The sequence below is a fragment of the Salvelinus fontinalis genome, chromosome 1 (assembly GCF_029448725.1).
Source record: "Salvelinus fontinalis isolate EN_2023a chromosome 1, ASM2944872v1, whole genome shotgun sequence".
Classification (NCBI taxonomy): domain Eukaryota; kingdom Metazoa; phylum Chordata; class Actinopteri; order Salmoniformes; family Salmonidae; genus Salvelinus; species Salvelinus fontinalis.
Window position 1 is genome coordinate 88,736,259 of NC_074665.1, and position 144,179 is coordinate 88,880,437.

General features: G+C 41.4%; 2 protein-coding genes across 3 annotated transcripts; one reads left to right on the top strand and one right to left on the bottom strand.

Moving 5' to 3' along the window:
- Nucleotides 1-1,660: 1,660 nt before the first annotated feature.
- Nucleotides 1,661-49,035, top strand: LOC129861110 (pecanex-like protein 2). Its single transcript, XM_055932286.1, is given in 35 exon segments — nt 1,661-1,702; nt 5,503-5,705; nt 5,855-5,972; nt 6,927-6,963; nt 7,342-8,481; nt 10,044-10,173; nt 10,288-10,448; nt 10,632-10,710; nt 10,834-10,969; nt 11,843-11,985; nt 12,082-12,235; nt 13,013-13,045; nt 13,175-13,346; nt 13,478-13,588; nt 13,708-13,799; nt 14,252-14,361; nt 14,459-14,567; nt 14,707-14,802; nt 15,186-15,336; nt 15,736-15,877; nt 33,155-33,332; nt 33,629-33,737; nt 33,912-34,041; nt 34,624-34,682; nt 34,857-34,938; nt 34,940-35,064; nt 36,637-36,890; nt 37,149-37,382; nt 37,693-37,796; nt 45,361-45,505; nt 46,133-46,363; nt 46,979-47,253; nt 47,669-47,844; nt 48,076-48,524; nt 48,761-49,035. Coding segments are annotated over 35 exon segments (6,081 nt in total). The 3' UTR covers nt 48,932-49,035.
- A 16,430-nt stretch (nt 49,036-65,465) lies between these two features.
- Nucleotides 65,466-102,203, bottom strand: LOC129863375 (regulator of G-protein signaling 17-like). 2 transcript variants are annotated; one of them, XM_055935322.1, is made up of 6 exons: nt 102,032-102,203; nt 94,965-95,100; nt 90,620-90,750; nt 80,691-80,762; nt 77,926-78,157; nt 65,466-77,590 (listed from the first exon to the last, which is right to left on the bottom strand). In XM_055935322.1, the coding sequence occupies exons 2-6, from the start codon at nt 94,965-94,967 to the stop codon at nt 77,402-77,404; spliced, it is 627 nt and encodes a 208-aa protein (XP_055791297.1). In that variant the 5' UTR covers nt 94,968-95,100; nt 102,032-102,203; the 3' UTR covers nt 65,466-77,401. The 2 variants fall into 2 exon arrangements, with proteins under 2 accessions (XP_055791297.1, XP_055791305.1); XM_055935330.1 differs by lacking the exons at nt 94,965-95,100; nt 102,032-102,203 and adding an exon at nt 94,827-94,958.
- Between the last annotated feature and the right edge of the window lie 41,976 nt (nt 102,204-144,179).

Consider the following 144,179-nt stretch of genomic DNA (forward strand, 5'->3'; position numbering starts at 1 on the left):
AGACCATATTTTTCAACAATTGCATGTACTTTTTAGGCCTGGTAAGAAGTTTCTTTTCGTGGGTTTTGAAGAATATGGCTAAGACCTGAAATAGCTTAGTTGGTTCTAATAGCCTTATAAAAAAAAATCTATTGAATGTCAATTAGTTATATATTAGTGTTTTATAACCACCAAAAAATTACCAGTTATAAATAGGGCCAAGAGCTAGGCTTTAGCTCAGCAAGCTAACACAGGCCTGTGGCACACATTTGCTGACAACACGGCGGTGGTAGAACTGATCACCGACGGCGATGAGGCATTGTGGTGCTAGGACAACAACCTCTCCCTCAACATCAGCAAAACAAAGGACCTGATCGTGGACAACAGGAAACGGAGGGGAGAGCACGTCCCCATCCACATTGATGGGGCTGTAGTGGAGCGGGTTGAGAGCTTCAAGTTCCTAGGTATCAACATCACTAAGGAATTAACATGGTCCGCATACACTGTACACCCACACAGTTGTGAACAGTGCACGTCAGTTCCTTTTTCCCCTCAAGAGGCTGAAAAGATTTGGCATGGGCCCTCAGATATTCTATAAGTTCTACAGCTGCACCATTGAGAGCATCTTGACTGGCTGCATCACCGCTTGGTAATGCAACTGCAAGGCACCCATCCACAAGGCGCCACAGAGGGTGGTGAGTACGGCCCAGTACATCACTGGAGCCAAGCTCCCTGCCATCCAAGACCTCTACACCAGGCAATGTCAGAGGAAGGAACAAAAACTTGTCAAAGACTCCAGCCACCCTAGCCATAGACTGTTCTGTCTATTACTGCACAGCAAGCATTACCAGTGCATCAAGTCTGGAACAAACTGGACCCTGAACAGCTTCTACCTCCAAGCCATAAGACTACTAAACAAGACTGCTAAATTGCTAATCAAATAGCTACCCGGACTACATGCATTGACCTTTTTTTGCACTAACTCTCTTGTACTGACTCTATTAACACACACTGGACTCTACCCACACACTCACACATAGTTACACTGACACCACAACATACACATACACATACACACACACTACATATGCCCACACGTGCATAGCACGTGCAGACACGCATACGGACGCCATACTCACGCACACACTCACAGACACATTCCCACTCATCACATATGCTGCTGCTACTCTCTATTATCTATCCTGTTTCCTAGTCACTTTACCCTTACCCATATGTACATAGCTACCTCAATTATTCATTATTCACTGTGTATTTATTCCTCGTGCACATTTCTATTTTATTTTGTATCTTTATCTTAACACGGCATTGTTGGGGGCCTCCCGAGTGGCGCAGTGTTCTAAGACACTGCAGTGCTTAAACGCGTCACTACAGACCCGGGTTTGATCCCAGGCTGTGTCACAACTGCCCGTTTCCAGAGACACATGAGGGGCGAAATTTCCTTGTCCCATCGTGCTCTAGCGACTCCTTGTGGCTGGTCAGGTGCCTGCAAGTTGATTTCGGTTGCCAGCTGGAAGGTGTTTCCTCCGACACATTGGTGCGGCTGGCTTCCGGGTTAAGTGAGCAGTGTGTCAAGAAGCACTGCGGCTTGACAGGGTCGTGTTTCGAAGGACAAATGGTTCTCGACCTTCGCCTCTCCCGAGTCCGTAGGGGAGTTGCAGTGATGGGACAAGACTATAACTACCAGTTGGAGAGAAGAAAAGGGGTAAAAGTACAAAACAAACAAAAAAATGCATTATTGGAAAAGGACCCATAAGTAAGCATTTCACTAGTCTACAACTGTTGTTTATGAAGCATGTGACAAATACAATTTTATTTGACATACTGTACCTGGAGTTGAACCCAGTCATTCATACCTACAAATGGCTTCAAAACGGCATACATAAAAGTATATATTGTAGGCATATCTCATGGAATTTGGGTGACTTGTCAAAGACTCCAGTCACCCAAGTCATAGACTGTTCTCTCAGCTACCACACAGCAAGCGGTACCGGAGCACCAAGTCTAGTTCCAAAAGGCTCCTTAACAGCTTCTACCCCCAAGCCATAAGACTGCTGAACAATTCATCAAATGCACTATTTACATTGACACCCCCTCTCCCTTTGTTTCTACACTGCTACTAGTCGCTGTTTATTATCTATGCATAGTCACTTTACCCCTACCTACATGTACAAATTACCTCGACTAACCTGTACCTGTACCATATTGACTCGGTACCGGTACCCTCCCTGTATCTAGCCTTGGTATTGTTATTTATTTATTTATTTATTTTTTAAATTTTATCCCCTTTTCTCCACAATTTTCGTGGTATCCAATCGCTAGTAATTACTATCTTGTCTCATCGCTACAACTCCCGTACGGGCTCGGGAGAGACGAAGGTCGAAAGTCATGCGTCCTCCGAAGCACAACCCAACCAAGCCGCACTGCTTCTTTAACACAGCGCGCCTCCAACCCGGAAGCCAGCCGCACCAATGTGTCGGAGGAAACACCGTGCACCTGGCCCCCTTGGTTAGCACGCACTGCGCCCAGCCCGCCACAGGAGTCGCTGGAGCGCGATGAGACAAGGAAATCCCTACCGGCCAAACCCTCCCTTACCCGGACAACGCTAGCCCAATTGTGCGTCGCCCCACGGACCTCCCGGTCGCGGCCGGCTGCGACAGAGCCTGGGGGCGAACCCAGAGACTCTGGTGGCGCAGTTAGCACTGCGATGCAGTGCTCTAGACCACTGCGCCACCCGGGAGGCCGGTATTGTTATTTTATTGTCTTACTTTTTATTTTATTTTTACTTTAGGATATTTAGTAAATATTTTATTTGTAACTCTATTTCTTGAACTGCATTGTTGGTTAAGGGCTTGTAAGTAAGCATTTCATGGTAAAGTCTACACCTGTTATATTTGGCGCATGTGACAAATAACATTTTCTTTTCTTATTTTACTTCGTATATACATTACCAGTCAAAAGTTTGGAGACACCTACTCATTCCAGGGTTTTTCTTTATTTTTTCTATTTTCTACATTGTAGAATAATAGTGAAGACATCAAAACTATGAAATAACACATCTGGAATCATGTAGTAACCAAACAAGTGATAAACAAATTAAAATAGATTTTAGATTCTTCAAAGTAGCCACCCTTTGCCTTGATGAAGGCTTTGCACACTCTTGGCAATCTCTCAACCAGCTTCATAAGGTAGTCACCTGAAATGCTTTTCCAACTGTCTTGAAGGAGTTTCCACAAATGCTGAGCACTTGCTGCTTTTCCTTCACTCTGCGGTCCAACTCATCCCAAACCATCTCAACTGGGTTGAGGTCGGGTGAGACCAGGTCACCTGATGCAGCACTCCATCACTTTCCTCGGTCAAATAGCACCTACACAGCCTGGAGGTGTGTTTTTTGGTCATTGTCCTGTTGAAAAACAAATGATAGGCCCACTAAGTGCAAACCAGATGGGAATGGCGTATCGCTGCAGAGTGCTGTGGTAGCCATGCTGGTTAAGTGCCTTCAATTCTAAATACACTGCTCAAAAAAATAAAGGGAACACTTAAACAACACAATGTAACTCCAAGTCAATCACACTTCTGTGAAATCAAACTGTCCAATTAGGAAGCAACACTGATAGACAATACATTTCAAATGCTGTTGTGCAAATGGAATAGACAAAAGGTGGAAATTATAGGCAATTAGCAAAAGACCCCCAAAAAAGGAGTGATTCTGCAGGTGGTGACCACAGACAACTTCTCAGTTCCTATGCTTCCTGGCTGATGTTTTGGTCACTTTTGAATGCTGGCGGTGCTCTCACTCTAGTGGTAGCATGAGATGGAGTCTACAACCCACACAAGTGGTTTAGGTAGTGCAGTTCATCCAGGATGGCACATCAATGCGAGCTGTGGCAAAAAGGTTTGCTGTGTCTGTCAGCGTAGTGTCCAGAGCATGGAGGCGCTACCAGGAGACAGGCCAGTACATCAGGAGACGTGGAGGAGGCCGTAGGAGGGCAACAACCCAGCAGCAGGACCGCTACCTCCGCCTTTGTGCAAGGAGGTGCACTGCCAGAGCCCTGCAAAATGACCTCCAGCAGGCCACAAATTTGTAGACCTCCACAAGTCTGGTTCATCCTTGGGAGCAATTTCCAAACTCCTGAAGGTACCACGTTCATCTGTACAAACAATAGTACGCAAGTATAAACACCATGGGATCATGCAGCTGTCATACCGCTCAGGAATGAGCGTTCTGTCTCCTAGAGATGAATGTACTTTGGTGCGAAAGCGCAAATCAATCCCAGAACAACAGCAAAGGACCCTGTGAAGATGCTGGAGGAAACAGGTGCAAAAGTATCTATATCCACAGTAAAATGAGTCCAATATCGACATAACCTGAAAGGCCGCTCAGCAAGGAAGAAGCCACTGCTCCAAAACCACCATAAAAAAGCCAGACTACGGTTTGCAACTGCACATGGGGACAAAGATCGTACTTTTTGGAGAAATGTCCTCTGGTCTGAGGAAACACAAATAGAACTGTTTGGCCATAATGACCATCATTATGTTTGGAGGAAAAAGGGGGAGGCTTGCAAGCCGAAGAACACCATCCCAACCGTGAAGCACGGGGGTGGCAGCATCATGCTGTGGGGGTTCTTTGCTGCAGGAGGCACTAGTGCACTTCACAAAATAGATGGCATCATGAGGCGGGAAAATTATGTGGATATATTGAAGCAACATCTCAAAACATTAGTCGGGAAGTTAAAGCTTGGTCGCAAATGGGTCTTCCAAATGGACAAAAAACCCAAGCATACCCCAAGCATAAAGTTGTGGCAAAATGGCTTAAGGACAACAAAGTCAAGGTATTGGAGTGGCCATCACAAAGCCCTGACCTCAATCCTATAGAAAATTAGTGGGCAGAATTGAAAAAGTGTGTGCGAGCAAGGAGGCCTACAAACCTGACTCAGTTCCACCAGCTCTGTCAGGAGGAATGGGCCAAAATTCACCCAACTTATTGTGGGAAGCTTGTCGAAGTCTACCAGAAACATTTGACCCAAGTTAAACAATTTAAAGGCAATGCTACCAAATACTAATTGAGTGTATGTAAACTTCTGACCCACTGGGAATGTGTTGAAGAAATTAAAACTGAAATAAATCATTCTCTACTGTTGTTCTGACATTTCACATTCTTAAAATAAAGTGGTGATCCTAACTGACCTAAGACAGAGCATTTTTACTAGGATTAAATGTCAGGAATTGTGAAAAATTTAGTTTAAATGTATTTGGCTAAGGTGTATGTGAACTTCCGACTTCAACTGTACATTACATTACAGCCTCAAATAGCTCCTCTGGTGTTAAGTACACCCAAGATGAAGGGTTATGTTTCAGACTTCTTGTCATATTATTGAGGAAAGGGTGGGATGCACTCTGCTCAATGTGATGAAGAAGAATAAGAAGTATTTTTGAATAATTATAATTTTTTGGTCAAGATCGGAGTTTTGAGATGTTGAGGGAGTTGGTGTATTCTTTCCTCAGGCTCTTCCGCCCACCTCCATGGCACTTAGTATATACTGCACCTCAGTCACCATTTTCTTCATCATCATAAAGATGGTCAACTATCGCCTCCATGTGATGTTTGATGAAGGCGACATTGTGACCCCAAGCAGTCATTCTGATGTCATCCAAGGTGCAGAGAATAAAAGCAACACCACAGATTCACGTCTTCCAGCTAAATTAAGGTGAGCATGTTTATAAAAACAAAATGTATAACCAATATATTCCAAAGTATATATAGTTTGAAGTAGTGCTTTTGTCTTGAAAAACATGTCATCCTTTGATAAAGGAACTACCACAGATGACCACATACTCTCTACATATTTCCAAATAGGAAAAGTAGCACGGTTCCTGACAGTGTTGCCATGACAATGTTGACCAGAAACAGGCCGAATCCAGTCATCCAGGTTACAGTAAAACAGACAGAGACGGACCCTGGGTTGATTGGAGTGGTTAGTGTACCATTTTAACTACTCTTGAGCTACATTCTACCACTTGTTATACTGAACTAAAATATAAATGCAACATGTAAAGTGTTTGTCCATGAGCTGAAATAAATGTTTCATGAGCTGAAATAAAAGATCCCAGAAATGTTCCATTCACACAAAAAGCAAATTTCTGTCAAATTTTGTGCACAAATGTGTTTATATCCCTGTTAGTGAGCATTTCTCCTTTGCCATGATAATCCATCCACCTGATGGCTGTGGCATATCAAGAAGCTGATTAAACAGCATGGCCATTACACAGGTGCACCTTGTGCTGGGGACAATAAAATGGCCACTCTAAAATGTGCAGTTTTGTCACACAACACAATGCCACAGATGTCTCAAGTTTTGAAGGAGCGTGCATTTGGCATGCTGACTGCCAGAATGTACACCAGAGCTGTTTTCAGAGAATTGAATGTTCATTCAGAATTTGGCAGTACGTCCAACCAGCATCACAACTGCAGACCACATGTACCCACAGCAGCCCAGGACCTCCACATCCGGCTTCTTCACCAGCGGAATCATCTGAGACCAGTCACCTGGGCAGCTGATGAAACTGAGAATAATTTCTGTCCGCAATAAAGCCCTTTCGTGGGGAAAAACTCATTCTGATTGGCTGGGCCTGGCTTCCTAGTAGGTGGGTCTGTCTCCCATGTGGGTGGCCCTCCCATGTTGGTGGCCCACCCATGGCTGCACCCCTGCCCAGTCATGTGAAATCCATAAATTAGGGCCTAATGAATGTACTTCAATTGACTGATTTCGTTATATGAACTGTAACTCAGTAAAATCATTGAAATTGTTTCATGTTGTGTTTATATTTGTGTTCAGTATATATTATGGAATAGACATTTTTTGTTGTTTAATGAGCACCATTTCCCCCCTTTTTCTTTCCACCATCATCCATATCTCTTGCCCTTACAGGAGTGCCCAAAATCAGAAAACCTAAAGAATACTGAAGGTACTGTGCGCTCATATGTTTTTAAAACTGGTCTGATTCCCTCTATAGCAGGAAATGTATTTTCTATTCTCAAATCTCACTGTGAGAATGAAATGTTCTTCCTGGAATGCATTGTATGGATGTAGTGATACATTGATTAGCACTCTTTATGCTAGTCTAGCACATTATTCAAATTCAAATATGCTCAGATAAGCATGCCATCAGCTTCCAGTAAATGTTGTCTCATCATGTTGGTTTTGCAAAGTGTTGCTGAGAAGATCAATATCCTTTATTGTTAGTTAAGAGCAGAAATTGTAACGACTGATATGTCATTTTTTTGTATTTATGAGTCTAAATTCCTGTCAATATGTTCTTTGTAACATAGTGTATCTGTTGCAGCCCAGAGTGACAGTATCCCTGAGGAGAAACAACCAACAGAGAGCCTGCAGCATGAGGAGGAGCTCTCCCCAGAGGACCTGTCTAGTCCCAACCCTGACCAGGCCACCCCTCTTCTGCCGGGGGAGCAGAAGCATGTGGCTCATAGGGAGATTGCTGATGAGGGATTGCTCTCCTCCAAGGGGAGTGATGAAGAAAGAAGAGAGCAGAAGGAGCTGGAGAAACAGCTTCAAAAGGACCCCAACAACAACTCTCTAGAGGTCATTCAGGAGCATGATGACCCCCTCCCACCTCCTCCTCAGAATGACCAGCCAGAGGAGACATACTGCTCGGACGAGATAGCTGTTGTCTTGGTTGACAACTCTGGGCCATCAGACCGCCTGGACGAGAACGACACAGTCAAGATCATCATCACAATGATCTGTGATGCCCAGACGGCTGCGGAGCTGGAGGAGTCGGTCAAACAGAGCATCCTGGAGTCTGCCCAGGCACAGATGGTCATCGGCCACCATGGAGGGGCTGCTGGCGACTGCCTCATCAAAATTCCTGTTATCACCTTTGACTCGCCTGAGGATGATGAACAGAGCGGTGCAGAGAATGAAGGGGAACCGTTATCTGAGGTTGACCCTGCTCAGCTGCAGACTCCAAGCCCAGACGGCCAGATCACCAAAGAGTTGATGAGCTCTGACTCTGCTGCCCTGGGCTGCCGGGACTTAGAATACAACAAGGCAGACCTGGAACACCCCACCCCCCTGTTGACCACAGCCGACAACAGCTCCTCTGGCATCGACGTCCACTCCCACCCTGATGAGAACGACCCTCCAGACCTCAATGTGGATGCAGATGGCTTCCTGCGAATCCCGTCTATGTTCAGGAAGTACGGCCCGGGGGGCAGGACACACGTGCGAGGCCTGAGCATGGATAGTGGGAAGGATGCAGTCCTCATTGCGGACAGATCACAGAACAGACAGACTACCATGACCTCGTCTAAGTCAGACCTGGAGGCCAAGGAGGGCCAGATCCCCAACGAATCCAACTTTGTGGAGTTTGTGTCGCTGCTGGAGTCCATTAACAGCACCAGGGGAGCCAGTGGAAACCCACCAGAGGAGGCGACAGAGGAGGGGGACAGAGCCGTGAAGGAAGGTGAGTTAAGCCATATGCATGGTTTCCTGTCTTTCCTGAAATGTATCTTCACGGAAGGTTCTTCATATACAGCGCATTCGGAAGTATTCAGACCCCTTGACTTTTTCCACATTTTGTTAGGTTACAGGCTTATTCTAAAATTGATTACATCATTTTTTTACCCTCATCAATCTACACACGATACCCCATTATGACAAAGCAAAAACAAGCTTTTAGAAATTTTTGCAAATGTATTCAAAAAATATATATAATTTTTTTTTTAATACAGAAATCAGCCAAGACCTCAGAACAAATATTGTAGACCTCCACAAGCCTGGTTCACACAGACCCTTTACTCAGTACTTTGTTGTAGCACCTTTGTCACAGATTATAGCCTCAAGTCTTCTTGGGTATGACGCTACAAGCTTGGCACACCTCTATTTGGGGAGTTTCTCCTATTCTTCTCTGCAGATCCTCTCAAGCTCTGTCAGGTTCGATGGGGAGTGTCACTCCACAGCTATTTTCAGGTCTCTCCAGAGATGTTCGATCGGGTTCAAGTCCGGACTGTGGCTGAGCAACTCAAGGACATTCAGAGACTTGTCCGGAAGCCACTCCTGCTTTGTCTTGGCTGTGTGATTAAGGTCTTTCTCCTGTTGGAAGGTGAACCTTCGCCCCAGTCTGAGGTCCTGAGCGCACTGGAGCAGGTTTTCATCAAGGATCTCTCTGTACTTTGCTCCGTTAATCTTTCCCTTGATCCTGACTAATCTACCAGTCCCTGCCCCTAAAAAACATCCCCACAGCATGATGCTGCCATCACCATGCTTCACCGTAGGGATGGTATTGGTCAGGTGATGAGCGGTGCCAAACTGAGGAGTGGCTTCCATCTGTCCACTCTACCATAAAAGCCTGCTTGGTGGAGTGATGCAGAGATGGTTGTCCTTCTGGAAGGTTCTCCCATCTCCACAGAGGAACTCTGGAGCTCTGTCAGAGTGACCATCGGGTTCTTGGTAACTCCCTGACCAAGGCCCTTATCCCCCGATTGCTCAGTTTGGCGGGCAGCCAGCTCTAGGAAGAGTCTTGGTAGTTCCAAACTTATTTCATTTCAGAATTATGGAGGCTACTGTGTTCTTGGGGACCTTCAATGCTGCAGACATTTTTTAGTATCCCTCCCCAGATCTGTGCCTCGACACAATCCTGTCTTGGAGCTCTACGGACAATTCCTTCGACCTCATGGCTTGGTTTTTCCTCTGACATGCACTGTCAACTATGGGACCTTATATAGACAGGTGTGGCCTTTCCAAATCATGTCCAATCAATCAAATTTGCCACAGGTATACTCCAATCAAGTTGTAGAAACATCTCAAGGATGATCAATGGAAACAGGATGCACCTGAGCCCAATTTCGAGTCTCATAGCAAAGGGTCTGAATATTTATGTAAATAAGGTATTTCTGATTTTCTGTGAGTGGCTCTGGATAAGAGTGTCTGCTAAAATGTAACTAACATTTTAGGAGAGAAGCTATTGTCTCTGTGTTTTAATCATTCTTTACTGGTAAAATTGAAAAGGGAAGTTGTTTTTTTCAGAGGACGTCACTGACGCTGACACAGAGACAGAGAGCCAGCAGGAGCGTCCAATCCCTCCCAATACTCTGGCCACAACAGAAACCCTCCACACCATCCCTGAAACACGGATCCCCATTGTGTCTCCAGACAGGTAAAACTTTTCAAATGTCTCTTTGATATGAAAGGCCATCATCACAATTGACTTTCTTTTGTTCTTTAATCTGATCTTTATTCTAAATGAATAAATGTTTTGATCGTTGTACAGTTTGTCCTCTACTCTCAGTCCCCAGACAGACCAGGATAAAGAGCCAGACTACGACTCCCTGCCTTCCCAAACATCTCAGACAGAGAGCTCCATGCTCCAGGTCATATGCAGACCAGAGGCCACTAACAAGGAGGAAGCCTATACTTTCCATACAGTCCACAGTAAGTGCAAAATGTTGTGGTGTGACGTAAATTCACTGAAGACTGCAAACTCGTTACAAACCCTGGATAATGTATTAGTGAATTGTCTGTGCTAATATTGCCAAGCTATTGTATAACATATGTGACTTATGTCACATCAGGTAGGTGTTTAAAACTTGAAGTTCTGTCTGTTCTCTATTCAAGGAGACAGACCTCGTAAGCTGTATGCTGAGAGAGCGCTAAACCTACCCCTGGGAGCTGAACTTATCACAGGCAACATGTGGTGCAAATTTTTATTTGATATGTAATATTTGTATAAAGTTCTTGTTGTGTTCTATCCATATTTGACATTTTAGTATTTTAAAACTTCATGTGTCTTTACATGTCGTCCTTGTCGTGTACCCAGTGATCTCCTGTCCACTTCCTCCAACTCGGAGTACCAGGACGAGCTGGCGGACCCACACACAGACGGCCCCTTCCAGCGCCGCATCATCCCTGCACACAGGCTCCGGCCTCGGAGAACGCACTCCGAAATCTTTCAGGTGACCACACCCCTTTCTCCCCCTCCCTTCTTCCCCTCCACTCATTCCTCCTCCCCTTCTCCCTCACAAAATCTTCCAAGTGATGTTACCCATCCTTCACCCCTTCACCCCCCCCCCCCTCTCCTCCCCACTTCACCCATAAACCACTATTCGTCCCAGACAGTGGGCGCAGACAGCCAAGGCCAAGCAGTGCTCTGACTCAGCCCTGCAAATCAAAGTGCTGGCCATTCGTCACACTATAGCAGGGATTCAGCCACGGGCTGATTGTTTCTTGAGCAGATGGTCAGCAGGCCAGAACGTAATTACAAATAATTTGTAGACTGCAAATTGACCGCAAGAAGCCCAAACAGATATGATATTTTACTAAAACATAATAATTTCAAACCTTGCTTCAAACCCGCCAGCCACCAGTTGGGGGATCCTACACTATAGTGACTCTGTGAGCAGAACAGTATCTGTCTGCCTGGCTCAGATAACACATAGCTCACTGTCCCTCTCAGCAGCTAATTCACAGTATATGGTTCACAGAACATGCACACGCGCAAACATACACACACACACCAGGTTTGAGTTATCGGATGGCCGTTAAGGGATATAATGCCAGCTGCACATGGCTGAAAGATGATTGATGGACAGGAAATACACTGGGTGAAATGCACTGATGATTATTACTGAAATGTTATAGCTGTATGAGAACTGATCTAAACATTATCTGTGCCTTGACAGTGTGTAGTCAGTTGTCAAAAGCTGAAACAAACAGTCATGACAGTTTCATCTATTATGTCAATGTTATGTAACCCGTATGACTAAAGATTAAATTAAAGTGTTATTGAGATCGCTTTTACACTGCAACCTGAATTGCACCTCTGACAGGAGAAGGACTCGATCGGTGAGTCGTCAGAGACCTCCACACAGGGAAAGCCCTCTCCTAAGCTGTACTATAAGCTTAAGCTTTTTCCTGGGAAGTGGGTGAACTTCTTGTATGACCGGCTGACCTTGTTGGCGCTATTGGACAGGTAAAGAGAAAAGGCTCCTATTCTGTCTTTCCTTTTCCATCTCTCAGCGATTGATCAACTGGTTGATGGAGACTTTACTTAGATTTTTGCCCTTAGGAACCAGGATGTGGTGGAGAACATAGTGGCTGTGTTCCTGGCCTTCCTGGTGGCCTTCCTGGGGTTTATCCTGCTCAACAACAGCTGCTTCAAAGACATCTGGGTTTTCCAGTTCTGCGTGGTCATCGCTAGCTGCCAGTACTCATTGTTAAAGGTAAGGAAGGTATCTATTTTTGTAAGAAGGGATAAGGCCTAATCAACCGTAATCATTGCTTATCTGTGTTGACAGAATTCAGATCGTTGATAGGGTGTGATAAGACCATGCCATTGTCACTGCCCCACCACATACTTTCACTGCCCCACCCATTTCACTGCCCCACCCATGTCACTGCCCCACCACATACTTTCACTGCCCCACCACATACTTTCACTGCCCCACCCATTTCACTGCCCCACCACATACTTTCACTGCCCCACCACATACTTTCACTGCCCCACCCATTTCACTGCCCCACCACATACTTTCACTGCCCCACCCATTTCACTGCCCCACCACATACTTTCACTGCCCCACCTATTTCACTGCCCCACCCATTTCACTGGCCCGCCCATTTCACTGCCCCACCCATTTCACTGCCCCACCACATACTTTCACTGCCCCACCCATTTCACTGCCCCACCCATTTCACTGGCCCGCCCATTTCACTGCCCCGCCCATTTCAATGCCCCGCCCATTTCACTGCCCCACCCATTTCACTGCCCCACCCATTTCACTGCCCCGCCCATTTCACTGTCCCACCCATTTCACTGTCCCACCCATTTCACTGTCCCACCCATTTCACTGCCCCACCCATTTCACTGTCCCACCCATTTCACTTTAGCTAACTACTTCTTATCTGACACATTACTGATGGAAACATTTCTCTGTCAGTCATTGACTGTATCAGTTAGTCACATTAATAACGCTTGGAACAAATTGTTTGTATTACAGAGTGTGCAACCTGATGCAGCCTCGCCAACACATGTGAGTCTAAGTGGAACATGCTATATTCTAAAAGTGTGAAGATACATTTTCTCTGGTTGTTACATTTTTTCCAAGTAGACGGTTCGAGGTTTCTCTGTTTCAATTCTGTCCCCTCTTGATGTTTTCCAGGGACACAATCAGATTGTTGCCTACAGCCGGGCAGCTTATTTCTGTATTTTCTGTGGCCTTATTTGGATTCTGGAACAGATGTTAAGAAGGAAGGACCTGCCTGTGTCCACTGTATATGGCATCACCATAGTATTAGCAGATGCTCTCAAATTCCTGAGAGACATTTTAGTGGGTAAGTCACATACAGTAAATCATTTCTATGACCATTTCCAGTCATCTCAAGGAAATTATTTTAGATGAGGTGTTTTATTTTTTCATTATACAATCTTAGTTGTAAAGTCCTGTCTTTTTCATGTTTCACAGGCCTCACCTTCTGCTTTCCTATCACATTTCTCCTTGGCCTATTCCCACAAATCAACACCTTTATGATTTACCTGCTAGAACAAATAGACATTCATTTGTTTGGTGGAACAGGTGAGTAGCAGTCTCTTCTCTGTTAACGTTGAGCTTCATAATATCATGAACTAATGCATACTGTACCACCAAAGTCTTACGCCTCAACCTGATGCCTGTGTATCCACTTCCTGTGTCAGCTGCAACTGGACTCCACTCAGCAGTGTACAGCATATTCCCTAGTCTGACGGCGTTATCTTTGATGTACGGGTTCTGTTTTGGAGCTTTGAAGGTAGGATTGAATTCATTTTTGAGACGTGTGTATATGATTACATGGAGGATATGCTTTGCACTGCGACAGAACAGTTTCTTGCTGCAGAGGCAGCTAAGTCAAGCATGAGAAATCAAATATCTTTTTGGGTAGCAGCTCTCTCTTCCTCCAGGCTAGTGAAAGCACTGTTCTGCTTGGGCGATGATTTAGTATTCCAAACGGCTGGTAAAACGGGTTGAAGTCAAACATTGTAAATAGCCTTAAGAAGGCTCTCTGATGGGAAAAGGTATGCCACTATCCCTGCAGGAAAGCAACGTGTCCATATTCATCCTTACAAATATTAGGCCTGAATGAGGCAACCATTAGCAGTTCTCTGTTTTTATAGAGGATGGTTGGCAGTCAACATTTTAAAATAGATGTTCTGCCTAGGTGCCATTATCAATATTTATATTTGATTCTATTCTATTCTGAAGGAGCCCTGGGATGAACAGCACATCCCAGCCTTGTTCTCTGGGTTCTGTGGCTTGCTGGTGATTCTCTCCTACCATCTGAGTGGGCAGAACAGTGACCCGACTGTACTGATGTAAGCTGCCTAATCCTCCTAATTGTAATACCTGCTAACATGCTGACTTTATGAGAGGTGGTAGTGTAAAGACATTCTTCTTTGTTGACCACGACAGGTCAATAATCAAATCCAAACTGATGCCCACTCTTGTGGACAGTGAGGAAGAGGGGGAAGACTCAGAAGACATCAGGGACCCTCTTCCTGAGAACCTCATGAATTCAGTGGTAAGTCAAGAGACTTGCATTGTCTCCTATACTTCTAAATGTATTTGTTCCACTCAAACGCTGTCCCCCGTTTTAGTTTGACTTTAACACACTATTACATTCCGTTGTGATATTGGATAATTTGATTTTGCTTTTGCAGAAGGAGATTCTTCTTTCGGATCTTGTGGTCTGCTCCATTGCCTACATTTTAACCTTTGCTATTACTTCAAGCACTGTCTTCCTGTCCCTAAGGTGGGTTTCCTACCGCCAAACACCATCCCTAAACTATGTGTCATGAATGTCTTGCGTCATAAAACAATGTTGTTTCATCAGGAAATAATTACTTTCGTGTCGTAAATAAAATGTTTTTGCATCGGTTTGGTATTCAGTCAATAAACCCTCTGTAATCCCTCTCCCCTCCCTCTCCGCCTCTCTCTCTTCCTCTTTCCCCCCTTCTCTCTTTCTCTCTCTCCCTTTCGCTTCCTCTCTCTTTCTCGCCCACTTTCTCTCTCTCTCTCTCTTTCTCTCTCTCTCCGCCTCTCCCCCCCTCTCTCTCCCCCGCTCTCTCATTCCCTCTCTCTCTCATCACCTCTTTCTCCTTCTCTCCCTCTCTCCCCCTCTCTCCCTTTCTCTCCACAGCCCTTTGTGACCATAGTACTGTATGCTCTGGCAGGGACTGTGGGCTTTGTCACCCACTATCTCATACCTCAGTTACGGAAGCACCACCCTTGGCTCTGGATCTCTCACCCAGTACTAAAGAGCAATGAGTACTCCCAGTATGAGCCCAGAGGTCAGTCCTAGCTTATTTATTGGATGTTTGAAATGTTTTCTGGCACAATGTGGTCTTTCCTACAGTAGGCCTTTTGTGTCTCTCTAGCATATATGTCTCTCTAGCATATTTTATAGAACATTTGATGAAAGACTACATTTAATAGCCTATAGTTCTATACACATATGTGGGCCCAGTTATTTGGGGCACCTCCTCTCTGTGCCTTCATCTTTGTCTGAGGTTGCTTTGAGGTTATTTCCCATTTATATCAGTTTTCATTCCCACTCTTAAAATCCAAAACCAAGGCATGCAGTGTAGTCATTGATCCATATTCACATGCCAAGAAGGACTATAAATATGTGTCAATGCTGCAAATATAATGAACAGCGTTTCGTGATTAAAGTTGATTTCATTTTCCAGACAATGCTCAGTTGATGTGGTTTGAGCGTCTGTACGTTGGCCTGCTGTGTTTTGAGAAATACGTTGTTTACCCAGCCATCATTCTGAGTGCGCTCACCAATGATGGCTTCTCACTCAGTCACCGCAAGAAGCTAGGCATCCAGTGAGTTCCTTTCTCCTATACACATGCTGCCTCCTGTCCCTGTCCCTGACACCAAGACCCAGACCTGGGTCAAATTCAACACATACTCCCTCCTTTTGTAAGGGCTGTTGTCCTCCTCTTCCTCGGACGAGGAGAGGAGAGAAGAATCAGTGGACCAATACGCAGCAGTAGGAAAATAAGCCATCTCTTTATTTGAATACGACGGCAAAAACGAAAAACAAAACACTTACAAAATTACAAAATAAGAAAACGACGTAGACGAAAACCTGAACATGAACTTACATAACTAAACGTAGAACTCACGGACAGGAACAGACTACATCAAACGAACAAACAGCCAAACAGTCCCGTATGGTACAGACATGAACGAAACAGGAGACAATCACCCACAAACAAACAGTGAGAACACCCTACCTAAATATGACTCTCAATTAGAGGAAAACGCAAAACACCTGCCTCTAATTAAGAGCCATACCAGGCAACCCAAAACCAACATAGAAACAGAAAACATAGACTGCCCACCCAAAACTCACGCCCTGACCATTATACACATATAAAAACAACAGAAAACAGGTCAGGAACGTGACAGAACCTCCCCCTCAAGGTGCGAACGCCGGGCGCACCAGCACAAAGTCCAGGGGAGGGTCTGGGTGGGCAGTTGACCACGGTGGTGGCTCAGGCTCCGGACGCTGTCCCCACACCACCATAGTCACTCCCCGCTTCTGTATTCCCCTCCCAATGACCACCCTCCAACTAAAACCCCCTAAATGAAAGGCCAGCACCGGGATAAGGGGCAGCACCGGGATAAGGGGCAGCACCGGGATAAGGACCAGCACCGGGATAAGGGGCAGCACCGGGATAAGGACCAGCACCGGGATAAGGGGCAGCACCGGGACAAGGGGCAGCACCGGGATAAGGGGCAGCACCGGGACAAGGGGCAGCACCGGGACAAGGGGCAGCACCGGGACAAGGGGCAGCACTGGGACAAGGAGCAGCACCGGGATAAGGGGCGGCAGGTCCCGGCTGAGGAACTCTGGCAGATCCTGGCTGAGGGACTCTGGCAGGTCCTGGCTGGAGGGACTCTGGCAGGTCCTGGCTGGAGGGACTCTGGCAGGTCCTGGCTGGAGGGACTCTGGCAGGTCCTGGCTGGAGGGACTCTGGCAGGTCCTGGCTGGAGGGACTCTGGCAGGTCCTGGCTGGAGGGACTCTGGCAGGTCCTGGCTGGACGGCTCTGGCAGGTCCTGGCTGGACGGCTCTGGCAGGTCCTGGCTGGACGGCTCTGGCTGGTCCTGGCTGGACGGCTCTGGCAGGTCATGGCAGGACGGCTCTGGCTGGTCATGGCAGGACGGCTCTGGCTGGTCATGGCAGGACGGCTCTGGCTGGTCATGGCAGGACGGCTCTGTAGGGAGGAGACGGAGAGACAGCCTGGTGCGTGGTATAGGCACTGGCTGCGCTGGAGAGGAGGAAACAGCTGGAGAGAGAACCCGGAGAGACAGCCTGGTACGGGGGGCTGCCACCGGAGGACTGGTACATGGAGGTGGCACCGGGTATACCGGACCGTGAAGGAGGACACGTGCTCTTGAGCACCGAGCCTGCCCAACCTTACCAGGTTGAATGGTGCCCGTAGCCCTGCACTGGGCTATACTGGCAAACCGGGGACACCATTCGTAAGGCTGGTGCCATGTATGCCGGCCCGAGGAGACGCACTGGTGGCCAGATGCGTTGGGCCGGCTTCATGACATCCAGCTCGATGCCCAACTTAGCCCTCCCAGTGCGGCAAGGTGGAATAGCCCGCACTGGGCTAAGCACGCGTACTGGGGACACTGTGCGCTTTACCGCATAACACGGTGTCTTACCAGTACGACGCCCTCTCACTCCACGGTAAGCACGGGGAGTTGGCTCAGGTATCCTACCCGGCTTTGCCACACTCCTCGTGTGCCCCCCCCCCAAGAAATTTTTGGGTCTGACTCACGGGCTCCCAACCGCGTCGCCGCGCTGCCTCCTCATACCAGCGCCTCTCTGCCTTCGCTGCTACCAACTCCGCCTTGGGACGGCGATATTCCCCTGGCTGAGCCCAGGGTCCTTTACCGTCCAGGATCTCCTCCCAAGTCCAGGAGTCCTGGTTGCTCGGTTGAGCTTTCCCTTGCCGCTTGGTCCTAGTTTGGTGGGTGATTCTGTAAGGGCTGTTGTCCTCCTCTTCCTCGGACGAGGAGAGGAGAGAAGGATCAGTGGACCAATACGCAGCAGTAGGAAAATAAGCCATCTCTTTATTTGAATACGACGGCAAAAACGAAAAACAAAACACTTACAAAATTACAAAATAAGAAAACGACGTAGACGAAAACCTGAACATGAACTTACATAACTAAACGTAGAACTCACGGACAGGAACAGACTACATCAAACGAACGAACAGCCAAACAGTCCCGTATGGTACAGACATGAACGAAACAGGAGACAATCACCCACAAACAAACAGTGAGAACACCCTACCTAAATATGACTCTCAATTAGAGGAAAACGCAAAACACCTGCCTCTAATTAAGAGCCATACCAGGCAACCCAAAACCAACATAGAAACAGAAAACATAGACTGCCCACCCAAAACTCACGCCCTGACCATTATACACATACAAAAACAACAGAAAACAGGTCAGGAACGTGACACCTTTGCCTGACACCAAGACCCAGACCTGGGTCAAATTCAACACATACTCCCTCCTTTGCCTGACACCAAGGCCCAGACCTGGGTCAAATTCAACACATACTCCCTCCTTTGCCTGGCACCAAGGCCCAGACCTGGGTCAAATTCAACACATACTCCCTCCTTTGCCTGACACCAAGGCCCAGACCTGGGTCAAATTCAACACATACTCCCTCCTTTGCCTGACACCAAGGCCCAGACCTGGGTCAAATTCAACACATACTCCCTCCTTTGCCTGACACCAAGGCCCAGACCTGGGTCAAATTGAAAGTAGAACAAATCCAAATCAAATCAAAGTTTATTGGTTGCATGCACAGCTTGGCAGATGTTACAGAGGGTTTATTGGTTGCATACATAGCTTGGCAGATGTTACAGATGGGTTTATTGGTCCCGTACATAGTTTGGCAGATGTTACAGAGGGTTTATTGGTGACATACACAGTTTTGCAGATGTTACAGCGGGTTTATTGGTGACATCCACAGTTTGGCAGATGTTACAGAGGGTTTATTGGTGACATACACAGTTTGGCAGATGTTACAGTGGGTTTATTGGTCCCATACACAGTTTGGCAGATGTTACAGTGGGTTTATTGGTCATGTACACAGTTTGACAGATATTACAGTGGGTTTATTGGTCACACACACAGTTTGGCAGATGTTACAGAGGGTTTATTGGTCACGTACACAGTTTGACAGATATTACAGTGGGTTTATTGGACCCATACACAGTTTGGCAGATGTTACAGTGGGTTTATTGGTCACGTACACAGTTTGACAGATATTACAGTGGGTTTACTGGTCACACACACAGTTTGGCAGATGTTACAGTGGGTTATTTGGTTGCACACACAGTTTGGCAGATGTTACAGAGGGTTTATTGGTCGCGTAAACAGTTTGGCAGATATTACAGTGGGTTTATTGGTCACACACACAGTTTGGCAGATGTTACAGAGGGTTTATTGGTCACGTACACGGTTTGGCAGATGTTACAGTGGGTTTATTAGTCACGTACACAATTTGGCAGATGTTACAGTGGGTTTATTGGTCACATACACAGTTTGGCAGATGTTACAGAGGGTTTATTGGTCACTTACACAGTTTGGCAGATGTTACAGAGGGTTTATTGGTGGCGTGCACAGTTTTGCAGATGTTACAGAGGGATTATTGGTTGCATTCACAGTTTATGCAGATGTTACAGAGGGTTTATTGGTTGCATACACAGTTTGGCAGATGTTACAGGGGGTTTATTGGTCACGTACACAGTTTGGCAGATGTTACAGGGGTTTATTGGTCACATACACAGTTTGGCAGATGTTGCAGAGGTATTATTGGTCACATATACAGTTTGGCAGATGTTACAGCGGGTTTAGTAGTCACATACACAGTTTGGCAGATGTTACAGATGGGTTTATTGGTGACATACAACGTTTGGCAGATGTTACAGCGGGTTTATTGGTCACATACACAGTTTGGCAGATGTTACAGAGGGTTTATTGGTCACATACACAGTTTGGCAGATGTTACAGATGGGTTTATTGGTGACATACACAGTTTGGCAGATGTTACAGCGGGTTTATTAGTCACATACACCGTTTGGCAGATGTTACAGATCGGTTTATTGGTGACATACACAGTTTATCAGATGTTACAGAGGGTTTATTGGTCACATACACAGTTTGGCAGATGTTACAGATCGGTTTATTGGTGACATACACAGTTTATCAGATGTTACAGAGGGTTTATTGGTGACATACACAGTTTGGCAGATGTTACAGTGGGTTTATTGGTGACATACACAGTTTGGCAGATGTTACAGAGGGTTTATTGGTCACATGCACAGTTTGGCAGATGTTACAGAGGGTTTATTGGTCACATACAAAGTTTGGCAGATGTTACAGAGGGTTTATTGGTTGCATACACAGTTTGGCAGATGTTACAGAGGGTTTATTGGTTGCATACACAGTTTGGCAGATGTTACAGAAGGTTTATTTGTCACGTACACAGTTTGGCAGATGTTGCAGAGGGTTTATTGGTCACATACACAGTTTGGCAGATGTTACAGTGGGTTTATTGGTCACATACACAGCTTGGCAGATGTTACAGTGGGTTTATTGGTCACATACACAGTTTGGCAGATGTTACAGTGGGTTTATTGGTCACATACACAGCTTGGCAGATGTTACAGAGCGTTTATTGGTGACATACACAGTTTGGCAGATGTTACAGTGGGTTTATTGGTCCCATACACAGTTTGGCAGATGTTACAGTGGGTTATTTGGTTGCATACACAGTTTGGCAGATGTTACAGAGGGTGTATTGGTCGCGTAAACAGTTTGGCAGATATTACAGTGGGTTTATTGGTCACACACACAGTTTGGCAGATGTTACAGAGGGTTTATTGGTCACGTACACAGTTTGGCAGATGTTACAGCGGGTTTATTAGTCACGTACACAGTTTGGCAGATGTTACAGTGGGTTTATTGGTCACGTACACAGTTTGGCAGATGTTACAGAGGGTTTATTGGTCACTTACACAGTTTGGCAGATGTTACAGTGGGTTTATTGGTCCCATACACAGTTTGGCAGATGTTACAGTGGGTTATTTGGTTGCATACACAGTTTGGCAGATGTTACAGAGGGTTTATTGGTCGCGTAAACAGTTTGGCAGATATTACAGTGGGTTTATTGGTCACACACACAGTTTGGCAGATGTTACAGAGGGTTTATTGGTCACGTACACAGTTTGGCAGATGTTACAGTGGGTTATTTGGTTGCATACACAGTTTGGCAGATGTTACAGAGGGTTTATTGGTCGCGTAAACAGTTTGGCAGATATTACAGTGGGTTTATTGGTCACACACACAGTTTGGCAGATGTTACAGAGGGTTTATTGGTCACGTACACAGTTTGGCAGATTTTACAGCGGGTTTATTAGTCACGTACACAGTTTGGCAGATGTTACAGTGGGTTTATTGGTCACGTACACAGTTTGGCAGATGTTACAGAGGGTTTATTGGTCACTTACACAGTTTGGCAGATGTTACAGTGGGTTTATTGGTCCCATACACAGTTTGGCAGATGTTACAGTGGGTTATTTGGTTGCATACACAGTTTGGCAGATGTTACAGAGGGTTTATTGGTCGCGTAAACAGTTTGGCAGATATTACAGTGGGTTTATTGGTCACACACACAGTTTGGCAGATGTTACAGAGGGTTTATTGGTCACGTACACAGTTTGGCAGATTTTACAGCGGGTTTATTAGTCACGTACACAGTTTGGCAGATGTTACAGTGGGTTTATTGGTCACGTACACAGTTTGGCAGATGTTACAGAGGGTTTATTGGTCACTTACACAGTTTGGCAGATGTTACAGAGGGTTTATTGGTCACATACACCGTTTGGCAGATGTTACAGAGGGTTTATTGGTGGCGTGCACAGTTTGGCAGATGTTACAGAGGGTTTATTGGTTGCATTCACAGTTTATGCAGATGTTACAGAGGGTTTATTGGTTGCATACACAGTTTGGCAGATGTTACAGAGGGTTTATTGGTCACGTACACAGTTTGGCAGATGTTACAGGGGTTTATTGGTCACATACACAGTTTGGCAGATGTTGCAGAGGTATTATTGGTCACATATACAGTTTGGCAGATGTTACAGCGGGTTTAGTAGTCACATACACAGTTTGGCAGATGTTACAGATGGGTGTATTGGTGACATACAACGTTTGGCAGATGTTACAGCGGGTTTATTGGTCACATACACAGTTTGGCAGATGTTACAGAGGGTTTATTGGTCACTTACACAGTTTGGCAGATGTTACAGAGGGTTTATTGGTCACATACACCGTTTGGCAGATGTTACAGAGGGTTTATTGGTGGCGTGCACAGTTTGGCAGATGTTACAGAGGGTTTATTGGTTGCATACACAGTTTGGCAGATGTTACAGAGGGTTTATTGGTCACGTACACAGTTTGGCAGATGTTACAGGGGTTTATTGGTCACATACACAGTTTGGCAGATGTTGCAGAGGTATTATTGGTCACATATACAGTTTGGCAGATGTTACAGCGGGTTTAGTAGTCACATACACAGTTTGGCAGATGTTACAGATGGGTTTATTGGTGACATACAACGTTTGGCAGATGTTACAGCGGGTTTATTGGTCACATACACAGTTTGGCAGATGTTACAGAGGGTTTATTGGTCACATACACAGTTTGGCAGATGTTACAGATGGGTTTATTGGTGACATACAACGTTTGGCAGATGTTACAGCGGGTTTATTGGTCACATACACAGTTTGGCAGATGTTACAGAGGGTTTATTGGTCACATACACAGTTTGGCAGATGTTACAGTGGGTTTATTGGTCACATACACAGTTTGGCAGATGTTACAGTGGGTTTATTGGTCACATACACAGCTTGGCAGATGTTACAGAGCGTTTATTGGTGACATACACAGTTTGGCAGATGTTACAGTGGGTTTATTGGTCCCATACACAGTTTGGCAGATGTTACAGTGGGTTATTTGGTTGCATACACAGTTTGGCAGATGTTACAGAGGGTGTATTGGTCGCGTAAACAGTTTGGCAGATATTACAGTGGGTTTATTGGTCACACACACAGTTTGGCAGATGTTACAGAGGGTTTATTGGTCACGTACACAGTTTAGCAGATGTTACAGCGGGTTTATTAGTCACGTACACAGTTTGGCAGATGTTACAGTGGGTTTATTGGTCACGTACACAGTTTGGCAGATGTTACAGAGGGTTTATTGGTCACTTACACAGTTTGGCAGATGTTACAGTGGGTTTATTGGTCCCATACACAGTTTGGCAGATGTTACAGTGGGTTATTTGGTTGCATACACAGTTTGGCAGATGTTACAGAGGGTCTATTGGTCGCGTAAACAGTTTGGCAGATATTACAGTGGGTTTATTGGTCACACACACAGTTTGGCAGATGTTACAGAGGGTTTATTGGTCACGTACACAGTTTGGCAGATGTTACAGTGGGTTATTTGGTTGCATACACAGTTTGGCAGATGTTACAGAGGGTTTATTGGTCGCGTAAACAGTTTGGCAGATATTACAGTGGGTTTATTGGTCACACACACAGTTTGGCAGATGTTACAGAGGGTTTATTGGTCACATACACAGTTTGGCAGATGTTACAGATGGGTTTATTGGTGACATACAACGTTTGGCAGATGTTACAGAGGGTTTATTGGTCACATACACAGTTTGGCAGATGTTACAGAGGGTTTATTGGTCACATACACAGTTTGGCAGATGTTACAGTGGGTTTATTGGTCACATACACAGTTTGGCAGATGTTACAGTGGGTTTATTGGTCACATACACAGCTTGGCAGATGTTACAGAGCGTTTATTGGTGACATACACAGTTTGGCAGATGTTACAGTGGGTTTATTGGTCCCATACACAGTTTGGCAGATGTTACAGTGGGTTATTTGGTTGCATACACAGTTTGGCAGATGTTACAGAGGGTGTATTGGTCGCGTAAACAGTTTGGCAGATATTACAGTGGGTTTATTGGTCACACACACAGTTTGGCAGATGTTACAGAGGGTTTATTGGTCACGTACACAGTTTGGCAGATGTTACAGTGGGTTATTTGGTTGCATACACAGTTTGGCAGATGTTACAGAGGGTTTATTGGTCGCGTAAACAGTTTGGCAGATATTACAGTGGGTTTATTGGTCACACACACAGTTTGGCAGATGTTACAGAGGGTTTATTGGTCACGTACACAGTTTGGCAGATTTTACAGCGGGTTTATTAGTCACGTACACAGTTTGGCAGATGTTACAGTGGGTTTATTGGTCACGTACACAGTTTGGCAGATGTTACAGAGGGTTTATTGGTCACTTACACAGTTTGGCAGATGTTACAGTGGGTTTATTGGTCCCATACACAGTTTGGCAGATGTTACAGTGGGTTATTTGGTTGCATACACAGTTTGGCAGATGTTACAGAGGGTTTATTGGTCGCGTAAACAGTTTGGCAGATATTACAGTGGGTTTATTGGTCACACACACAGTTTGGCAGATGTTACAGAGGGTTTATTGGTCACGTACACAGTTTGGCAGATTTTACAGCGGGTTTATTAGTCACGTACACAGTTTGGCAGATGTTACAGTGGGTTTATTGGTCACGTACACAGTTTGGCAGATGTTACAGAGGGTTTATTGGTCACTTACACAGTTTGGCCGATGTTACAGAGGGTTTATTGGTCACATACACCGTTTGGCAGATGTTACAGAGGGTTTATTGGTGGCGTGCACAGTTTGGCAGATGTTACAGAGGGTTTATTGGTTGCATTCACAGTTTATGCAGATGTTACAGAGGGTTTATTGGTTGCATACACAGTTTGGCAGATGTTACAGAGGGTTTATTGGTCACGTACACAGTTTGGCAGATGTTACAGGGGTTTATTGGTCACATACACAGTTTGGCAGATGTTGCAGAGGTATTATTGGTCACATATACAGTTTGGCAGATGTTACAGCGGGTTTAGTAGTCACATACACAGTTTGGCAGATGTTACAGATGGGTTCATTGGTGACATACAACGTTTGGCAGATGTTACAGCGGGTTTATTGGTCACATACACAGTTTGGCAGATGTTACAGAGGGTTTATTGGTCACTTACACAGTTTGGCAGATGTTACAGAGGGTTTATTGGTCACATACACCGTTTGGCAGATGTTACAGAGGGTTTATTGGTGGCGTGCACAGTTTGGCAGATGTTACAGAGGGTTTATTGGTTGCATTCACAGTTTATGCAGATGTTACAGAGGGTTTATTGGTTGCATACACAGTTTGGCAGATGTTACAGAGGGTTTATTGGTCACGTACACAGTTTGGCAGATGTTACAGGGGTTTATTGGTCACATACACAGTTTGGCAGATGTTGCAGAGGTATTATTGGTCACATATACAGTTTGGCAGATGTTACAGCGGGTTTAGTAGTCACATACACAGTTTGGCAGATGTTACAGATGGGTTTATTGGTGACATACAAAGTTTGGCAGATGTTACAGCGGGTTTATTGGTCACATACACAGTTTGGCAGATGTTACAGAGGGTTTATTGGTCACATACACAGTTTGGCAGATGTTACAGATGGGTTTATTGGTGACATACACAGTTTGGCAGATGTTACAGCGGGTTTATTAGTCACATACACCGTTTGGCAGATGTTACAGATCGGTTTATTGGTGACATACACAGTTTATCAGATGTTACAGAGGGTTTATTTGGTCACATACACAGTTTGGCAGATGTTACAGATCGGTTTATTGGTGACATACACAGTTTATCAGATGTTACAGAGGGTTTATTGGTCACATACACAGTTTGGCAGATGTTACAGTGGGTTTATTGGTGACATACACAGTTTGGCAGATGTTACAGAGGGTTTATTGGTCACATACACAGTTTGGCAGATGTTACAGAGGGTTTATTGGTCACATACAAAGTTTGGCAGATGTTACAGAGGGTTTATTGGTTGCATACACAGTTTGGCAGATGTTACAGAGGGTTTTTTGGTCACGTACACAGTTTGGCAGATGTTACAGAGGGTTTATTGGTTGCATACACAGTTTGGCAGATGTTACAGAAGGTTTATTTGTCACGTACACAGTTTGGCAGATGTTGCAGAGGGTTTATTGGTCACATACACAGTTTGGCAGATGTTACAGTGGGTTTATTGGTCACATACACAGCTTGGCAGATGTTACAGTGGGTTTATTGGTCACATACACAGTTTGGCAGATGTTACAGTGGGTTTATTGGTCACATACACAGCTTGGCAGATGTTACAGAGCGTTTATTGGTGACATACACAGTTTGGCAGATGTTACAGTGGGTTTATTGGTCCCATACACAGTTTGGCAGATGTTACAGTGGGTTATTTGGTTGCATACACAGTTTGGCAGATGTTACAGAGGGTGTATTGGTCGCGTAAACAGTTTGGCAGATATTACAGTGGGTTTATTGGTCACACACACAGTTTGGCAGATGTTACAGAGGGTTTATTGGTCACGTACACAGTTTGGCAGATGTTACAGCGGGTTTATTAGTCACGTACACAGTTTGGCAGATGTTACAGTGGGTTTATTGGTCACGTACACAGTTTGGCAGATGTTACAGAGGGTTTATTGGTCACTTACACAGTTTGGCAGATGTTACAGTGGGTTTATTGGTCACATACACAGTTTGGCAGATGTTACAGTGGGTTATTTGGTTGCATACACAGTTTGGCAGATGTTACAGAGGGTTTATTGGTCGCGTAAACAGTTTGGCAGATATTACAGTGGGTTTATTGGTCACACACACAGTTTGGCAGATGTTACAGAGGGTTTATTGGTCACGTACACAGTTTGGCAGATGTTACAGTGGGTTATTTGGTTGCATACACAGTTTGGCAGATGTTACAGAGGGTTTATTGGTCGCGTAAACAGTTTGGCAGATATTACAGTGGGTTTATTGGTCACACACACAGTTTGGCAGATGTTACAGAGGGTTTATTGGTCACGTACACAGTTTGGCAGATTTTACAGCGGGTTTATTAGTCACGTACACAGTTTGGCAGATGTTACAGTGGGTTTATTGGTCACGTACACAGTTTGGCAGATGTTACAGAGGGTTTATTGGTCACTTACACAGTTTGGCAGATGTTACAGTGGGTTTATTGGTCCCATACACAGTTTGGCAGATGTTACAGTGGGTTATTTGGTTGCATACACAGTTTGGCAGATGTTACAGAGGGTTTATTGGTCGCGTAAACAGTTTGGCAGATATTACAGTGGGTTTATTGGTCACACACACAGTTTGGCAGATGTTACAGAGGGTTTATTGGTCACGTACACAGTTTGGCAGATTTTACAGCGGGTTTATTAGTCACGTACACAGTTTGGCAGATGTTACAGTGGGTTTATTGGTCACGTACACAGTTTGGCAGATGTTACAGAGGGTTTATTGGTCACTTACACAGTTTGGCAGATGTTACAGAGGGTTTATTGGTCACATACACCGTTTGGCAGATGTTACAGAGGGTTTATTGGTGGCGTGCACAGTTTGGCAGATGTTACAGAGGGTTTATTGGTTGCATTCACAGTTTATGCAGATGTTACAGAGGGTTTATTGGTTGCATACACAGTTTGGCAGATGTTACAGAGGGTTTATTGGTCACGTACACAGTTTGGCAGATGTTACAGGGGTTTATTGGTCACATACACAGTTTGGCAGATGTTGCAGAGGTATTATTGGTCACATATACAGTTTGGCAGATGTTACAGCGGGTTTAGTAGTCACATACACCGTTTGGCAAATGTTACATATGGGTTTATTGGTGACATACACAGTTTGGCAGATGTTACAGTGGGTTTATTGGTCACATACACAGTTTATCAGATGTTACAGAGGGTTTATTGGTCACATACACAGTTTGGCAGATGTTACAGATGGGTTTATTGGTGACATACACAGTTTGGCAGATGTTACAGCGGGTTTATTAGTCACATACACCGTTTGGCAGATGTTACAGATCGGTTTATTGGTGACATACACAGTTTATCAGATGTTACAGAGGGTTTATTGGTCACATACACAGTTTGGCAGATGTTACAGATCGGTTTATTGGTGACATACACAGTTTATCAGATGTTACAGAGGGTTTATTGGTCACATACACAGTTTGGCAGATGTTACAGTGGGTTTATTGGTGACATACACAGTTTGGCAGATGTTACAGTGGGTTTATTCGTCACATACACAGTTTGGCAGATGTTACAGAGGGTTTATTGGTCACACACACAGTTTGGCAGATGTTACAGTGGGTTTATTGGTCACATACAAAGTTTGGCAGATGTTACAGAGGGTTTATTGGTTGCATACACAGTTTGGCAGATGTTACAGAGGGTTTTTTGGTCACGTACACAGTTTGGCAGATGTTACAGAGGGTTTATTGGTTGCATACACAGTTTGGCAGATGTTACAGAAGGTTTATTGGTCACGTACACAGTTTGGCAGATGTTGCAGTGGGTTTATTGGTCACATACACAGCTTGATAGATGTTACAGTGGGTTTATTGGTCACATACACAGCTTGGCAGATGTTACAGAGCGTTTATTGGTTGCATACAGTTTGGCAGATGTTACAGAGTGTTTATTGGTCACGTGCACAGTTTGGCAGATGTTACAAAGGGTTTATTGGTTGCATACACAGTTTGGCAGATGTTACAGAGGGTTTATTGGTCACGTACACAGTTTGGCAGATGTTACAGGGGTTTATTGGTCACATACACAGTTTGGCAGATGTTGCAGAGGTATTATTGGTCACATATACAGTTTGGCAGATGTTACAGCGGGTTTAGTAGTCACATACACCGTTTGGCAAATGTTACATATGGGTTTATTGGTGACATACACAGTTTGGCAGATGTTACAGTGGGTTTATTGGTCACATACACAGTTTATCAGATGTTACAGAGGGTTTATTGGTCACATACACAGTTTGGCAGATGTTACAGATGGGTTTATTGGTGACATACACAGTTTGGCAGATGTTACAGCGGGTTTATTAGTCACATACACCGTTTGGCAGATGTTACAGATCGGTTTATTGGTGACATACACAGTTTATCAGATGTTACAGAGGGTTTATTGGTCACATACACAGTTTGGCAGATGTTACAGATCGGTTTATTGGTGACATACACAGTTTATCAGATGTTACAGAGGGTTTATTGGTCACATACACAGTTTGGCAGATGTTACAGTGGGTTTATTGGTGACATACACAGTTTGGCAGATGTTACAGTGGGTTTATTCGTCACATACACAGTTTGGCAGATGTTACAGAGGGTTTATTGGTCACACACACAGTTTGGCAGATGTTACAGTGGGTTTATTGGTCACATACAAAGTTTGGCAGATGTTACAGAGGGTTTATTGGTTGCATACACAGTTTGGCAGATGTTACAGAGGGTTTTTTGGTCACGTACACAGTTTGGCAGATGTTACAGAGGGTTTATTGGTTGCATACACAGTTTGGCAGATGTTACAGAAGGTTTATTGGTCACGTACACAGTTTGGCAGATGTTGCAGTGGGTTTATTGGTCACATACACAGCTTGGCAGATGTTACAGTGGGTTTATTGGTCACATACACAGCTTGGCAGATGTTACAGAGCGTTTATTGGTTGCATACAGTTTGGCAGATGTTACAGAGTGTTTATTGGTCACGTGCACAGTTTGGCAGATGTTACAAAGGGTTTATTGGTTGCATACACAGTTTGGCAGATGTTACAAAGGGTTTATTGGTTGCATACACAGTTTGGCAGATGTTACAGTGGGTTTTCTTGTTTGCATACACAGTTTGGCAGATGTTACAGAGGGTTTATTGGTTGCATACACAGTTTGGCAGATGAGGGTGCAGCGAAATGATTGTGTTACTAGCTCCTACAGTGCATAAAAATGTCAAACATACACTATAATAATCAAACATTAGAAACAATAAATCACGAATGTCAGAACAAATCCAGTTTTTTATGTTCTCTGGGTTTAGCTTGGGGTTTCCACTTTTGGAACTATTCCAGTGGTTCCATTGTACCGAGACTAAATCAAGAATTTGACCCAGGTTTTCTAAGAACCATTTTCAGGTAAAACCAGTTTGTTTAGATATTCTGTCTAACATTCAGTTTAGAATGTAGAGTTAATGTTTTTCCAGGTAGACAGTGTGAAATACTTTAAACTTGCCTCTGTCCCACTTATTCGATTAGCTTAAAATGCCAAGCTTCATGTACTGTAGCACCTGGGGAAACCATTTTCCAGAATCACACAGTTCTTCACAGGTTAATACTATATAGTCTTCACCAAGGTTATTATAGTTTTGTGTTTTTTTATTCGTTTTTATTTCTCTTAGTCTTTCATCCTGATTTACTAGTTTTTACTTAGTTTGAGTTGGATAAAAAGCTATTTTGTTTTGATATTATTTAGTTTTAGTGTTTAGAAAGTAGCAGATTTCTTCCCTGTTAACTAGTGATAGCTAGTGATAGTGATGCTAGGCCTATTTGAAACATCGCCACCTACTGGCAGCTTTTACCTGCCAGATTCAGGCTTAAGAGGCTTAAAAACCCCATTAGAAAAAAGCTTGAAAAACCTATTTGATTTTTGCCCAAAGTAAAAAAAACTTTAACTTCTCTCGGGTAGCTGAGACGCTAACGTCCCACCAGGCCAACATCCGGTGAAACTGCAGAGAGCTAACATTCTAAATACACCATTCGTTGTATTAAACATTCTTGTAAATACATGTATCTTACATCATTTAAAAGATGAACGTCTTATTAATCCAGCCGCTGTGTCAGATTTCAAAAAGGTTTACTGCAAGAGCAAACATGCGATTTTCTGAGGACGGCGCCCCACACACACAAGTATTACTAGCATTTTCCAACCAAGCATTAGCATCACGAAAGTCAGAAATAACAATAAAATAAATCGCTTACCATTGAAGATCTTCCTCTGGTGGCAATGCCAAGTGTCCTAAATACACAGTGAATGTTCGTTTTGTTTGATAAAATCATTTTTTATAGCCTAACACGAAACATTTGTCAACCAGTTGCGTCGTGATATCCGTCTCATTCAACTTTGGACGAAGCGTTCGTGGTAATTACACACAATAAACAAATGTTTATCCAGTCATGGTTGGTTTCATTGCAATCCTCTGGTGGTTACTAACACAACCATACATGATGGCTCTTTTTCCGGGACGTATTGACTGAAACAAACCGATTTGAAGACACCAATCAATGACCTCATTGCGCACCAATGGTAGGACCAGTCTATCGTTGATTGACTGTATTTTGACCCAATGACCACTGATCATCTTGAAATCTAGCTTGGAAGATAGCCAATGAGCTGAGGTAAACGGCAATATGTAATGGTTATACATTTGAAGACCAGCCTTTGTCGTAAACTCTGGCGCAAAAGAGGTTCATTCGCCATTGCAAATCCTACTTGAGGGAGCCACGAGTGTTACGCATAGCAGTACATATTCAATAGCATTTTCAACAAGTTTATATATTTAAATTTTGGCGAATAAATCAGGAAAAGCTAAAACAAAGACAAAGTATACAGATTTAACCCAAATTATAGAGGAAATTGATAGAGACAGCCCCCCATCTCACAGCTAGCCTTCAGGGAGCTGCTCATCCAGGAGCTTGCTAGCTACAGCAAGTCCACTGCAGCACCTTCTGCTCCTTCAACCAGTGGTGTTCACCTGCCCAGATTCATCTCTGCAGGCATGAATGTGCCTCAGGGCAAAAAGGGCACAGTGGGGAGGCGACGTTGTGCCCTTTGTCACAGGAAATGCCCCATCACCTGCACCACCTGTTCAGTAAGCCTCTGCTTTACAGCAGAAAGAGACTGCTATGGGCCATGGCACCAGGACTGAGGGCTGAGGGTCTTCACAATATTTATCTATTTATTTATTTATAAAATATACAATATTGTAAATAGAAAATGTGTAAATAGTTACCCTTGTTATTTGTTTGTTTATTATTATTATATATAAATATTTTTCTTCATATATATATATATTTGTTTTGGGGGGGGTGTGTTAGAATAGCATTTATGTATTTTGTATATAGTTATTTCCTTCAAAATGTATCACTGTACCAATTCGGCCACTTGGGTACATTTGGGTACATTTGTGTGGGACACCTGGGTGACTTCATGCTCAATGTCATGTAGCTCGCTCATTTTTGAAGTTATCTGTCTAAAACTTTGCTCAGCTATTGTTGCCATCTTATGTTCTTCATTCAAATCATCCACAGCATCCTATCTGTATGTTTGGCTGTTCTTGGTCATTTGAAAGATGTGGCAGCAACAATAAAAAACAGAAAACGTATATTTATTTCCTTGTATTTTCTTCTACCAGATCTATTGTGTTATATTCTCCTACATTCAATTCACATTTCCACAAAATTCAGAGTGTTTCCTTTCAAATGATACCAAGAATATGCATATCCTTGCTTCTTGGCCTGAGCTACAGGCAGTTAGATTAGGACATGTCTTTAGGCGGGAATTGAGAAGAAGGGGGGGGTACCCCAAAGAAGTTAAAGGACATCATTCATGATGGTTTTATTTCATTAGAGTTAGTTTTGCAGTCAAAGATAATAGTTTCAATATCATTTTAGTTTTTCAAACAGGTTTTGTAATGATTTTATTTTCGTTTACAAAATAGTTTTTTCATGATTCGTTTTCATTTCAGTGTCAGTTTTCGTTTACTATAATAACCTTGGTCTCCACCACTCCCCTCTGTGCATGTTGGAGGTGCAACAAAACCCTGAGTACCTTCATCAATCAAAGAAATATCACTTTGTCAGTCACTATGCATGACCTTTGCTAAGGAAGAATGTGTGATGTATATACAGTATTAGCCAGTATTGGTGCATTTGTCCTCCCCCTCCATGTCACCCCTTTGCTTTGCTCTGCTGTGTCCCGTCTGTGCGCCTGAGTTGCTCAGGTCTCTGTGTCTCGCTCCAGCTGTGATGTCTTGTTGATGACAGTTGCTGGGATGAAGCTCCTCCGCGCCTCCTTCTGCAATCCCAGCTTCCAGTTCGTCACTCTCATCTTCACTATCGTCTTCTTCGAGTTTGACTGCAGCAGAGCCTCTGAAACCTTTCTGCTGGACTTTTTTATTATGTCTATTGTCTTCCACAAGGTCAGTCTGTGACGTGACCAGAGACTGGTACACACGCTCCCAATAATAGACCTCTGAATACCATAAAATAGGGAAGTTTATGCAACTCACTATGGCTGCGCTTCCCAAATTTCCTACAATTAATTTAAAAAATGTACAGTAGTATTATTCGGGGTCTGTGAAGCAGCGGACACAGCTGCTCTGTATGTAGAGTGGCCTTCTTTTTTTTTATTATCTTGGTTTTATTTTTAGGATCTAAAAAAGAACTGTCTTTGTTGTCTGTCAGTGACTCACAGCAGGTGTTTGTTCCTCTACAGCTCAGCGATCTGCTTCACAAGCTCAACTTCATCATGGTTTACATCGCACCGTGGCAGATCGTATGGGGCAGTGCCTTCCACGCGTTCGCTCAGCCCTTCGCTGTGCCTCGTATCCTTTGGTTTTGACGTGTGTATGAACTACAAATGCTTCCACATGTTTTGACGTTGCTCTGACTGGAACTGTGACAGCGAATTTGACAGCAGGTATGTGAGTATGGTAAACCTGTTGATACCTGATGGTTGTTCCTTGGTTGTGGGTGTTCTCCTTCATGATGCAGCTCAGACTCAGCCATGTTGCTGCTGCAGACATTCATCACAAATCTGTTCTACACCCCTCTCAGCCCCTTCCTGGGCAGCGCCATCTTCATCACCTCCTACCCGTGGCCCGTCAAGTTCTGGGAGAGGAACTACAAGTAATGACCTTTCATCGCCCACAGCATGAGATAAAGTACCATTAATGCAATCGCCGTGTTAGAATTCTAAAAATAACTTCATTACGACATCCAGCTTAGGTATAGCGAGAGAGTACCCAAAATCTGGGCGCAAACGACTATTTCACATGTTCGACAGATATATGAAATAGCATCATAAAATGGGTCCTACTTTTGATGATCTTTCATCAGAATGTTGTACAAGGGGTCCTTTGTCGGGAACAATCGTTGTTTGGATTTAGAATGTCCTCTTCTCCAGTCAATTAGCACGGAAAGCTAGCAAAGTGGCGCTAAGCTCTCCTTCCTGAACAAAGGCACACAACGCAACACGCCTAACGTCCCGAATAAATTTCAATAATCTAATAAAACTATATTGAAAAAACATACTTTACGATGATATTGTCACATGTATCAAATAAAATCAAAGCCGGAGATATTAGTCGTCCATAACGACAGCTTATCTGAAGGCAAATCAAGAAACCAGAATTCTCTCCGTTAGACTTTGTTTGTTGTATGTAAATTAATGTACTGTCTCCCTAATCTTGGTTTGGTACCATTTTGCAGCACCAAACGTATTGACAACGCCAATAGCAGACTGATATCTCAGGTTGATAAAGAGACAGGTAAAATATTACATTTATTTAATAAATACGATCATGTTATCCTCCCTAATTAACATTAACCAGAGAAGCTGATTTTGAATTTCTCAACTCGACAATGATCTTCTCATGGTTAATACATGTTGTTTTGTTGGTCATGTCAATCAGTGTATTTTACATAAACTTTTATTCCTCCAGGATGTGACGACAACAACCTGAACTCCATCTTCTATGAGTATCTGACGCGCTCTCTGCAGCACTCTCTGTGTGGTGACCTGATGCTGGGGGAACTACAGCTCTGGAGACTGCTTCATCCTGGCCTCTGACTACCTCAACGCCTTCGTTCACCTCATCGAGATCGGCAACGGCCTGGTCACCTTCCAGCTCCGAGGCTTGGAGTTCAGAGGTCAGATACTGACTAATACAAATGAGGAGCACTATACCACACCCAGAGCCATATACACCTACACTGCCTTCGGAAAGTATTCAGACCCCTTGAGTGTTACACATTTTGTTACGATACAAAATGGATTACATTTTTAAAAATCCTCAGCAATCTACACACAATCTACTCACAATACCCCATAATCAGGTACATCCTGTTTCCATTGATCATCCTTGAGATGTTTCTACAACTTGATTGTGTCCACCTGTGGTAAATTCAATTGATTGGACATGATTTAGAAAGGCACACACCTGTCTATATAAGGTCCCACAGTTGACAGTGCATGTCAGAGCAAAAACCAAGCCATGAGGTCAAAGGAATTGTCCGTAGAGCTCCAAGACAGGGTTGTGTCGAGGACAGATCTGGGGAAGGGTACCAAGACTTTGGAACCACCAAGACTTTTCCTAGAGCTGTCTGCCCGGCCAAACTGAGCAATCGGAGGAGGGCCTTGGTCAGGGAGGTGACCAAGAACCTGATGGTCATTCTGACAGAGCTCTAGAGTTCCTCTGTGGAGATGGGAGATGGGTTGCTCTGTGGAGATGGGAGAACCTTAAAGAAGGACAACCATCTCTGCAACACTCCATCAATCAGGCCTTTATGGTAGAGTGGCCAGAAGGCAAATGACAGCTTGCTTGGAGTTTGCCAAAAGGCACCTCTTTGGCCTGAATGCCAAGCATCACGTCTGGAGGAAACCTGGCGCCATCCCTACGGTGTAGCATGGTGGTAGCAGCATCATGCTGTGGGGATGTTTTTTAGCTGCAAGGACTGGGAGACTCGTCAGGATCGAGGGAAAGATGAACGGAGCAATGTACAACGACTATAAGCACACAACCAAGACAAAGCAGGAGTGGTTTTGGAACAAGTCTCTGAATGCCCTTGAGTGGCCGAGCCAGAGCTCGAACATCTGTGGAGAGACCTGAAAATAGCTGTGCAGCAACGCTCCCAATACAACCTGACAGCGCTTGAGAGGATCTGGATAGGAAAATGGGAGAAACTCCCCACTTACAGGTGTGCCAAGCTTGTAGCGTTATACCCAAGAAAACTTGAGGCTGTAATCACTGCCGAAGATGCTTCAACAAAGTACTGAGTAAAGGGTCTGAATACTTATGTAAATGTGATATTTCAGTTTTTTTTTAAATAAATTAGCAAAAATTTCTCAAACCTTTTTGGCTTTGTTATTATGGGGTATTGTGTGTAGATTAATGAGGGGAAAAAAACATTTCATAAATTTTAGAATAAGGCTGTAACCTAAAAAAATGTGGAAAAAGTCAAGGGGTCTGAATATTTTCCGGGTACAAGTTTCTTAAAAAAAATATATATATATATATTCAAATTTTCTTTGAAATTGTTTTCTAATAATCATAAGCCCCACATCTCGACCACTGACGTACAATCACCATTAACATGATGGTCTGTGGTAATTCTCCTTCTGATTCAGAGGGGTTGGGTTAAATGCGGAAAACACATTTCGGTTGAATGTATTCAGTTGTGCTACTGACTAGGAATCTCATTTCCCCTTCTCCTCCTCTCCAGGTACATACTGCCAGCAGAGGGAGGTAGAGGCCATCACTGAGGGGGTGGAGGAGGACGATTCCTGTTGCTGCTGTGAGCCGGGCCACCTGCCACACATCCTGTCCTGCAATGCGGCCTTCAACCTGCGATGGCTGGCCTGGGAGGTCACCACCACCAAGTACCTGCTGGAGGGCTACAGCATCAGTGAGAACAACGCTGCCACCATGCTGCAGGTGTACGACCTGCGCAAACTGCTCATCACCTACTATCTGAAGGTTGTAGACCTTTTGAATTCTTATGGAAATGTAACAGACAATAAAGACTTGAATTTGAATTTAACCTATGATCGAAGCAGTTTAATATTCATTTATTTTTTATACTTTCAACATCTTTGTAATTCATTATTGCTTTTATTTCAAACGCAATTAAGTCTGAGCTTAACTGCTGAGCTTCAAAACCTTTGCAAGCAAGGAGTAGGCCCCTAAAATATATACTTCATCATCAAAACTTATTCCCTCTTGTTTCACCTCTAGAGCATAATCTACTACCTGATCCAGTCCCTGAAGCTACAGACGTGGATCAAGGATCCCTCTATCACGAAGGCTTTGGTGTCCTACACCAAGTGGCATCACATCGAGAGAGACCCGGCCGTGTTCAGCGTTAAGATAGACGAGGACTACGTCCACTGCCTCCAGGGCGTCACCCGGGCCAGCTTCTGTAACATCTATCTGGAGTGGATCCAGTACTGTGCCAACAAGCTGGAGGAGGTGAGTGGAGATGTGAGATTGTAATGCACAGTACAATCATGCATGTAGTAAGGAAAACTCCAGGCCCTTGTCTAGTTCATTTTTCCTTGTCAGGAAAACTCCATGCCCAAGTCTAGTTTATTTTTCATGGTCAGGAAAACTCTAGGAACTAGTTCATGCTTCCTGATAAGGTAATGTGGTCAGTGAAAAAAACAGGGCCCTATCAAGACATGCAGTCTGGATGACCCCATGTTGTACCGTTTGATTTCCTTGCTGCTGGTCATTTCAGAGGATGTGAACACTGTGACCTTTGACCCTTGTGTTTTGCCAGCCTGTGGACTGTGACGAGGACTCCACTCTGGTCACTCTGTATTATGCCTTGTCTGTGCTGGGCAGGAGATCCTTGGGCACAGCATCTCACAACATGTCCAACAGGTGAACCTTCCATAACTGTCAAATATTCATTTCTTTCATGTTATGGGGTTTTACTACCCTCCAGACATGTTGTGTTGTGTTATATATGTGGTTTTATTAGCCTCCAGACATGTTGTGTTGTGTTATATATGTGGTTTTATTAGCCTCCAGACATGTTGTGTTGTGTTATACATGTGGTTTTATTACCCTCTAGACATGTTGTGTTATATAAGTGGTTTTATTACCCTCCAGACATGTTGTGTTATATATGGGGTTTTATTAGCCTCTAGGGATGTTGTGTCTTGTGTTATATATGGGGTTTTATTACCCTCTAGGGATGTTGTGTTATATATGTGGTTTTATTACCCTCTAGGGATGTCGTGTTATATATGTGGTTTTATTACCCTCTAGGGATGTTGTGTTATATATGTGGTTTTATTACCCTCTAGACATGTTGTGTTATATATGTGGTTTTATTACCCTCTAGACATGTTGTGTTGTATATGTGGTTTTATTACCCTCTAGACATGTTGTGTTATATATGGGGTTTTATTACCCTCTAGACATGTTGTGTTGTATATGTGGTTTTATTACCCTACAGGGATGTTGTGTTATATATGTGGTTTTATTACCCTCTAGACATGTTGTGTTATATATGTGCTTTTATTACCCTCTAGGGATGTTGTGTCTTGTGTTATATATGGGGTTTTATTACCCTCTAGGGATGTTGTGTCTTGTGTTATATATGGGGTTTTATTACCCTCTAGACATGTTGTGTTATATATGGGGTTTTATCAGCCTCTAGGGATGTTGTGTTATATATGGGGTTTTAATACCCTCTAGGGATGTTGTGTTATATATGGGGTTTTATTACCCTCTAGGGATGTTGTGTTATATATGGGGTTTTATTACCCTCTAGACATGTTGTGTTATATATGGGGTTTTATTACCCTCTAGACATGTTGTGTTGTATATGTGGTTTTATTACCCTCTAGGGATGTTGTGTCTTGTGTTATATATGGGGTTTTATTACCCTCTAGGGATGTTGTGTCTTGTGTTATATATGCGGTTTTATTACCCTCTAGGGATGTTGTGTTTTGTGTTATATATGGGGTTTTATTACCCTCTAGGGATGTTGTGTCTTGTGTTATATATGGGGTTTTATTACCCTCTAGGGATGTTGTGTTATATATGGGGTTTTATTACCCTCCAGGGATGTTGTGTTATATATGGGGTTTTATTACCCTCTAGGGATGTTGTGTTATATATGGGGTTTTATTACCCTCTAGACATGTTGTGTTATATATGGGGTTTTATTACCCTCTAGGGATGTTGTGTTATATATGTTTTTTTTTTACCCTCTAGGGATGTTGTGTTATATATGTGGTTTTATTACCCTCTAGACATGTTGTGTTATATATGGGGTTTTATTACCCTCTAGACATGTTGTGTTATATATGGGGTTTTATTACCCTCTAGGGATGTTGTGTTATATATGTGGTTTTATTACCCTCTAGGGATGTCGTGTTATATATGTGGTTTTATTACCCTCTAGGGATGTTGTGTTATATATGTGGTTTTATTACCCTCTAGACATGTTGTGTTATATATGTGGTTTTATTACCCTCTAGACATGTTGTGTTGTATATGTGGTTTTATTACCCTCTAGACATGTTGTGTTATATATGGGGTTTTATTACCCTCTAGACATGTTGTGTTGTATATGTGGTTTTATTACCCTACAGGGATGTTGTGTTATATATGTGGTTTTATTACCCTCTAGACATGTTGTGTTATATATGTGCTTTTATTACCCTCTAGGGATGTTGTGTCTTGTGTTATATATGGGGTTTTATTACCCTCTAGGGATGTTGTGTCTTGTGTTATATATGGGGTTTTATTACCCTCTAGACATGTTGTGTTATATATGGGGTTTTATCAGCCTCTAGGGATGTTGTGTTATATATGGGGTTTTAATACCCTCTAGGGATGTTGTGTTATATATGGGGTTTTATTACCCTCTAGGGATGTTGTGTTATATATGGGGTTTTATTACCCTCTAGACATGTTGTGTTATATATGGGGTTTTATTACCCTCTAGACATGTTGTGTTGTATATGTGGTTTTATTACCCTCTAGGGATGTTGTGTCTTGTGTTATATATGGGGTTTTATTACCCTCTAGGGATGTTGTGTCTTGTGTTATATATGCGGTTTTATTACCCTCTAGGGATGTTGTGTTTTGTGTTATATATGGGGTTTTATTACCCTCTAGGGATGTTGTGTCTTGTGTTATATATGGGGTTTTTTTACCCTCTAGGGATGTTGTGTTATATATGGGGTTTTATTACCCTCCAGGGATGTTGTGTTATATATGGGGTTTTATTACCCTCTAGGGATGTTGTGTTATATATGGGGTTTTATTACCCTCTAGACATGTTGTGTTATATATGGGGTTTTATTACCCTCTAGGGATGTTGTGTTATATATGTTTTTTTTTTACCCTCTAGGGATGTTGTGTTATATATGTGGTTTTATTACCCTCTAGACATGTTGTGTTATATATGGGGTTTTATTACCCTCTAGACATGTTGTGTTGTATATGTGGTTTTATTACCCTACAGGGATGTTGTGTTATATATGTGGGTTTATTACCCTCTAGACATGTTGTGTTATATATGTGCTTTTATTACCCTCTAGGGATGTTGTGTCTTGTGTTATATATGGGGTTTTATTACCCTCTAGGGATGTTGTGTCTTGTGTTATATATGGGGTTTTATTACCCTCTAGACATGTTGTGTTATATATGGGGTTTTATTAGCCTCTAGACATGTTGTGTTATATATGGGGTTTTATTACCCTCTAGACATGTTGTGTTGTATATGTGGTTTTATTACCCTCTAGGGATGTTGTGTCTTGTGTTATATATGGGGTTTTATTACCCTCTAGGGATGTTGTGTCTTGTGTTATATATGCGGTTTTATTACCCTCTAGGGATGTTGTGTTATATATGGGGTTTTATTACCCTCTAGACATGTTGTGTTGTATATGTGGTTTTATTACCCTACAGGGATGTTGTGTTATATATGTGGTTTTATTACCCTCTAGACATGTTGTGTTATATATGGGGTTTTATTACCCTCTAGACATGTTGTGTTATATATGGGGTTTTATTACCCTCTAGACATGTTGTGTTGTATATGTGGTTTTATTACCCTCTAGGGATGTTGTGTCTTGTGTTATATATGGGGTTTTATTACCCTCTAGGGATGTTGTGTCTTGTGTTATATATGCGGTTTTATTACCCTCTAGGGATGTTGTGTCTTGTGTTATATATGTGGTTTTATTACCCTCTAGACATGTTGTGTTATATATGTGGTTTTATTACCCTCTAGGGATGTTGTGTTATATATGGGGTTTTATTACCCTCTAGACATGTTGTGTTGTATATGTGGTTTTATTACCCTACAGGGATGTTGTGTTATATATGTGGTTTTATTACCCTCTAGACATGTTGTGTTATATATGTGCTTTTATTACCCTCTAGGGATGTTGTGTCTTGTGTTATATATGGGGTTTTATTACCCTCTAGGGATGTTGTGTCTTGTGTTATATATGGGGTTTTATTAGCCTCTAGGGATGTTGTGTTATATATGGGGTTTTAATACCCTCTAGGGATGTTGTGTTATATATGGGGTTTTATTACCCTCTAGGGATGTTGTGTTATATATGGGGTTTTATTACCCTCTAGACATGTTGTGTTATATATGGGGTTTTATTACCCTCTAGACATGTTGTGTTGTATATGTGGTTTTATTACCCTCTAGGGATGTTGTGTCTTGTGTTATATATGGGGTTTTATTACCCTCTAGGGATGTTGTGTCTTGTGTTATATATGCGGTTTTATTACCCTCTAGGGATGTTGTGTCTTGTGTTATATATGGGGTTTTATTACCCTCTAGGGATGTTGTGTTATATATGGGGTTTTATTACCCTCCAGGGATGTTGTGTTATATATGGGGTTTTATTACCCTCTAGGGATGTTGTGTTATATATGGGGTTTTATTACCCTCTAGACATGTTGTGTTATATATGGGGTTTTATTACCCTCTAGGGATGTTGTGTTATATATGTTTTTTTTTTACCCTCTAGGGATGTTGTGTTATATATGGGGTTTTATTACCCTCTAGGGATGTTGTGTTATATATGGGGTTTTATTACCCTCTAGGGATGTTGTGTTATATATGGGTTTTTTTACCCTCTAGGGATGTTGTGTTATATATGGGGTTTTATTACCCTCCAGACATGTTGTGTTATATATGGGGTTTTATTACCCTCTAGGGATGTTGTGTTATATATGGGGTTTTATTACCCTCTAGGGATGTTGTGTTATATATGGGTTTTTTTACCCTCTAGGGATGTTGTGTTATATATGATGTTTTATTACCCTCCAGACATGTTGTGTTATATATGTTTTTTTTTTACCCTCTAGGGATGTTGTGTTATATATGGGGTTTCATTACCCTCTAGACATGTTGTGTTATATATGGGGTTTTATTACCCTCTAGGGATGTTGTGTTATATATGGGGTTTTATTACCCTCTAGGGATGTTGTGTTATATATGGGGTTTTATTACCGTCTAGGGATGTTGTGTTATATATGGGGTTTTCTACCCTCTAGGGATGTTGTGTTATATATGGGGATTTATTACCCTCCAGGGATGTTGTGTTATATATGTGTTTTATTACCTTCTAGGGATGTTGTGTTATATATGGGGTTTTATTACCCTCCAGGGATGTTGTGTCTTGTGTTATATATGGGGTTTTATTACCCTCTAGGGATGTTGTGTTATATATGGGGTTTTATTACCCTTCAGGGATGTTGTGTTATATATGGGGTTTTATTACCCTTCAGGGATGTTGTGTTATATATAGGGTTTTATTACCCTCTAGGGATGTTTGTTATATATGTTTTTTTTTACCCTCTAGGGATGTTGTGTCTTGTGTTATATATGGGGTTTTATTACCCTCTAGACATGTTGTGTTATATATGGGGTTTTATTACCCTCTAGGGATGTTGTGTCTTGTGTTATATATGGGGTTTTATTACCCTCTAGGGATGTTGTGTCTTGTGTTATATATGGGGTTTTATTACCCTCTAGGGATGTTGTGTTATATATGGGGTTTTATTACCCTCTAGGGATGTTGTGTTATATATGGGGTTTTATTACCCTCTAGGGATGTTGTGTTATATATGGGGTTTTATTACCGTCTAGGGATGTTGTGTCTTGTGTTATATATGGGGTTTTATTACCCTCTAGGGATGTTGTGTCTTGTGTTATATATGGGGTTTTATTACCCTCTAGGGATGTTGTGTTATATATGGGGTTTTATTACCCTCCAGGGATGTTGTGTTATATATAGGGTTTTATTACCCTCTAAGGATGTTGTGTTATGTTATATATGTGGTTTTATTACCCTCTAGGGATGTTGTGTTATATATGTGGTTTTATTACCCTCTAGGGATGTTGTGTCTTGTGTTATATATGTGGTTTTATTACCCTCTAGGGATGTTGTGTTATATATGTGGTTTTATTACCCTCTAGGGATGTTGTGTTATATATGTGGTTTTATTACCCTCTAGGGATGTTGTTTTACATATGTGGTTTTATTACCCTCTAGACATGTTGTGTTATATATGTGTTTTTTTTACCCTCTAGGGATGTTGTGTCTTGTGTTATATATGGGGTTTTATTACCCTCTAGGGATGTTGTGTTATATATGGGGTTTTATTACCCTCTAGACATGTTGTGTTATATATGGGGTTTTATTAGCCTCTAGGGATGTTGTGTTATATATGGGGTTTTATTACCCTCTAGACATGTTGTGTTATATATGTGGTTTTATTACCCTCTAGGGATGTTGTGTCTTGTGTTATATATGGGGTTTTATTACCCTCTAGGGATGTTGTGTTATATATGTGGTTTTATTACCCTCTAGACATGTTGTGTTATATATGTGGTTTTATTACCCTCTAGGGATGTTGTGTCTTGTGTTATATATGTGGTTTTATTACCCTCTAGGGATGTTGTGTCTTGTGTTATATATGGGGTTTTATTACCCTCTAGGGATGTTGTGTTATATATGGGGTTTTATTACCCTCTAGGGATGTTGTGTCTTGTGTTATATATGCGGTTTTATTACCCTCTAGGGATGTTGTGTCTTGTGTTATATATGGGGTTTTATTAGCCTCTAGGGATGTTGTGTTATGTTATATATGGGGTTTTATTACCCTCTAGGGATGTTGTGTTATATATGGGGTTTTATTACCCTCTAGGGATGTTGTGTCTTGTGTTATATATGCGGTTTTATTACCCTCTAGGGATGTTGTGTCTTGTGTTATATATGGGGTTTTATTACCCTCCAGGGATGTTGTGTTATGTTATATATGGGGTTTTATTACCCTCTAGGGATGTTGTGTTATATATGTTTTTTTTTACCCTCTAGGGATGTTGTGTTATATATGGGGTTTTATTACTCTCCAGGGATGTTGTGTTATGTTATATATGGGGTTTTATTACCCTCTAGGGATGTTGTGTTATATATGGGGTTTTATTACCCTCTACGGATGTTGTGTTATATATGGGTTTTTTTACCCTCTAGGGATGTTGTGTTATATATGTTTTTTTTTACCCTCTAGGGATGTTGTGTTATATATGGGGTTTTATTACCCTCCAGACATGTTGTGTTATATATGGGGTTTTATTACCCTCCAGGGATGTTGTGTTATATATGGGGTTTTATTACCATCCAGGGATGTTGTGTTATATATGGGGTTTTATTACCCTCCAGGGATGTTGTGTCTTGTGTTATATATGTGGTTTTATTACCCTCTAGGGATGTTGTGTCTTGTGTTATATATGGGGTTTTATTACCCTCTAGGGATGTTGTGTTATATATGGGGTTTTATTACCCTCCAGACATGTTGTGTTATATATGGGGTTTTATTACCCTCTAGGGATGTTGTGTTATATATGGGGTTTTATTACCCTCCAGGGATGTTGTGTTATATATGGGGTTTTATTACCCTCCAGGGATGTTGTGTTATATATGGGGTTTTGTTACCCTCCAGGGATGTTGTGTTGTGTTATATATGGGGTTTTATTACCCTCCAGGGATGTTGTGTTGTGTTATATATGGGGTTTTATTACCCTCTAGGGATGTTGTGTTATATATGGGGTTTTGTTACCCTCTAGGGATGTTGTGTTATATATGGGCTTTTATTACCCTCCATGGATGTTGTCTTGTGTTATATATGGGCTTTTATTACCCTCCATGGATGTTGTGTTATATATGGGGTTTTATTACCCTCCATGGATGTTGTGTTATATATGGGGTTTTATTACCCTCCAGGAACGAAATAACACATCAATCCACAATGAGCTGTAGTTTCATTGATATTCCATAAGGGGGCAGCTATGGCTCTCTGTTGTATCACAGTGATGTGAGTCTCCAAATTCTACCCCTCTTGCTGTAATGTGATAAAAACCTTCACAATGCTCCCTTTCTCTGTGTCTCTAATTCAGTTTGGAGTCGTTGTTGTGTGGGTTCAACACTCTGTTCAAAGGAGACTTCCGTATCGCTACTAAAGATGAGTGGGTGTTCACAGACATGGATCTGCTGCAGAAAGTGGTGGTCCCAGGCGTGAGGATGAGTCTCAAGCTCCATCAGGTATTCACAATATTCTACCTTGAAGACAATAGCATTTGCTCACTTTCTCCCTTATTGAAGTAGAATATGTAGGTAACTGTACATTTAACCTTGAGCTTTTCCTGTGCTTTCTCAGTGGACTGCACGTGTACCTTGATGTACATTGGAGCTGCAAATATAAGCCAGGTGGCACATTGTCGATAAGTGCACTGCACTTGACTTTTAAAAGGTAATTTACCCTTGAGCTGCTTTTATTATGAATAGGATTCCCGCAAATATCTGGGAAAATTGTCTTTAAAAGGTGCAATTCACTGTAAACCACAGGAGGCTGGTGAGGGGAGGACTGATTATATTTATGGCTGTAATGGAATGAATGGAATAGTATCAAGCACATTGAAACTGTGTTTGATACTGTTCCATTTATGCCATTCCAACCATTATTCTATTCACTCTCATTATTAAGGCGCCACCTGTGCTGTGAACGCTGCGGATATAAGCTCAAGCGTAAATTACATTTTAAAGGTCAATAAATTGTAGACAATGCTCCGTTAATTGAATCCCATCCTTAAAGTGGTTCAGTTAATCCCTGTAATAAAGCTTTTCCTCACGGTGATATATTTACTGCTCTTGTTCCTTGGTTGCTCTCAGGACCACTTTACATGTCTGGAGGAGACAGAGGAGCCAGCCATCTTGTACGAGGCCATTAGTAACTACAAGACCAGTCTGGTGATCTGCCATGAGAGTGACCCAGCCTGGAGGAAGGCAGTTTTGTCCAGCCGGGACACTCTGCTCACACTGAGACACATGGTGGACGACGGCACGGACGAGTACAAGATCATCATGCTCTACAAACGCCACCTCAGCTTCAAGGTTATCAAGGTGCGTGTGAGATGACTGGTGTAGGGTGGTATTGCCCCTAGACACTGATCTTGGGTCAGTTTTGCATTTCCCCCACCAATGTTTAAGGTTAGGATTGGGGAAGGGGAACCTGATCCTAGACCTGTACAGTTGTGCTGAACACATGCTGAATTCCAAGCCCCTACTCCGTAGCCACCGCTGTAGATCTTAGAGGATTGGATAAATATGGCGTTATTACGTCTATCCGGAAGTTATTACCATATTTCTTACATCTATCCAGAAGTTATTACCATATTTCTTGCACCTATCCAGTCATCTCAGATCTACTGAAGGGGCTATGTTACTATAGGTCAAACTGGAATTATTCAGCATTGTTGTCTGTTCAAGCTGTCTGGAACATGAGATGAAGTTACTCTGATCAACTCTACATATTGATCGAGTTTAGCGTGAGAAGTGTGGGGTGGATGAGTTGTTGGTTTGATTAATACATAAAGAAACTTGATCCAAATGGTTCTGCCATATCCAGTTGATTAAAATGGTGATTTAATCAGAGTAAAGAAATGTGGAGTTGGACGGTGTGTAATGTGTATTCAGATGTCAGTAATACTACCCTTTTCATCCTCTCCTCTCTTCTAGATCAATAAGGAGTGTGTTAGGGGCCTGTGGGCCGGCCAGCAGCAGGAGCTGGTGTTCTTACGCAACCGCAACCCAGAGCGCGGCAGCATGCAGAACTCCAAGCAGTCCCTCCGAAACATGATCAACTCGTCGTGCGACCAGCCACTGGGCTACCCCATGTACGTGTCCCCCCTCACCACCTCCTACATGGGCACCCACAAGCAGCTGAGGAGCATCTGGGGCGGCCCTCTCAGCCTGGACGGCATCAAGACCTGGCTCTTGTCCAAGTGGCTGCGGTGAGTTCTGGCTGCTGGAGGCAGGCCAAGGGGGAACAGAGGGTCATCTTTATCAGTCAGTCTGCCTGTGTTCTGCTCCCCTATGGATGGAATCCAATCAGGGCCTTTCCTGCTGTGACAGCACCACTCTTCCCAAACCATATAGGGCTAAAGTGCTGCGACATGTTCAGCTGTATCCAGCGCATTTGAATAACTGCCATCTACTGTTAGGCTTATGGGCCTTTTTATGTTTAGTGTGAGGCGTGGCCTGCACTGTAAACCACTTAGGGACATGTTTTCATTTGACGTCAGATTTAGATTTTTTTATCCAGATTCATTGCCCTTCAGTGATAGTTAAATGTTTTAACTCCATTTTAATAAAGCTGTCAAGGTGTTTAGAAAGGTCACATAGGCCTACTGGGTGTTCGTGTTGTAGGGTGCGGAAGGATAACCTGACCAGCTGTAACAGTGGTGTGAACATGGAGGATGTGGACTGTGCAGGGGGCTCCTCTTCTCTGAGCCACAACCCAAACTCCATCACCTCCCAGAGCCTGAGTCTGTACCAGGCCAGGCCCAACAGTACCTCTCAGGGTAATAGGCAGCACACTGCAGGTTTGGTCCTCTACAGGAGAGGCACACATGATACATTTAAAGGGATAGTTCACCCAAGTTACAACATTAAATTGGTTTCCTTACCAGGAAAGCATTACACGTCTAAGTAGAGCCTTGCGCAGCTATGTTCATGGTTCTGCCATGTTAGGTTCTGCCAGCTATGTTCACGGTTCTGTCATGTTAGGTTCTGACACAGACTGGGTCGTTTTATCTGTATGTGCATCCATCCAGGGAGGAGAGAGTACTGGAGCCGCTCAGTGCAGCCCCAGAGCCAGCGGCCTCCAGTCACCAGCCAGTCAGGGCCCATCCTGGACAGTCAGCAGGTGTCAGCTTCGGCCAATGGCCTGGTGCAGCGCCTCTCCAACAGCCAGCTGTCCTTCAACACCTCCATCGCCTCTGTCTTCTCCCAGGTCCCACGACTCTCCACGGCCGGGGGCCAGCTGAGCTCCCAGCTCCAGGCTGCAGCCCACCACCGCTCAAGCCAGGTGTCCTCCTCCAGCTCCACCCTCAGTCTGCTGTTCGGCAAGAGGAGCTTCTCCAGCGGCCTAGTCATCTCTGGGCTGTCGGCAGCCGAGGGTGGTAACACCACAGACACGCAGTCGTCCAGCAGCGTCAACATCGCCATGGGTGGACCCTCCATGGGTGGACCCTCCTGCCGGTCCACCAGCAGAGCCACACAGGTAGAAGCCAGAGCTCCCGCCCCAGAATATATTTAGTTGCATTTATTAAGCTTATTTCTTGAAATTATATCACCATTTAACAATGTTGTGGTTATCTATGTAGGTGTTTAATGTCAACAGTTGTAGAGGACACTTATCAGACATGGGTCAGAACCTCTACAAAAATTATCTTTTTAGCTGGTATAATGTATCAGATTTCAGATTGTATTAATACATTATTTTCATTGTTTTTCCAGTGGACATCAGAGCCCTATGAGAGTGTAGATGCAACCTACTCCAACACTCCCAATGGCGTGAAAGACAACACACCGTCAAATGATAAAGGCTGCACACAGGGCGCGGATAAGAGCCAGGAGAAGACAACAGCCTCTGCAACCCATAAACTTCCAGAGCAAATTACTTTCTGAGAGCACCAACACATGCTTCACTCCACAGCATGTTCAGCCCCAGTGTTCTGAATGTAAACAATGTCCTTTGCTCCAGTGACAAAATAAAGAATTTTTATGAAAAACACATGGTTCATTATCCTACGCCGGGGAGGGTTGTCCAAACGGTTATGAATTATGTGGTGTTAATAGTGTTCTAAAATCTCAAACACTTAACAAATTAAACACCAGTGGTGGAAAAAGTACCCAACTGCCATACTTGAGTAAAAGTAAAGATACCTTAATAGAAAATGACTCAAGTAAAAGTGAAAGTCACCCAGTAAAATACTACTTCAGTAAAAGTCTAAAAGTATTTGATTTTGAATATACTTAAGTATCAAAAGTAAATGTAATTTCAAATTCCTTATATTAGGCAAAGCATGATTTTTCTTTAATTTTACAGATAGTCGGGCACACTCCAACACTTGACATAATTTACAAATGAAGCATTTGGGTTTAGTGAATCCGCCAGATCAGAGGCAATACGGATGACCAGGGATGTTCTCTTGACAAGTGTGTGAATTGTACCATTTTCCTACCCTGTTAAGCATTCAATATGTAACGAGTACTTTTGGGTGTCAGGGAAAATGTATGGAGTAAAAAGTACATTATTTTATTTAGGAATGTAGTGAAGTAAAAGTTGTCAAAAATATAAATAGTAAAGTACAGATACCCCAAAAACTACATAAGAATATATATTCTAAATATTTTTACTTTAGTACATTACACCACTGTTAAACACATTAAAATATTCAGTCATGTTCAAGGAGTCGTTGGCTCACTGGATTCATTCCACACTGTGGAGTGTGGACAATAATCACTTATGCTATTTGCACCACAAACAGATCACTTCAAGGATATCTGGTGCATGAGATATGGACACCTTTTATGGACTGATGTTCATTTTTCACAACACACCCAGCGTACCAATAAAAAAAATCTAACAAATAGGTGCTTGAAACAATGTTTGTAGGGTTAATAAATTGGAGAATGTTTGGTAATTTTCAAAAGGTTGCATCTCTGGAGTAGAGATGGAAGAATGCACGTTGGGAAAGTAAAACACTTAGGCCTTTTCTCAATTGGCAAAAGTACCTCCTCTCCTCGATTCCTCTGTCCTCCACTCCATGACACGGAAACAAATATTTGGTCACCATATGTAGGAGTGTCAATTTCGGTAATAGGTGAAAAGGAGTTTGCTCCTCTCCTCGATTGCCTACTCCAGCAGAGGACACAGGTGTATCCTATCGTAGGAACGTTTTGAAATCAGCCACACACCCTTAGAAACAGCTGTTGTTTTCTCAAAGGAGAAAAGCATGAACTAATTTTAAAATCTGGTGGGAGGAGATATAGAAGGACGGGCTCATTGTAATGGCTGGAATAGAATTCATGGAACGGAGTCAAACGTGGTGTTTGACTAAATGAAACGTGGTGTTTGACATCGTTCAATTTATTCCATTCCAGCCGCTACAATGAGCCCGTCCTCCTACCGCTCCTCCCACCAGCCTTCTCAGTTATATAGAATGTCTAGCACAACTAGCTTCATTTCTTTTTGCCACATTATTGAACTGGATGGCCGTCTGCGCTCTTTAAAGGCCCTTTATATCAAATAGTGTCTGTTATAGGTGTGTAGGTTACAAAATAAGAATACTAATAAGAATCTAAACTGAAGCTTAAATTTAAAAAACATTGAGCTGATTTATTGGGACATCATAATGAGAGAACAAAACACAAACCTTTTCGGCATCAAGCCATTGGCTTAGATTCAATCAGGACCGCAGAAGATTTGTGTTATAGCGCAATTGACATTTAAAGGTAATTTCCAATTGAGTTGACATTTCCAATTGAGTTGACGAGCGAGCAGTGTGTCAAGAAGCAATGCGTCTTGGCAGGGTCATGTTTTGGAAGACACATGACTCTCGACCTTCACCTCTCCTGAGTCCGTACGGTAGTTGCAGCGATGGGACAAGACTGTAACTACCAATTTGAGGAAAAGGGGTAAAAAAAATACCAACTTTTTTTTGTATCTAGCACATCAGTGTAAATGGTAGACACCAGCATCTAGTTCAGGTTATCTGTATATGTCACGAGATCTAGTTAGAATATACAGATAATCTATTAATTTAGATTATCTTTATTTACTCTAGTTCTGGCAGTGTTGATGCTTTCGGAGTTGAGGACAGGGAGGCATAAGCCTAAAAAACCCATCCCTCATTCTTCCCAAATTGCCCACAGTCTGTCGATGGCGTAGTTGGTTTTCTGGTGTTGTGTCTTCACGGCTAGCACTGTGAGCGGCCTTTGTTGGGTTCAGCTGTCAGTCTCACGACGCATTACTCGAGAGTGTGTGTGTGGGCACAGTCAGGTACCCCCCCGGAACCCCTGGGCAGTCATTAGCAGGCCTGCCCTCACCAAACTTACAAGTCTGGGAGCATTGCATTAAAAAAACACCTGCTTTGTACAGGGGACAGAAAAGACAAGCTGTGTGTATTAACACTCAACACAGTCAGACCCAGGGTCCTGCAATATACTGTAGGACAATGTTCAGTAGAAGAAGTAACAGAGATGATATTGTCTTCAATATTACTGAGTCCAGTTATTTCAAATAATAGAATTGACATCCCCTCCATAGTGCAGTAAGTGGAACTCTGAATCAGATTTTTTCATTAGAATAAAATTATTCTTAGGTGGCCTCACTCTCTTTACCTTCTTCCTCACGTGTCCTGAGGTGAATTCTTCATACGGTGAAGAACACAGAGACCCACCGTCCTTCCTGTCTGCCTCTGCAGAGTTATCAGTTGCAGCAGTGTAACATACGGCTCCATCTGTCACATTTTTTTAACCTACACTGCTCAAAAAAATAAAGGGAACACTTAAACAACACAATGTAACTCCAAGTCAATCACACTTCTGTGAAATCAAACTGTCCACTTAGGAAGCAACACTGATTGACAATAAATTTCCCATGCTGTTGTGCAAATGGAATAGACAAAATGTGGAAAATATAGGCAATTAGCAAGACACCCCCCAAAACAAGAGTGATTCTGCAGGTGGTGACCACAGACCACTTCTCAGTTCCTATGCTTCCTGGCTGATGTTTTGGTCACTTTTGAATGCTGGCGGTGCTCTCACTCTAGTGGTAGCATGAGACGGAGTCTACAACCCACACAAGTGGCTCAGGTAGTGCACTTCATCCAGGATGGCACATCAATGCGAACTGTGGCAAAAAGGTTTGCTGTGTCTGTCAGCGTAGTGTCCAGAGCATGCAGGCGCTACCAGGAGACAGGCCAGTACATCAGGAGACGTGGAGGAGGCCGTAGGAGGGCAACAACCCAGTAGCAGGACCGCTACCTCCGCCTTTGTGCAAGGAGGTGCACTGCCAGCGCCCTGCAAAATGACCTCCAGCAGGCCACAAATGTGTATGTGTCTGCTCAAACGGTCAGAAACAGACTCCATGAGGGTGGTATGAGGGCCCGACGTCCACAGGTGGGGGTTGTGCTTACAGCCCAACACCGTGCAGGACGTTTGGCATTTGCCAGAGAACACCAAGATTGGCAAATTCGCCACTGGCGCCCTGTGCTCTTCACAGATGAAAGCAGGTTCACACTGAGCACATGAGCACATGTGACAGACGTGACAGAGTCTGGAGACGCCGTGGAGAACGTTCTGCTGCCTGCAACATCCTCCAGCATGACCTGTTTGGCGATGGGTCAGTCATGGTGTGGGGTGGCATTTCTTTGGGGGGCCGCACAGCCCTCCATGTGCTCGCCAGAGGTAGCCTGACTGCCATTAGGTACCGAGATGAGATCCTCAGACCCCTTGTGAGACCATATGCTGACACATGCACATTTGTGGCCTGCTGGAGGTCATTTTGCAGGGCGCTGGTAGTGCTCCTCCTTGCACAAAGGCGGAGGTAGCGGTCCTGCTGCTGGGTTGTTGCCCTCCTACAGCCTCCTCCACGTCTCCTGATGTACTGGTCTGTCTCCTGGTAGCGCCTGCATGCTCTGGACACTACGCTGACAGACACAGCAAACCTTTTTGCCACAGTTCGCATTGATGTGCCATCCTGGATGAAGTGCACTACCTGAGCCACTTGTGTGGGTTGTAGACTCCGTCTCATGCTACCACTAGAGTGAGAGCACCGCCAGCATTCAAAAGTGACCAAAACATCAGCCAGGAAGCATAGGAACTGAGAAGTGGTCTGTGGTCACCACCTGCAGAATCACTCCTGTTTTGGGGGGTGTCTTGCTAATTGCCTATAATTTCCACATTTTGTCTATTCCATTTGCACAACAGCATGTGAAATTTATTGTCAATCAGTGTTGCTTCCTAAGTGGACAGTTTGATTTCACAGAAGTGTAATTGACTTGGAGTTACATTGTGGTGTTTAAGTGTTCCCTTTATTTTTTTGAGCAGTGTATATTTAACTAGGCAAGTCAGTTAAGCCTAGGAACAGTGGGTTAACTGCCTTGTTCAATGGCAGAATTACATATTTTTACCTTGTCAGCTCGGTGATTCAATTTTTTGGTTACTAATCCAATGCTCTAACCACTAGGCTACCTGCCACCCCTTAAATTGCCTCAGGAGAAGTCCTGGCTTTCCCTACTCTTCTTTCTGCCCTCTCAGGACCAGTGGAAAGAGCATGCTCCCTGGCCATCTAGAACACTTGTTAGTGCAGACACAGAGGGGTGATTTGCTAACATGTTGTTATCGGTTTACAAGGGGCTAGTGATCGCTAGTGATCGAGTTACTGGGCAAACAGGGCCAGGCAGTAAGCATTTTCAGGGGGAAATGGTAATCGCAGGGGGTGTTGTTTTCGTGGTAATAGGTGAGCAGATGGCCAAGAGTAACAACAACATGTCTCTTGATGATGTTTCCTAGTAATACTATACCTCCCTTCCTCCTTATCCAACCTGACCTCAGGGCAATTTGTATAATTTGGGATGTTTCTTTGTATCCCTCCATTTAGTATATGTTACATAATGTTACCAATGGAATAGCAGTCTTACAATATCATACAAATTTGAGGACGTTTAGTAACGTACGTCTTGTGATGTACAGTATTATACATCTTGCTCTGATGCCTCTAGGAGCATTCACATGCCCCATAGAGGTATCCAAAGGATCCCACCCTGGTCACCAATGTAGTGGAATGCAATCTTACGATCCTGCGGTCCAGAGATGAGAACTCCATCTACCGCAAAAGCCCAGGCTCCTGACAGGGAATATAATTCCCATCACTGTATGTTACAATGGTAAAGTCATAATCATTTTGTCAACTTAATAAACTGATTGTATATTGAAATAAGTATTTAAAGATACTCAGGTGGTCAGTTTAAGTTAACCGTTTGTTTTCCCGAGTTAAAACAGCGCAATAGGGAACAAGAAAACAGCAAAAAATATATAATTTTGGGATAGAAATAGAAAAATACTTTTCTAGTTGTTTTTTAAAACCAAAAAAAAACTTGATATCGATTTTCAGGTGTGTGGGGTTAAATGTGGAATTACTGTCATTGGCCAAATGCAAAGCTAACACTTCCTGTCCCTTCAAAATAGCTGTTCACCCTTCTAACGCCGTTCTATTAATTACTGTGTCGCAGTGCCAAGATAAGGTGGGCTTTCTACATTTCTGCTTTAGATTTAAGCTGAACCTTTTTTAAGCTAGCCACAACAATGATAGTATGTATTGACTTATTAATGAACTGCTGTTACTGTAAATGGCTAGCTAAATTATATCCTAGCTACCTAGCTAACCATTGGTAATCTTATTCAATGATGCCATACAGCCAACACATGCCTCTAGCATGTGTTAGTCAGTGGTTGCACACCTAACTAGCTGGAATGAGGGAAGTGTGTGAATACTAGACATGTAAATATCCTTTCACTGTTAATAAGTCTCAAGCTTTTCACAACCATACTCTGAGGCGGAACCAGAAGTCCTCCGCTGCACTATCAGCCTGACAGGGTGCCGTGGGTGTGTATAGCTTACATCTGTCTAATCCGTGTGTGTCCAGCAATGGAATGAAACATCAAAAAAAGACAGGCAAGGCTGTAAAAGAGAAAAAGAGAGGCAAGGCTGTAAAAGAGAGGCAAGGCTGTAAAAGAGAGGCAAGGCTGTAAAAGAGAGGCAAGGCTGTAAAAGAGAGGCAAGGCTGTAAAAGAGAGGCAAGGATTTGACATCTAGTTTTCAGACACTCACAAGATACCAACAGGGCTCAAATATACTCCAGGGTTAATTCCTGCTCATTGGTGCCATCTAGTAGAATGTTTCAGGCTACAACACAGGGAAACCCAGATGGGTCACATAGGGTGAAAACCAGAAGCATCCGGTTGGTACTTCCACTCACCACCAGATATGGTGATGAGAGGATGTCTAGTTGTAGGCATCAATGGAGCAGATAAAATAGACGTTCTGCTAGTTCTCATATACCAAACATCCAATCTCAATACAGCTTTCTGTTCCCTACACTAACATCTGTTACTTCTACAAAGTTGTCTACCTGACCCTTTTCCAAATGTTCTAAACATTGTGTTGTTAGGCCAGGGGTTTGCAAATGTTTTTGACCCGTGACCACATTTTGAATAAAATTATTGATGTAATCAACAGCCAATGTTGGGCTATGACAGTCTATTACAAATCAGTCTGACAGTACTTTTGACAGTTTGTCAATCTGAAGACAGTATGGTTTGAAGTGACTGAAATGCATCAGAAAGGTATTGGGAATTTCAGAAGATTAGCATCCAATAACCGTGCATTATCTTCTGTGTAGGAAAGAACACCATTATTGCTTTCAATGATGATATTAATTTCCCCCAAGTCTGATTTGATGCCTAGTCCTGTACACTCTGTTCTAACGAGTCCTGAGAGTCTTGACTTTCAGGAACAGGGTCATAATAGCTTATAACTCCAACCATTCAAAAGTTAGACACATTTGTTGGAAGAAAACAGCTGTTTGTCACAACTGCATTTAGTGGATATCGGAGGTTACTTACATAACCACGGTTCTATGAACCATTTACATTTTTTCCAGAGTTTCTCTCGCGACCCCATTTTTGGGAAACACTGCAGTTGTGGTTCCCTAACAGAAATATGCAAAAACCTGTGAATAGGAACTCGCTAGCTTGTGCTTGGCTCTGCCCACCTCCTTGTTTGTTCTGCACACCACAGGAGGTTGGTGACATCTTAATTTGGGAGGACGGGATCTTGGTAATAGCTGGAGCTGAATAGGTGGAATGGTATCAAACACATGGTTTCTATGTGTTTGATGCCATTCCATTTGCTGCGTTCCAGCCATTATTATGAGCTGTCCTCCCCTCAGCAGCCTCCACTGCTGCACACTGTGCATCTTTGGCTCCCATCATAAACGACGCCAATGTGCTCATCCTCTTTCGACACAGGCGCATGCTCTTTCAACAACAGTTCGCTGATAAAGTGGAGAGGGTAGGTTACATAATGAGAAACTGCTGATGCACGACCAAATTTCTCAATTTCACCTTGTGTGTTCTACTATTTCTAACTATCAACAGTAAGTTGAGACAATGACGGAGCTCCTAAACAAATATATATATAAACATTTCGTCAGGGGCTCCCTAGCAGGCCTGAGGCCCTAAGTGGTCGCTTAGTGGCCGACTCCTTTCACAGTGTTTATGTTTATTGGATTGAGGAGAGATAGTGCAGGAGCAGTGGGTCAGATTCTTACCCATGCTCGCAGCATACACAGCACGTCACGCCCCGAATGATCACAGCACATGTCACGCCCCGAATGATCACAGCTCAAATCCATGAAAATAAAATAGACAAAAAAATAAACACACAAAACATATACAGACAGTGAGACAGATTTAGTAAGTGTAGAATATGCCTACTTTACAGTACTTCTGGTACTGATTAGTCCACTAGGATGTCACACATACAGTAGGGTACTATTCAGTCCTAGTAAGTGATACAATATACAGTATATTAGTGCTAGTGTACTACTCGGTCCTACTAAGTGAAACAATATACAATACATTAGTGCTAGTGTACTACTCAGTCCTAAGTGATACAATATACAATACATTAGTGCTAGTGTCCTACTAAGTGATACAATATACATTATATTAATGCTAGTGTCCTACTAAGTGATACAATATACATTCTATTAATGCTAGTGTCCTACCAAGTGATACAATATACATTATATTAATGCTAGTGTCCTACTAAGTGATACAATATACATTATATTAATGCTAGTGTACTACTCAGTCCTACTAAGTGATACAATATGCATTAATGCTAGTGTACTATTCAGTCCTACTAAGTGATACAATACATTAGTGCTAGTGTACTACTCAGTCCTACTAAGTGATACAACACATTAGTGCTAGTGTACTACTCAGTCCTACTAAGTGATACAATACATTAGTGCTAGTTTACTACTCAGTCCTACTAAGTGATACAATACATTAATGCTAGTGTAATACTCAGTCCTACTAAGTGATACAATACATTAATGCTAGTGTACTACTCAGTCCTACTAAGTGATACAATACATTAGTGCTAGTGTACTACTCAGTCCTACTAAGTGATACAATACATTAGTGCTAGTGTACTACGCAGTCCTACTAAGTGATACAATATACAATACATTAGTGCTAGTGTACTACTCAGTCCTACTAAGTGATACAATATACAATACATTAGTGCTAGTGTACTACTCAGTCCTACTAAGTGATACAATATGCATTAATGCTAGTGTACTATTCAGTCCTACTAAGTGATACAATACATTAGTGCTAGTGTACTACTCAGTCCTACTAAGTGATACAATACATTAGTGCTAGTGTACTATTCAGTCCTACTAAGTGATACAATACATTAGTGCTAGTGTACTACTCAGTCCTACTAAGTGATACAATACATTAATGCTAGTGTACTACTCAATCCTACTAAGTGATACAATACATTAGTGCTAGTGTACTACTCAGTCCTACTAAGTGATACAATACATTAGTGCTAGTGTACTACTCAGTCCTACCAAGTGATACAATACATTAGTGCTAGTGTACTACTCAGTCCTACTAAGTGATACAATACATTAGTGCTAGTGTACTACGCAGTCCTACTAAGTGATACAATATACAATACATTAGTGCTTGTGTACTACTCAGTCCTACTAAGTGATACAATATACAATACATTAGTGCTAGTGTACTACTCAGTCCTACTAAGTGATACAATATGCATTAATGCTAGTGTACTATTCAGTTCTACTAAGTGATACAATACATTAGTGCTAGTGTACTACTCAGTCCTACTAAGTGATACAATACATTAGTGCTAGTGTACTACTCAGTCCTACTAAGTGATACAATACATTAGTGCTAGTGTACTACTCAGTCCTACTAAGTGATACAATACATTAGTGCTAGTGTACTACTCAGTCCTACTAAGTGATACAATACATTAGTGCTAGTGTACTACTCAGTCCTACTAAGTGATACAATACATTAGTGCTAGTGTACTACTCAGTCCTACTAAGTGATACAATACATTAGTGCTAGTGTACTACTCAGTCCTACTAAGTGATACAATACATTAGTGCTAGTGTACTACTCAGTCCTACTAAGTGATACAATACATTAGTGCTAGTGTACTACTCAGTCCTACCTAGTGATACAATACATTAGTGCTAGTGTACTACTCAGTCCTACCTAGTGATACAATACATTAGTGCTAGTGTACTACTCAGTCCTACCTAGTGATACAATACATTAGTGCTAGTGTACTACTCAGTCCTACCTAGTGATACAATACATTAGTGCTAGTGTACTACTCAGTCCTACCTAGTGATACAATACATTAGTGCTAGTGTACTACTCAGTCCTACTAAGTGATACAATACATTAGTGCTAGTGTACTACTCAGTCCTACTAAGTGATACAATACATTAGTGCTAGTGTACTACTCAGTCCTACTAAGTGATACAATACATTAGTGCTAGTGTACTACTCAGTCCTACTAAGTGATACAATACATTAGTGCTAGTGTACTACTCAGTCCTACTAAGTGATACAATACATTAGTGCTAGTGTACTACTCAGTCCTACCTAGTGATACAATACATTAGTGCTAGTGTACTACTCAGTCCTACCTAGTGATACAATACATTAGTGCTAGTGTACTACTCAGTCCTACCTAGTGATACAATACATTAGTGCTAGTGTACTACTCAGTCCTACCTAGTGATACAATACATTAGTGCTAGTGTACTACTCAGTCCTACCTAGTGATACAATACATTAGTGCTAGTGTACTACTCAGTCCTACTAAGTGATACAATACATTAGTGCTAGTGTACTACTCAGTCCTACTAAGTGATACAATACATTAGTGCTAGTGTACTACTCAGTCCTACCTAGTGATACAATACATTAGTGCTAGTGTACTACTCAGTCCTACCTAGTGATACAATACATTAGTGCTAGTGTACTACTCAGTCCTACCTAGTGATACAATACATTAGTGCTAGTGTACTACTCAGTCCTACCTAGTAATACAATACATTAGTGCTAGTGTACTACTCAGTCCTACCTAGTGATACAATACATTAGTGCTAGTGTACTACTCAGTCCTACTAAGTGATACAATACATTAGTGCTAGTGTACTACTCAGTCCTACTAAGTGATACAATACATTAGTGCTAGTGTACTACTCAGTCCTACTAAGTGATACAATACATTAGTGCTAGTGTACTACTCAGTCCTACTAAGTGATACAATACATTAGTGCTAGTGTACTACTCAGTCCTACCTAGTGATACAATACATTAGTGCTAGTGTACTACTCAGTCCTACCTAGTGATACAATACATTAGTGCTAGTGTACTACTCAGTCCTACTAAGTGATACAATACATTAGTGCTAGTGTACTACTCAGTCCTACTAAGTGATACAATACATTAGTGCTAGTGTACTACTCAGTCCTACTAAGTGATACAATACATTAGTGCTAGTGTACTACTCAGTCCTACTAAGTGATACAATACATTAGTGCTAGTGTACTACTCAGTCCTACCTAAGTGATACAATACATTAGTGCTAGTGTACTACTCAGTCCTACCTAGTGATACAATACATTAGTGCTAGTGTACTACTCAGTCCTACCTAGTGATACAATACATTAGTGCTAGTGTACTACTCAGTCCTACTAAGTGATACAATACATTAGTGCTAGTGTACTACTCAGTCCTACTAAGTGATACAATACATTAGTGCTAGTGTACTACTCAGTCCTACTAAGTGATACAATACATTAGTGCTAGTGTACTACTCAGTCCTACTAAGTGATACAATACATTAGTGCTAGTGTACTACTCAGTCCTACTAAGTGATACAATACATTAGTGCTAGTGTACTACTCAGTCCTACTAAGTGATACAATACATTAGTGCTAGTGTACTACTCAGTCCTACCTAGTGATACAATACATTAGTGCTAGTGTACTACTCAGTCCTACTAAGTGATACAATACATTAGTGCTAGTGTACTACTCAGTCCTACTAAGTGATACAATACATTAGTGCTAGTGTACTACTCAGTCCTACTAAGTGATACAATACATTAGTGCTAGTGTACTACTCAGTCCTACCTAGTGATACAATACATTAGTGCTAGTGTACTACTCAGTCCTACCTAGTGATACAATACATTAGTGCTAGTGTACTACTCAGTCCTACCTAGTGATACAATACATTAGTGCTAGTGTACTACTCAGTCCTACCTAGTGATACAATACATTAGTGCTAGTGTACTACTCAGTCCTACCTAGTGATACAATACATTAGTGCTAGTGTACTACTCAGTCCTACTAAGTGATACAATACATTAGTGCTAGTGTACTACTCAGTCCTACCTAGTGATACAATACATTAGTGCTAGTGTACTACTCAGTCCTACCTAGTGATACAATACATTAGTGCTAGTGTACTACTCAGTCCTACCTAGTGATACAATACATTAGTGCTAGTGTACTACTCAGTCCTACCTAGTGATACAATACATTAGTGCTAGTGTACTACTCAGTCCTACCTAGTGATACAATACATTAGTGCTAGTGTACTACTCAGTCCTACCTAGTGATACAATACATTAGTGCTAGTGTACTACTCAGTCCTACCTAGTGATACAATACATTAGTGCTAGTGTACTACTCAGTCCTACCTAGTGATACAATACATTAGTGCTAGTGTACTACTCAGTCCTACCTAGTGATACAATACATTAGTGCTAGTGTACTACTCAGTCCTACCTAGTGATACAATACATTAGTGCTAGTGTACTACTCAGTCCTACCTAGTGATACAATACATTAGTGCTAGTGTACTACTCAGTCCTACCTAAGTGATACAATACATTAGTGCTAGTGTACTACTCAGTCCTACTAAGTGATACAATACATTAGTGCTAGTGTACTACTCAGTCCTACTAAGTGATACAATACATTAGTGCTAGTGTACTACTCAGTCCTACTAAGTGATACAATACATTAGTGCTAGTGTACTACTCAGTCCTACTAAGTGATACAATACATTAGTGCTAGTGTACTACTCAGTCCTACTAAGTGATACAATACATTAGTGCTAGTGTACTACTCAGTCCTACTAAGTGATACAATACATTAGTGCTAGTGTACTACTCAGTCCTACTAAGTGATACAATACATTAGTGCTAGTGTACTACTCAGTCCTACTAAGTGATACAATACATTAGTGCTAGTGTACTACTCAGTCCTACTAAGTGATACAATACATTAGTGCTAGTGTACTACTCAGTCCTACTAAGTGATACAATACATTAGTGCTAGTGTACTACTCAGTCCTACTAAGTGATACAATACATTAGTGCTAGTGTACTACTCAGTCCTACTAAGTGATACAATACATTAGTGCTAGTGTACTACTCAGTCCTACTAAGTGATACAATACATTAGTGCTAGTGTACTACTCAGTCCTACTAAGTGATACAATACATTAGTGCTAGTGTACTACTCAGTCCTACTAAGTGATACAATACATTAGTGCTAGTGTACTACTCAGTCCTACTAAGTGATACAATACATTAGTGCTAGTGTACTACTCAGTCCTACTAAGTGATACAATACATTAGTGCTAGTGTACTACTCAGTCCTACTAAGTGATACAATACATTAGTGCTAGTGTACTACTCAGTCCTACTAAGTGATACAATACATTAGTGCTAGTGTACTACTCAGTCCTACTAAGTGATACAATACATTAGTGCTAGTGTACTACTCAGTCCTACTAAGTGATACAATACATTAGTGCTAGTGTACTACTCAGTCCTACCTAAGTGATACAATACATTAGTGCTAGTGTACTACTCAGTCCTACCTAGTGATACAATACATTAGTGCTAGTGTACTACTCAGTCCTACCTAGTGATACAATACATTAGTGCTAGTGTACTACTCAGTCCTACCTAGTGATACAATACATTAGTGCTAGTGTACTACTCAGTCCTACCTAGTGATACAATACATTAGTGCTAGTGTACTACTCAGTCCTACTAAGTGATACAATACATTAGTGCTAGTGTACTACTCAGTCCTACTAAGTGATACAATACATTAGTGCTAGTGTACTACTCAGTCCTACTAAGTGATACAATACATTAGTGCTAGTGTACTACTCAGTCCTACTAAGTGATACAATACATTAGTGCTAGTGTACTACTCAGTCCTACTAAGTGATACAATACATTAGTGCTAGTGTACTACTCAGTCCTACTAAGTGATACAATACATTAGTGCTAGTGTACTACTCAGTCCTACTAAGTGATACAATACATTAGTGCTAGTGTACTACTCAGTCCTACTAAGTGATACAATACATTAGTGCTAGTGTACTACTCAGTCCTACTAAGTGATACAATACATTAGTGCTAGTGTACTACTCAGTCCTACTAAGTGATACAATACATTAGTGCTAGTGTACTACTCAGTCCTACTAAGTGATACAATACATTAGTGCTAGTGTACTACTCAGTCCTACTAAGTGATACAATACATTAGTGCTAGTGTACTACTCAGTCCTACCTAGTGATACAATACATTAGTGCTAGTGTACTACTCAGTCCTACTAAGTGATACAATACATTAGTGCTAGTGTACTACTCAGTCCTACTAAGTGATACAATACATTAGTGCTAGTGTACTACTCAGTCCTACTAAGTGATACAATACATTAGTGCTAGTGTACTACTCAGTCCTACTAAGTGATACAATACATTAGTGCTAGTGTACTACTCAGTCCTACTAAGTGATACAATACATTAGTGCTAGTGTACTACTCAGTCCTACTAAGTGATACAATACATTAGTGCTAGTGTACTACTCAGTCCTACTAAGTGATACAATACATTAGTGCTAGTGTACTACTCAGTCCTACTAAGTGATACAATACATTAGTGCTAGTGTACTACTCAGTCCTACTAAGTGATACAATACATTAGTGCTAGTGTACTACTCAGTCCTACTAAGTGATACAATACATTAGTGCTAGTGTACTACTCAGTCCTACTAAGTGATACAATACATTAGTGCTAGTGTACTACTCAGTCCTACCTAAGTGATACAATACATTAGTGCTAGTGTACTACTCAGTCCTACCTAGTGATACAATACATTAGTGCTAGTGTACTACTCAGTCCTACCTAGTGATACAATACATTAGTGCTAGTGTACTACTCAGTCCTACCTAGTGATACAATACATTAGTGCTAGTGTACTACTCAGTCCTACCTAAGTGATACAATACATTAGTGCTAGTGTACTACTCAGTCCTACTAAGTGATACAATACATTAGTGCTAGTGTACTACTCAGTCCTACTAAGTGATACAATACATTAGTGCTAGTGTACTACTCAGTCCTACTAAGTGATACAATACATTAGTGCTAGTGTACTACTCAGTCCTACTAAGTGATACAATACATTAGTGCTAGTGTACTACTCAGTCCTACTAAGTGATACAATACATTAGTGCTAGTGTACTACTCAGTCCTACTAAGTGATACAATACATTAGTGCTAGTGTACTACTCAGTCCTACTAAGTGATACAATACATTAGTGCTAGTGTACTACTCAGTCCTACTAAGTGATACAATACATTAGTGCTAGTGTACTACTCAGTCCTACTAAGTGATACAATACATTAGTGCTAGTGTACTACTCAGTCCTACTAAGTGATACAATACATTAGTGCTAGTGTACTACTCAGTCCTACTAAGTGATACAATACATTAGTGCTAGTGTACTACTCAGTCCTACTAAGTGATACAATACATTAGTGCTAGTGTACTACTCAGTCCTACTAAGTGATACAATACATTAGTGCTAGTGTACTACTCAGTCCTACTAAGTGATACAATACATTAGTGCTAGTGTACTACTCAGTCCTACTAAGTGATACAATACATTAGTGCTAGTGTACTACTCAGTCCTACTAAGTGATACAATACATTAGTGCTAGTGTACTACTCAGTCCTACTAAGTGATACAATACATTAGTGCTAGTGTACTACTCAGTCCTACTAAGTGATACAATACATTAATGCTAGTGTACTACTCAGTCCTACTAAGTGATACAATACATTAGTGCTAGTGTACTACTCAGTCCTACTAAGTGATACAATACATTAGTGCTAGTGTACTACTCAGTCCTACTAAGTGATACAATACATTAGTGCTAGTGTACTACTCAGTCCTACTAAGTGATACAATACATTAGTGCTAGTGTACTACTCAGTCCTACTAAGTGATACAATACATTAGTGCTAGTGTACTACTCAGTCCTACTAAGTGATACAATACATTAGTGCTAGTGTACTACTCAGTCCTACTAAGTGATACAATACATTAGTGCTAGTGTACTACTCAGTCCTACTAAGTGATACAATACATTAGTGCTAGTGTACTACTCAGTCCTACTAAGTGATACAATACATTAGTGCTAGTGTACTACTCAGTCCTACTAAGTGATACAATACATTAGTGCTAGTGTACTACTCAGTCCTACTAAGTGATACAATACATTAGTGCTAGTGTACTACTCAGTCCTACTAAGTGATACAATACATTAGTGCTAGTGTACTACTCAGTCCTACCTAGTGATACAATACATTAGTGCTAGTGTACTACTCAGTCCTACCTAGTGATACAATACATTAGTGCTAGTGTACTACTCAGTCCTACCTAGTGATACAATACATTAGTGCTAGTGTACTACTCAGTCCTACTAAGTGATACAATACATTAGTGCTAGTGTACTACTCAGTCCTACTAAGTGATACAATACATTAGTGCTAGTGTACTACTCAGTCCTACTAAGTGATACAATACATTAGTGCTAGTGTACTACTCAGTCCTACTAAGTGATACAATACATTAGTGCTAGTGTACTACTCAGTCCTACTAAGTGATACAATATGGAGGGAAAACGTAGTTCTAAATAACTCATCACGGGGGAAAAGTCTAAAAAATGTTTATTGTAAGATGTTACATTTAGAATGTCTCTCTAGCAGCACTATTTAAATAACACAGCTATTCAAGGGCAGTTACAATAGATTGGACTTTGTTTCTTATGCAAGATGTTTTGTAAACAAAGAAAAAGACAGAACATTACATCAATATGCTTACCAGTTCCACAATTTATAACAAAGGTATTCCATACTTAAAAAAATAAGTTAAACATTAATAAACACTGTCTTGAGTTATAAAATATAGACCAGTTAAAATAAATAAAACAGAAAATGCTAATTGAAATACACAAACTTTACAATTTCAGCATTACGTGATATACCACATACTCTTTCAAAAATCTATTTTTCAATTCTGTTTAGGTGGAAGCACAGGTTCTATGAAATATTACAAAATGTTGACCTTGTTGACAACAATTCAAACATAGCCCGCCTATGTTCTTCTAATATGTATAACTTTAAATGTTTTATCTCAAATGACAAATGGAAATGTCAAGGTTTAGCGTGAAAATGAATTTTGAGGAGGAAAAGTGACATACATTTTCTGCATTTTTCACATGGCCCTACAACAGTGAAGTGAATAGGGAGGGTTTATAACAGGCTATTCTGTGTTTGTTAAAAACATGAGTGCAAGAAACAACACCATCCAACTCCAACAACGTTACACTTTCCCTGCAAGTCTAGAAATGGATGGCGATGGCCAGTTCAGCCTCCTGTAAATGTTGTGGCACATTCTAGCAGAGAAAGCAACTACAGGCAACAGGAAAGTTTGGCAACTTCACATGCACTCCATAGAATAAGATGAGATTTTCATGACCAAATGATATCAGGTCGAAATGTTAGCCTATAACAACCACATAGAATCAAGCAGCCCAGTGTTTATTTAAACCAATAGCCTGGTGTGATTTTGTCAAATTGTCATGTTGAAAAAGGAAAATAGTGACTGACAAAATGCTTGAGGCCATTCATGGTTTCCTAAACACAACCCCTCTAATTATAGTAGGCTATGCACCTTTTGAAGAAGATATCTGTCACTGAAAGGGAGCAGCTACAATAGCACAGATCATGTCAAACTTCGGGCTCAATAAAGGGTGTACTACTTACTGGATCCAATTTGTAGTTTGAATGTTGGTCACGCTCTTTCTTGAATATACACTGCTCAAAAAAATAAAGGGAACACTTAAACAACACAATGTAACTCCAAGTCAATCACACTTCTGTGAAATCAAACTGTCCACTTAGGAAGCAACACTGATTGACAATAAATTTCACATGCTGTTGTGCAAATGGAATAGACAAACGGTGGAAAATAGACAATTAGCAAGACACCCCCAATAAAGGAGTGGTTCTGCAGGTGGTGACCACAGACCACTTCTCAGTTCCTATGCTTCCTGGCTGATGTTTTGGTCACTTTTAAATGCTGGCGGTGCTTTCACTCTAGTGGTAGCATGAGACGGAGTCTACAACCCACACAAGTGGCTCAGGTAGTGCAGCTCATCCAGGATGGCACATCAATGCGAGCTGTGGCAAAAAGGTTTGCTGTGTCTGTGTCAGCGTAGTGTCCAGAGCATGGAGGCGCTACCAGGAGACAGGCCAGTACATCAGGAGACGTGGAGGAGGCCGTAGGAGGGGAACAACCCAGCAGCAGGACCGCTACCTCCGCCTTTGTGCAAGGAGGAGCACTGCCAGAGCCCTGCAAAATGACCTCCAGCAGGCCACAAATATTTACATTACTAATGTCATATATTTGCTTTCATTACTAATCCATAGCGAGATCTTTCAACAGCTCAGACAAAAGAAAGTCACACAACAGCTTGATAAGTTGTTACATGGAAATATACAGCAAATGTGACTTGTAGAAATCATTATTGACTTGCCCTGGCAACACTCTAAAAAGAGATAGCTATAGTGTTCAAAATCATCAACGGTATCGCACAACAATGACTCTTGATGCACTCGAACGTTCATTTGAACATTCCCAAACACGTGGTAAATGGCCTTTAGATAAGAGTCATACAACTGAATAGTATCAAATCTTCTGAAGTGACCTACTTATGATATGGGGGCTAGTTAGTGACCTACTGTTATGATATGGGGGCTAGTTTATTGTTACAGCACACTACCACTTCCACTCCCTATCCCCAGGTGGCAGCAGCAACTGGGCCAGGTGCTGTGCCAAGCCTTGATAAGCACACATGTGCGGGCAATCAGGGATCGACAATCAGTGAGAGAGAAGTGGACAGGAGCTTCTTGGCCGGCCAGTCTTTAGTGTCCTTAGTTTTGGACAGGCCTCTTTGTAAATATTTATTTTTAGCACCATAAACTGAACAACAATCTGCCTGGGCTGAACAACCAAGAAGTCAAGATGGAGCTGGCCCTGGACCCCAGATAAGGTGATGTCATATACAACATGGTCCACATACTCTGACTAGTGTTACGAAACCAGCTAGCTAGCTTAATGATATTGCTACACTTGCTAAGTCTTAAATGAACACATTAAATCAAGTTACAGACCATATAGCTGGGCCTAGGACCCCTAGACTTAGCAAGTGTAGCAATTAGTAAGCTAGCTAGCTGGCTTCGTAACACTACCATAACCTAATTTCATGAATACTGTATGGAGAGGATTTAAAGTAACTGTCCAGTGTTTCCAGATTTCTATGAAATATGACCTATAATGAACTACAATATGATTTAAATAGTTTTCCTTCCAAAAAAATGGTAATTAAGTATGTAAAAAAACAGCTTTTCTGTGTTAGAACAGTGTGGGCGTACCCCAACAACAGCATGGTGTGGGCATATACCAGTCATAAAAAATATTCATACGAGTAGACCGCTGATTTACCAGCTCATCCTCTGAGGAAATAACAAGCATTTTTAAAACTGTCTGAGGTACAAGTTTGAGTTTTTTTTTAAATAAAAATGTTCCAATGTATGCTTTGGCCACAAATACGAGTCAACAACGTGGGTGGATAAGTCAACAACGTGGGTGGATAAGTCAACAACATTATTTGGGTATGAGTTAATTGTATATGAATTTATAAAAGTTAGATTTTCACTGGGCAGTTACTTTAAGTCAGTCATTCAGGCAATTGATGAGAATACACTAAGAGAAAAGACAGATTTAGATTGTCAATATTAGTGAAATATACTAGACGTAAAATAATTTCTCTAGCATTACTAATTGTCTGCATATTGCAATACTTTAATATATACTCATACATTATTGTTAATGGCAAATAACAATTATGCTGAATATAAAATATAACTTTTAATTCCTCGAGTGACCTTTAAAATAGTTGTTTTAACTCTAGATCATTGATGGTATCTACAAAAGCATTGTGAAAAGAATGCTCTGGCATTCTAAATCAATAAATACGCTCCGATTGCCTCACCAGTTGTGTACATTGAAAATAAATTCTACAAATATCTGTACAAAGTCATCCCCATCACCCCAAAGCAAGACACAATTGTCATGAATGCCTCTGAGGTAAAATGTGTATGAGGGTCCTCCTTCCTACTCTTTTGCTAACTATCTGTAGTGAGAGACCGGTTTATATCTATGCCGTTCTATATCAATGACGGTTTCTCTGTCTGGTCACAGCCAGTTCCATAAAGTGAGGTAAGGGATGTATGGAAGATGTAGAAGAGCAAGGACAAAAACCTTAGAAAACATTATGGAGAACATTAAATGATGGAGAAAACCTGCCACTTAGAGTGAACCGAAATGCTGCCTCCAAATAGCCCATATCATGCAACTAATCTCATGATTATGGCTTGCCCTGAGTCAGAGTGCTTTTATACAACCCTTGGGAACCTGTCCAAACTATTATTTTGCTTGCGGAGAATAGGTAACCAGTCCCAACACTCTGTATAAATATACAAAAATAAGGCAAAATTACTAGGCCCATTTATAACATGGCAGTGTGGGATCCATCTTACAGCAATTGTCTGGCTTGTATATATTTTAATTAACTATCCAGCATTGCAAACATCTGTTTATAACAGAAGGAGGAAGCAAGAAAAGTTTACTGAAAAATACTGTTGGCTGCAACTGTGTTAAAATGCTGTACAGTAAGTGTAATCTTTGGTATTTGTAAAATAGTTTCTCAATGATATGAAAGTAAAGTTCCAAACGTTTCCAAAACCACATCACAAGCAGGGATAATTAATGTTTAGACCAGACATGGGCAAACTACGGCCCGCGGGCCACATACGGCCCGTTAGGCTTTTTAGTTTAGACAGAGCGTCAGGACTGGTTCCACACCCCCCATTTAGACAGAGCGTCAGGACTAGTTCCACATCCCCCATCTAGACAGAGCGTCAGGACTGGTTCCACATCCCCCATTTAGACAGAGCGTCAGGACTGGTTGCACATCCCCCATTTAGACAGAGCGTCAGGACTGGTTCCACATCCCCCATCTAGACAGAGCGTCAGGACTGGTTCCACATCCCCCATTTAGACAGAGTGTCAGGACTGGTTCCACATCCCCCATTTAGACAGAGCGTCAGGACTGGTTCCACATCCCCCATTTAGACAGCGTCAGGACTGGTTCCACATCTCCCATTTAGACAGAGCGTCAGGACTGGTTCCACATCTCCCATTTAGACAGAGCGTCAGGACTGGTTCCACATCTCCCATTTAGACAGAGCGTCAGGACTGGTTCCACATCTCCCATTTAGACAGAGCGTCAGGACTGGTTCCACATCTCCCATTTAGACAGAGCGTCAGGACTGGTTCCACATCTCCCATTTAGACAGAGCGTCAGGACTGGTTCCACATCTCCCATTTAGACAGAGCGTCAGGACTCGTTCCACATCCCCCATTTAGACAGAGCGTCAGGACTGGTTCCACACACCCCCATTTAGACAGAGCGTCAGGACTGGTTCCACATCCCCTGTGGGAAAAATAATAGTTTGGATGGAAGCCAAAAAGACTATATAATAGACGTTTGTGACCGGGAACAAGATTTAGGCCTACAGGACCATGTTAAACTAATGGTGTTCAGTTAAGAAGACATTAAATCATCAAAATAGTACAATACCTGATTAACTAGTCTAGCAGTTAATGCTCTGGTGGGTAAAAAAGAAAGACTCTCAGTCGAGATCAGGGTCTGAATCACTGACGGACACCTGTGGTGGTAATATTGACCAATAATATTTTGGGTTGAAAATAGCCTTTGTTTCTTTGTTAATTCCTGAAAAGCGTCATCAATGTACTGTATCTTTGTAGATTAATGGATATTGGAAATCAATTGAAAGATGAGATGGGAGTGAGGTATGGATGGCACAATAGAATACAACATATGTGTGGTCAATAGACAAACAGGTGGAATCAAATGCTGTTACCACATTATTTCAATATCATTTTGTCAACATGATTACACTGTAATGTGGGGAAGTAATCAACATATGCCTTATTGTGAGTGTTGGTCTGGAGACAAGCTTACAGAACAATTCTAAATAGGTTTTTAATTGTTGTTGACAATGCATTGGATGCAGCATTTCTGAAGACATGGTAGATGACACTTCGCTTCATACTCTCTAAAACAGTCTCTATAAACTCAAAGGTGAAGTAAGTCAATTGTATGTAATTTGACGAAAAGACAGTATTGAGTTTGTATCTGTTTGGACAACTACACTGCCTGATTGTCAAATCTGGACGCATATAATATACCTGTGACAGAAAACTCTGTCATTGCCAATACCCCAAATCATTCTACAATTTATTTTGACAACAGAAGGAGTACTCTATACTACTGCACAAACCCAGCAAAGCATGTTCAGTTATAGGATTTATTGTTATAGAATTATTTCAATCAATGTTTGTGTGGCAGGCTGACCGTGAGTCACCACTAATGTCCGCTCGTGAACATAACAAATGGTTGATGGAGTTTGAGGAAAGAGAATTATTAAACAGTTTTAGCTCTTAGAGGGGAAAAAATGGCGCAATGAGCAAACTAATATGACTATGAATATGTTTATAAGCATGGCCCTCTGAAAGCAAGTACCCAAGCTCTCTCAGTATCTCAATATAAAGCATACCCAGTAGACAATGGACAACCGGTTTTCTGGTTATCCCTCAGTCATGGCTCAAGTCACCATTATGCCCTGCTTGGACATAGTGATGTAGTACCACATTTAATCTTTAGGGAACACTGACATCACATTTCAGGTGTCTTGTTATTACTGAACATAATTATTGAGAATGTTCAGTCAGCCAGTCAGTCGTAATATCAGTTAAGCTCAAAATATCATTATTCATGTTATTAAGCTGTTATTAATGTTGTGTGAAGTCACATAACGTTATATCTAATGTTTTACCACGACAACCTGGCTCTTGTACATCGGGTTCATTGGGAAAGCAACCAAGAGGTAGATGTTTCTGTTCTTGTGATTTTAACATATTTGTTAAAGTTCCGAAAATAGCCCTTCAACCTTTGTGAATGTGACTATGAAGAACCCTTGGAAACAACAGACAGAAACTGCCTCTTGATTGTAGAAACGGTTGTACTGCAAATTACAATATGGGTTACGTACAGCAATGACGACGTTGAATGGCTCCTTTGATAAAGAGATGCTCATGGGCCTGAAAGAAAACACTGAATGGATAATAAAGCCTCTATGGATGGAGTCTCTGACTAGTCTATCAGTCAACAGGTGTATCTCAGAGTGAACTGTCATCTCATAACACAGCCACAGGTCTGACAACACACATATTTATTTGTATTTATCAAGTGTTGTTTTTTTCTTCACGAAGGCATATACTATTTTCTCTGTATATTACTTGTTATATATTTATATAGAAACAAAAATAACGGTACATTTTTGCTGAATAAGATTGAAGAATACCAGCAAAGGGCAATGTAAACCATGTTCCATCAAACTTAGCTAAAAAGGTAACTTAACCTACCCTTTCCCACATTTCAACAGTAACATATTTGCATAGGCAAAATGAGATTAGCCCTTTAAACAGTGTATTTCCTGAATTCTTTATATATCTAAAAATCTTTTTCCAGTTGAACACAATTAAACAATCAAACAAACAAAAAAGTAAACTAGGCTAATCATCCTAACGCTCAATACATATTTTCTGTGCACATTTTGTTTACAGTGTTAGGCTTCAAGTAGATCTAAAAACAAAGTGTACATTGACAACTAGATGTGAAATAAAGGAACCAAAATGAGAGGTAGTGAAAACACTAATGACACTCTTAAAGGAGAAACAAAGCAAATAAGGCCAATGCTTCTCTAATCACATCAAATATGACACTTTAGATCAAATGATTTCTCTGTCAACAAACCTCTGCCACCTTTCAAAGCCATTCATTCTGAATTGAAGTCAACATTTGAACAGATATGACACTATGCCTATGATACCGTCTCGTCATGAATAGTTAAATCCTTGTTGAAATGCCAGTAAAATGAACAACCATTTCCTTCCATGGAGTGAAAATAATTAGTTACTCAGAGTCAAGACAAGACAGTACACCCAGACAACACAATACTACTCTTCACCCATCGTAAAATGTTCATTTTCAAATCATTCAGAACCATTTTCCTACCCCCAAAAATCTGCTATTGGCTTCCCTTGCAGGAAATTGCTCACCGTACGAATGTAAACTTGGTTTGATTGCACCATCATTTCAGTGTCTGGTTGGTCAAACATTGTGAAGTTACAGCTGAAATAACATCTAAACTGAGCAAGTAATTCTTTTGTAAAATGTCAATGTGAGTTGTCATTAATAGAGCGACATAAAAAGGTATCCTCTAACCACTGTGGTGCATGCATACTGGATCACCTTTACTGTGTCATTCACTCAAAATATAACATCAATGTTCTCTGCACTGTATGCAAACACTGTTCAAATATTTCTATAAAGGTAGCTGAATGTGAACTAAATATAGGGAATGTTAGAATATAGTTGGATGTTCAAAATGGCTGATATCATTAAGCTATCCTATGTTCATTTTTATGAATACAAAATGGCTGATATCATTAGGCTATATGTTCATTTTTATGACTACAAAAATGGAAAAACTCTACATCTGATCCAATTGCACTTCAATAACCTACAGTATATGGGCTTTATTAAAACTGGCCTTGGCACATGAACTTCAGGTAGTAAGACCTGATGGCAGAATGATGTTCTTACAAAACAGTGGTTTCCATGACACCTGAATATCATTACCCACCAGTGGTGATAATACACACAACTCTCACAATATACTTTACTCACTGACCTCTGCACATCAACAGGTGACAAAGGCCTACAATAATTTGTCCATGTTTTTTTTTTTTTAATGCACAAAATCTGAATTGAAAATACAGTACCAGTCAAAAGTTTGGACACACCTTCAAGGGTTTTTATTTAATAATAGAAAAATAGTGAAAACATCAATACTATGAAATAACACATATGGAATCATGTGGGGTAAAAAAAAAATATCTAAAGTTAAACCAATGAAAATACATTTAATATGATATTCTTCAAAGTAGCCACCCTTTGCCTTGATGACAGCTTTGCACACTCTTGGCATTCTCTCAACCAGCTTCACCTGGAATGCTTTCCAACAGTCTTGAAGGAGTTCCACATATGCTGAGCACTTGTTGGCTGCTTTTCCTTCACTCTGCGGTCCAACTCATCCCAAACCATCTCAATTGGGTTGATGTTGGGTGATTGTGGAGGCCAGGTCATTGGATGCAGCACTCCATCACTCTCCTTGGTCAAATACCCTTACACAGCCAGGAGGTGTGTTGGGTCATTGTCCTGTTGAAAAACAAATGACAGTCCCACTAAGCGCAAACCAGATGGGATGGTGTATCACTGCAGAATGCTGTGGTAGCCATGCTGGTTAAGTGTGCCTTGAATTCTAAATAAATCACTGACAGTGTCACCAGCAAAGCACCCCCACACCACCTCCTCCATGTTTCACGGTGGGAACCACACATGCAGAGATCATCCGTTCACCTATTCTGTATCTCACAAAGACGCGGTAGTTGGAACCAAAAATCTCACATTTGGACTCATCAGACCAAAGGACAGATTTCCACCGGTCTAAAGTCCATTGCTTGTATCTTGGCACAAGCAAGTCTCTTCTTATTATTGGTGTCCTTTAGTAGTGGTTTCTTTGCAGCAATTCGACAATGATTCACGCAGTCTCCTCTGAACAGTTGATGTTGAGATGTGTCTGTGACTTGAACTCTGACGCATTTATTTGGGCTGCAATCTAAGGTGCAGTTAACTCTAATGAACTTATCCTCTGCAGCAGATCTAATGTTGGGTCTTCCTTTCCTGTGGCGGTCCTCATGAGAGCCAGTTTCATCATGACGCTTGATGGTTTTTGCACTTGAAGAAACTCAAAGTTCTTGAAATTTTCCAGATTGACTGACCTTCATGTTTTAAAGTAATGATGGACTGTCGTTTCTCTTTGCTTATTTGAGCTGTTCTTGCCATAATATGGACTTTGTCTTTTACCTAATAGGCCTATCTTCTGTATACCACCCCTACCTTGTCACACCACAATTGATTGGCTCAAACGCATTAAGGAAAGAAATTCCACAAATTAACTTAACAAGGCACACCTGTTAAGTGAAATGCAAACCAGGTGACTACCTCTTGAAGCTGGTTGAGAGAATGCCAAGAGTGTGCAAAGCTGTCATCAAGGCAAAGGGTGGCTACTTTGAATCTTCTCAAATATAAAATATATTTTGATTTCTTTACATGATTGCATGTGTTATTTCATAGTATTGATGTCTTCACTATTATTCTAAAAATCAAAACCTTGAATGAGTAGGTGCCCAAACTTTTGACTGGTACTATATATATTTTAGACCTACAGTATATGTTCATGGGACATTAAAGGTAGACTCAGCAATATGATGTAGACACAGAAAGTAAACAGCATAGTGGGTCAATTTCCACAACAACTAAGAGCGTTGAACCGCGAGGCTAAACTTCCCCACTGTTTTGGTCCCCTGGCTACCACGCTGTAAGAGCGTAAACTGAACACGTGCACATGCACAGATACTGTGTGTGACTGTAGGAGAACGTCTTGCATCTCGCTCATCGCAATATCTACGGTGGCAATGTCATTTCGCTGAGTCTACCTTTAACTATACCATATTTAAAATGTTTGATACGTGTGTATCTGGACGGCAGGTACACACAATAATGCACGCCGGCAATTTTAGGAAAAATAACGAATCGTCTCCAAAATTTCTATTCACCTCCCTTGGCCATCCCTGGGAAGCAGAGAGACTGTTAAAGGCATGGGGCTCAGTGATGTTCCAAGCATCTTACTGGCACCTCGCTAGCCAGGCTGAAATGGACAATCAGCAGTAGAAACAAAATAGCAGTGTTCTCCTCACCCGTTTTGTAAAAAGCTGAGGGATTGGGCTGGATAAATGTAACCACTTAAATTCATAAACAAGAGCAATAGATGCAAGAACTGACCATGCATGATACCAACATGACAGTTTGAACCATGTTTAGAGGCTATACAGTGTTTGTTTACTTTGTTTACAAACATTGGAGTAAAACAAGCTTCTATTTTGGGTATTGATGGTGTACAACAGTTTAACTAAGCTCATGAGGCATTTATAAATTATATTCTTCAAGAATCAATGATCATTAATTTATAAGTCCAAAAATGAACGTAGCAATTGCTGATTGCCCCTTTAAAGAGACACACACACACACACCTGGTGAACAGGACTGTAAACCTCCAAACCACAATTCCACCAGGCCTCTTCTGCTCTCGGCTGGGCTGTTCCTTAGCTGGCACTGACCCCCTTCAGTCTAGAACTAGCTACAGCTTTAAAACCAGAAGCCACACAGGCATACTTCATAATTCCATGTCTATGCAATGCAGACCCCTCTTAGACCTCATGGCTATGCATCAGACATACCGCTATCTCATACTTGACCTTCCGAACCAAGGCTTGATTACTACCATTTATATTATATGCAGTAGAAAAATGAAAAAGTTAACGGTTCTCTTTCATTTGAGAGCTTGAAAGTATTCATGATTTGTCTGAAACTAATTGAATGTTTGATAAAAAAAATTCTCCAGCAATGATTCCAACCTCTGACATAACCTGTGCTTCTCTTAGGGTGAGATGGTGAGGGAAGGACAGGTAGAACTGTACTGTGTTTACTAAACTGTGGTTGTTACCATAACAAGCAGCGCTTGTGCCACCTTTTTCTCGTCAAGGCATTGTGATTTCCCGTGGAAAGTCATGTTCATTAGACATTTAGCTGCCCGACCACAATTCCAGGCCTCCTTCTCTTTTAGAGTTGTAAAGAAGGCAAGTGCTTGGAAATGAACACTGCTGTAAAACTTTCAACCTTCTCAAAATCAACAACTGCAAGCTAATTGGCAAATATCGATATTCCCTTCACATAACACATCAAGAGCTTGACAGGGAAATCCCTAGAACAGAAGAAAATACATCTCATATTCAAGAACCTTTGCTGTCCACTGCTAACATACCAAGCCAGTGTAGTCCATTACCGTGTCACATGCAAAGTCAGTGATTTTCCTGCTCACCACGGTCAACTCTACAACTATTTTAAAAAGGGCATTGTTTTTGGACTGTAAAAAGTCTGAGGCATGGGACAGAATTTGAGAGAAAAATACAGACCAAGAGAGAAAGAGACCGAGCAAAAGGAGAACTCTCAAAAGTACAGTACCGGAACAATGGGTCTACCCTTCCTTTTGTTTGTCTTTGTAACAGTAGCCTGAGGAGCTCTTATCTGCAGTTAAACCAGGAACTAACCCTCAGGGCCGCCTGCGAGCAGACAATTGAAATTGCTTAAACTATTCATTATTTTCTGGTTTTCAAAAAAGGAAAATATCTAACCCAGTTCTGGCACCTGATTGTCTTTCTGTTTTGTTTGTTGGTGGGTGGGTTACTTTAGGTGTCTAGGCAGGAGCTTCTCTTGCTGTCCAGAAGGTCTCTGTAAACAGAGGAGTTGAGGAAACGGGGGTAGGAGTCTCTGTGCATCAGGGTGTAGATCTGCAGCTGGGCTTCCTCGTACATCACGTTGTTAGGCTCTGCCAGGCTCAGGTTGATGCCTTCCCTCACCCGTGAATCTAGGCTCACCTGGGGGCAGAGGGGGAGAGAACAATGACAATGCAATCACTCAAAGAGCTACACGGTCATGTTATCAATGGAGATAAGCTCACCTCCCACCTCCTCCTCACCCACTTTGAGATGGGGGTTTCAATATGTCTTGGAATCAGACCTGGGTCAAATACATGCATGTCAAATATAGTCAAAATATTTGGGTGTACTTGCTTTCATTTTCCACAACGGAACCAATGGAAGTCCTGAAAGTGCAACTCTAAAGTAACCCTAAAGCTAAATCAAGCAACAATGTGATACTGAGTAATACTAGGTACCAGTCAAACTCCTGCTTCCAACCTGATGCCTCCTACCTCTTTCGGTGATAGAATGGAGACGTAGTCCTCATAGATGATCCTGGCTTTCTCATCGATCGCTGTCGGGTCCGTCTCCTTCTTCAGCTCCTCACAGGCCAGCCAGAACAACAGGTTCTCTTCGCTGTACTCAGAGCGCAGAAATTCTCGGAAAATCTCCCTGCCTTCTGAGGAGCGCATCACCAGCTCGAAGCTACGGGCCCAGGCCACCACCTCGTCTAGAGTGGGTTGCCTAAACACACGATACCAGGAACCCAGTGTCAGCAGTCTGGACTCTCACGATACACTAGCTTTAAGCACCAGCTGTCAGAGCAGCTCATAGATTACTGCACCTGTACATAACCCATCTACAATTTAGCCCAAACAACTACCTCTTTACCTACTGTATTTATTAATTAATTTATTTTGCTCCTTTGCACCCCATTATTTCTGTCTCTACTTTGCACTTTCTTCCAATGCAAACCAACCATTCCAGTGTTTTTTTAGTTTTTATTTTACTTGCTGTGTTGTACTCACTTCGCCTCCATGGCCTTTTTATATTTTTATTTATTTATACATATATCTGTTTGCCTTCACCTCCCTTATCTCACCTCACTTGCTCACATTGTATATAGACTTATTTTTTTTTTCACTGTATTATTGACTATATGTTTGTTTTTACTCCATGTGTAACTATGTGTTGTTGTATGTGTCGAACTGCTTTGCTTTATCTTGGCCAGGTCGCAATTGTAAATGAGAACGTGTTCTCAATTTGCCTACCTGGTTAAATAAAGGTTAAATAAAAATAAATAAAAAAACACAGCAAAACAAACAGATTAGTGTGCTTGTCAGCAACAATGTCAGAACTGTTATTCCCCATACTTCTTTTATTACCTAACTTCTTCCCAATTACAATGAATTCAACATGTCAATACCTTTCACAAAGATGAAGTCAATCTCTCCTCCACTTTGAGCCAGGAGAGATTGACATGCGTGTCATTGATGTTGTCTCTCTGTACACATTTAAGGACCAGCCGTGCTGCCCTCTTCTGGGCCAATTGTATGTCCCTCAATGGGGAACTTAATTTTACAACTGGGCAGTGGTCCATGTGTGACAGAACTTGTTTTATTGATAGCAATATCAAGAAAGCAGAGCAGCGCTTTATTATGGACAGTCCTCTCCCCAGCTTAGCTACCATTGCATCAATAAGTTGACCATGACAGTTTATACTCCAGGGTTACATATTGTACTGTAAGATGACACGTCTGCAAGTAGTCTCCACCTGAAGATTGATAGCCAGGTGGAGTGATTTGGAGAAATTCATTGTTATGAACATTTTTAAACGGATAGCACTTGGCAAATAGAGATTGGTCTAAGCAGACATGAAGAGACTGCAATAAATACTTTGGTTAGCCACTGCAACCAACCAACTAACCATTCCATTTGGCTGACTTGTCCATGTACTAACAGAACACCTTAGTATGCTCCTAATTACTAGTGATGGGGTAAAACATTTATTTGATAGTTACATCTCGCAATATTATTTTTGGACGATATTTGACTCCAAGTATCCATATGTATTTTTATCCTATAGCTTGTTCCCCATCTTCATTTTAAATAGTGAGCCAACAAGTTTTCAGCACTTTTATTTCCCTGACTGATCAAAACTCACAGTATTGAATTGCAATACATATCGTATCGGCACCTGAGTATGGTGATAATTTCATATGGTGAGGTCCCTGGCAGTTCCTAGCCCTACTAATTACCAGTTTGAACGGGAGCATCTTTGTCAGGACTTGTTTGACCTGAGAGTCATGGCTACAGGGACCCATTGAAATGTTGTCATTAAAGGTTGGTAATTAGGAGTAATTATGTGCAGGTCTTTCTGTTATTTTCATTTCTTAATCAACAAAACATTATTTCTATTATTACAGTAGGACCAGGTGATCGATCTAGCTAGAAGAACAACATGAAGAATGAGTTTTCCAAGGTAGAGCCTAAGGTTGAATCCCGTGCCATGGCCACAGCCGTGTGAGAACAGTATTTGGCTCACAGTTGTCTGACAGGCTACATCGTGTAAATCCGGTTGAATGCTGAAATCCAACAATAATACATATCACACAAATAACAGGCACACAAAACACTGCAGAGGTGAATCCTATACTCTATATAACGGACCTGCTCTTTTGGGGTGGATGGAAATTATGTCCTCATGTGTCCTCAGTTAACAGCTGTTTCAGTCAAATAACTGAAATCGTGGGAGAGGTGGAGAGAAAATAAAACTCATGCTCTAATTGGCTAATACAGCAAACGAGTGAGCAACACACAGGAATAGATATTGACACAGCAGTAACGTAAGGAGAGAAAATTAAATGGGCCAAAGCAGTAAATTAGGCAAAATAATTAGACTACAACATTACTGGCATGGATTCTGGCAAATTTTCTGGCATCCTTTCTTGAGGTAACCTGTCCTAACGTATAATGTCTATGTACAATGCCTGCAAAGACAAGCAAGAACGGACGTGACCAATGGCCATTAGCTTATGTGACAACACAAAAAAACTAAAACTGTTTTCCTTCCCTGTCTGGCACTAACACTAACTTGCATTTTCCTGACTGTTTTGACTGTCGCATGGTTGTCTCACCCAGCTACCTTCAGTTCAATGACTGGAAATTGCTCTGGATAAGAGTGTCTGCTAAATGACCAAAAATATGAAACGATATCAAAACAATTTGGTATTTTCTCAGAGACATCCTAAGGAAAAAGGCATAGCTGGCAACGTACTGCTCTTCCGTGGCTTCAATACTATCCATTTTAGTGCATGTCCGTTCGGAACCCTCCATGCGGTCCTCATTCCTGGAACAGGGGAAGCAGAAATAGATTACTATTGCTTTCAAACATGTTCCATATTCAAACATACTTATTCATATGGCAGTCTAAATGTTGTATCTTTGTTGAAACTACTGCCTGAGAACAGGTATGTAATTATTCTAAAAACCAGTGAAAGCTTGACATGAAAACAACCTGTGTGGGGAGTGAGGCTCCCTGCTATTTACAGTTCACAAAACCTTTACAAAATCCCTATACAGGAAATGTACATGTTAAACACGTGTTGGATACACAATAACAAACTATTGTAACACAAATTGAATTGCAACACATTAACAATGCAATTAACCATCTTTTCCTTTCACAAAAACCTGAAAAGCTAGTATGGAGGTGCATTGTTTTGTTCCTAAATACATTACAAATGTATTGGAAAGAGGTAATCAAGTCATTTCACATGACATGCAAACGGAATGTACGCATAGCAAATTTCAGGTAGGGATGTATTGGAGAAACAGCTTGTTTATATGCCACTGTGTAAATACTGCTATGCAGATTTGACTGACTTGAGCTTGGATGTAGCCTAGTATAGGCCTATTGCTTCAGCATGTGTTATACGATCATTACTTTAACACTAAACACGCCAAATATTATGTGATACACAAATAGCGAATAGACAGACATCCATTCCCCCCCCCCGACCCCCAAAAAATACCTTCAGTATCCCTGATGAAGTCAGCAAGTTAATTTAACTACAAGTATTTAACAAATTAATAACAAGTAAAGAAGTGAAACCCAAATGGGATGTGTAGCCTAAAAATCTACACATTTCCCAGTGTTTAGCCTTATTTCGCCTTCACAGTATTGAGATCTGGGCGATAAGGCGAAAATATATCAACGTTAGGGATGTAAAACAAATTAAACAAAAATTCACTAATCGAATAGTATCATGAATTTTTGTTTGCTATCTGGATATTCTAAATACATGTTATTTTTTAAACTTTAAACCTGAACACTGCTGCACGAGGGAGTCTGGCGCTCTAATGCTGCCACTGTGGAGGGGATGAGATGGGAGCAAACAGGCGGAGGGAGAGATGCCAAGACTAGCTAACTTGTAGCAGCTACAATGTTATTTATCATGCCAAATAACAGTGCTTGTCTTGACTGGAGAAGCTATAGCTATCTAGGCTAATTGAGGCCACATGATGTGCTTTTCTCCACATGATGCGCTTTTCAACCCCATTCCAATAAAACAACTGCCTACCAGTTGGTTGCTCGTTGTAGCCTACGCTCTCATTTCGCTAACTTTTAATTCCCTAATTTCATTACATCTTGCATTGTATTAGTGAACTCTCACTCCACTTGCTACACATAGAGCATATTTGTCGCTTTGATTGGCTAACATAAACAACAAGCTACACACGAAGGTTACCGGTCTTTTTAAATGGGGCATACAGTGCACGTCATAAAAACTACATTGAAAGGTTTGTTGTTTTATTAAATAAAATAATCTAAAATGGCATGGTATATCCTTGTACAGTGCATTCAGAAACCATTCAGACCCCTTGACTTTTACCACATTTTGTTACATTACAGCCTTATTCTAAAATGGAGCAAATCGTCCCCCCCCCCCCCCTCAATCTACACACAATACCTCTTAATTAATGACAACGCAAAAACGGGTTGTTAGAAATTTGAGCAAATTTATTTTAAAAAAATATACAAAACTCAAGACATTTACATAAGTATTCAGACCCTTTACATAGTACTTTGTTGAAGCACCTTTGGCAGCAATTACAGCCTCAAGTCTTCTTGGGTATGACACTACAAGCTTGGCAAACCTGTTTTTGGAGAGTTTCTCCCATTTCATCTCTGCAGATCCTCTCAAGCCCTGTCAGGATGGATGGGGAGTGTTGCTGCACAGCTATTTTCAGGTCTCTCCAGAGATGTTCGATCGGGTTCAAATCCGGGCTCTGGCTGGGCCACTCAAAGACTTGTCCTGAAGCCACTCCTGCGTTGTCTTGGCTGTGTGCTTAGGGTTGTTGTCCTGTTGGAAGGTGAACCTTTGCCCCAGCCTGAGGTCCTGAGCGCTCTGAAGCAGGTTTTCATCAAGGACCTCTGTACTTTGCTCGGTCTGAGAGTCTTTAAGTGCCTTTTGGCAAACTCCAAGCGGGCTGTCATGTGCCTTTTACTGAGGAGTGGCTTCCGTCAGGCCACTCTACCATAAAGGCCTGATTGGTGGAGTGCTGCAGAGATGGTTGTCCTTCTGGAAGATTCTCCCAACTCCACAGAGGAACTCCGGAGCCATATCAGAGTGACCATCAGGTTCCTGGGCAAGGCCCTTCTCCCCCAATTGCTCAGTTTGGCCAGGCAGCCAGCTCTTGGAAGAGTCTTGCTGGTTCCAAACTTCTTCCATTTAAGAATGATGGAGGCTACTGTATTCTTGGGGCCCTTCATTACTGCAGAAATGTTTTGGTACCCTTCCCTAGATCTGTGCCTCGACACAACCCTGTCTCTGAGCTCTACGGATAATTCCTTCGACCTCATGGCTTGGTTTTTGCTCTGACATGCACTGTCAATTGTGGGACCTTATATAGACAGGTGTGTTCACCTTTCCAAATCATGTCCAATCAATTGAATTTACCACAGGTGGACTCCAATCAAGTTGTATAAACATCTCAAGGATGATCAATGGAAACAGGATGCACCTGAGCTCTATTTTGAGTCTCATAGCAAAGCGTCTGAATACATATGTAAATAAGATATTTCAGTTTTACATTTTTTATACATTTTCAAATGTCTAAAAACCTGTTTTTGCTTCGTCATGATGGGTGTGTAGATTGGTGAGGAAAAACATTTATTTAATCAATTTTAGATGTTAATGTAACAAAATGTGGAAAAAGTCAAGAAGCCTGAATACTTTCCGAATGCACTGTATGTAACAATTTCACAAGGGAATTTTTATTTCATTTAGAAAAAGCTTTTCAGTGTTAAAATAGGCCTATATTATTTGTTTTTTTGCATGCAAAAATGAATAGTTGTGCACATGCCTAATCAGTATTTTTCCCAGCGATTTCCGAGGGTCTCCATTTGGAAAGCTTGCTTTCTAGAAGTTATTGTCTTGTTGTGTTAAAGTTAACTAGCAGTTCTCAGCTGTTAGCAGTTTCTTACTGGCAATAACAACGGATGACTGCCATAACTGAATTATTTAATGTAACAAATCAAACATTAAAATACCCTTAGAGAAGCTACAGTAAAAATCCACAACGGTGCGTGGATCAATACATGTTTCATACCAACTGAGCTTTCAGCTCTCATCCCCAAACAAAGCTGTACTGTATCTTTATTTCAAATGGGGGGAAATGATGTCATCAAATGGACTGACTGACTAGCTGGGGAGGCCACAGCCTAAACCAATAAAAAAAATGGCTCCTCTTATTAGCCTGGCTCTTCCAATCACAGGAAGCTGGGCCTGCAGAATACGATCTTGGATCCCCATCTAATATATGGGAATTCCAACAGACACTGGATTAAGGGACGTGCCAAATCGCATAGCAGCAGGGAAGTACAGCGGTTGACACAGCCATAGTCAGATTGGATTGACTTCTCTATCTCTAACAGCAGATTCCTAGTGCCATGCTGCTAACTGCTCCTATAATCCTCATGTGCTTCCGCTTCAGGCATAGCCTCTTGACACAGCAGCGTCTCTCCAAGAGCTTCAGATGACGAGTTCTTCTTCTTGTGCTTCCGCCTCAGGGACAGCCTCTTGTAACAGCAGCTTTCCTCTAAAGAGATGACGAGTTCTTCTTCTTGTGCTTCCGCCTCAGGGACAGCCTCTTGTAACAGCAGCTTTCCTCTAAAGAGATGATTAGTTCTTCTTCTTGTGCTTCCGCCTCAGCGACAGCCTCTTGTAACAGCAGCTTTCCTCTAAAGAGATGACGAGTTCTTCTTCTTGTGCTTCCGCCTCAGGGACAGCCTCTTGTAAGAGCAGCTTTCCTCTAAAGAGATGATTAGTTCCTCTTCTTGTGCTTCCACCTCAGGGACAGCTTCTTGTAACAGCAGCTTTTCTCTAAAGAGATGATTAGTTCTTCTACTTGTGCTTCCGAATCAGGGACAGCCTCTTGTAACAGCAGCTTTCCTCTAAAGAGATGATTAGTTCTTCTTCTTGTGCTTCCGCCTCAGGGACAGCTTCTTGTAAGAGCAGCTTTCCTCTAAAGAGATGATTAGTTCTCCTTCTTTATCTCAAAATTATTTTAAAATAAACAAGCCATGGTCCAGTCAAACCTAATAAACCTAGACTATATAATATTTGTTTACAAACTACAGCCCGTGCACTTTGTGGACCTACACTGCCGTTCAAAAGTTTGTGGTCAATTAGAAATGTCCTTGTTTTTGAAAGAAAAGCACACTTTTGGTCCATTCAAATAACATGGTTAATGTTGTAAATGACTATTGTAGCTGGAAACAGCTGATTTTTAATGGAATACCTAGATAGGCGTACAGAGGCCCATTATCAGCAACCATCGCTCCTGTGTTCCAATGGCACATTGTGTAAGCTAATCCAAGTTTATCATTAAAAAAGGCTAATTGATCATTAGAAAACCCTTTTGCAATTATGTTAGCACAGCTGAAAACTGTTGTCCTGTTTAAAGAAGCAATAAAACTGACCTTCTTTAGACTAGTTGTGTATCTGGAGCATCAGCATTTGTGGGTTCCATTACAGGCTTAAAATGGCCAGAAACCAAGAACTTTCTTCTGAAACTCGTCAATCTATTCTTGTTCTGAGAAATGAAGGCTATTCCACACGGGAAATTGCCAAGAAACTGAAGATCTCGTACAGCGCTGTGTACGACTCCCTTCACAGAACAGCGCAAACTGTCTCTAACCAGAATATAATAGAGAAGTACATTAGAGTGTGTAGTTTGAGAAACAGACACCTCACAAGTCCTCAACTGGCAGCTTCATTAAATAGTACCCGCAAAACACCAGTCTCAACGTCAAAGGTGAAGAGGTGACTCCGGGATGCTGGCCTTCTAGGCAGAGTTGCAAAGAAAAAGCTATGGCTGCGGTCCAAACGCTTAAAAAGACACACCCTCGTCCACTTACCCTCGCCTTATGCCCTTGGGGGAATCCCCATCGCCATCTTGGAGGGTGGTCCAAATGATTAGCCAAACAAGGGACGTTTGCAACGTAAGCCTCTCAGCACTCGTTTTTAGTCGGATTGCGAGTGTACAATTATGTTCACGCCGGGACCTGAAACTCCCCATAATTCAATTCGCGAAGAATGTACATCCGCTAAGAAAAGTCCACGAAAACTTAAACAACATCAATGTAGAATCATTCCTTCCTCCCTCGCCCTGCAAGTGTATACTCGTCAGACGTCATGATACATCATCAGAAGTGTCCACTTCATTTGAGGGCTGAGGGGATAGGGTGTCTTTCAAGAGTTTGGACTAAAGCCCATATCACAGATTGCCCCCAAAAAAGAAAAGATTAAGATGGGCAAAAGAACATAGCATCCCGGAGTTGCCTCTTCACTGTTGACGTTGAGACTGGCGTTTTGCGGGTAACTATTTAATGAAGCTGCCAATGACTTTTCTAAGTGACCCCAAACTTTTGAACGGTAGTGTTTGTTATTCTGAAAGCATCTACCGGTTACAGGAAATTACCACAGGAACCCCCCCCCCCACCAATCAATTGAATTGAGCCCTTCGTGCAGCTAGTTTCCAGGTTGAGCACTAAGCATTCAGAAAACCCCTCCTAATCTTCATCTGTACCCATATATGGCTTGTCTCTTCCTACATTTGTTATCTCCCATTTAACTGCAAGTCGCACAGTGGTCAATATTAGCATCTTCATCAAAGTATCCTTTGTGCTGATATAATTGAGCTCACCAGCCACAGGCTCTACACATGCTGAGCTGACTCTAAATATACATGTTCTTCACAGCTGTTTTGCATGTGATGTGAAGATAGGAATAGGCTGGCTGTTCCTAGACTAGATGAGGCCTTCATATTATTGGGGAGATTTGTGGGGGCTGCATGTTAGAAACAGGGCTTACAATCCTGCTTTCTTCAATGTTTTCATTATTTTAAGTCATAGTTCTGTAGATCTATATTGTGGGTTCACGGTCTAAGACTGACTTGGCTGCGGTGGAGTCCTCAAGCTTGCTTTGTTCAGCCTCCGTCTTCCGCTTACAGTAGGTTCAAAAGATTCAAACTAGTCACTACAAGTTTACTTCATAAGTTGGGCCCACTTCATATTAGGGCTGGGCGATATGGCCAAAATATCATATCAAGGTCTTAAAAAGAAAATTGGACGGCATGATGGTATTTTATGTTTTTGAATAATAAAAGTTGTAAATGTGCTTTATGAGTAGTGAGTGATCCTAGAGTGGCAACACATTCTAAGTGATTTCCATGAGTCTTTCTAAATTCTGATTGTTTTATATTGTTCAATTCAACCAAAAATAATTTTCAGCATTTTCATACATTTCTTTATTTCCTGCACTAATTTCAGATAATCTTGAGGTGGCACGATATGGGCAAACAATCTAGGCCTTATTTTTAACCACTTACGATTCAGATCAAAATACTTGGGTGAACTGTTGGAATAATTCTATAGTTAGAATATAATAGTGGGCACTTTGAATAGTGTTGTTTGACATGACAACGAATGAAAATGTCAGGGATGAGTTACTGTGACATGGTAGGAACCAAAGTGTTCATAAGTGTTTCCTTGGTGACCCTATAATCTTTGGCTAAATGTAATGTTCTCATGCTACTTCATGTAATTGACATATTCATGCTTTGTGTATTCCTCTTTGATTTAGAAGATACTGTTGCACAGAAATGCTGATTTAGGTCTATACCATCACTGGTATTATCAGGCTGTTTAGCTAATTACGTTTGCTCTGACTCAGTACATTAGCTAGCATTAGTGGCTAACACAATTTAGGCCCAACTTGCTAAGAAAAGACAAACTAGCTGTTTGCAGATGTAAGAAACACAGACTAATAGTGTAATTAATTAATTAAGAAGCGAAGTGAAAACAGCATCGGATGTCATCAACATTATTGCATGTGCTGCACTGACCATGCAGACTGAATGCAAGTGTCTCGAGGAACAACAAATGCACTCCTTGAGTGACAGGGGCAGGGCTAAGTCTGTGTGTAAAGCATCATGGAGACAGAGAGACCGGAGAGAGATGACTCAAGTAGAGAACTATAAAAATGGACGTTCCACACAGCGTATCACATTTAACAAACCAGACATTCAAATACCTCTGTAGAAGGTAAAGTAAAAACCCAAACGGGTCCATGCATCAATACTGGTATATCGTAAAATACGGTATACCGCCCAGCCCTACATCATATTACGTGGTGCTGAAATAATTTACTTACATCATGGTAGTTTGAGAGACAGATACCATGTAGTTATAGAATAACATTATTACCCAATAGAAGTACTGTATTTACAGGATAACACATCCTTGTAGTAGCCTATCTCCACATTGAGTTTTTATTGAGCACCTCTCCTATTTAAGCATCTTACAGTACGTGTTCAAACCTAGGATCCTTTTGGATCATAATTATATGGACAGGAGGGACTTGTCCTGATGTGTAGAATGACAGTTTCAAAAAGATAGTGTTTCTCAAGTTGTTCTGCCTTTGCCTTTCTCAGGTCAGTAATGCACACTAGGGACAATGTGCAATGCAACTGACTGGCAGAACTCTCAGAAGTTGTGATCCAAACACCAGTTGCCTACAGTTTCTTTATTTTTACTATTTTCTATATTGTAGAATAATAGTGACGCCATGAAAACTATGAAATAACACATAACGGAACATGTGTTAAACAAATCAAAATATATATTTGAGAATATTCAAAGTAGCCACCCTTGCCTTAATGACAGCTTTGCACACTCTTGGCATTCTCTCAACCAGCTTCATGAGGTAGTCACCTGGAACGCATTTCAATTAACAAGTGTGCCTTGTTAAAATGTAATTTGTGGAATTTCTTTCCCTTCTTTACGCGTTTCAGCCAATCAGTTGTGTTGTGATAAGGTAGGGTTGGTATACAGAAGATTTGGTAAAAGACCCTATTTGGTAAAAGACCAAGTCCATAATATGACAAGAACAGCTCAAATAAGCAAAGAAAAATGACAGTTCATCATTACTTTAAGACATGAAGGTCAGTCAATCCAGAACATTTCCAGAACTTTGAAAGTTTCTTCAAGCGCAGTCGCAAAAACCATCAAGCGCTATGATGAAACTGGCTCTCACGAGGACCACCACAGGAAAGGAAGACCCAGAGTTACCTCTGCTGCAGAGGATAAGTTCATTAGAGTTACCAGAAATTGTAGCCCAAATAAATGCTTCACAGAGTTCAAGTAACAGACATCTCAACATCAACTGTTCAGAGGAGACTGTGTGAATCAGGCCTTCATGGTCGAATTGCTGCAAAGAAACCACTACTAAAGGACACCGATAAGAAGAAGAGGCTTGCTTGGGCCAAGAAACACGAGCAATGGCCATTAGACCGATGGAAATCTGTCCTTTGGTCTGATGAGTCCAAATGTGAGATGTTCGGTTCCAATCACCGTGTTTTTGTGATACACAGAATAGCTGAACGGATGTTCCTCGCATCTGTGATTCCCACTGTGAAATATGGAGTAGGTGGTGTGATGGTGCTTTGCTGGTGACACTGACTGGGATTTATTTAGAAATCAAGGCACACTTAACCAGCATGACTACCACAGTATTCTGCAGCGATATGCCATCCCATCTGGTTTGCGCTTAGTGGAACTATAATTTGTTTTTCAACAGGACAATGACCCAACACACCTCCAGGCTGTGTAAGGGCTTTTTGACCAAGAAGGAGAGTGATGGAGTGCTGCATCAGATGACTTGGCCTCCACAATCAACTGACCTGAACCCAATTAAGATGGTTTGGGATGAGTTGGACTGCAGAATGAAGGAAAAGCAGCCAACAAGTGCTCAGCATATGTGGGAACTCCTTCAAGGCGGTTGGAAAAGCAGTCCAGGTGAAGCTGGTTGAGAGAATGCCAAAAGTGTGCAAAGCTGTCATCAAGGCAAAGGGTGGCACTTCGAAGAACCTAAAATATATGTTTTGATTTATTTAACACTTTTTTGGTTACTATTTGATTCCATATGTGTTATTTCATACACTTCACTATTATTCTACAATATAGAAAATAGTAAAAATAAAGAAAAACCCTTGAATGAGTAGGTGTGTACAAACTTTTGACTGGTACTGTATATAGAATCGTAAGAGTCGCAAAATATAGAATCGTAAGAATCACAACACATATATAATCGTAAGAATAACAATACATACAGAACCGTAAGAGTCGCAATAAATACAGTATCGTATCAGCACCTAAGTAAAGCGATAATATCGTATCGTGAGGGCACTGGCAATTCCTGGCCCTAGTAAGCAAACAGTAGTATATGGGAGTGTATTTTCTTGAACTCTTTCCCCATGCAGCAGATAATTGGTCTGATAAACATTGTCTATGCACCCATAGTACTGAAAACACTGAGGGGAAAAAGACCTACAGTATTTCAGCATTCATTACCTTGATCTATACAAAATGTGATTGGCCTAAATACTGGGTGGATAAAGGCAATAATGTATGAATATTGGTCATTTTGACTTAAAGGGGGGACAATTCCCTCTAGTTTACACTACTCTTCCCCCACTTATATCAAAACATTTTTAGAGTGAGGTTGAAAGGGATGTGGTCATGAAAGTAATGTTTCTTATTCAGTCTATAGCAGGGACTTCAGGTTATTTGTAGAACCATGGCCTATTGAAAATGGAGGAGACATGGGGACAGAAACCAGAAAGGGAGGTTTGACGTACCAGAGGCATTTACAACAACCACACCAGCACATGCAGCAGTTGTTGGGTCGTGGGTGGCCAGGCGCCTGGGGAGGTCCTTCAATGTGTGGCTGCTGCCGTTTTCTCATGTCAACTCCGCTTAAACTTCGGGGCTGTGGAGGAAACCCAAACACGTTGGTTAGGGACAATCCTATCTTCCTCATAGATGGATGAATATCACAACATTGGTTAGGGATAGTGATGCACTGATATCACATTTTTGGCCCATACCGATTTCCAATATTTTCCTTGCCAAAAAAAAAAACGATACCGATAACCGATATTGAAAAATGTTGCAGCCTTTTAAGAATTCCAGTACAGTTAAATAGATACACACACACACACACACACGGACGTAACGGTCTAAGGCACTGCATCTCAGTGCAAGAGGCGTCACTACAGTCCCTGGTTCGAATCCAGGCTTTCCAGGCTGTTCACCTAAATTACACTAGGCAAGTAAGTATAAGAATGTAAGTTTATCATTGTCACTACCTTCACATGCAAAAACGTGACCATGAGCAACGAATAATGTTCTGTACTTCCACAATGACAAGGAGGTACTGTCTACAGTTTACTAAGCCTATATGTGAGTAAAGGTTATATAGGCTGCTAGGCCTATATGTGAGTAAAGGGTATATAGCCTGCTAGGCCTATATGTGAGTAAAGGTTATATAGCCTACTAGGCCTATATGTGAGTAAAGGTTATATAGCCTGCTAGGCCTATATGTGAGTAAAGGGTATATAGCCTACTAGGCCTATATGTGAGTAAAGGTTATATAGCCTGCTAGGCCTATATGTGAGTAAAGGGTATATAGCCTACTAGGCCTATATGTGAGTAAAGGTTATATAGCCTGCTAGGCCTATATGTGAGTAAAGGGTATATAGCCTACTAGGCCTATATGTGAGTAAAGGTTATATAGCCTGCTAGGCCTATATGTGAGTAAAGGTTATATAGCCTGCTAGGCCTATATGTGAGTCAAGGGTCTATAGCCTGCTAGGCCTATATGTGAGTAAAGGTTATATAGCCTACTAGGCCTATATGTGAGTAAAGGTTATATAGCCTGCTAGGCCTATATGTGAGTAAAGGTTATATAGCCTGCTAGGCCTATATGTGAGTAAAGGTTATATAGCCTGCTAGGCCTATATGTGAGTAAAGGTTATATAGCCTGCTAGGCCTATATGTGAGTAAAGGTTATATAGCCTGCTAGGCCTATATGTGAGTAATGAGGAAGAAAACAAGCTAGCCTAAAAGGTTGCAGCGCAATAGCTGTGTGCTATTGACTACAGCTCAGCGTTCAACACCATAGTGCCCACAAAGCGCATCACTAAGCTAAGGACCCTGGGACTAAACACCTCCCTCTGCAACTTGATCCTGGACTTCCTGATGGGCCGGGTAGGCAACAACACATCTGCCACGCTGGTCCTTAACACTTGTACTCATTGTACTCCTGTACTCCCTGTTCACCCACGACTGCATGGCCAAGCACGACTCCAACACCATCATTCAATTTGCTGACGACACAACAGTGGTAGGCCTGATCACCGACAACGATGAGACCTGGCAGTGTGGTGCCAGGACAACAACCTCGCTCTCAATGTGAGCAAGACAAAGGAGCTGATCGTGGACTACAGGAAAAGGAGGGCCGAACAGGCCCCCATTAACATCGACGGGGCTGTAGTGGAGCAGGTAAAGAGTTTCAAGTTCCTTGGTGTCCTCATCACCAACAAACAAAGTTGGTCCAAACACACCAAGACAGCTATGAAGAGGGCACAACACCTTTTCCCCCTCAGGATACTGAAAAGATTTGGCATGAGTCCCCATATCCTCAAAAGGTTCTACAGCTGCACCATCGAGAGCATCCTGACCGGTTGCATCACCGCCTGGTATTGCAACTGCTCGGCATCTGACCGTTAGGCACTACAGAGGGTAGTGCGTATGACCCTGTACATCACTGGGGGCAAGCTTCCTGACATCCAGGACATATATACTAGGCGGTGTCAGAGGAAGCCCAAAAAGTTAACGACTCCAGTCCCCAAAGTCATAGACTGTTCTCTCTGCTACCTCATGGCAAGTGGTACCAGAGCGCCAAGTCTAGAACCAAAAGGCTTCTCAACAGCTTCTAGCACCAAGCCATAAGACTGCTGAAAAATTAATCCACCCAGACTATTTACATTGAACCCCCCCCCCATTTGTTTTTACATTGCTGCGACTCGCTGTTTATCATCTATGCATAGTCACTTGACAAATTACCTCCACTAACCTGTACCCCCGCACATTGACTCTGTACCGGTACCCCCTGTATATAGCCTTGTTATTGTTATGTACATTTATTGTGTTACTTTTTGATTGATTCAATGATTAATTTCTTTACATTAGTTTATTTAGTAAATATTTTTGTATACTGTATTTCTTGAACTGTATTGTTGGTTAAGGGCTTTTAAGTAAGCATTTCACGGTAAGGTACCTGTTGTATTCGGCGCATGTGACAAATACAATTTGATTTGAATATCTCCATTGTGAGAGCCAAAAAAAGTAGGATACAAAGTCAAATGTTTTACTTCCTATCAAGCACATTCGGGTCAATTAAGCAATAAAATGAGGAGCCTATTGGGAACATTCCTAGTAAATAAGACGAGGAAACGTAAAAAGATGTGAGCCAACAATGGAAACATTCTGGTACAATCACCACAATTATTAACATCCTGGTGCTGAATGGTACGATAGTGCTTGTTTCAAATCAATCCCAAAGAACAGATTATAATTATAATAATTTTAACAGGTTAATAATTACCATTGTGCATAATCTGGGTGTGGAGCACGAGCCCCAAGTAGTAATGTCGATTATATATTTAGGCTAACCTTAAAATAAATTTCCTCTCTGCCCTCATTTAATCTCTCCTGTGATTCTACTTCACTACTTTTAAACTTTTCTTTTGAATCCAAAAAATATTAAATAAAGGATTATCTTACCTGCAAAGTCATCTTCAACTTTTGCTCCGTATTTACGGACACTAACAATGATCAGTGAGGAGGTTTCCTGTCTCTCTGAGTAGCCTAAACTTTAACATCAATGATGATACATGGACCAATAGGCCAAATATGCAAATCCTGAGTTGACCACTTGAGCAGCCATTCACCTTGCACCGGTGGAAAACATGCACATTGATGCAAAATACAGTGACAAACACCTTTGTTCTAGCTGGGGACACGTCCACGCCACTGAAGAGAAATGCAAATAAAAGAACTCTCCATGTGGAAACACAAATATAGGCTTAGCCAAAGAACCTCCTTTTCATTCTGCAACTCCATCACATTTTGACCAGGATGAATTTCTTACCGTATTTCTACTGTCGAACTACAGTGAGGAGAATTTCTATTTCATTAGCCATTTGGGAAATGTACTGTCTTTGATCTTGCTATAGGACGATAAACTGAAAATTAACAAGACTAAAATTGCCTTCCTCTTACAGAAGCGTTTTGCGTACGTCGCAAAATTTTGGGTGATTTTCCTACACAACATTCTTATACAAAAAAAAAACATTATTTGGTCAAAAGTAATTATTTATGCATTATGTTGATTCCTGCTATGAGAGTATCTGCCTGTGCCTGTTTCGCTGTTGGCTGCTGTGTGAGAGAGCTACTCTCACTCCCTCTCCCCTTGTGCACACAGTGTTAGGGAGAAAGTTTTTGTAGGACATTAGACTACATTTACTGATTGATTAATCAATTAGCCTACATGTCTATACAGCAACAATATCATATTCAGAGTTAGCAGTCTAGATAAGTGGGGCTCGTGCTCCACACCCAGATTATGCACAATGGTAATTATTAACCTGTTAGAATGATTATAAATATAATCTGTTCTTAGTAGGGTAATGCAGGCTTAATAGGGTACTGTAGGCTTAATAGGGTTAGTAGAGTACTGTAGGCTTAATTAATAGGGCCGATCTAAAGCAGCCACCAAGGGTCCCGGCCCTCCTGCCACTCTCTAGTTTCTACCCATAATGCAAACACTAATCTAGAGCAATTTATAGGAGTCTGTCAGATGCATACAGCTGAATAGAATTTTGAGAATTCAAATAGGAGCATACTGAATTTCCTTAAATGATGGACAGATATATCTAGGATAAAACTTAGCAGTCACATTCACTACTATAAGGTCATGGAACTCTGCCCTATGTAACCTACCATGAGAATTAGTCAGTTGTTTCCACAGACAGACACGGCAGGAGAATCATGGCGCTGAGGTAAGTGGTTGGTTGAACTTGGGTGGGTTCAGAAGTAAAGCACTAGGGTGTGTCTACAGAGTAGTATCGTTGTTCTCACCATCACTGATGGAGGGCCAGGAGGTGAGGAAGGATGAGGAGGACAGCAGTCCCCGCCCTGGGTCTCAGCAGAGCTCAGGGACTCAGTGGGTGGACCATTTGCAGTGTTGAGTGCAAGGGGAGCAAAAATATACCATCTGAAAAAAAAAGAACAGAGAAATACAGTGCATTGTAATATTGTACAGACAGATAGTAAGTTTATATTAACCTTTGACCATTAGGCCACGAGTGTCAAACTCAAATCCTGGAGGACCATGTGTCTGCAGGTGATTGATTAATTAAGGTCATTGATTGGTTAGGAACTCCCTTCACCTAGTAGTCTAGGTCTTAATTGGTCAAAAATAAATAAAATAAAAAAGTGGAAACATGGCCCTCCAGGACTTTTCACTCTTGATGAACTCCACCACAAATCCTGATTGGTCTCTTATTCGACACCTCCAAAAATGAAACTGTGCATAATGGAGGCAATAGTCTAACAGTTTTCAAAGGTGACTGTTATGGACATGCGAGTTGTGTTTCACAGTTTTAGGCTAGCTATAGCCTGGGCCTATACTGCAGAACTACTGCAAACACATGACTGCAGAGGTCTAGATGGTCATATCCATGACAACTACAGAGATCCTTTCTCATCTGGTTCCTAACATGGCCTGGGGAGAGTCACTGACAGACCTCAGCAAGGCAGGGTACTATACAGAGGATCAGGAGGTTCACAATAAACACTTTATTCCATGTACTTACAAGTCAAAGTTAACTCTGTCAGGAAAAAGTGTCTACTGGCCTAGGAATTCCAATCTGTCCCACTGCTATTTCAGCACCCTCTCCTCCAATCTGGCCCACTGCTATTTCAGCACCCTCTCCTCCAATCTGGCCCACTGCTATTTCAGCACCCTCTCCTCCAATCTGGCCCACTGCTATTTCAGCACCCTCTCCTCCAATCTGGCCCACTGCTATTTCAGCACCCTCTCCTCCAATCTGGCCCACTGCTATTTCAGCACCCTCTCCTCCAATCTGGCCCACTGCTATTTCAGCACCCTCTCCTCCAATCTGGCCCACTGCTATTTCAGCACCCTCTCCTCCAATCTGGCCCACTGCTATTTCAGCACCCTCTCCTCCAATCTGTCCCACCGCTATTTCAGCACCCTCTCCTCCAATCTGTCCCACTGCTATTTCAGCACCCTCTCCTCCAATCTGTCCCACTGCTATTTCAGCACCCTCTCCTCCAATCTGGCCCACTGCTATTTCAGCACCCTCTCCTCCAATCTGGCCCACTGCTATTTCAGCATCCTCTCCTCCAATCTGTCCCACTGCTATTTCAGCACCCTCTCCTCCAATCTGTCCCACTGCTATTTCAGCATCCTCTCCTCCAATCTGTCCCACTGCTATTTCAGTAACCTCTCCTCCAATCTGTCCCACTGCTATTTCAGCACCCTCTCCTCCAATCTGTCCCACCGCTATTTCAGCACCCTCTCCTCCAATCTGTCCCACTGCTATTTCAGCACCCTCTCCTCCAATCTGTCCCACTGCTATTTCAGCACCCTCTCCTCCAATCTGGCCCACTGCTATTTCAGCACCCTCTCCTCCAATCTGGCCCACTGCTATTTCAGCATCCTCTCCTCCAATCTGTCCCACTGCTATTTCAGCACCCTCTCCTCCAATCTGTCCCACTGCTATTTCAGCATCCTCTCCTCCAATCTGTCCCACTGCTATTTCAGTAACCTCTCCTCCAATCTGTCCCACTGCTATTTCAGTAACCTCTCCTCCAATCTGTCCCACTGCTATTTCAGTAACCTCTCCTTCAATCTGTCCCACTGCTATTTCAGCACCCTCTCCTCCAATCTGTCCCACTGCTATTTCAGCATCCTCTCCTCCAATCTGTCCCACTGCTATTTCAGCATCCTCTCCTCCAATCTGGCCCACTGCTATTTCAGCACCCTCTCCTCCAATCTGGCCCACTGCTATTTCAGCACCCTCTCCTCCAATCTGGCCCACTGCTATTTCAGCACCCTCTCCTCCAATCTGGCCCACTGCTATTTCAGCATCCTCTCCTCTATACTTCAGGTCCTATCCAATAAATAAAAAATCGACATACAGTACCAGTCAAAAGTTTGGACACACCTACTCATTCAAGGGTTGTCTTTATTTTTACTATTTTCTACATTGTAGAATAATAATGAAGACATCAAAACTATTAAATAACAGTTACCAAAAAATTGTTAAACAAATTGAAGTATATTTTATATTTGAGATTCTTCACAGTAGCCATCGTTTGCCTTGACACCTAGGCATACTCTTGGCATTCTCTCAACCAGCTTCATGAGGTAGTCACCTGGAATGCTTTTCCAACATTCTTGAAGGAGTTCCCTCATATGCTGAGCATTTGTTGGCTGCTTTTCCTTCACTCTGCGGTCCAACTGATCCCAAACCATCTCAATTGGGTTTAGGTCGGGTGATTGTGGAGGCCAGGTCATCCGATGCAGCACTCCATCACTCTCCTTCTTGGTAAAACAGCCTTTACACAGCCTGGAGGTGTGTTTTGGGTCATTGTCCAGTTGAAAAACAAATGATAGTGGGACTAAGTGCAACCCAGATGGGATGGTGTATCGCTGCAGAATGCTGTGGTAGCCATGCTGGTTAAGTGTGCCTTGAATTCTAAATAAATCACAGACAGTGTCACCAGCAAAGCACCCCCACACCTCTTCCTTCATGCTTCACGGTGGGAACCACACATACGGATATCATCCGTTCACCTATTCTGCATCTCACAAAGACACAGCGATTGGAACCAAAAATCTCTAATTTAAACTCAGACCAAAGGACACATTTCCACCATTCTAACGTCCTTTGCTCGTGTTTCTTGGCCCAAGCAAGCCTCTTATTATTATTGGTGTCCTTTAGTAGTGGTTTCTTTGCAGCAATTCGACCATGAAGGCCTGATTCACGCAGTCTCCTCTGAACAGTTGATGTTGAGGTGTGTCTGTTAATTGAACTCTGTGATGCATTTATTTGGGCTGCAATTTCTGAGGCTGGTAACTCTAATGAACTTATCCTCTGCAGCAGAGGTAACTCTGGGTCTTCCTTTCTGTGGCAGTCTTCATGATAGCCAGTTTCATCATAGCGCTTGATGGTTTTTGCGACTGCACTTGAAATTTTCCGGATTGACTGACCTTCATGTCTTAAAGCAATGGACTGTCATTTCGCTTTGCTTATTTGAGCTGTTCTTGCCATAATATGTAATTGGTCTTTTACCAAATAGGGCTATCTTCTGTATACCAACCCTACCTTGTCACAACACAACTGATTGGCGCAAACGCATAAAGAAGGAAAGAAATTCCACAAAGCACACCTGTTAATTGAAATGCATTCCAGGCGACTACCTCATGAAGCTGGTTGAGAGAATGCCAAGAGTGTGCAAAGCTGTCATCAAGGCAAAGGGTGACTACTTTGAAGAATCTCAAATAGAAAATATATTTTAATTTGTTTAACACTTTTTTGGTTACTACATGATTCCATAAGTGTTATTTCATAGTTTTAATGTCTTCACTATTATTCTACAATGTAGAAAATAGTAAAAATAAAGAAAAACCCTGGAATGAGTAGGTGTGTCCAAACATTTGACTGGTACTGTATGTGAAGAGTGGGACTACCCAAACGGTAGCCTAAGAAAATGTTCCACTAACAATAACATGCTGTTGCACATCCCCAGGACCTCTCCTCATTCCCAACTGAGGACTCACATCCCCAGGACCTCTCCTCATTCCCAACTGAGGACTCACATCCCCAGGACCTCTCCTCATTCCCAACTGAGGACTCACATCCCCAGGACCTCTCCTCATTCCCAACTGAGGACTCACATCCCCAGGACCTCTCCTCATTCCCAACTGAGGACTCACATCCCCAGGACCTCTCCTCATTCCCAACTGAGGACTCACATCCCCAGGACCTCTCCTCATTCCCAACTGAGGACTCACATCCCCAGGACCTCTCCTCATTCCCAACTGAGGACTCACATCCCCAGGACCTCTCCTCATTCCCAACTGAGGACTCACATCCCCAGGACCTCTCCTCATTCCCAATAGAGGACCGCTCTGAATAAGAGCATCTGCTAAATGTAAAAGTAGATCCCCAAATGGGCACATTTATACATTTGCGGTCTAGGTAGCCTATGCCTACTTCTATGCATAAATCAGGTGCGTGTCCTTGCTCAACACTGACAGGAGCGCTTCAAACAAAAGACAATGAGTAAATGGAATGAAATAAACTAAAACTTGTTCCTCACAAGTGTAGCATAGGTTGTGAGCTCTGCAAACAACATGTCCACTCCGACAATGAGAACAGCAAAATACTGGTATAATAATATAATGAATGCATTAACAGAAATGACACTAACCAAACACACATTGTAGATTAGAAATGATGGGGATTAACAGTAAATGTACTACTGGTGATGAGTAATTGATAGACTAACAATCAAAGAGCATACAATTCACACATTGAATTAAGTTGAATTGGTACGCATGAATTGGTGGGAGAGAGTGCATTAGACACACCTTGTGCATCCCCTTCTACTTGACCTGACATTTCATTTCAAAGACACATTATTTTCACACATACTGTAGGCCTAAGGAATACTTTCACAAATGGTGTCATGTCCAAAGCAGTAGCTATTTATGGAAAACAAACCCAATTTTGAAACAAATGCAATTTCACTTATTTTATCAACTTTAACAAATTGCTTGCCGTGCCAAGGCAAATACTGTCTTACTTGGCAGATGCCAGTCTTCGAGTGATGGACTGTAACATCCAGGCACAAGTAAGGCTGGGGTCTCATGTGCCATGAAAAAATAGTGTGTCTACTTTACAATTTTTATTTTATTTTTAAATCTGTTGACCAACAGCCTATCAACCAAACAATCGACTAGATGGGGTCAGCCCTACTTCATTAACATCTCAACTTCATAACAAACACTGGTGGATAGCTGGGAGTGGAAAAACAAGCTCTGTGAGCCCTTTCAGGCAAGTCATGAAATATGACTGACTGAAAAAACGTATTTGAGACTTGGCCTGCAGTTTTTGCATGCAGTTTTTCTACTTTAACTGGTCAAATAAAGTCTGTACTCCAACATTTAGACATTAAGGATAATTATGAATGTTTTTAAAATACTTTTATTTTGCATGATCAAGTTGACTTTCCCAGGAAATTGACATGGTATAGTCCATCATCACTACAGTACCTGTCAATTAAATAGCTAGACTGGAATAAATGCATGGCAATTTTACATCATGGCTGTTTGTGTGATAGCCTACGGCCTTTTCTCAATTTGGGCATAAGTCCGTTCTCTCCTTGGCTCCGCCGTCCTTCTATCCTCCGTGGTGCAGAAACGGAGTCGCTATATTGTAGGAATGTCAATACCATTGAGATATATATAGGACTCTAGATGGATATAATCAATTTTAGCATGGACATTGCCATCATTTTAAAGTAGTTAACTGTGTTGGGATTCTTATGGTTTGATCAGTCAATGATCATAGCATTGCCTTCTTTAAATTGGTTTGCCTAGATAGTAAATGGCTTTGAGCTATGTTACAGACATCTAGTGGCCACAGTAAATGAATGATACAGAAGATTTGTCAGGTTTCCAGCACTGCAGGTGGAGGTAAATCACCAATATTAGCTTTATGCTTTTTTCAAACGCACAAAACTCCTTTAAAAAAATGGAGGTAGCCTCAATGTCGCTGCCCATGCGGTCACAGTTGCCATAATGGCACCGATACGAAGATTAAGGCTAGTGCTCTATCTAATTCAATTGTCAATTCGCTAAAGAGATAGTTCACCTAAATTATACTAGGCAAGTCAGTTAAGATCAAATTACTATTTACAATGACGGCCTACACCGGCCAAACCCGGACGACGCTGGGCCAATTGTGCGCCGCCCCTTGGGACTCGCAATCACGGCCGTTGTGATACAGCCTGGAATCGAACAAGGGTGTCTATAGTGACGCCTCTAGCACTGAGATGCAGCTTCACAATCAACGTAAGATACACATATTATATCATCCCAAATGTGTTCGATGGTTTTCCAAAAATGATCTCAACAAACCATTTCTGTATGGACCTCTCTTTGGCAGTAGAATGGCCTTACTGAAAAGCTCAGTGAATTCAACATGGCACCGTCATAGGATGCCACCTTTGCAACAAGTCAGTCAAATTTCTACCCTGCTAGAGCTGCCCCGGTCAACTGTAAGTGCTGTTATTGTGAAATGTCTAGCACACCTCCGCATTTATTTTTACCACTTGTATTTTGGCATTCCACCTCTGTAAACGTAATTTTCCTGATGATGTGCTAGTGGAGGAGTCATTTCTAATGACTTGTTCTAATGTTTCCAAGTTCCCTCTCTTCACAACCTCTCCTGGATTACCTTTGACCTTTTTCAAAATGAGCCGCGGAGAGGAAGGTGGAAAGGACGCGAGTAATCGAGGATCAATTGAGATTCTCCCCTTATATTCCATATGGAAAACGGCAGGCTGGAGCGGTAGCCTAGTTCAGCAATACCAAGTAAACTGACTCGCTGCCAATTGAAATGTATGACATAGTTAGCTAGTGAGCAGTGGTAAAATCGTACATTTTAGAGCTAGCTAACTAAATACACGTAAAAGCATATAACATGCTTGCCATAATTTGCTAAAACATTCGCATCATAGCTGTCTTTGCCTGCAGCTTCTGGGGTGTTTTGCGTGGTTCTCTGTGATTCGAAGCATCTGCAGCTGTGATTCTGCACTAACTAGCTAGCTAAAACATTGCATGTAACGTTAGCTGCAAAGACAATCTGATTCTGCTTGGCAAGACACCGAATGCTAATGCAAAACTAATAGAAAACTACGATAGTGCCTTATTGTCGCATCAACAAAGATAAGAATAAACCCCCATTTCTGTATAGCTAGCTAACATTAGACCGTTATCTCATTTTCTGTGCTGCGAAGAAGAGGCGGCAGCTAGCTATGAGACTAGCATGGCTAGTGCTAGCTCGTGGGACATTTAACAGAAGAATGAAGAATATCCATAATCTTACCCTTTTAATTCTGGTTGTCAGTATTCTGTAGTGGTTCATTTATATGTGTTTTATGTTGATGCTTGTTAAATCGCACAGTAAAGATGCATCCTGCCTTATAATCTCCATCGGCGGTGTTTTTCTTCCATCCGCCCAACTTCAGCACCGACTCCGAGCCAGTGGACATACTGCGCAAGCGTGCTGCTGTCACTGTCAGCTCACGCTGACCAGGCTGCAGGGTGGGGGAAACTGAGTTGCTACATTGATTTTTCAAAGATGGAGGTAGTAATATTGAATCATTTATTGTACGTTTCCTAGTGTCTTTGCTACATAGATAGCCACTGTCCCCGGTTACAAAATTGCGACTTTGTAAATGAGGACGAATGACACGTCATGTGTCATATCACATGTTTCTTGTAACATAAGTGGTTACTTAAATGCTTTATCAAGTACTGTAAAAAGTGGGCTTGGTGTGTGTATGTAGGAACATGTTTTGATGCCATACAAAATCATTATCACTCTGTTGGGCACAGCCTTCAGCACCTTTACACAATATGTTGTTTTAGGTCATTTTAAATGTATTTAACATACAGTATTCCATTATAAATATCCCATAATGGAAGTATTCTTAATTGCCATAATAAATATGAAGAGTGGCTATTGCTGCCTACTTCTAAAGCTGCAGAGGCTTTAATTCTGTCACACATTTTCTGTAATTTGTTGGTTGTTCTATTTTTTAGGGTTCTCCTTGGTAAACCTTGATGTAGCCTGAAAGATAGAAGGTAATTCTGATCTTACAAATCACTAAGCATTGGCTAGTTGTAGTTCAGGGATCTGAAACAAAAACATGTGTTGGCATATCGGATATATGCAATACTTTTTCTGAGCCAAGTTGGCCCATTGTTAAGCTGTAACAAAATATTAAGTATTCCACCTTTAACAGAATTGCTTTGTATTTTATTTCTATTTGCAGGGGGTGTTTGTAATAATTTGGATATAAAATGGGAATGAGAGTTTGTCTACACTGGAGATAAATAAGAGCCATGTGTGTTTTCAAGCCCCTCCATCACACTTTACTGGTAGTCTAATATCTGGGTATGAGGAATCATTGCCAGTGGACATTGCAGTTTCACCTTGTGAGAGATGGGAAGTGCAACAAATGTTTGCTCTAATCCTCCACTGGGAGGCATCAAAACCATGTTGCCTTCTCATTCCGGGAAATGCAACTGGTGAATCATGCCTGTTGTTGAATGGAGGGCAATTGAAATTATCTTCTAAAATGCATGGTGTTACTGCATAATGTGAGTCACTTAAAGAACAGCCTATTTATTTTGTGCAACTCAGAAAGGCAATTATAGAAGCATTATTATATTCTAGAATTGATTTATAAAGCCTAATGTAGACTAAACAATACAGTAGTTAAGTAACAGTGAATGCTGTTTCATTATGCCTAGTGGCATAAGAACATCAAAGACTTAGCCATCCTCTCCCAAACTGAGGCAACCTTCCACAAAGAGGGTCTTAGACCAGACGATAGGCATGGTACAGCAAATTAAATGAACAAAACACTATGAAAAGTAAAACAGTCCCTACCACCCATCAACCCAGCACTGCTGCCCTCCTTTTTACCAGCATGTCCTGCTCCAACGGTCCAACCCTGGGAAGTCTACAAAAAGCTACAGAAGTTGAAAACCTGAAACGTTTAACGGAGTTTGCTAATAAAGGAGTTTGCAAATGAATTGAGCGTGGACCATTGGCTGACGTTCTTATCTGATCTCTACAAGAGGGCATTGTTCCAGTCGAATGGAAAGAAGCTATAGAGATCCCCTTACCTGAATCCAAGACATCTCACTAACTTTCTGAGCAAAGAGAGCTTTATCACTGAATGGGCTCTTACCTATATCCTATGCCAGATTGACACCCAGCAGATGTCTTGGATAGTTACATCTGTGCTACTGACTTAGTCTGGCTTTAATTCTAGCATGTCTACAAATTAATCATTGATATGTTGAATTCACATCACCATCTCAACCAAAATCTAAGTTAAAGAATAGAACTAAATCATATCAACACTTTATTGAAAGTGCATTTAAAGTTTGATTTATTTAGTCTTATTCTTTAACTTAGATTTTTGTTTTTCCATTGGAATGTGGTTGTGCTTTTAGATGATTGAAAACACAGTGATAACACATTGGAAATTCAACTAACTTTTGTCTGTCTTTTTGAGTGGATGAATATAGGTTGTAATCTTATTGATCAAAGTCACAACCAAATATTACCCAATTATCCGTGTTGAAATGACATAGTGTGCTCGGAGGGTAGTGTTCTTACAGACACTCCACGGTAAAGCACTCCATCCCACACCAGAACCCCTCTAATATCATAAGATGATCACTTGACCTACATGATGCCTTGGGTGCAGACACAATAAGATCCAAGGCCCAACAAGATCCAATAATAATGTGCATTGTTACCTTCAAATTATATTTCTTAATGATGGGGGGAAACAACTAACTTCCTGCAATTCTACACATTGTGCCATGGGGCAAAGAGGAACATTTGCAGTTGTATAGCTAATCTTATGCTATTCTACACATTTTGCCATGAAGCTGAGAGAAAATGTTTCATTTTTAAAGCTAATTAATATTAAAATATGGGTGTGTTGACTGTGATAAAGGCACTAGATGATGAGCTGTCTGGTTTGCTAAATGAACAAATGAAGTAGGCAGTGGCATGGTGCATATAGCCTTAGAAGCACAGTGACATACAGTATGCCTCAATGCAGTCATATTCGTGCCTCATTGGTGGTGTGGTTGCAGCCACCCATTCCATGAAAGTGAATGTCATTCCAGTGCACTGCTTGCTATAAATTCTATCTGATGGTGTTTGTATGTTTAGGTAAAAATACAAATAATGCCCAGTTTGGAACACTGACAAATAGAGAGGATACATTAAAAAAGTATATATAAAAAAATAAACATTGAATTTTGGCATCTATTTGACATCTTCAGAATGTAGAAGGTACTGTGTTGGGCTCCCGAGTGGAGCCGCGGTCTAAGGCACTGCATCTTAGTGCAAGAGACGTCACTGCAGTCTCTGGTTTGAATCCAGGCTGTATCACATCTGGCTGTGATTGGGAGTCTGGCCGTGAATGTGCGCAATTGGTCCAGCATCATCTGGGTTTGGCTGGGGTAGGCTGTCATTGTAAATAAGAATTTGTTCTTAATTGATTTGACAAGGTAAATAAAATAAAAAATGTTTTAGATTGATTCAACATGACAATGAAACTACAGCAACATAATGTTCAGTAGGCTTTGATATTCACTGTACATTTTGGGGCATTAATATTAAAGACCAACAGATATCTGTTTCTCGGCAATAACAATGCAATATGTAACATCCATATAATAGTATAATATTCCAGTCCAAGGCACTACTCCACACCAACACACCTCCCAGTGTTGGCACTAGCTACATCTGATCAAGCTCAGGCAGCACCTGAACCACTGGCGGTGGGCCACCATTCTGGGGCTGTAGCCTATCAAACAACTCTGCCACCTCACCCCCAGGCTCCTCCTCCAGCCTATCCTCGGCCTGTAGTGTCCCCAACCTGTTTGCATCTCCAATCCAACCATCCGACCAGGCAGAAGACCATACAGGACAACAGAGGGTCCAACATTCCCACACCTCACCAGAATACTAATTCCAAGTACTTGTATTGTTTATTAGCAATTGAGTGAAAACCTTGAATGGAGTACTCGTGCTAATCCCTACCTACAAGGAGATCAAAGCAATCATGGACCTTCCACCTATCAGATCAGGAGATAGCCATGCAGTGGATGACTTTTGCCCTCGTGTTCAAGCCCTGGTTGGGCTCCTGAAATACATGGGCTATCAAGGTCAAGCTGAGCTTCTGTGTGGCTCCCATATTGAGCTACTGCTGTAGAAACTTCCACCTTGAGCAGTTCCCACTATCATTACCCCGTTTACTTCCTTGTGCACACTGCACTTCTGCTGATTTTTTTGCTTCGTTTTTTGTTTTTTTATGGGGTGGATCAGCTTTAATTTTGCAGATAGATTGTAGCGTCCATCAATGTAATTGTCTGCATCACTTCCAATCCCCCATATATTTTTTCAAATACATATAGACTACCATTCAAAAGTTAGGGGTCACTTAGAAATGCCCTTGTTTTTTGAAAGAAAATCACATTTTTTGTCCATTAAAATAACATCAAATTGATCAGAAATACAGTGTAGACATTGTTAATATTGTAAATGACTATTGTGCGTACAGAGGCCCATTATTAGCAATCATCACTCCTGTGTTCCAATGGCACGTTGTGTTAGCTGATCCAAGTTTATCATTAGAAAACCCTTTTGCAATTATGTTAGCACAGCTGAAAACCATTGTGCTGATTGAAGAAGCAATAAAACTGTCCTTCTTTAGACTAATTGAGTATCTGGAGCATTAGCCTTTGTGGGTTCGATTACAGGCTCAAAATGGCTATAAACAAAAAACTTTCTTCTGAAACTCGTCAGTCTATTCTTGTTCTGAAAAATGAATGCTATTCCATGTGAGAAATTGCCAAGAAACTTAAGATCTCGTACAACGCTGTGTGCTACTCCCTTCACAGAACAACGCAAACTGGCCCTAACCAATAGAAAGAGGAGTGGGAGGCCCCGGTACATTAATACATTAGAGTGTCTAGTTTGAGAAACAGAAGCCTCAGGTTCTCAACTCGTAGCTTCATTAAATAGTACCCGTAAACACCAGTCTCAACGTCAACGTCCCACTCCTCTTTCTATTCTGGTTAGAGCCAGTTTGCATTGTTCTGTGAAGGGAGTAGTACATAGCGTTGTACGAGATGTTCAGTTTCTTGGCAATTTCTCTCATGGAGTAGCCTTCATTTCTTAGAACAAGAATAGACTGACGAGTTTTAGAAGAAACTTCTTCATTTCAGGCCATTTTGAGCCTGTAATCGAACCCACAAATGCTGATGCTCCAGACACTCAACTAGTCTAAAGAAGGCCAGTTTTATTGCTTCTTTAATCAGGACAACAGTTTTCAGCTGTGCTAACATAATTGCAAAAGGGTTTTCTAATGATCGATTAGCCTTTAAAAATGATCAACTTGGATTAGCTAACACAACGTGCCATTGGAACACAGGAGTGATGGTTACTGATAATGGGCCTCTGTACGCCTGTAGATATTCCATAAAAAATCTGCCGTTTCCAGCTACAATAGTCATTTACAACATTAACCATGTCTAAACTGTATTTCTGATCAATTTGATGTTATTTTAATGGACCAAAAATGTTTATTTTTATTTTTTAAACAAGGACATTTTTAAGTGACCCCAAACTTTGAATGGTAGTGTAGGTCTCTGTCCACATTCCTTTTTCTGTTTTGGCTGCATATAGGCAACTTACAGTAAGCCCATAAAACAGATAAGGACTTCTCTTAAGTGTATGGGTGGCTCAGGTGGGTGTCTAAGGTATAGGGTTGGGGACCGTTTCATCATGATAGGAAAATAAATAAATAAATTACATGTATAATTTATTTTTAAACGTAAAGCTCTCTCTGGGATATGCGAACATATCCTTTCTCACTCACTTAATTCCACACTTTTCCAAACACAAAAAACCTCACCACACCGTCTATCACAATACATCCACACATACCCAAATACTGTGCCTTCTATGTCTTCTGTTTGCTATGTTTTTATTTCCACCCTGTTGGTTGAGCACTTTTGTGTTCCAATTCGTTATATTTGAAGACGTATTATTTTGCTGGTTATCCTTTCTCCTAATGCCATCTTATCCATTTATAAAATACTATAAATGGTAAGTTAAATAATTATTTTACAACACTCCCTATCTTGAATGGTATAGTTTAGTTGTAGTTTATTTAACAATTGTTGAATTCTATTGCTGTTCTATCTATTAAAAAAACATATTATTACAATCCCTACCATAGCTAAAATTTGGTGTTCCATTATTCGACTCCTCTATGAGAACTTTGTAATTTTTAGAATAGCCATGGAGTAGTCTTTGTATCTCGGAATATTTGGTTGTCAATATACAGTTTATGGACAACGAGAGCTACACACTTCCCTTTTAATCTATTCTCCTTGAAGATTGTGTACAGAACTTTGCTCCCTTGTGCACACTGCACTTCTGCTGATTACCATATTACCAGATGTGCACAGTTCAGCCACATGACCAACAACCACAATTTAAACTGGATCCAAAACCACAGAAGATGCTGGCGCTGCGTCGGAAACCATCAGGCTTGCAAATGTAATTTAATCACCCCATGTCCCTCCTGCAAAGGTTGTCACCCACAGATCTTCTGCAAATCTATCGCCAAACGCAAGAACCAAGTCAAATTCATTCTAGACCAAGTCCATGACACTTTCAAGAAGGTGGCTGTTGTGAAAGCTCATGTCCTCACCCCTAACCACATGTTCTCCAACAAATAAAAGGGACTCGCACACCCTCTCTCTCTCTCTCTCTGTCTCTCTCTCTCTCTCTCTCTCTCTCTCTCTCTCTCTCTCTCTCTCTCTCTCTCTCTGTCTCTGTCTCTGTCTCTGTCTCTGTCTCTGTCTCTCTCTCTCTCTCTCTCTGTCTCTGTCTCTGTCTCTGTCTCTCTCTCTCTCTGTCTCTTTCTCTCACTCTCTTTCTTTCTCTTTCGTTCTCTCTCTCTCTGAAAGTGGAAAAGTGAATAATACATAAGACAATGTGTTAATGCAACTCATATATTTGAAAAGGGGATTGGATATGGCTAGTCAGAGAAAATCTGCAAGAAGCAATTGCATGTCAGAAGAATGTTGTTGTTTAAAGCACACAGAGTGTCCTCAATAATAAATGATCTTCTCACCATTAGGGGACATGCCCTATGATGAGAAGGATGTATATTAATGAGGTGTAGGAAGATTCAAGGGATCATTATGTAAATAGGGGATTTATGCTAAACATTTGAATGTTTTTAAGGCAGAAAGAGTGCAAATGGGAGGCTGCAAAATGTGTTGTCATGTAGTCATGTTGTCATGGTGTCATGTTGTCGTGTAGTTGTGTAGTCGTGTAATCACGCGGTCATGTTGTCATGCAGTCCTGTTGTCATGTAGTCATGTAGTCATGTAGGCATGTAGTCATGGTGGCATGTAGTCATGTAGTCATGTAGTCATGATGCATGTAGTCATGTTGCCATGTAGTCATGGAGCCATGTAGTCATGGTGCATGTAGTCATGTTGTCATGTAGTCATGGTGCCATGTAGTCATGTTGTCATGTAGTCATGTTCGCATGTTGGTTGTAATGGTGTCATGTAGTCATGTAGTCATGTTGCCAAGGGGATGATGGACACCACTCAGTAAAACCAAGGGGATGGTAGGCACCACTCAGTAAAACCAAGGGGATGATGGCCACCACTCAGTAGAACCAAGGGGATGATGGCCACCACTCAGTAGAACCAAGGGGATGGTAGACACCACTCAGTAAAACCAAGGGGATGATGGACGACACTCAGTTAAACCAAGGGGGTGACGGCCAGCACTCAGTAAAACTAAGGGGATGATGGCCACCACTCAGTAGAACCAAGGGGATGGTAGACACCACTCAGTAAAACTAAGGGGATGATGGCCACCACTCAGTAAAACTAAGGGGATGATGGACACCACTCAGTAAAACTAAGGGGATGATGGACACCACTCAGTAAAACCAAGGGGATGATGGGAGACTACTCAGTAAAACCAAGGGGATGATGGACACCACTCAGTAAAACCAAGGGGGTGATGGACACCACTCAGTAAAACCAAGGGGGTGATGGACGACACTCAGTAAAACCAAGGGGATGATGGACACCACTCAGTAAAACTAAGGGGATGATGGACACCACTCAGTAAAACCAAGGGGATGGTAGGCACCACTCAGTAAAACCAAGGGGATGATGGACGACACTCAGTTAAACCAAGGGGATGGTAGACACCACTCAGTAGAACCAAGGGGATGGTAGACACCACTCAGTAAAACTAAGGGGATGATGGACACCACTCAGTAAAACTAAGGGGATGATGGACACCACTCAGTAAAACTAAGGGGATGGTAGACACCACTCAGTAAAACTAAGGGGATGATGGACACCACTCAGTAAAACTAAGGGGATGATGGACACCACTCAGTAAAACTAAGGGGATGGTAGACACCACTCAGTAAAACTAAGGGGATGATGGACACCACTCAGTAAAACTAAGGGTATGGTAGACACCACTCAGTAAAACCAAAGAGATGATGGTCACCACTCAGTAAAACCAAGGGGATGATGGACACCACTCAGTAAAACCAAGGGGATGATGGACGACACTCAGTTAAACCAAGGGGGTGATGGCCACCACTCAGTAGAACCAAGGGTATGGTAGACACCACTCAGTAAAACCAAGGGGGTGATGGACGACACTCAGTAAAACCAAGGGGATGATGGACACCACTCAGTAAAACTAAGGGGATGATGGCCACCACTCAGTAGAACCAAGGGGATGGTAGACACCACTCAGTAAAACTAAAGGGAGGATGGCCACCACTCAGTAAAACCAAGGGGATGATGGTCACCACTCAGTAAAACCAAGGGGATGGTAGACACCACTCAGTAAAACTAAGGGGATGATGGACACCACTCAGTAAAACCAAAGAGATGATGGTCACCACTCAGCAAAGCAAAACTTAGAAATCAGAGTTATCTTATTTTGTTACAGAGTTGAAAGATATTGAAAATTCTGTTTGCTAACTGCATTGCTAAAAGCAATAAAGGCGACTTATGTTTTGTACTAACCATCCTTAGTATTTCATTTTCATCGACTTGAAACAAATCCATCCTTTATTCCTCTTTCATTGTGAGTACTTACCAGTTATGTGACACATTTGATGCATCAATTAATCCATATACTAATAAAGTCTTCCATACAGTGCATTCGGAAAATATTCAGGCCCCTTGACTATTTCCACATTTTATGTTACAGCCTTATTCTAAAATGGATTTAAAAATGTTTAAAAAACTCAGCAATCTACACACAATACCCAATAATGACAAAGTGAAAACAGGATTTTGAATTTTTTGCAAATTTATTACAAATAAAAAACATATCTTCCTTACAGAAGTATTCAGACCCATTGCTATGACACTCGAAATTGGGTTCAGGTGCATCCTTTTTCCATTCATCATCCTTGAGATGTTTATACAACTTAATTGGAGCACCTGTGGTATATTCAATTGATTGGACATGATTTGGGCTCCTGAGTGGCGCAGTGGTCTAAGGCACTGCATCTCAATGCAAGAGGTGTCACTACAGTCCTTGGTGCAATTCCAGGCTGTATAACATCTGGTCGTGATTGAGAGTTCCATAGGGCGGTGCACAATTGGCCCAGCGTCGTCGTCGTCCGGGTTTGGCCGGGGTAGGCCGTCATTGTTAATGAGAATTTGTTCTTAACTGACATGCCTAGTTAAATAAAGTTTAATTTAAAAAATAAAATAAAATGCAAAGGCACACACCTGTCTATATAAGGTCTCATAGTTGACAGTGCATCTCAGAGCAAAAACCAAGCCATGAGGTCGAAGGAATTGTCCGTAGAGCTCAGAGACAAGGGGAAGGGTACCATAATATTTCTGCAGCATTGAAGGTCCCCAAGAAAACAGTGTCCTCCGTCATTCTTAAATAGAAGAAGTTTGGAACCACCAAGACTCTTCCTAGTGGTGGCCGACCAGCCAAACTCATCACAATCCCGGATCCGGGAGCACCCCCATCAGTAAAAAAGCTGACTAGCATAGCCTAGCATAGCGTCACAAGTAAATACTAGCATCTAAATATCATTAAATCACAAGTCCAAGACACCAGATGAAAGATACACATCTTGTGAATCCAGCCATCATTTCTGATTTTTAAAATGTTTTACAGGGAAGACACAATATGTAAATCTATTAGCTAACCACGATAGCAAAAGACACAACTTTTTTTTCCCACCATTTTTTTCCTGCATAGGTAGCTATCACAATTTCGACCAAATAAAGATATAAATAGCCACTAACCAAGAAACAACTTAATCAGATGACAGTCTGATAACATATTTATTGTATAACATATGTTTTGTTAGAAAAATTTGCATATTTCAGGTAAAAATCATAGTTTACCATTGCAGCCACCATCACAACTCTCACCAAAGCAACTAGAATAACTACAGAGACCATCATGTATTACCTAAATACTCATCATAAAAAAAATCTGAAAAATACACAGCGTACAGCAAATGAAAGACAAAGATCTTGTGAATCCAGCCAATGTTTCAGATTTTTTAAGTGTTTTACAGCGAAAACACAGTATAGCATTATATTAGCTTACTACAATAGCCAACCACATAACAGCATTGATTCAGGCCAACAATAGCGATAACGAATAAACCAGCAAAAGATATAAATTTTTTCACTAACCTTCTCAAACTTCTTCAGATGACAGTCCTATAACATCATATTACACAATACATATAGAGTTTGTTCGAAAATGTGCATATTTAGCGGCACAAATCGTGGTTATACAATGAGAAAAGTAGCCAAGCTGCCAACAATATGTCGGGAGAAATCTTGGGAGAGGCACCTAGTCTAATCAGTAACTAATCCTAAACTTGACTAAAAAATACAGGTTGGACAGCAAATGAAAGATACATTAGTTCTTAATGCAATCGCTGTGTTAGATTTTTAAAATTAACGTTACTACGACATACAGCGTGCGTTAAAGCGAGACCGCACCGAGATTAATGGCGGAATATGAGTTTAACATTTTTCAACAGGACAACGAATTAACATCATATATAGTTCTTACTATTTGATGAGCTTCCATCAGAATCTTGGGCAAGGTGTCCTTTGTCCAAAAGAATCGTTGCTCGGTTGTAGATTGTCGTCTTCAACGTTCGAATTAGCAGTAAACATTAGCCATGTGGCAAAGACTGCCCAACTCACTAAAACGCAGCACTAATAAATATCCGAAAATCGCAATATACTGATATAAACTGATATAACTCGGTTTAATATAACAACATTATGATGTCTTTAACACCTATATCGAATAAAAACAGAGCCGGATATATCTAAGGGCTATAACGGGAGCTTTCTAGAACGACAGCCAGAGCTCCTTTCTGCGTCCTGGCGAAGAGAACAAAGGATGGACCCCACGTTCCCAGCCCATTTATAAGCTCTCAGATCTTCCTAGCAACACCATTTCAATTCTCACTATTCACTGACATCCAGGGGAAGGCGTATGCAGTGCATCTCAACCAATAGAAGACAGGCAGATTTATAAACGGATCTCAGAACAGCCGGCAGATTTCAGCATTCTCACATCCTCATAGGAAAATTGCTCTAACTCCAGTTCTGTTTTACTCACAGATATAATTCAAACGGTTTTAGAAACTAGAGAGTGTTTTCTATCCAATAGTAATAATAATATGCATATTGTACGAGCAAGAATTGAGTACGAGGCAGTTTAATTTGGGAACGAAATTATTACAAAGTGCCAACAGCACCCCCTATTGAGAAAAGGTTTTAAATAGAAGAAGTTTGGAACCACCAAGACTCCTCCTAGTGGTGGCCGACCAGCCAAACGGAGCAATCGGGGGATTAGAGCCTTGGTCAGGGAGGTGACCAAGAACCCGATGGCCACTCTGACAGAGCTCTGGAGTTTTTCTGTTCAGATGGGAGAACCTTCCAGAAGGACAACCATCCCTGCAGCACTCCACCAATCATGCTTTTATGATAGAGTGGCCTGATGGAAGCCATCCTCAATAAAATGCACGACAGCCCGCTTGGAGATTTCCAAAAGGCACCTAAAGACTCTCAGACCACGAGAAACAAGATTCTCTGGTCTGATGAAACCAAGATTGAACTCTTTGGCCTAAATGGCAAGAGTCACGTCTGGAGGACAAACTGCCACTATTGGCCCTTCCCAAACTGCCACTATATGCTCTTCCCAAACTGCCACTATATGCTCTTCCCAAACTGCCACTATTGGCCCTTCCCAAACTGCCACTGTTTGCCCTTCCCAAACTGCCACTATATGCTCTTCCCAAACTGCCACTATTGGCCCTTCCCAAACTGCCACTATTGGCCCTTCCCAAACTGCCACTATATGCTCTTCCCAAACTGCCACTATTGGCCCTTCCCAAACTGCCACTATTGGCCCTTCCCAAACTGCCACTATATGCTCTTCCCAAACTGCCACTATTGGCCCTTCCCAAACTGCCACTGTTGGCCCTTCCCAAACTGCCACTATATGCTCTTCCCAAACTGCCACTATTGGCTCTTCCAAAACTGCCACTATTGGCCCTTCCCAAACTGCCACTGTTGGCCCTTCCCAAACTGCCACTGTTGGCCCTTCCTAAACTGCCACTATTGGCCCTTCCCAAACTGCCATTATATGTTCTTCCAAAAATGCCACTATTGTCCCTTCCCAAACTGCCACTGTTGGCCCTTCCCAAACTGCCACTGTTGGCCCTTCCTAAACTGCCACTATTGGCCCTTCCCAAACTGCCACTATTGGCACTTCCCAAACTGCCACTATTGGCCCTTCCCAAACCTCCACGATTGGCCCTTCCCAAACTGCCGCTATTGGTCCCTCCCAAACTGCCACTATTGGCCCTTCCTAAACTGCCACTATTGGCCCTTCCCAAACTGCCACTATTGGACCTTCCCAAACTGCCACTGTTGGCTCTTCCAAAATGTGAGCAGAGATGATAACCATGTATTTGTTAAACAACAAAACCAAAGCAATCAAATGCATTGCTTTATAAAATACCATCCCAACTACTGTGATTATTATTATTTGACCATGCTGGTCATTTATGAACATTTGAGCATCTTGGCCATGTTCTGTTATAATCTCCACCCGGCACAGCCAGAAGAGGACTGGCCACCTCTCATAGCCCGGTTCCTATCTAGGTTTCTTCCTAGGTTTTGGCCATTCTAGGGAGTTTTTCCCAGCCACCGTGCTTCTACACCTGCATTGCTTGCTGTTTGGGGTTTTAGGCTGGGTTTCTGTACAGCACTTTGAGATATCAGCTGATGTAAGAAGGGCTATATAAATACATTTGATTTGAAATTTGATCCCTCTGTTGCAAATCAATATATCTCACTTTTAAATGTCCTTGCGTAAACAAAAGATTTGTCCTTAATCACTGATACTCATCATTTTCTTGTGGATATCATGTCTGGACAGTTATTCTCATCCCATTCAAGCATATACAAACCATACGGATGCATTCAAAAGCCATTGTTGTATTAACATCTTAGCTATCAAGGGAAATGCAGAAGACGCTTCGAATTAGAAAGAAAATCCATCCAACAAAACAAAAACTCAGTTCTTGGCTCAAAGCAACCATGCATTCACAAAAACTAGAAAACATTCCTGGAATCCCATTTGGGAGAGAGAGAGAAAGGGCAACATTGACAAGTGCTCAACTTCCCCTATCGCCTCCATTCAAGAGTTACCTCACTCATGGACTCTCTGTGAAAAGTGGCTCTGTAATTAAAAAGCCTAATTAAAAACACTGATTAAAACTCCGATGGGGCTAAGCTGCCCCCACAGGGGGGGGGGGGGGGGGGGGTGTACAGCCATGGGTAATCTGTTGACTTTAGCTGTCAGATGACTGACAAACGATGTGTTCTCCCTGGATGCCAGATCCACTCTGGTGTGTCTGTCATCATAGCCACTTTCTCGCTTTATCAAATCCCAAAACGCCAATTAGCAGTTGAAACGGAAAAGTAATTTCTTGGAAAGAAGAAGTTTGAAACTTGATCAAAATGATCTCCATAATTATTTAAATGGGTGTAAAACATAACATTACTCAACCGCATCACAACATGGGCTATAGATATGAAAGGCTGGGATCAACATTATCACATTATGTAATTACCAACTTGATTGAATAGTTAATTGAGATGACAAATAATGAAAGTACAACACACTTATTAGGAAAGCTCTACATATTTATATTACACAAAACAAACACGGATTAAAAACCATAACATCCCTCACTAGAGAAAATGGCTCCCCTCAGTAATTCACATTTACTGCTACCTGACACTGTCTGTCCATGTATGTGTATTAAGAGTGTACTGTATGTGTCAGTGTTAATATATTAAGAGTGTACTGTATGTGTCAGTGTTAATGTATTAAGAGTGTACTGTATGTGTCAATGTTAATGTATTAAGAGTGTACTGTATGTGTCAGTGTTAATGTATTAAGAGTGTACTGTATGTGTCAGTGTTAATGTATTAAGAGTGTACTGTCTGTGTCAGTGTTAATGTATTAAGAGTGTACTGTATGTGTCAGTGTTAATGTATTAAGAGTGTACTGTCTGTGTCAATGTTAATGTATTAAGAGTGTACTGTATGTGTCAGTGTTAATGTATTAAGAGTGTACTGTATGTGTCAGTGTTAATGTATTAAGAGTGTACTGTATGTGTCAGTGTTAATGTATTAAGAGTGTACTGTATGTGTCAGTGTTAATGTATTAAGAGTGTACTGTATGTGTCAGTGTTAATGTATTAAGAGTGTACTGTATGTGTCAGTGTTAAGGTGAGTGTGTTAAGAGTGTACTGTATGTGTCAGTGTTAATATATTAAGAGTGTACTGTATGTGTCAGTGTTAATGTATTAAGAGTGTACTGTATGTGTCAGTGTTAATGTATTAAGAGTGTACTGTATGTGTCAGTGTTAATGTATTAAGAGTGTACTGTATGTGTCAGTGTTAATGTATTAAGAGTGTACTGTCTGTGTCAGTGTTAATGTATTAAGAGTGTACTGTATGTGTCAGTGTTAAGGTGAGTGTGTTAAGAGTGTACTGTATGTGTCAGTGTTAATATATTAAGAGTGTACTGTATGTGTCAGTGTTAATGTATTAAGAGTGTACTGTCTGTGTCAGTGTTAATGTATTAAGAGTGTACTGTATGTGTCAGTGTTAATATATTAAGAGTGTACTGTATGTGTCAGTGTTAATGTATTAAGAGTGTACTGTATGTGTCAGTGTTAAGGTGAGTGTGTTAAGAGTGTACTGTATGTGTCAGTGTTAATGTATTAAGAGTGTACTGTATGTGTCAGTGTTAATGTATTAAGAGTGTACTGTATGTGTCAGTGTTAATGTATTAAGAGTGTACTGTCTGTGTCAATGTTAATGTATTAAGAGTGTACTGTATGTGTCAGTGTTAATGTATTAAGAGTGTACTGTATGTGTCAGTGTTAATGTATTAAGAGTGTACTGTATGTGTCAGTGTTAAGGTGAGTGTGTTAAGAGTGTACTGTATGTGTCAGTGTTAATATATTAAGAGTGTACTGTATGTGTCAGTGTTAATGTATTAAGAGTGTACTGTCTGTGTCAGTGTTAATGTATTAAGAGTGTACTGTATGTGTCAGTGTTAATATATTAAGAGTGTACTGTATGTGTCAGTGTTAATGTATTAAGAGTGTACTGTATGTGTCAGTGTTAATGTATTAAGAGTGTACTGTATGTGTCAGTGTTAATGTATTAAGAGTGTACTGTATGTGTCAGTGTTAATGTATTAAGAGTGTACTGTATGTGTCAGTGTTAAGGTGAGTGTGTTAAGAGTGTACTGTATGTGTCAGTGTTAATATATTAAGAGTGTACTGTCTGTGTCAGTGTTAAGGTGAGTGTGTTAAGAGTGTACTGTATGTGTCAGTGTTAAGGTGAGTGTGTTAAGAGTGTACTGTCTGTGTCAGTGTTAATGTATTAAGAGTGTACTGTATGTGTCAGTGTTAATGTATTAAGAGTGTACTGTATGTGTCAGTGTTAATGTATTAAGAGTGTACTGTATGTGTCAGTGTTAATGTATTAAGAGTGTACTGTATGTGTCAATGTTAATGTATTAAGAGTGTACTGTCTGTGTCAGTGTTAATGTATTAAGAGTGTACTGTCTGTGTCAGTGTTAATGTATTAAGAGTGTACTGTCTGTGTCAGTGTTAATGTATTAAGAGTGTACTGTCTGTGTCAGTGTTAATGTATTAAGAGTGTACTGTATGTGTCAATGTTAATGTATTAAGAGTGTACTGTCTGTGTCAGTGTTAATGTATTAAGAGTGTACTGTATGTGTCAGTGTTAATATATTAAGAGTGTACTGTATGTGTCAGTGTTAATGTATTAAGAGTGTACTGTATGTGTCAGTGTTAATGTATTAAGAGTGTACTGTATGTGTCAGTGTTAATGTATTAAGAGTGTACTGTCTGTGTCAATGTTAATGTATTAAGAGTGTACTGTATGTGTCAGTGTTAATGTATTAAGAGTGTACTGTATGTGTCAGTGTTAATGTATTAAGAGTGTACTGTATGTGTCAGTGTTAAGGTGAGTGTGTTAAGAGTGTACTGTATGTGTCAGTGTTAATATATTAAGAGTGTACTGTATGTGTCAGTGTTAATGTATTAAGAGTGTACTGTATGTGTCAGTGTTAATGTATTAAGAGTGTACTGTATGTGTCAGTGTTAAGGTGAGTGTGTTAAGAGTGTACTGTATGTGTCAGTGTTAATGTATTAAGAGTGTACTGTATGTGTCAGTGTTAAGGTGAGTGTGTTAAGAGTGTACTGTCTGTGTCAGTGTTAATGTATTAAGAGTGTACTGTATGTGTCAGTGTTAATGTATTAAGAGTGTACTGTATGTGTCAGTGTTAATGTATTAAGAGTGTACTGTCTGTGTCAGTGTTAATGTATTAAGAGTGTACTGTATGTGTCAGTGTTAATGTATTAAGAGTGTACTGTATGTGTCAGTGTTAATGTATTAAGAGTGTACTGTATGTGTCAGTGTTAATGTATTAAGAGTGTACTGTATGTGTCAATGTTAATGTATTAAGAGTGTACTGTATGTGTCAGTGTTAATGTATTAAGAGTGTACTGTATGTGTCAGTGTTAATGTATTAAGAGTGTACTGTATGTGTCAGTGTTAATGTATTAAGAGTGTACTGTATGTGTCAATGTTAATGTATTAAGAGTGTACTGTATGTGTCAGTGTTAATGTATTAAGAGTGTACTGTATGTGTCAGTGTTAAGGTGAGTGTGTTAAGAGTGTACTGTATGTGTCAGTGTTAATGTATTAAGAGTGTACTGTATGTGTCAGTGTTAATGTATTAAGAGTGTACTGTATGTGTCAGTGTTAATGTATTAAGAGTGTACTGTATGTGTCAGTGTTAATGTATTAAGAGTGTACTGTCTGTGTCAGTGTTAATGTATTAAGAGTGTACTGTCTGTGTCAGTGTTAATGTATTAAGAGTGTACTGTATGTGTCAGTGTTAATGTATTAAGAGTGTACTGTATGTGTCAGTGTTAATGTATTAAGAGTGTACTGTATGTGTCAGTGTTAATGTATTAAGAGTGTACTGTATGTGTCAGTGTTAATGTATTAAGAGTGTACTGTATGTGTCAGTGTTAAGGTGAGTGTGTTAAGAGTGTACTGTATGTGTCAGTGTTAAGGTGAGTGTGTTAAGAGTGTACTGTATGTGTCAGTGTTAATGTATTAAGAGTGTACTGTCTGTGTCAGTGTTAATGTATTAAGAGTGTACTGTATGTGTCAGTGTTAATGTATTAAGAGTGTACTGTATGTGTCAGTGTTAATGTATTAAGAGTGTACTGTATGTGTCAGTGTTAATGTATTAAGAGTGTACTGTATGTGTCAGTGTTAATGTATTAAGAGTGTACTGTATGTGTCAGTGTTAATGTATTAAGAGTGTACTGTATGTGTCAGTGTTAAGGTGAGTGTGTTAAGAGTGTACTGTATGTGTCAGTGTTAAGGTGAGTGTGTTAAGAGTGTACTGTATGTGTCAGTGTTAAGGTGAGTGTGTTAAGAGTGTACTGTATGTGTCAATGTTAATGTATTAAGAGTGTACTGTATGTGTCAGTGTTAATGTATTAAGAGTGTACTGTATGTGTCAGTGTTAATGTATTAAGAGTGTACTGTATGTGTCAGTGTTAATGTATTAAGAGTGTACTGTATGTGTCAGTGTTAAGGTGAGTGTGTTAAGAGTGTACTGTATGTGTCAGTGTTAAGGTGAGTGTGTTAAGAGTGTACTGTATGTGTCAATGTTAATGTATTAAGAGTGTACTGTATGTGTCAGTGTTAATGTATTAAGAGTGTACTGTATGTGTCAGTGTTAATGTATTAAGAGTGTACTGTATGTGTCAGTGTTAAGGTGAGTGTGTTAAGAGTGTACTGTATGTGTCAGTGTTAAAGTGAGTGTGTTAAGAGTGTACTGTATGTGTCAGTGTTAATGTATTAAGAGTGTACTGTATGTGTCAGTGTTAAGGTGAGTGTGTTAAGAGTGTACTGTATGTGTCAGTGTTAAAGTGAGTGTGTTAAGAGTGTACTGTCTGTGTCAGTGTTAATGTATTAAGAGTGTACTGTATGTGTCAGTGTTAAGGTGAGTGTGTTAAGAGTGTACTGTATGTGTCAGTGTTAATGTATTAAGAGTGTACTGTCTGTGTCAGTGTTAATATATTAAGAGTGTACTGTATGTGTCAGTGTTAAGGTGAGTGTGTTAAGAGTGTACTGTATGTGTCAGTGTTAATGTATTAAGAGTGTACTGTCTGTGTCAGTGTTAATATATTAAGAGTGTACTGTATGTGTCAATGTTAATGTATTAAGAGTGTACTGTATGTGTCAGTGTTAATGTATTAAGAGTGTACTGTATGTGTCAGTGTTAATGTATTAAGAGTGTACTGTATGTGTCAGTGTTAATGTATTAAGAGTGTACTGTATGTGTCAGTGTTAATGTATTAAGAGTGTACTGTATGTGTCAGTGTTAATGTATTAAGAGTGTACTGTATGTGTCAGTGTTAATGTATTAAGAGTGTACTGTCTGTGTCAGTGTTAAGGTGAGTGTGTTAAGAGTGTACTGTATGTGTCAGTGTTAATATATTAAGAGTGTACTGTATGTGTCAGTGTTAATATATTAAGAGTGTACTGTATGTGTCAGTGTTAAGGTGAGTGTGTTAAGAGTGTACTGTATGTGTCAGTGTTAATGTATTAAGAGTGTACTGTATGTGTCAGTGTTAATGTATTAAGAGTGTACTGTATGTGTCAGTGTTAATGTATTAAGAGTGTACTGTATGTGTCAGTGTTAATATATTAAGAGTGTACTGTATGTGTCAATGTTAATGTATTAAGAGTGTACTGTATGTGTCAGTGTTAATGTATTAAGAGTGTACTGTATGTGTCAGTGTTAATGTATTAAGAGTGTACTGTATGTGTCAGTGTTAATATATTAAGAGTGTACTGTATGTGTCAATGTTAATGTATTAAGAGTGTACTGTATGTGTCAATGTTAATGTATTAAGAGTGTACTGTATGTGTCAATGTTAATGTATTAAGAGTGTACTGTATGTGTCAGTGTTAATATATTAAGAGTGTACTGTCTGTGTCAGTGTTAATGTATTAAGAGTGTACTGTATGTGTCAATGTTAATGTATTAAGAGTGTACTGTATGTGTCAGTGTTAATATATTAAGAGTGTACTGTATGTGTCAGTGTTAATGTATTAAGAGTGTACTGTATGTGTCAGTGTTAATGTATTAAGAGTGTACTGTATGTGTCAGTGTTAATGTATTAAGAGTGTACTGTATGTGTCAGTGTTAATATATTAAGAGTGTACTGTATGTGTCAGTGTTAATGTATTAAGAGTGTACTGTATGTGTCAGTGTTAATGTATTAAGAGTGTACTGTATGTGTCAGTGTTAATGTATTAAGAGTGTACTGTATGTGTCAGTGTTAAGGTGAGTGTGTTAAGAGTGTACTGTATGTGTCAGTGTTAAGGTGAGTGTATTAAGAGTGTACTGTATGTGTCAGTGTTAATGTATTAAGAGTGTACTGTATGTGTCAGTGTTAATGTATTAAGAGTGTACTGTATGTGTCAGTGTTAATGTATTAAGAGTGTACTGTATGTGTCAATGTTAATGTATTAAGAGTGTACTGTATGTGTCAGTGTTAATGTATTAAGAGTGTACTGTCTGTGTCAGTGTTAATGTATTAAGAGTGTACTGTATGTGTCAGTGTTAATGTATTAAGAGTGTACTGTATGTGTCAGTGTTAATGTATTAAGAGTGTACTGTATGTGTCAGTGTTAATGTATTAAGAGTGTACTGTATGTGTCAGTGTTAATGTATTAAGAGTGTACTGTATGTGTCAGTGTTAATGTATTAAGAGTGTACTGTATGTGTCAGTGTTAATGTATTAAGAGTGTACTGTATGTGTCAGTGTTAATGTATTAAGAGTGTACTGTATGTGTCAGTGTTAATGTATTAAGAGTGTACTGTATGTGTCAATGTTAATGTATTAAGAGTGTACTGTATGTGTCAGTGTTAATGTATTAAGAGTGTACTGTATGTGTCAGTGTTAATGTATTAAGAGTGTACTGTATGTGTCAGTGTTAATGTATTAAGAGTGTACTGTATGTGTCAGTGTTAATGTATTAAGAGTGTACTGTATGTGTCAATGTTAATGTATTAAGAGTGTACTGTATGTGTCAGTGTTAATGTATTAAGAGTGTACTGTATGTGTCAGTGTTAATGTATTAAGAGTGTACTGTATGTGTCAGTGTTAAGGTGAGTGTGTTAAGAGTGTACTGTATGTGTCAGTGTTAAGGTGAGTGTATTAAGAGTGTACTGTATGTGTCAATGTTAATGTATTAAGAGTGTACTGTATGTGTCAGTGTTAATGTATTAAGAGTGTACTGTATGTGTCAGTGTTAATGTATTAAGAGTGTACTGTATGTGTCAGTGTTAAGGTGAGTGTGTTAAGAGTGTACTGTCTGTGTCAGTGTTAATGTATTAAGAGTGTACTGTATGTGTCAGTGTTAATGTATTAAGAGTGTACTGTATGTGTCAGTGTTAATGTATTAAGAGTGTACTGTATGTGTCAGTGTTAATGTATTAAGAGTGTACTGTCTGTGTCAGTGTTAATGTATTAAGAGTGTACTGTATGTGTCAGTGTTAATGTATTAAGAGTGTACTGTCTGTGTCAGTGTTAATGTATTAAGAGTGTACTGTATGTGTCAGTGTTAATGTATTAAGAGTGTACTGTATGTGTCAGTGTTAATGTATTAAGAGTGTACTGTATGTGTCAGTGTTAATGTATTAAGAGTGTACTGTATGTGTCAGTGTTAATGTATTAAGAGTGTACTGTATGTGTCAGTGTTAATGTATTAAGAGTGTACTGTATGTGTCAGTGTTAAGGTGAGTGTATTAAGAGTGTACTACTCTACTCTACTGTATTACTTTATGAATGGTGGATGATAGCCATACTACTCTACTCTACTCCTTTATGAAATGATAGCCATACTACTCTACTGTACTCCTTTATGAATGGTGGATGATAGCCATACTACTCTACTCTACTCCTTTATGAAATGATAGCCATACTACTCTACTGTACTCCTTTATGAATGGTGGATGATAGCCATACTACTCATGTAGCTTGCTGTTTGGGGTTTTAGGCTGGGTTTCTGTGTAGCACTTTGTGACATCTGCTGATGTAAAAAGGGCTTTATAAATAGATTTGATTGATATAAATAGATTTGATTACTGTATGTTTCAGTGTTAGTGTTAATGTAAGGGTATTAAGCGTGTACTGTATGTGTCAGTGTGTTCTGTATGTGTCAGTGTATTAAGAGTGTACTGTATGTTAATCTTTATTTAACTAGGTAAGTCAGTTAAAAACAAATTCTTATTTACAATGACGGCCTAGGAACAGTGGGATCGGCGTCCCGTGAACGGGACAGTTGTAAATCATGCAGCGCCTTGTGTCACCATCGCAGATTTTAGAGAAACAACACATGTCGGTACATATAAGTGTCTTATATCAGCTGAAAGCTTAAATTCTTGTTAATATAACTGCACTGTCCAATTTACAGTAACTATTACTGCGAAAAAATGCCATGCTATTGTTTGAGGAGAGCTCCTAACAACAAAACACTTTTCCCACCACAATAGGTTGACAAATTCACCTCTGAAGATGAAATGTGTACTTACATTCTAAAATCTTGCTCTAATTTATCATCCAAAGAGTCCCAGAGATAACATGAAGTATCGTTTTGTTAGATAAAATCATTTTTAATATCTTAAAAAGGTCCATATAGCATGCACGAAAATCTCACCCTAAACATTGTTTCAACGAGTCGAATCACGTTCATATGTATTCCTCAGAGATTCTAGAACTTAACAAGACTTCACTATATCATTAGGGGTGTAGTATATCCTATAGGACACCATATTTGGTCAGAGAGCGACGCCTTCATGGCACACCGATGACGCGGGCGGTCTTCACTTGAACGACTCTAACTTTGTCAAATAAGCACCAATCGAGGTCAAACAAAGCTAGCTAGATAGCCAATGATAGCCAAGACCATGTATCTATCGTAAAATGTAGCTACTAACCTTGTACGACAGCATGCCTTTTCATTTTGGACAAAAATTATAAGAATGTTCAGAGTTTTGAAGTTATGAAATCTGGTTATTTTACAACCAGAGTGATGGCTGGAAGTGGGACCTTTCTGTTGCATTTCAAAGATGGTGGTAGAAAAAAAATGGTTGTTTTTTTCTTTGTATTTTCCTCTACCAGATCTATTGTATTATATTCTCCTACATTCAATTCACATTTCAATTCATATTTTGATGTCCCCTTAATAAGCAGAATAATGCACCGCTGGAGGGGGGGCACTAAGGTCATGTAACACAATATTGCTTGCTCTGATATTGCAAAAATGTGGAATACAATTAGTCGATTGTCTGCACTACATACACAAACAGCATTAGATTATCTTAAAGCATTTAGGAAATATAGAGATAGTGGGAAATATCAACTATCAATATTTATGTTGAACTTTACTTTTTGGTAACTGTTTGTAACGGCTTTCGTCTTCCTCCTCGTCTGAGGAGGAGAAATTAGAAGGATCGGAGGACCAATGTGCAGCGTGGTAATTGTTCATCTTGATTTAATAAAAGTGAACACTCAAAATACAAAAAAAATACAAATGTGAAAAACCGAACAGTTCTATCTGGTGCAGACACACGAAGACTGAAGACAACCACCCACAAAACCCAACACAAAACAGGCTACTTAAATATGGTTCCCAATCAGAGACAACACAAAACACCTTCCTCTGATTGAGAACCATATCAGGCCAAACACAGAAATAGGAAAACATAGAAATATAAACATAGACTGCCCATCCCAACTCACGCCCTGACCATACTAAATAAAGACAAAACAAAGGAAATAAAGGTCAGAACGTGACACTGTTCAAAAATGCATACAGTAACACAGGTATTTTATGTTTTGTATTGTTGTTGTAATGTACATTTTCAAGTCAAAGGTTCCTCTGAATATTTGATATTTTTAGCCCTTACCCTTGCAGTTACCTTAGAGGGCCCCCCAAGATTTGATTGTTTAGCCCTCCCATACCCTTGCAGTAACCTTAGGGGGGCCCCCTAGATTTGATATGTTCAGCCCTTAATAGAGGTCGACCGATTAATCGGAATGGCCGATTAATTAGGGCCGATTTCAAGTTTTCATAACAATCGGAAATCGTTAATTTTGGACAGCAATTTTGGGGATTTAAAAAAAAAGTATTATTATTATTATTTTTACACCTTTATTTAACTAGGCTGGTCAGTTAAGAACACGTTCTTATTTTCAATAACGGCCTACAAACGGTGGGTTAACTGCCTTGTTCAGGGGCAGAATGACAGATTTTTAGCTTATCAGCTCAGGAATTCAATCTTGCAACCTTACGGTTAACTAGTCCAACTCTCTAACCACCTGCCTCACGAGGAGCCCGGCTGTTACGCAAATGAGGTAAGAAGCCAAGGTAAGTTGCTAGCTAGCAATAAACGTATCTTATAAAAAACAATCAATCAATCAATCATAATCACTAGTTATAACTACACATGGTTGATGATATTACTAGTTTATCTAGCGTGTCCTGATTTGCATATAATCGATGCAGTGCGCATTCGCAAAAAAGGACTGTCGTTGCTCTAACGTGTACCTAACCATAAACATCAATGCCTTTCTTAAAATCAATACACAGAAGTATATATTTTTTAAACCTGCATATTTAGCTAAAAGAAATCCAGGTTAGCAGGCAATATTAACCTGGTGAAATTGTGTCACTTCTCTTGCGTTCATTGCACGCAGAGTCAGGGTATATGCAACAGTTTGGGCCACCTGGCTCATTGCGAACTAATTTGCCAGAATTTTACGTAATTATGACATAACATTGAAGGTTGTGCAATGTAACAGGAATATTTAGACTGATGGATGCCACCCGTTAGATAAAATACAGAACGTTTCTGTATTTCACTGAAAGAATAAATGTTTTGTTTTCGAGATGATAGTTTCTGGATTCGACCATATTAATGACCTAAGGCTCGTATTTCTGTGTGTTATTATGTTCGAATTAAGTCTATGATTTGATAGAGCAGTCTGATTGAGCGATGGTGGGCACCAGCAGGCTCGTAAGCATTCATTCAAACAGCACTTTTGTGCGTTTTGCCAGTAGCTCTGCTGTTTATGAATTCAAGCTTATCAACTCCCGAGATTAGGCTGGTGTAACTGATGTGAAATGGCTAGCTAGTTAGCGGGGTGCGCGCTAATAGCGTTTCAAACGTCACTCGCTCTGAGACTTGGAGTGGTTGTTCCCCTTGCTCTGCATGGATGATGCTGCTTCGAGGGTGGCTGTTGTCGATGTGTTCCTGGTTCGAGCCCAGGTAGGAGCGAGGAGAGGGACAGAAGCTATACTGTTACACTGGCAATACTAAAGTGCCTATAAGAGCATCCAATAGTCAAAGGTATATGAAATACAAATGGTATAGAGAGAAATAGTCCTATAATTCCTAGAATAACTACAACCTAAAACGTATTACCTGGGAATATTGAAGACTCATGTTAAAAGGAACCACCAGCTTTCATATGTTCTCATGTTCTGAGCAAGGAACTTAAACATTAGCTTTCTTACATGGCCCATATTGCACTTTTACTTTCTTCTCCAACACTTTGTTTTTGCATTATTTAAACCAAATTGAACATGTTTCATTATTTATTTGAGGCTAATTAGATTTTATTGATGTATTATATTAAGTTAAAATAAAAGTGTTCATTCAGTATTGTTGTAATTGTCATTATTACAAATGCATTTTAAAAATCGTCCGATTAATCGGTATCTGCTTTTTTGGCCTCCAATAATCGGTATCGGTATAGGCGTTGAAAAATCATAATAGGTCGACCTCTAGCCCTTACCCTTGCGGTTACGTTAGAGGGACACCCTAGATTTGATATGTTTAGCCCTTACCCTTGCAGTTACCTTAGGAGGCCCCCCTAGATTTCATATGCTTAGCCCTTACCCTTGCAGTTACGTTAGGGGGCACCCCTAGATTTGATATGCTTAGCCCTTACCCTTGCAGTTACCTTAGGAGGCCCCCCTAGATTTCATATGCTTAGCCCTTACCCTTGCAGTTACATTAGGGCCCCCCACAGATGAGAATAGTTTTTTTCAGCTTTTTATGGATACCCAAAGGAGTAATCACTGGATTTCCATAGCCCCCTGCACACACTGCAGTGCGCCCTGTCACGGAGATATATTTTTTTTTTTGCGCCAACCTGTCACTAAATCATTGTCACTTTTTTGCCATTTTTATAAAGGGACATAAAACTAAAACTAAGGCGGCTCAAGTTTGAACTGAGGGGGCCAAGCCCCCTTTAGCCCCTTCGTGGAATCGGAACAGATTTTCCCCATTTGTACCTATTTTGCTTCTAACCATGGTGACTCATGCATTGGTCTGAGAACCTGCGGTAATCCCAATCCCATGCACTCACCTGTCTATATACGATCCCACAGTTGACAGTCCATGTCAGAGCAAAAACCAAACCATGAGGTTGAAGGAATTGTCCGTAGAGCTCCGATACAGGATTGTGTTGAGGCACTGACCTGACGAAGGATACCAAAAGATGTCTGCAGCATTGAAGGTCCCCAAGAACACAGCGGCCTCCATCATTCATATATGGAAGAAGTTTGGACCCACCAAGACTCTCCCTAGAGCTGGTCACCCAGCCAAACTGAGCAATCGGGGGAGAAGGGCCTTTGTCAGGGAGATGACCAAGAACCTGATGGTCACTCTGACAGAACTCCAGAGTTTTTCTGTTGAGATGGAAGAACCTTCCAGAAGGCCAACCATCTCTGTAGCACTCCACCAATCAGTCCTTTACGGTAGAGTGCCCAGACGGAAGCCACTCAGTAAAAGGCACATGACAGCCCGCTTGGAGTTTGCCAAAAGGCACCTAAAGACTCTCAGACCATGAGAAACAAGATGATCTGGTCTGATGAAACCAAGATTGAACTCTTTGGCCTTAATGCCAAGGGTCACGTCTGAAGGAAACCTGGCACCATCCCTACGGTGAAGCATGGTGGTTGCAGCATCATGTTTTTCAGCGCCAGGGACTGGGAGACTAGTCAGGGTCGAGACAAAGATGAACGGAGCAAAGTACATAGAGATCCGTGATGAAAACCTGCTCCAGAGCACTCGGGACCTCAGACTGGGGCAAAGGTTCACCTTCCAACAGGACAACGACCTTAAACACACAGCCAAGACAACGCAGGAGTGGCTTCGGGACAAGTCTCTGAATATCCTTGAGTGGCCCAGCCAGAGCCCGGACTTGAAACCAATCGAACATCTCTGAAGAGACCTGAAAATAGCTGTGCAGCGACGCTCCCCATCCAACCTGAGAGCTTGAGAAGATCTGCAGATAAGAATGGGAGAAACTCCCCAAATACAGGTGTGCCAAGCATGTAGCCTCATACCCAAGAAAACTTGACGCTGTAATCGCTGCCTATAGTGCTTCAACAAAGTATTGAGTAAAGGGTCTGAATACTTATGTAAATGTGATTTTTCTTTGTAGTATTTCTTATTTTTTTGCAAATACTTTGAAAAACCAGTTTTAGCTTTGTCATTATGAGATATTGTGTGTAAAATAAAAAGAAAAAAGATTGATGATGGAAAAACAATTTAATCCCGTTTAGAATTAGGCTGTAACATAACAAAATGTGGGAAAAGTCAAGGGGTCTGAATGCTGTCCGAATACACTGTAATTTCCCCCAAAATTGAGGAACGTAATTCCACTTTGACATTATGGGGTATTGTGTGTAGGCCAGTGACAAAAAAATCTACATTTAATCAATTGTAATTCAGGCTGTAATACAACAACATGTGGAACGTGGTTCGTGTGCTCTCGCATGGTAGGCTACTACGTTATGTGAGCTAACTTCAAGCTAGCTAGTTGCCCATCTCGCCCCGTTGTATTGGACCGTTTTCTGATCGAGAGAAGAGTGCGGGTAGAAATTGGAAATCCAGACCCAGACCATGTCTCCAAGGGGGCCAAATAAGAAGAGGGAGATAAGAAAGATGAGTCGAAGAGAGAAACTCGTGATCCACGACATGAGGGAGCACCAGAGCAGTTCGTTGCTGCTAGCTGCTCCACAGCCAATGTTAGCTACACTGTTAGCACAGCCACCGTTCCCTCTGATTCAAGCCAGTCACCTGTTGAAGAACCAAGGCGCCCTCTTCTTCGGCGTTATCCAGCCACAAAAGTTGGTCAGCAGGATCGCTACTTCAATCGTAGATGGTATGAGGAATAAAAATGGCTGGAATATTCTATTTCAAAGGACCCTGCTATCTGCTTTGCATGCCGCCACTTTCAACGTCCATGAAACCATGGTGGAGGGAAGGCGGCATTTACCCACGATGGCTACCAGAACTGGAAGAGGGCGACAAGTTCGTTCAAGACGCACAATGCTAGTGTGGAGCATAAATATGCAATGACAGCATGGAATGAGTGGACTATTCAGAAAGAGTCTGGCTCAACAATATGCAATGCTCTAAGTCAGGGGTGTCAAAGTCAAATGGACGGAGGGCCAAATAAAAAATTTAGCTACAAGCCGAGGGCCGGACTGTTCGAATGTTCATTGAAAATTTTTTAAATGAAGCATATAGTCTAGTGAACCTAATTGAACCTACTGAAAACCTAACAAATATATTCCAATATGATCAGATAAATAAAGCAATATTTTCTTATGGCTCTGTCAGTAATCTTTAATTTTCAACAGACACAAAAGACAAATTTCCTTTATATAAAAATCCCCATAACATGAACATTAAATGAAAGAAACCGGTATTCAAGGCACCATCAGTAGCCTATATTTTCTATTTTAGCAAAAGTGGGCTAAATTTACTTCAAAGAAAAAAACAATAATAGCAATTTTCTATCATCCACTCAACTGAAATATTTTTAAAATATAATTGGATTGAAATACAATAAAATAAAGTACAAAAATCTATTAATCAAAAACAACACTTTGTTTAAGGAGAAGTAACATGCAGTGAAAACAAATATTAAACTTTAACTTTTAAACTTGAACTGAGTAAAAACTCTAAATATGTGATTGCACAGTAATGTTCACTTGTTTGAGGTTGAGGGTGATACTTGGTGGTGTCCCATCTTTTCCACAAGTTCATCAATGTTCGGGGTAAGGCTCTGAGCTGAGGAAATCCTCAGAATTGAGTGGAGGTGTTCAGCAGTAAGTCGACTTCTGTGTGATGTTTTGTTCAGGTTCATCAAAGAAAACAGTTGTTCACACAGGTATGTGCTGCCAAACATAGACAACGTTTGAGCAGCCTGGATGCGCAGCTGGGGCATTGTGTCGGGGAGGAAACGGGCGAACTCCGCAGCACCCACTGCCGCATATTTTGCCCTCAGTGCATCATTGCATTGGAGGTCAATCAACTCCATTTGGAGGTTTGGTGGTGAGCTTTCCACGTCAACAGCAAATGGGTTACCGAGCAGTTCCAACCTGCTTTTTTGTGCTTCAAAGTCAGCAAATCGGCGTCGAAAGTCAGCGGCAAGCATACCTATTTTATCAGCCAACTGTGCGCTCGGGAACGCACTGGTAGAGAGCTTCTCTTTCATGGTCTGGCAGCTGGGAAAGTGGCTCAAATTTTCTTTCCGCATCTGCGTCTCCCACAGAGTCAGTTTGGTTTTAAATGCCTTCACTGTACTGTACATATCAGAGATGACATGATCCCGACCCTGCAGCTGCAAGTTCATTGCATTCAGATGACTCGTAATGTCACACAGAAAAGCCATTTCACACAGAAACATTTCGTCTCGGAGTTGTGTTGTGTCTTTCCCTTTGCTGTCCAAGAACAGACAAATCTCCTCACGAAGCTCGAAACATCTTTGAAGCACCTTTCCCTGGCTTAGCCATCGCACCTCTGTGTGATAAGGCAAATCACCATGCTCCGTTTCTAACTCCGTCAGAAATGCCTTGAACTGGCGGTGATTCAAACCTTTGGCTCTGATAAAGTTAACTGTGCGCGTGATGATGCTCATTACATGCTCCATTTTCAAGGCTTTACCGCACAACGCTTCCTGGTGTATGATACAATGATAAGCTGTCAGCTCACCTGTCGCGTTTTCCTCTTGCATCTTTTCCCGTATCTTCGCCACCAGTCCGCTCCTGTGTCCACACATCGCAGGTGCTCCGTCGGTTGTCAAACCCACGAGTTTTTCCCAAGGCAGCTCCATCTCATTTACACATCTTGACACCTCTTCATACAAATCATGCCCCGTAGTTGTGCCATGCATAGGACGTAAAGCCAAAAACTCCTCTGTCACGCTTAGGCTGGAGTCCACTCCGCGGATGAAAATTGACAACTGGGCAATGTCAGAAATGTCGGTGCTCTCATCCACAGCCAAGGAATATGCAATGAAATCTTTTCCCTTTTTCACAAGCTGCTCTTTTAGATTGATGGACAACTGGTCTACTCTCTCGGCAATGGTGTTTCTGCTCAGACTCACATTTAAAAAGAGTTGCCTTTTTTCTGGGCAAACTTCGTCACAAACTTTAATCATGCAGTTTTTGATGAAATCCCCCTCCGTAAATGGCCGGGCTGATTTAGCGATCTCTTCTGCCAAAATAAAACTGGCCTTGACAGCAGCCTGGCCTTGTGATTTGGCTTTTTTGAACAGAGCCTGTCGAGATTTGAGGCCTCGTTTTAATTCCTCTGCCTTTTGTAGCCTTTGTTCCATGTCCATATTCTTGTTTTTGTCCGCGTGTTTCGTTTCATAATGTCGTCTCAGATTATACTCTTTCAGTACCGCCACACTTTCTCCACACAGAAGACACACAGGTTTTCCAGCTACCTCCGTGAACATATACTCCGACTCCCACCTTGTTTGAAACTCAGTGTCCACCTTCCGTTTTGCCATTTTTGATGGGTATCTGAAAGTTAATTTTACTGTGATGCTGACGACTGCTGTGCCAATAAATATTGAAATGAAGCAGCCTACTGCTCGGTGCGTCACCGTTGCATTGTGGGAAATGTAGTATTGGTGCGTGTAAAAGATCTGCGGGCTGCCGGCTTGCTGCGGTCTGCGGGCCGGTTCTAATAATAAATCAAGATCATCCCAGGGGCCGTAAAAAACCTTCTCGCGGGCCGGATGTGGCCCGCGGGCCTTGACTCTGACATATGTGCTCTAAGTGATGGACATTCGAAAATAGTCTGAGAGAACAGAGAGTATATGAGAGCAGTTGTGGAGTCATTGTGTTACACTGAATACCAGGGACTTTCACAGAGAGGAGACATAGAAAACGACATGGCTGTCAACCAGGGAAACTTTTACAGGTCATAGGCAAATTCGACTAAACAGTTGCACAGAAAATCTCAGATAAGAATAGAGATGCTATGTACACGCGTCATGATATACAGAATGAAATACTGGGCAAACCCTCGACTCAGCAACCTTGCCTGCATGTCACATACACGCAGAATGAACCAAGGCCCTGGATGTCCAGAAGATTATACACTCATTGCACTGAACCACAACAGACGCATCGTCCTTCTATAAAACAACACTTGGTGAGTAACTGAAAGGCCTTTTATTTATTGACAGAGTGTGCCTGTCTGGTGGTGGGAACATGATTCAATCCGCTGATCTGGTTCTGGATGGAACAAGAAGACGCATGCATATTGTCGGCCAGTCGGCCTACAAGTATTTTAGCAATAGAAATATAATCACTAAGATTGTGATGATAGTCAGCTCATTTTACACCATGTGAACACAGTTGACAGTCATAGGGTAAATGCACTTCTTCATGTGGCTGCACTGTGGATATTATTCCTTTCATTTCCGATGTTGTGATAGACATGTAATCCGCAACATTATAACCAATTCACAGCAGGACGCATGTCCAGTATATTGTCATGACGTTGGGTTGGGGGTAGGTTTATGACAGTCATAAATACCTCTTTCCCCCTTTTTCTCTCTCCCTACTATAACTGATGTGACATAAGAAAACCCCTTGGTTAACATAGAGATTCTGGGTAACATCAGAAGTTGGGGGAAATGAACTATATTCTGGTAATCCGACCAACTGAACATATGCGGTGGTACTTAAGGTACATTATGTCAGTTCGGTTGCCCTCTGACACATTCTCATCAATGATAGAATGACATAAACTCTAAATGTCAGAGATATCGGATTCACATGGAATTGTTGTTTAATTCAAATGTTTGAATATGCCATTATTTGTGAAGAGATTAAATGTAATTTTAGCTTCCAAATGAGAGATCTGTGCTTTCATAAGTTTTCCTCTGCTCACAGTGGTCCGCCCCTGTGAAGAGGCATGGGTTATAATATTTTCAGACACACCCCTCTCCCTCCACTATAAAAGCCACGAACCAGAATATAACGTTCTGTTCCGGGTATGCTAGGATGACGATCCAGTGTCAGAATGGTTCAGATAATCACTATAGATGAAGCCAACATCAGCATGGACTTTGATTGTGAATGGTATGAACGTTGAACTCGTATTCACTACAGAAGTGATATCTCCTAGCCTTTGAGTTAGCAACAGCTAAACGCAGGTTCGGAAGGACAGTCCAAGTATCCCGTCTAATACACACAACGTTATCCCGTGACTACCAGAGACATTCTTCAAAGGGAGAGACATTCTTCAAAGGACAGAGGACTCGGGTTGGCGACACGGTCCATCTACCACCAACCTACTGAAGCGCAGCTCAGAGTAAATATTGATTGCATTTTCCTCTTCAAATGGGCGGTAATTTAGAATGCATAAGATACTGTATTTACGATAGCACAGCTCGCCTAGGTTCAAGTCTCCCGCTCTTTCACTAGGACTCAGCCCCTTTCCTTTGTGTAACAAGCTGTCATATCTATTCCGCCCGCTAGGGATGTTTTTCTGTGTGACGTAATTTGTGATCAAGTTATGATTTATTGTATATGTGTGATTCTGTGTGATTAGTTAGGTATTTAGTAAATAAATAATTAAACCCAATTTTGCATTGCTGATTCAACTTGTTAGCCAGGATTCTTGCAGATAATCAAGGACTTACAACTTTCAGATGAGACTGAATAAAATGACGATTAATGTGACTGCTATTTAGTAAAATATTACTAAATCTTTAAGAGTTTATTCGAAAGATAACAGCTCTATAAATATTCTTTCGTGGTGTCCCTCTCTAGTTAATTCATATTTACATGATTAGTTCAATCAGGTAATATTCATTACGGAGAAATTATTTTATAGAATAGCATGTCATAGCAAGTAATCTGGCATAGTCAAAGACACGACAATATCGTCGGCCTACAAGTTATTTTTGTTTGCAATAGAAATATAATCACTAAGATTGTGATAGCCAGTTCGTTTTACAAGTGTGTGCACAGTTAACAGGCATAGGGTAAATGCATTGCACTTCTCGTTGTGGCTGCACTTTGGATATTATTAATGTCCTTTCTGACGTTGTGATAGCCATTTCATCCAAAATATTATTACCAATGCACAGTTGTATGATTATGCACATGGTATAAATGCACTTCTTGTTGTTGTCGCATTTTGGATGTATTGTGTTGTTATTGATGAAATCTGCTATTTTCTAGCACCACAACATATTGGTCAATGCAGCACATTAGCCCCGGTATCGACGTGTACAACAGCGTGTTCCAGTTCCCGCCAATAGCCAGCAACTTCGCATAGCCATTGAAGAGGAATGGGACAACATTCCACAGGCCACAACCAACAGCCTAATCAACTCTATGTGATGGAGATATGTGACGCTCCATGAGGTGGTCACACCAGATACTGACTGGTTTTCTGATCCACACCCCTACCTTTTTATATTATATGTGGGTGACATGTCTGGTGAGTATGCAGGCCATGGAAGAGCTGGGACATTTTAAGAGTCCAGGAATTGTGTACAGATCCTTTCAATATGGGGCCGTGCATTATCATGCTAAAACATGAGGTGATGGTTGCGGATGAATTGCACGACAATGGGTCTCAGGATCTCGTCACAGTATCTCTGTGCATTCAAATTGCCATCGATAAAATGCAATTGTGTTCATTGACCGTAGCCTTTGCTTGCACTCTGTTCACAACATTGACATCAGCAAACCGCTTGCCAACACAACACCATACATGCTGTCTGCCATCTGCCCGGTACAGTTCAAACAGGGATTCATCTGTGAAGAGCGCACTTCTCCAGCGTGCCAGTGGCCATTGAAGGTGAGCATTTGCACACTGAAGTCGGTTACAACTGCGAACTGCAGTCAGGTTGTGGCTGCTTTGCGTGATGAATTATTCTCTACCTTCTTGCCCTGTGTGCTGTTGTCTGTGCCCATTCATTCTTGTACCATGTTTTGTGCTGCTACCATGTTGTGTTGCTACAATGTTGTTGTCATTTTGTGTTGCTGCCATGTTGTGTTGTCACGTTTGCTGCCTTGCTATGTTGCTGTCTTAAGTTTCTCTTTATGTAGGGTTGTTGTGTTGTCTCTCTTGTCATGTGTTTTGTCCTATATTTATATATTTTATATTTTACATTTTTTAATCCCAGCCCCCGTCCCGCAGTAGGCCTTTTGCCTTTTGCCTTTTGGTAGGCCATCAATGTAAATAAGAATTTGTTCTTAACTGACTTGCCTAGTTAAATAACGGTTAAATCAAAAATAAAATAAAGGTCAAGGCCCTGGTGAGGATGACGAGCACGCAGATCAGCTTCACTGAGATGTTTTCTGACAGTTTGTGCAGAACTTCTTCAGTTGTGCAAAATCAGAATTTCATGAGCTGTCCTGGTGGCAGGTCTCAGACCATCCTGCAGGTGAAGAAGCAGGATGTGTAGGTCCTGGACTGGTGTGGTTACACATGGTCTGTGGTTGTGAGGCCGATTGGACTTGCTGCCAAATCCTCTAAAACAACTTAGGAGGCTGCTTATGGTAAATTAGTTAACATTCAATTATCTGGCAACAGCTCTCGTGGACATTTCTGCAGCCCGCATGCCAATTGCACGCTCCCTCAAAACTTGAGACATCTGTGGCATTGTGTTGTTTGACAAAACTGCACATTTGAGTGGCATTTTATTATCCCCAGGACTAGGTGCACCTGTGTAATGATCATGCTGTTCAGCCTCTTGGTATGCCACATCTGTTAGGCAGATGGATTATTTTGGCAGAGGAGAAATGCTCACTAACATGGATTTAACAAATTTGTCCTCAAAATTACATGTTATGTTTATATTTTTGTTCAGTGTATAAAGGCAAATGCTTCTACAAATGTTCTGTCCTCTGTAATCTCTAATAGGCAGATATTTCTCTGTTGCCGATATTAGTCCTCTAGGATAAGTAACACTATTAGCTTAGCTTCCATCAAAGGATTGTATAAATTCCTCATCAATCATGTTGACAAAAATAGAACTGCATCTTAAGGACAATGATAGCCGAATTGACATTATGTACCTGAATTCTACGAATCTATTGCCTGACAATTCATCCTGAATTTAATTCCGCTGCTCTATTGATCGCTATGTACATTCAGTCTGAATCTGCCATCCTAGAAGTCGTTTCTGTGATGTCAAAATGACGAGGGTGTAACGATTCTCGTCCTGGGAAGATGAGGAGGAAGGATCGGACCAATATGCAGCGTGGTAAGTGTTCGTAGTAAATTTAATTAAATAAACTGACACTGAATGACAGAAAACAACAAAGAGAGTGAACGACACGAAACAGTCCTGTAAGGTGAAAAAACACAAAACAGGAAACAACTACCCACAAACACAGGTGGGAACAGGGTACCTAAGTATGGTTCTCAATCAGAGACAACGATTGACAGCTGCCTCTGATTGGGAACCATACCAGGCCAAACACATAGAAAAGGACAACATAGAACAAAACATAGAATGCCCACCCCAACTCACACACTGCCCAAACCAAAATAGAGACATAAAAAGGATCTCTAAGGTCAGGGCGTGACAGTACCCCCCCCAAAGGTGCGGACTCCGGCCGCAAAACCTAAACCTATAGGGGAAGGTCTGGGTGGGCATCTATCCACGGTGGCGGCTCTGGTGTGGGACGTGGACCCCGCTCCACCTTAGTCTTGGCCCACTTAGGTGGCGCCTCTGGAGCGGAGACCCTTGCCGCCGACCCCGTACTGGGGACCCTCGCAGCGGGCTCCGGACAGGAGGGCGACTCTGGCAGCTCCGGACAGGAGGGCGACTCTGGCAGCTCCGGACAGGAGGGAGACTCTGGCAGCTCCGGACAGGAGGGAGACTCTGGCAGCTCCGGACAGGAGGGAGACTCTGGCAGCTCCGGACAGGAGGGAGACTCTGGCAGCTCCGGACAGGAGGGAGACTCTGGCAGCTCCGGACAGGAGGGAGACTCTGGCAGCTCCGGACAGGAGGGAGACTCTGGCAGCTCCGGACAGGAGGGAGACTCTGGCAGCTCCGGACAGGAGGGAGACTCTGGCAGCTCCGGACAGGAGGGAGACTCTGGCAGCTCCGGACAGGAGGGAGACTCTGGCAGCTCCGGACAGGAGGGAGACTCTGGCTGCTCCGGACAGGAGGGAGACTCTGGCTGCTCCGGACAGGAGGGAGACTCTGGCTGCTCCGGACAGGAGGGAGACTCTGGCTGCTCCGGACAGGAGGGAGACTCTGGCTGCTCCGGACAGGAGGGAGACTCTGGCTGCTCCGGACAGGAGGGAGACTCTGGCTGCTCTGCTTTGGCTGCCTCCAGCTCCTCTTTAGGACGGCGATACTCTCCCGGCTGTGCCCAGGGTCCCTTGCCGTTCAAGATTTCCTCCCCTGTCCAGGAGTCCATCAATTGCTGCTCCTTCCTACCACGCTGCTTGGTCCTTTGGTGGTGGGTAGTTCTGTAACGATTCTCGTCCTGGGAAGATGAGGAGGAAGGATTGGACCAATACGCAGCGTGGTAAGTGTTCATAGTAAATTTAATTAAATAAACTGAACACTGAATGACAAAAAAACAACAAAGAGAGTGAACGACACGAAACAGTCCTGTAAGGTGAAAAACACAAAACAGGAAACGACTACCCACAAACACAGGTGGGAACAGGCTACCTAAGTGTGGTTCTCAATCAGAGACAACGATTGACAGCTGCCTCTGATTGGGAATCATACCAGACCAAACACATAGAAAAGGACAACATAGAACAAAACATAGAATGCCCACCCCAACTCACACACTGCCCAAACCAAAATAGAGACATAAAAAGGATCTCTAAGGTCAGGGCGTGACAGAGCGTTGTACAAAACAAATTCATCAGTAATTGGATCGTCTCTAACAAATCCAACCATTCAGAGTATCAAAGTTGATAACGTCATCCTGTAGGCCGGTTCTTGCCAACCCATCGGTTTCTGGGACCAATCAGAACGGTTAGAATGTGTTCGCGTTCCAGAAGTCGTCGGGGAGAGAGGCAAGTCCAGACTCATCATGGAGAAGAAACATTAGTGGGCGTGGCAATTGGTCATAGCGATGTGGATGGGTAGCCACGTAAACAAACCTAGAGAAATGGCAAAAAAATTATAATTCACAACACTAGTTATGATGCTGCTACTCCCTTGGTCAGCCAGTAGCCTTCCTTACAATACAACACTGTGTTCCAAATGGCACCTAATTCCCTGTGTAGGGCACTACTATTCACAGGGCGCTGATAAAAAATAATTGTCACGACTTCCGCCGAAGTCGGCTCCTCTCCTTGTTCGGGCGGAGTTCGGCGATCGATGTCACCGGCTTTCTGGCCATCGCCGCTCCATTTTTCATATATCCATTTGTCTTGTCTTGTTTCCATACACACCTGGTTTTCATTTCCCCAATCAATCTACTTGTATTTAACCCTCTGTTTCCCATCATGTTTTGTGTGTAATTGTTTCATGTTATGTGGTGTTAGTTTACGCGCTTTACTTTTATGTTCCGTTTTTTGAGCGAGTTTGATTTATGTAGTGCTCTCGTTTTTGGAACTTTAATAAAAGTGTGCCTGTTCATTATACTCTGCTCTCCTGCACCTGACCTTACCTCCAATACACCATTGACAGTAATACACTACAAAGATAATAGGTGACTCTCACAGGTGTGACTGATTGCCTTGTTAACTCTCAAAGTGATCTCATTGGTTAATTGTGGTTTCTGACTTGTATTAAACGTCTGTTTCTTTATGTTTGAGGGGAGGTGATGCAGTGATGAGGTATGGTGGTTTCCGGGAGTATGAGTGAAACAAGATCAGCTCTCCTGAGCTGCACCGACTTCTGTGCCTTTTTGTTATTTTCATTTAAGATTGCATGGTTTGTGAATGCTCCTGGGCCAGTGAGAAAGGCCACTGCTAAAAAAGGGAACTTGTAAACCCTATTTATTAAATGCTGAAACTGGTCCATTGTTTGGTCTCGACTTCACTCTGTCTACTCAACTCAGATCTAAAAGAACCTGTCACTTTCCATCTCTTGACATTTGGCTTAGTCGGCAAGATCTGGGTCACTGAGTCGGCAGTTGTGGAGCACAGGCTGGTTTTGTTTGCTTTTGCTCTTTGTACTGTGTTTGTGTGCGGTCTGGTGGTCCTGGGAGTGGTAGGGGTAGAGATGGAGCTTTCCCCTGCTGTTCTCAAGGAAGACCCAGCGTGTCCGAACTGGCCTTGAGTGTTTTGAGGTGCGCTAAGGGTGACAGCTCAGCAGCCCTAAGATGGTGAACATTGCGTTGTGGTTAAGCTGTGGGGCATGACTGCCGGACAGGGTGGTCCACTCAAGTGAGTGAGCGGTGTGGCTGGGGTTACGGGGGAGTAGAGTGCAGTAAACACCCTCGGTACACAGCCAATTTAATGAGGAGATGAGGAGATTCTGGATCTATCCCCTACAGGGGGACGCGGGCATAGCGTTTCCATCATTTTGGTCTAACTCTAACCTAATCTATAGCAATAACTAGGTTTCCATCCAAACTTTTTATGCGAGTAAAGTACATGGCGGATTAACAAACATGGAGTTTATCAGGATACAGATGAAATAACCACAGGGTGGTGAAAGTGCAAGGTGATGAGCTAGATGCTGCTTTCCAATAAATATAGAGGGTACGTCTTATTTCTTATTCTGGTGACATGATGATTGATGCTTGGCTGCCGTTTTACAAATAAAAATAATCTTGGTATTTTGTCCATGATAGGAATCTCATCATGTAGGTAACCTACCCAACCTGTATCTGCTGATGGTTCTGCATTATTTATCAAGACAAAGGGCTTAAATGCCCAGTGAAGTCAAACTTCAGTGTTTCCTGTGTATACAGAGCCATCAGAAAGTATTCACACCCCTTGATTTTTTCCACATTTTGTTGTGTTACAGCCTGAATTTAAAATTGATTAAATGTAGATGTTTTGTCACTGACCTACATGCAATACCCCATAATGTCAAAGTGGAATGATATTTTTTGGAATTTTTACAAATTAATAAAACATTTAAAAGCTGAAATGTTGTGAGTCAATAAGTATTCAACCACTTTGTTATGGCAAGCTGAAATAAGTTCAAAAGTAAAAAAATCTTAGTCACATAATAAGTTGCATGAACTCTGTGTGCAATAATAGGGGTTTAACATGATTTTTTCATCATTACCTCATCTCTGTACCCCACACATATAATTATCTGTAAGATACCTCAGTGGAGCAGTGAATTTCAAACACAGATTTAACCACAAAGACCAGGGAGGTTTTCCAATACCTCACAAAGAAGGGCACCTATTGGTAGGTGGGTAAAAAACTGTCATTGAATATCTCTTTGAGCATGGTGAAGTTATTAATTACAATTTGGATGGTGTATCAATACACCCAGGCACTTCAATGGTCGTGCACTTCCTAACTCAGTTGCTGGAGAAGAAGGACACCATTCAGTAGTGATTTCCCCATGAGGCCAATGGTGACTTTAAAACAGTTACAGAGTTTAATGGTTGTGATAGGATAAAAACTGAGGATGGATCAATAACATTGCAGTTACTCCACAATACTAACCTAATTGACAGAGTCAAAAGAAGCCTGTACAGAATACAAATATTCCAAAACATGCATCCTGTTTGCAACTAGGCACTGAAGTAATACTGTAAAAAATGTGGCAAAGCAATTCACTTTGTGTCCTGAATACAAAGTGTTATGATTGGGGCAAATCCAATACACACATTACCAAATCCAATACACACATTACTGAATACCACTCTTCATATTTTCAAGCATGGTGGTGGCTGCATCATATTATGGGTATGCTTGTGATCGTTAAGGACTGGGTAGTTTTTCAGGATAAAAAAATGAATGAAAGGGAGCTTAGCACAGGCAAAATCCTAGAGGAAAAAACGGGTTTAGTCTGCTTTCCACCAGACACTGGTAGACAAATTCACCTTTCAGCAAAACAATAACCTAAAACACAATGCCAAATCTACACTGGAGTTGGATCCCAAGAAAACAGTGAATGTTTCTGAGTGTCCGAGTTACAGTTTTGACTTAATCCTTAAGAGTCTAAGCAAGGGGCGGGGGGTATAGCTAACATATAGAATTGTTTTAAAATGGTCAAATCAAGGATAATTTAGCGATTTGATTTGGAATTTTAGGACCCCTTTAGGTATACAAAAAATATTACAAAATGATTTGATGAAACATCAAATGTGGCTTTACTGCTAGTAGCCAATAGAAATGCATTGAATAACAGATTCATACATGTAAAAACAGTGAAAAAATATATCAAAGTAAGTTTGTTGATCAAACCCTTTTTTCAATTTTTGCCTACTATAACTGCCTGTAGCAAATATAACTGCCTGTAGCTCAGGACCTAAAGCAAGGACATGCATATTCTTGATACAATTTGAAAGTAAACACTTTGAATTTTGAGAAAATGTGAAATTAATGTTGGAGAACATAATACATTAGATCTGGTAAAAGATAATACAAACAAAAAACATGCGTTTTCTATTCATCTTTGAAATGGAAGTGAAAGGCCATATACTCAGATAGGATTTATGTGTAATTTAGATGTTGTCCACAAGATGGCATCAATTTCACCATCACCACACAACATGTTGTATCAAGTCTGCCAGGAGTTTGCCCAAAAGTGCAGAATTGGTCAATATAGAGAACATACAAAAATGTCATGGTAATGAAACATTTAAGTCTACACACTCAAAGGAATGTCATACATGATGGATCATTAGCTTCCCTACAGAAAAGACACTAACCCAGTTCCTACATTTTAATATAAAAATATACTTTTTCAAACAAAACTACTTTTTCTTTTAAACCTTTATTTAACTAGGCAGGTCAGTTAATAACAAATTCTTATTTTCAATGACGGCCAAGGAACTGCCTTGTTCAGGGGCAGAATGACAGATTTTTACCTTGTCCACTCGGGGATTCGATTTTGCAACCTTTCAGTTACTAGTCCAACACTATAACCACTAGGCTACCTGCTGCCCCAATTCATCTCTGGGACCCTCATGATGATAAATCAGAAAAAGATTACTGAATGTAAGTACATTATTTACCTTCAGAGGTGAATGTATCAAACCAGTTGCCGTGATAAAAGTGTTTTGTTGTTGTGCACTATCCTCAAACAATAGCATGGTATTTTTGTTGTTGTAATAGCTACTGTAAATTGGATACTGCAGTTAGATTGACAAGAATTTAAGCTTTCTGCCAATATAAGACATGTCTATGTCCCGGATTTGGCTGTTGATTACAATATCATTCTAGTCACATTATGGCATATTGAGCAACAACCGTCCTGGTTTAGGGACACGATCCCATAGAGGTTGAAGTGTCTGTCCTATATCTGTGTCACACCCTGATCTGTTTCACCTGTCTTTGTGCTTGTCTCCACCCCCTCCAGCTGTTGCCCATCTTCCTCATTAACGCCTGTGTGTTTAGACCTCTGTTCTCTGTTTGTCTGTTGCTAGTTCATCTTGTTAGGTCTGACATCATGGGAAAATCAAAAGAAAATCAGCCAAGACCTCAGAAAGAAATTGTAGACCTCCACAAGTCTGGTTCATCCTTGGGTGCAATTTCCAAATGCCTGAAGGTACCACGTTCATCTGTACAAACAATAGTACACAAGTATAAACACCAGCTCTCATACCGCTCAGAATGGAAACGCGTTCTGTCTCCTAGAGATGAACGTACTTTGGTGCAAATCAATCCCAGAACAACAGCAAAGGACCTTGTGAAGATGCTGGAGGAAACAGGTACAAAAGTATCTATATCCACAGTAAAACGAGTCCTATATCGACATAACCTGAAAGGCCGCTCAGCAAGGAAGAAGCCACTGCTCCAAAACCGCCATAAAAAAATCAGACTACGGTTTGCAACTGCACATGGGGACAAAGATTGTACTTTTTGGAGAAATGTCCTCTGGTCTGAGGAAACAAAAATAGAACTGTTTGGCCATAATGACCATTGTTATGTTTGGAGGAAAAAGGGGGAGGCTTGCAAGCCGAAGAACACCATCCCAACCGTGAAGCACGGGGGTTGCAGCATCATGTTGTGGGGGTGCTTTGCTGCAGGAGGGACTGGTGCACTTCACAAAATAAATGGCATCATGAAAAGGAAAATGATGTGGATATATTGAAGCAACATCTCAAGACATTAGTCAGGAAGTTAAAGCTGGGTTTCAAATGGACTATGACCCCAAATATACTTCCAAAGTTGTGGCAAAATGGCTTAAGGACAACAAAGTCAAGGTATTGGAATGGCCATCACAAAGCCCTGACCTCACCCCTAT

What these genes read in the sequence shown, in the direction of transcription:
- LOC129863375 (XM_055935322.1), bottom strand. An exon ending in GGTTGTTGTAAATGCCTCTG is followed by an intron (nt 80,763 to 90,619) that starts GTACGTCAAACC and finishes CCCCTGTTCCAG; the next exon opens with GAATGAGGACCGCATGGAGG. An exon ending in ATTGAAGCCACGGAAGAGCA is followed by an intron (nt 78,158 to 80,690) that starts GTACGTTGCCAG and finishes TCGTGTGTTTAG; the next exon opens with GCAACCCACTCTAGACGAGG.